We start from the raw sequence: 118,993 nt of genomic DNA on the forward strand, positions 1-118,993 counted from the left end.
GGCATGGCACAGAAATAAGAAACATTAATTTTTTTTAAATGCATATGAACCATCTAGTTACTGTTTAAGGAGTTAAATAATGTTCATTAATGCTATTAAAATGTATTTGACAGAAACAGGTTAGTATAATTTTTGAAGTATTTTATCTGAAAAGTTGGAGGGAGCTTTAACTAACTAGTGAAGAACAAATTAAACCTAAAGAGTGTGATGAATCCTGAGTTAACCTAATTATATATTTTTAAATAAATTACTCAGATGGAAGGAGCTTTGTCCTTTCTATGTGCTTGTTAGTGTTTGTTCCTTTCTGTGCAACTAAAGCATCTTACTAGTTGGTCAGCTTGGCAAATCTCTCCTTTATGTGAAAACAGGCAGGAGTTTAACTGTCAAAAGACAGCTTGGCTTTGGGTCAGCTGTGTTCAACATATCATCCAAATATTTTAGCTACAGTGAGATTGTGCAGAGCCCTGAATCCCCTTCAAGGCTTTTAGAGTAACTGAAGAGTCTTCAGAATAAACTGCCTTGTATGGCTTTTAACACACACCCCACACCCCCCCCAAATTATTTGAAGCTGCTTAAATGGAGTAAGTAATGCATCCTGGAATCTAATCAGACTAGGCATGAGTTTTCCCACAGGACAGGCGTGGGTATATTCCTCTTTCAAAACAACTCTTGCCTCTGGCATTCTTGTTTTGCTGTTGAACCTGTCTCGCTCCACAACAGCGGCCAATTACCATGTGTTAAATGGGCACATCTTTCCGGCTACAGAGCTCCATGCTTACAGATCCAGGGCAAGGCTTCCTTCCTGGAACCAGAGGTCAGTTGAAAAGTAGTTAAGACTGTCAGTTCTGGGTCTCAAAATTCCTCTGGTTGTCTTTAAATGTAGCCAGTCAGCATATAACACATACTTAATGTCTACAGATGTTGAGAAATGGATCTATTCTAGGTAAGTGGACATGGTCAGGTAATGAGCTCAGTGGTTCACCTCTACCTCCTTGGCATTTATTCTTGTATTAGATGAAGTACCGTGCCACAGTAGAACTTAAAGCTATTCATTTCTTATTTAATGCTGAGGTTCAGCAACCAATAATGTCAATGCTATAGCTTGCAGGCTGCCATACTAATCCTGTTGACAAACAGGAGAAAAGTTGCTTTCAAGTAGCAATCTTGCATGATAAGGGGTCTAAGATGCAGCTTTTGGAAAGTGTACTCCTCTAATTTGAAAGAGTCTCAAAGTTCTAGGGCAAACCAAGTTCTGCTGTTTTAGCTTGCACCCTGCAAAGCACAGGAGCCACTTCTGGGTCTGCCATGACTGATTCTGCAAGGTTCTAGGAAAACAATCTGACAAATAGGTGTGTCTAACTCATGTAGATAGGCCTTTAGTATAGCAACCTGCAACTCTATCTACACAATTATCTCTTCTCTATCAAATCCTCTATTTCACAATCAACCCTGCAGTGGTATGCAAGACTTTAGTGAGGACTAAAATGTTGAAAATGTTTCCTATTGAGCCAAGAATGAAGACAGCATTTTTTTTTTTCTGCTGCCAGTTCCCTGCACTGCCTCTGCCCCCTATCCATGCTTAAATTAGCATCTAATATGCTCTGGGAGAGAATCATTGTGATGTAGATATGTGGCTAGCCTCAGGAAAAGGGAGAGAAGAATGGCATGATGAACAATTTCTTGATCTAGTCACAACAGAAACAACCTCCTCTAGGCCTGTCTGCTAGAAGGGGTGGTAGCTGCATATGCAGAACAAAGTAGTGGTCTGTATGGCAGGAGAAGGCTTGTTCCTTAAAGCAATTCCCACTTTCTGTGTACAAGGGATCTTGCGTTTTATATCTTATCAAGTTGGGTTTTTAGTGAGAAGTACTATAGCCTAAGCAGAATTTCCCACAAGAAAAAAGTAGCAGTGTGGGTGCAGCACTTTCTTGTGTGAACAGTCAAGCAAGAGTTCAGTTGCCTGCCCTTGTCTGCTCCTTCACACACATGTAGCCCAGACAAGGTAAGTAAACAGGATCTGGACACTTGACTGATCTGGCTTTTTCTGTCTTTCAACTTCAGATTTTCTTGTAAGTTCAAACCCTGCTGCACCCTACTTCCTCTTCCGCTATCACAAGTTAAGAAGAATGATCAGACACCTGGTATATTAAACATGTTTTGTCTTAAAACTCTTGCCAAGACTGTATTGTCATTAATACTTGAATAGTAATACTGTTATTACTACTGCTTAATATTACTATTTTCTCCTTAGTCATGCCTTGCAAGTTCTACGTTGCTTTCTTGTTCCATATATACACAGGAATAATGCCATCATAAGAGGAAAGGAGGAGAAAATTCTTAGGTGAATATGTGAGGGCTTGAATACTTTACTCCTTCATAAGCTCTTCAGTGGCAGCTATGCTTAAGTATGGTAGCAGGATTTTCCTCTATATATCCATAAAGGAGAAATAATTCATGTGGTTATTTTCAGCTGGAATGAGTAGCTTGCTTGCCAGCCACATCCTTTTCCAAGAAAGGATGACAAATATTTCTAAACTGTATCACTAAAGCTGTATCACAGTTGGACCTCTTAATTCCTGATTTTTTTACATATAGATTGTTTTGAAACCAGTGCATGCCACAGGCAGGTAAAACCAGTAGTGGCCTCTAGAATCACCATATCTAAAGGTAGAATGGGTGCCAGTTTCAAAATTGATATTTGAGGTATCATATACTGTTTTCATAGGCCTCCTGCTTGATTCTTTTTTCACTGGTCAACTCAAACACTCAAGTGAATTGAGTGCATTATTGTACTAAAAGAGTTCACAGCTTATTCTCGCACAGTTGTTAGCTTCCTAGAAAGCAAAAACCTTTTATTATTTAAGAAAGGTGGTAAAAAATGTGTAAGGTTGTAGATTTAGAGCTGAAACAGGAAAAAGTTCATGTAACATACGTAATTCTTATATAGCTCTGTATGTGACATCTAGGTATGATTTTATGTTAAAATTAGTCACTTAACTGATATGTACTAATTGCATTGCCTCACAGTAATGAACATTCACAAGTGAAACTACTTTGAGATAAGATGATGATGATGATCTTTCATCTTGGATTTCTGGGAATCATGGTAATTCCTGAAGCTCCAAGCCTGACTTACAATTACAAATAGACACATCTTCTACTTTATATGCAGGGACATCATTAGTTAGTCATACAGGCCACAACTTGAGTCACTGAGTCTCAGCCTTCGCTAGAAGAGGGAGGGAATATCATACCATGTTGTGCAAAAAAATCACAGTGCTAAGTACAAGCCATGAGTGTCAGTATTTTCAAAATACAAGTCTGTGGTGATTAGTTATTTGTAAAAACCTTCCATGTTTACCTTTGGGGAAAATGTGCAAGATCTTTTGTCAGATGGCAATTCAGAGAGCAATCTAAGATGTAAGTCCCTCTCAAGGCAAGGTCAGTCTTAAAGTTGGATCAGGTTGTTCAGGGTCACATCTAGCAAAGCATGGCAATTTGTTTAAATTAATTATGATTTGAGTAGGAGATTAAACTATCTCCTGCCTCTTAAATATTAATAGGGGTGCTTACAGAATAAATGTTGCTTACAAAAACTATTTTACTGATTTTTTTACATAGAAATTCCATTACTTTAAATAATTTTAAAGTTTGGTATTATCAAACTTAGACTTTCTATGAAATTTGCTAGCAGAAATAATCCCCTCCCTTTTCTGATCCTTGACTGATGGTTGCAGTGCTTTTAGGAAGAATAAGACTGATCAAAGATAGGGATGGAGATTAATGATTAAATAATTTCATAGAATGATGATAGTGGTAAAAAAAAAAATCCATGAAGGCTTGTAGGTTTCAGAAATTAGTTGCTCAGTATCTATCACATTGTCAGTGTTTTGTCTTAACTTGGATACTTCCCAGTTTGCTGATACTGAAAGTTATCACCCTCTTTCCAAGTGGAGTTTCTGGTAGTTAAACAAACTTGAGGCTCAAGGATATCAAAACACTTGAGAAATTCAAATCCATAATATAAGTTTTTATTGTTGCAGAATTGTTGGTTTAAAAAAAATAATTAAGAACCAGTTTGTTAGATAACTCTGTTTCAAATGTTTCTGAGGTGGCTGTTGAATTGTAGTATCATAGCACTTAGATTTCCAAACTTTACTCTCTCCCAGATAACTTTAAGACAGCTTGCCATCTGTGGACAGTTTGTTTTGATAAGGTGAAGGGAAGCTGTTAAAAGCTCTGAGAACCTGTGCTGGCACAATCATAATGTGTCACTGTATGTGGGAAAGGCATGATTACTGGTACAGTAACATCCAGTACAGCACTTTCCCAGTCTACTTTCACAGCTCTGTTCTCCCAGTGTGATTCTTCCAGAGTCCTTGTTCTTGAAAACATAGCTGGTTTCATTCATGGTTGAAACCAGCTATTTGAGCAGTGTAAACACTTTGAAGGGTTAGCCTCTCTGCTTCTGAGGAACTTCTGATTAAGGGCACCAAATATATCAGAATGGTATTAGCTCTTTAGCACTCTTTAGTGCATTCATTTTTAAAATGTAAATGGTGATAAACAGGAAGTGTGTATTGTTGCTTTTGTTCTGGAAAATAATTAAATTAAGGATGGTTTAGAGCAGTAGGTTATAATTGCCTTTTTTCAGGTACAGTTTAAGTTGAGAGAGATTTAGTACAGCTTCTTTCCAACCTGTCTCTTGAAATCAGGCACAGGTATTGCAAAACTTTCCATTCCACCAATGTAGAATAAGCCTCTTTTGGGAATTGTCCAAATATATCACCTGCACAGTGACTGATGCAATTCTTCATACATTATTTGATCCTAACAGTGCCAAGATAAGAGGAAAAAATACTTCAGACAAAGGTAAAAAAATCATGCAATGTTTAAAAGTGACTTTGTTAAATAATACATATAAAGTGAAACAAACAAGCTATATAAGCCACTAGCTATATTTTAAAACACTCACAAACAAAAACCTAAATAAAGCAACCCCCCCACTACCCTGGCTCACTAATGAGGTTCTCCAGTGCTAGTCACCAATGATATGTAATTAACAGAAGTCTTTGGCAGAGTTCTTACACTTAATACTGCCATACTAGGTTCAGATAGCAGTTTCACTAAGAAGATGCTGCCCTCTTTACTGGAGGAGCTGCTGAACTGACACTCCTCCCCCATCCAGTTCTGCCAAAGTGAACAGACAGATCATCTTCTGCTAGTCTAACTTAACTGCAACTGTTCCTTAATCCTTTTCACTAGTCACTCAAAGTTGACAGTTTTGAAGAACAGAATACTCAGATGTTAACCTCCATTAAATAACTGGCTTCAGAAGGTGATACTTGTCCTTAGCTTTAAGACCAACTTAATTTGGTTTGTCTCAAGTCAACCAATTAAACCAAAAGCAAGTTAACTGAACTCAGAGATGCATATGGGAGGAAAAAGAAGAGTTAGAAGCACTAAATCAGTGAGATGCAACTTTTATTCTCCAGAATTCATAGGAAGGTTGGTAGAGAGTTTTTGTGGGATTGAATTTGTCTAGCAGACAGGAAATAGCATCTGGAAATAGGAGACTGAGTATCTTGTACTCAAAGATATTTCAAAATACCTAACTAAAAATTCTTCAGATTGATATAACAGAAATACAGGGTGCTCAGGCATGGTATTTCAGTGGCCTTTGAGATGCAGAATGACATTTCTGGTTAACTCTGAAGAACCAGAAGGAGCACACCCTAATACTTACCAGTGATTGCTATGTTAGAGGACATATTTTAAGTTTTTGTGGCTGTTGCTTCTGAATGGTTTGCTTAGTGATTAGCAAAAGGGAAGAAAACAATAACCAACACCATCTTTAAAGGGTCTTGGAGCCAAAGATCACTTTTAAGTTTTAGAAAAGGTCACTTTTCTAAAACCAGGAAGATAAAATAATAATGAAAGGAAATAGCTAACTTCTCTTTGGCTAGCATTCAGAGTGAATATAGTAATGTATTTTGGTTGCAGTATGCTCTTGGCAACATAGAAACCTATAAACAAAAGCTCTGCAGCAATAACAATTCATATATATATAACCTCTCAATTATAGTAATTAAGATGATTATAAGGAAAGCTGTTCAGTCATTAAAAAGAACAGCTCATAAGGAAGCCTCTAAAACTTCCTTGATAAATGCAAATAATGAAAAGATTGATAAGAAATAAGACCATAAAGTGTGTTTTATGTCTTATCTCAAAATGATATCTTTTGCACATTAACAGAAATGTTTGATCATCTTTGGGTGTTACATCCATTGCAGGGGGTGGAAAGGTGCTGGAAGGTGTGGTGCACTCTAAAGGCCTTGACTTTTAACTGGAAATTAGTGTATTGAAAGATAACCTTGATAGCATGGTAATCCAGCTACATACAGTGCATCATCTGCAGCTGAAAAGGAAGACTTTAATTTCTGACCTTGCAAAAATGATCAGGTTTGTTTAATGCAGAAACAGGTAGTGTCAGTTTGAAATATATGCAAGTATACTGCAACCTTAACTGTTCCCACCAGTCTCCAGCACAGAGAGTATCCTTTCCAGGGGAGTAAGGAGTTGTACATACTCAAAGCTTATCTTACCTTTTTTGATACGGAAGACTTCACTTTCTTAAAAGCTTCTTCAAAGTGTTTATGGGAAATCTTGATTTCTCCTTAAAGAACGAAGCATAATAAATTACTAAAATTGTCACTTGCCTGCAATCAAGTGATTGTTGTGTGTATTTCAAGGCAGCATTCATGAAACCTAACTCATTGCATGTGCTAGTCAGGTGGATGGGATCTAATTCAGCAGTGTTATCAACATCTGAACTCTTATGTAGCCTCTTGTGTATGGACCTTGCACCTTAAGCCAAAGAATACTTACTTGTTTCAGAAAGTTATTTTAGGTATTAGTGTTTCCACCTGCAGATTGAGAATTTCATTCTCAAAGATGCCAAGTTAACTGCAGCTTACATCAAATCCAGTTTAGTCCTTTAACCCTTCTGGAAGTGAATGCCTCAACTCCTGCCATGTCTGGTTCTGGGCTTTATTTTCTATACATATTTAATATTAAGCTTCCCTACAGAGTGTTATTTAGTAAGTTATTTAGAAAACATTTTGTTATCATTCCAATTCTTCTACAGGATGCTCAATTCCTAAATAACTTCATATTATTGCCTTGTCTGGCATTACCTAGGAGTGATGAAAGCTTTCACTTTTACAACTCCCTGTGCTTAAGTTTATGTAAATTGCCTTTTAACCTTAATGTAGCTATCCACAGTAATTATTCCTAATCATCACCTTTTGAACAAGCTTCTTCAGTATGTGAAGATATAAGCATACCTCAGATCATGGATTCCTCTGCTCTCACAAGCACCTTGTTTAATCTAGACTTAAGAATCCTAAGATACCACTACTATACATATTCATTACAATGCTAACATTACACACAGGCATCATAGGATAGAGATACAAAAATTATGTCTTTAGAGTCAATATGGTGCTTTTTTTTATATATTTCATTAAGACACATTTTGCTTCCACAGATACATACTGCCACTACCTTTGCATACATCTTTGTGATGTGAAATGGGAGGTACTGACGTGAAAAAATTAAGGTTCCTCATTAGTATATTTGATGTCTGAGTTTAACAAAAATCTTCTGCTGATATATCAAAAAAACCCTACAAAACAGATGGAAGGCACTAAATTAAAGATGCAAACTTGTTTAAGGTATAAAACAGAACAGCAAATAGTCTACAATTATTATTACTTGCTGTTAAAGTTCATTGAACTAAACAGTCAACCTTGCTGTTCTCTTTCATTTTAGTTCTCTGAAGCTCTTATTCAAGATTGCCATTATCATATATTTATACCAGTATAAATGAAGATGTAAAGTTAATATCAGCATTTTAACTTATTTCCCCAAGGAACCACTACTTACAGTAAGAAAAAAAAGTTCAACTTGCATCTTTCACAGGAGTCAAATTACTTTATGATTGAGTCACCAAAGCTCCATAAAATAATAAAATTAAGCTATCAATTTCATTTTGCTTTCACTTTTGTTTTTGATTAAAAAGTTACAGGCTTAAATTGTGAAACAATACATAGCCTCAATGATAAAAGAAGAAAACCGCATAAATTAACTAAGATGATCAGTATCATTAAGGACATGGTTATCAGAAAAAGTCAAGGTGAAACAGCCTATGATACTTATGTCAGAGTATTAGCCATGTCTAGGTATAAGCATACCTTTACCTACTGCTAGGTAAAGTAGTTTACCTCTCATTGAACATAAGTTAGGGTACTTCATGCTTATTGTGTGATAAAAGCAGGCACAATTGTTTATACTGTGGAGAAGTTAGCTGTCAGTAATCTATACCTTGGCTACTTGCATTAACATAGTTTGCCTTGATTTCTGATGACAAAACCATCTAGTCTGAATAAGTATGTATGAATGTTATTTTAAACAATTTATATTGATAAATCAATGAAGTATATCAACAGGTATGATCTTTTTAAAATAAGACTAATTACATAAAACACCTTTTTTCCTATTTATATAGATAAGTGAAGGATAGCTGGTTTCCTTTCTTCTTAATTTGAAAGTATCATCAAACAAGGACCTGATCTTGCTTTCAAATTCAACCGCAAAGATACAAAACTTTAACTAACCTCACTTGTTAAACCATGCTTGCTCTTAACTGCTGTAACAAGAAATCTCTCAGACTCCTTGCTTAAGAACAGCTTTACAGACTATGCAGGTGATGTGGGGGTCACTGGCTATCTTTTAAAAAAATAAATGTATACAAAAAGGGACACTCCAGGGATAAGGTCATAGTTTAGAAAGTCAATGAATTCTCTGCACTTGTCTTTGCAGCTGAAAATGTCAAGATATTCTCATACCCTACACATTCTTTGTAACTAGATCTATTATATATCCAAATACACAGGAAGTATTAAACTAAAATAGGTCAGTTAGTTAGAATGTTAACAGTGAGTCACCAGGACCAGATGGCATACAGAGATGATCAGAGGGCTGGAGCACCTCTCCTATGAGGACAGGCTGAGAGAGTTGGGGTTGTTCAGCCTGGAGAAGGCTCTGGAAAACCTTACAGCAGCCTTCCAGTACCTGAAGGGGCCTACAGGAAAGATGGAGAGGGACTGTTTATCAGGGAGTGTAGTGACAGGACAAGGGGTAATGGCTTTAAGCTGAAGGAGGGTCGATTTAGATTAGGTGTTAGGTCACTGTGAGGGTGGTGAGGCACTGGAACAGGCTGCCCAGAGAAGCTGTGGATGCCCCCTGCCTGGAAGTGTTCAAGGCCAGGTTGGATGGGGCTTTGGGCAACGTGGTCTAGTGGAGGGTGTCCTTGCCCATGGCAGGGGAGGTGGAACTAGATGGTCTTTGAGGTCCCTTCCAACCCAAACCATTCTATGATTCTTGTTACAGCCACCAGAGGACTGGTAAGCTCCAAAGAACTGTAGGAAAGATCCTTTGGTGGACTGAAAGCTGATTAAAGGAGATGAAATGGAACACAAGGCTTAATGGTCACTTTTCAGGACAGGGAACAGGCAGCAGTAGCGTCCCACTCTGGCATTGGTGCTGAAAGTGGTTTTATGCAGCATCTTCATCAGTGGTTTGGAAAAGGGAGCCAGAAGTGGAAACTCCAAGTTTGCAAGCGATACTGAAACTCTTCTGGGCAGTCAACTGCTGGGCAATGATGAGGAACTTCAGAGGGACCTCATAAAACTGAAAATCTGCCCAATCTTTATTAGGATTCCCCTGGACAAACTCCAATATCTGGCATCTCCTGGACTGCAGTGACGAACATGATCAGCTCTCCTAGGACTTTGATGTTGGAAGTATAGTTTATGGATTCTTGTAAGAAATATCACAAAAGGATGCCTTTCCATTTCACTATCAAAAAGTCCCTTCAAGCAAACCACTGTTGAGTGTTAAAAAACCACACGCCTCAATTTATTCCAGAGGGAAAAAATCAGGTATAACAAGGAAGTTGCAACAGAATAGAAAGGAGCAGCACTGATCTCAGCCAGGTGATTCCAAAGCACTGACTGATGAGGACACACAGCACCCATTTGCATTGATGTGTGGAGCATGGGAGGGGAGTCAGTTGTGACGTCCTGTGGTAACACTGAAGGAAGAAATTCTCCAGTCTGTGTATACACACTACCCTTTTGAAGATATAAATGAACAAGGTCTCAAATCAGAATCCACCTTGCACACTCTCATACCATCCAGGGCTGACATCTTGGAAATCCAAACCCAAGGACATCCCAAACCAGCAGCTACTATAAACATGCAGATCAAGCTATGCATACATTATGGACTTGCTGGCTGCCAACACATTCATACAGTAAGTGCTCAGGCTGCAATCCTAAATGTGATGAACATCTTTGAATAAAGTATTCTGGATAATTATAAAAACAAACAGGATAAATTCAGAAATTTCCATCTCAAATCAAGAGCTGTTTCCATCTAATGCAAGCAAACTGGGTAACCAAGTCACACAACAGTGAAGGTTTTTATAGTTTGTTTCTCCCCCCAAAATGAACAAGCTAGATCCCTCAAAACAAGAAATACAAACATTCTGCTCTGTTAACCTACTGTTGTTATAAACCGGATGAGACTGCATATGTACTAGATGGGAAAGAATGATTCAAAGCCATTAAAATTCCAGCATGGTTCTTAGATCAGAGGCATAATGAAAGCCTAATGTATTTTCCAAGGACATCATCTGAAAAGTCACAATTGCATCTTAATTTTGCATTCTTACTTAAGGATAAAATAACAAACAAAATTACTGGGGAAAAAATCTAGATACACACCTATTTTATATAAAAGTTTCAGTTTCCAATTACATTTTCCTATGTGCACAGAAAAAATAATAATTTAAAAAAACAGGAAAACACAACTTAAACCGAAAGTGCAGAAAGATACGGGAAGGGCAGACACTGTACTTGAAACAATTTCTAACTCCCTGTTAAAGTCCTGGCAAGAACCACTGATGAGCTAAACACCTAAGATCAAAAATGGCACTCAGATTTTCCTAGTGCCATTACTACTAGGTGCATGTATTCAGTTACACAGTACAACTGTGTGCCAAAGGTATGTGATCAGTGTGTGTGCAGTTACAACTGTACTCAAATCTGCAAATAAGTCAGTATCATTAGTCTTCGATAGTGATGTGGAAATTTGGCAAAAGACATATTCAGTCTAGTACATAAATTGTTGGTTTATACTACCATTTAACACAAACTTTTCTTTAAGATTACAAGGTTCAATTCTTTTAGAAAAGAATGCTGAACCTCCAGCATAACTATTTTTCCTGTACTGTCCTCTACATCTACTTCAAAGATGCTTATCTGTTCTTGAAACAAATCTGACTCTGTTTGGCTCAGAAGTCATTCATCATTTATATACAGCATGCATATCTTTATGCTCGTCTTGAACTACCTTAAATACTTTATATTCCATTTATCTTCTCACTGTTTAGTGAAGATTTTTGTAAAGCTTTCTTACCTTTCTTGCATTGAGTATTCTGCAGGGCCATTTCCTGTCTCAAGGCGCAAATCGAAGCCTCACGGACTAGAGCGGAAAGGTCTGCCCCTCTGCAGATACACACAGAACAGGTTATTTTAGGATAAATTTCTCTCGTCTTTTGCTGATGGCATATAGAAAGGCAAGACACTACAAATGATGGTAAGAGACTGGATGTGCTGTCATAAAGGTTCATCTTAGGAACACTGGAAAGAGGTCCAAGGACTACCCAGTGCTGCAACCTTCATTATGGAGTGATGTCCTCCAGATTTTAGCCACAGATTAAAATCAAATAAACGAGAAGCAAGGTAAGGGGCAAAACCTCCCACCCAGCATCCTTAAAAATGCCAAAGGATTGATTAATATGGTGCCACTTGGTGGGAACATGATACATTTTTTTGTATCAGTCTTATGACAGATTCAAATGGAATCACCCATCATTACAACAGGGAATTGCCTTCCTCAAAGCTGCATCAACAGTTAAGTTCACATGCTCTTAAAATAATAGTATCCACAAAGCATGGTCAGATCAGTCTTTCTAAATATTTGTTTCCAGTTGTTGAACTTTTTACAAGCCTTCAAACAAGTCACTGAACCAAAGAAAATTTTCACAGTGAACTCCCTATGCTTCATTTGGGGGTGCTGCTGTATTTTAGAAAACAAAACCCAAACAACAACAAAAAACCCCCCACAACCCCCCACCCTACAAACAAAAAAACCCCAAACAACCCACACAAAAGCCCTCAAAACAACAAAACAAAACACCCAAAACCAAACCTCCCCCCAAAAAAAATTACAGTGAGCAAAAGGGGCAGAGAAAGAAAAAGTACTCGTCTTTCCCAAGTATGAAACAATGATAATCTAAAAGTCATTACTGGTGATAGCCTCCATTTCTAAGATTCAAAAGCAACATTGTGACAAGCAATTCTTTTGTGAACTCCAGAAAACCATTAACTATTAATAAATCATTTAATAGATTAAAGCTTTTTGAAGTTTTCTAGAATGCAACTGAAATTTTTTTCTGGCAGATATGGCTATCAAGCTTTCTAAAAAGACACACCTTGGTATTCCCAAAGCATAAATTGAATTAGGCCCTCATTATTTTGTCAAATACGTTGCTTTCAGCTGTGTGACAGAACAAGTTGGTTATGGTTGTTTAACCAATTTGCTTTCATCATCACTGTATATGGGTCCACAACTTAAAGAGGGCCCTTTTATCCTCAGATTATGCAAGAATTGTAAAATAAACCCAAGCAAAACCAAGAGGCCTCTACTGATCTGTATTTACGACATGAAGAGGACCATTCCTGATGAAAAAGACTTTAGCATCCATATATTCCTACCAACTCCCTGGAAAAAAGCCCAAGTGAAAGCAAGAAAAATAGCGTAAGGGAAAAAGTTTATAAACCCTGAAAGTTAAGAGAGCCTCTTAATAATAACAACATAACACACATTATCACACATCAGAAGACTGTTGGCACTGCACATTAAATATTAAAGTCAAAACTAGAAGCTACTCACGTATAACAATCGCAATGTTGACTGTAAGCAATTTCTTCAAGGCTTACATCAGTATCTAGTGGAGGCCGGCTGCCATCCTAAAGGAGTTGAGATAATAAAAGGAGGAAGATAAGAAAATGTTATTTTCACACATGCCATCCCCAAAGTGACTAAGTTTCATCATTCAGGAATCACATAGGGGTCTGACAAATTCCCTGAAATATCCACAAGTATTAACACTGGTTTTAATATCAAACCAACAAGAAGGACAACCAGCCTTAAAAACATTTAATTACAAAATAATAAGTAATGATAAATTTTAACTTCCTACCAACAGATTAGACTTTCTCTAACAAAATGATGGCCGGCCTGTCACAGGGCAGCATAACACTGACACTGTTCCATATGTGGACATGCCTTAAGTAGCTGTTTACATCAACAGCATTGTTTAGCTGATCTTCCTCTAGTTTTACTATGTGTTGAAATCAAATAGCTAAACAATAAGCATGTAGATTTAGTCTTATCACCTTTCAGACTAAATTAATTGTATATCTTTTATGTTCTAGACATACATTTTCAAACTTAGAAGTTTTCTATTCTGGATTTCATTAAAGTTTACATACACCATAGACATTCCTGTAGACCTTGACACTACTCTTCCATATTATGACTGCTTCCTCCACAAAGATCCCTCAAGTGGTTTCTTTTGTTATTATTTTTGCATCTCCAACAGCAAAAAATATTGAACAGTATTGTAAGTTATACGCGAAACTGGCCAACACAATTTTCAAACATTGTAAGTGTGGAGATCTCCCTATTACCCTTAGACAACAGTAAAGTAGTATCATGGTAGTACAGAGATTCTAGATATCTACGGTATCAAACAACACCCGAGTTTAGACATGAAAGGACACTTTTTCATACAATTGATATACTTCTGCCAGAAACTCATTTGACAGAAATGCACAAATTCATATAATTCTTTTCTGACTTCTTCAGGTAAACTAATATACCACATTCCTACAATACTTTCATGAGGGGAAAAAAAAAAGTACAGTAACTGGCAAGTTAAAACCCTTGAATACTGAACAGGCAGTAGGATAATCAAGACTGGGCAGAGTAAGAGAGCAATTTTGAATGAATCTTTGATAGAATACCAGTTAGAAAGGGGGATAAAACCCCAAACCAAAACCAAAAAGACAAAGCCTGATTTTGAAACATCTTGAAAGGAGACTTTAACCTGGAAATAAGGAAGCCTTATATAATTTCATATGAGATGCTTTAGAAACTGTCATACAAGACTGCAAGCCAGAGAGAGACCTTCTCTGTAAAAAGAAATGTTTTACCTATTGCTTTGAGTAGCAACATATGTTGGGCATTTTTTGAGTGGGATGATCTGCCTGCTCTGGAGACAAGCTCAGCAGTACGTGCACCAGAGAAGCTTGATACAGCTCGCAGGAACATAAGTACAACTTAAACATGTGAAGACATGCTTCTCTTACATAATTAACATGCAATTTGAAAATGACTGATTTGTACAAGGTAACTGAAATAAGACTCTTTCACAACAAAGCTTCAACCTATATTTAGGCTGTCTGTCTTCCATACAACCTATTCCTCCTCCTAACTCCCTTTTCTACTCCTCACGCTGCCTTTGTAAGCATTTATGTTTCCCCTCAGCAATGATTCTCAGTTTCCACATCCTGCGCATGTATTCCTCGGGGATTTCTGGGAATGCATACCGTCACTCAGAAGCCACTCACATCTGCACCAAACATCTTGTTTTATCTAGCCCTGAGCACATAATTAAGCAAGTGTTCCTGTACACAGATTTTTCAAATTTCCTTACCTAGAGTGAATGGATGAAGCCTGACAAAAATTAAGGTATTTCAATTAATTTAACATATTTTCCTCTCTCCAAATTCCATGTTGTTCTTGCAGGTAATTCCTATATCTTTTTAAAGAAAATAACAACCCAGTTCTTGTTCTTAACTTCTTAACACTAGAAATGCAAATCTTTGCCTAGCTTTATGAGAACTCTGGTGACTGCAGAAGCAGTAAAGTGAGAATAGCACCAGCCTCCTCGTGGAATGAACACAGAAACACAAGGAAAAGACTCATTCAGAGAGTGTTTGTATCTCATTTCTGCTGGCCTCTTAATACGAGCTGAGGAAAAAAAAAATCCATGAAAGACTTAACACCTCATTCACTACAAAGGTTTATAACTAAAATATTAAGACTAGTATGAATTAAGTATGCATGGAAGTATCTGGCATTCCAAAAATAACATGCCTTGATAACCAAGGACAGGATCCACAGGAACCAAACTGGTAAACACTATGCAATGCGTTGCTTATATCATACGAAGGCCCATAAGCAGATAAGGCCACTGCAAAGACGTTTTGTCAGCAGAAGACAAATATGCTGTGATAACAGGGTAACGACAAGGTTACCACATCATATGTGCCACTCCTCGGTGTTATCCCAACAGGAAGGCAGACCGTAGCCACAAAGATTCCCAGAAGGAGAGAGCAAAGACATTTTTCAGCAACCTCACCCAAGATTTATGGCAGCTGAAGTAAGCATGATTCCAAACTGTTTGATTTTTAAAGGGAATCTAGGAAACAGTTCTCTCTAACAACCAGTTTGTCATTGCCAGTAAAGAGGAAGCCAAGAGATGAAGTGAGGACTCAACACCGAGTTCCTTATCCTCAGTGCTGCACACCAGTGATCCCAGCCCTACCACTTGGATCCAGTATACATCTCTGTGACTATACGTGGCTGTGAGAGTGTGAGCAAGTGAAACCCATGAGAGAGTGAGAGACATCAGTTTTGTCTAACACCACCTTCCCTGCCCATGAAGGCTTGCACCAAGCTTTGCTGCACTGTTTTCCTATGCGACTGACTACAGTGAGAGCACACTGAGACCATTACAAATCTCCAAAGATTCTCCAGGAAAAATTATGGAGAGCAAGGCTCAACACCTGTATGTTAAAAAAACAGAGCAGATGTAAACTCTGTACCAGAATCCTTCTGCTCTGTTTAGACACTTTAGTGACTGACCCTGACTACCCACTTCTTCCACAAGAACAAGGTTGTTTATATTAAGTCAGAACAATCATATAAGCCGAATTTTTAAAGAATATTGAGTTATCTTTAAAAATAAATTGGTAAAATAAAAAACATAATTCCTTACAGTATGTTTGAAGAATGACTCATGGATGTTTCACTCAAATTTTCACTAGGCCTTTTAAAAGGCAACCATCTTTAAGGACAGGGTTGTAAAAAGTTAACAAATATTTTTATAAAACTTAGAAACAATAAACCAATCTACTGCTAACAGTAAAACGTGGGAAAATACTTCTTCTCCTATGGGATCAATTATTGTCTACACCACAACTTTATGCTTACGCAAGTCTGAATTATCTTTTTTACAAATTTGCCAAATATTTTTTGCCATGCTTTTCATAACACAGTGCTATCTTTTCTCTATAGCCAAGACTTGGTCTCCTTTGCAGCTCAAAAAAAAAATCTGATAGAACACCTGCTCTTAACAATCGATGCTGATCTACTGGAAAAAGTAGGAAACATCCAAGTAATTCGTAATGCTTTGTATGTTCTTTTTTTAAGGCCTTGATTACTGCTGTACTGTACTTTGAGAAATACTCACATAGAATTCTCTAATCCAAATCTCTGAAGTGGCAGAATATGCCATTAACCACAGGGAGGACCCATGAATGTATTTTACATTTTCACATTTACTTTGACTTACAACCTCTATCATCACAACATTCCTTTAATCCTAAAGGCAATTAAGTGTCACAATTACTGTTGAGCAAATACAGCTGGAGCTTGTGAATCATTTTGGTGAATGTGTGGAACCCCCCCAAAAAAAGCTTACAAAACACTTCCAGGCCCATTACTCACACAGATAGGAATTTTTTAATTAAATCTGTTCAAACTGTGACTATAAAGGCAGCAGCTTCTATACTCAACAGGTTTGCTTTACTCAAGATTTATCAATGCCTTGCAGTCTCAGAGCAAATTTAACAGCTGATGTGGCTGACAGTTTCTTTTTATGACCTCACGTATTATCTGAAAGCGTTTCGTGAGACAGGATGCTGCAATTCCCTGTAAAATTTACTTTGTCTTAAATCATTCCGCCAAGCTTCAAGATAAGGATTTATTTTCAAATACTCACTTTGGTGATAGTCTTTAAAATAGCAAGTCGATCTTCAGGTGGTGGCAAACCCACATAGAGTGTTTTATCCAGTCTACCAGGACGCAGGATAGCTGGGTCAATTATATCTTAGGCAGGGGGAAAATAAAAAGAAAAAAAATCCAGAAATGAGATATATTCTTAGGAAACTGTACACATGAGAAGGAATATATGCATACTTGTACCCAGATTCCAAGAAGCCTTTGTGACATGATGTGAAGCTCTGAGCATTAAAATAGCTGATTGAAATAGTTTCATCTCTGACAAGTAGAAGCGTCTACTACCCAGCACAATTAAGCTGCATCTGCTCAAAGATGGCTCATAAATACCAGTTTCATCTCTTCACAAACGAAGGCAACTCTGTCGTTGGCACTACAGCACTAGAACATTTTTACTCTCATACCTAGCATGGTGAAGTGAGGAATTCCACATTAATTCATAATGAGGGGAAAAAAAATGCTTCCAGTTTGTTATATTGGAAGGAACTGTACCCATATTAACCATTGCAAATCTACTTGAAAGGCACAGTGATAAATTAAGATTAACAAGTACACAGCACCAATCATAAGCACCAATATGTAAACTTAATTTTACTGGTCATTTGCATTCCTACTACATATTAAGGTTCCTGAATGGTAAAATAGGAAACCCTTGAAAACACAAAATAGAGCTGCAAAGTACAGAATTTGTTTCTTAGGAAGAACTACAGACTCCAAATTTTATTATGTGTGGAGAAGAAAGAAATCAAAAATCACCACAAACATTTATAGAAACCATTCAAAGCTTAAATGTAATAGAAATGTCTACAAGCCTTTTAGCACTATGGGCTTCAATGCCCACCTTCCACAAACAGTAAGTGAGGATATAAATACTAAGGACTATTGGTGTAACAAGAGATACAAATAGGGCATATAACCTGGGAAAGACCTCAATTCCTGTCCGTATTTCAGCACAAACTGCCTGGATGATGTTTCTAAATGCTTCTTGATGCCCCATTTCCCCATCTACCAAAACCGATGATGGTATTACTTGCTCTATTTCACTGAGGAATTCTATTGAGTCACTATCCCCGGGGGTATTTAAAATACGTGTAGATGTGGCAGTTAGGAACATGGTTTAGTGGTTGGCTGGCAGTGCTAGGTTAACGGTTGGACTTGATGATCCTAAAGGTCTTTTCGAACCTACATGAATCTATGATATCCTACATACTACAGTAATATCAACAGCAAAGTCACAAAAGCACCCACAGAAGACAAAGAAAACTGTACTTTTAGTATAACAGACTTTTTTGAAGTCTGCAAGTTATATAGAGGTGTTAGGTAGCTATTGCAAGAACCTTATCCAAAAGTAACAGTTGAAAGTTACACCTAAATCTTAAGCTGGAAACTATCAAGGACTCCAAATGAAGCTGTCAACACCCTTACAATCGTTACATCCGCTTGACAAAATGTAGCTGACAGTCAAACTACATGCATTCAGGTATACAAAAGGTGAAGAACTGGGAAAAATTAAGCTGTTAATCCTTACTATAAAAAACCAAAAAACCACAGCACCCAAACCAGTAGCATGGAAGCACAAGTATCACTTTTTTTGCAAATGAAAAAAGTTTGCTTAAGTCTGTCAAGACTCTAACTACCTGATCCTACCACAATGTAGTCCTGATTCACTTTTTAAAGACATGCATAGTTTTGTTCAAATTACTCTCTCACCTATGCTTAAAGGACAAAAAGTAGAATGAGATGCATACATTAAAAATTGCTCCACTATCTTTTTCTTGGACAAAAGCAATTTTTTTTCCCCAAGATAGAGCGGTCATGGCCAAAGACATCTATGTCGGGAAATATCAGCTATTGCTAATGTGACATGAATGGTGAGAAAAGAAAGGAAGAACTTGATATATTAATTTAATCCAGGCCAGATGAAACAAGGGTTAAACAGGATCCCTGCCATAGCAGGCTCAGGCAAAAACATCTTTCTTATACATCTGTGCATGGTTCTATATGATACTGTATCTTGCTTTTGGCACAAGTGCACTTCCCTGTTTTTGTGTGTCTGTGGACATAAGTCTTGCCACATTATTAAGATGAGATGACAAAGTGTGATCAACAGATCAGTTACAAACATGAAAACAAGTACTCTCAATAGGGATTGCGTTACAACACCACGCACTTGATAACTTCCCCATTCTAAAGTTTCAAAAGGTCTTTAAAGATAGTAAGCTTGATATGGAAAATACTCTTTCCATTTTGCATGCTGAGAACAGGGCACTTGCCATGCTATTTGTCCAATGATACAAAGTTACTGATATGGTCTAACAATGCATTCAGCCACTTGTATGTAAATGATTACACTGCCTGCATTCAAAGAGTTATCACAAGTCATATTAACTCAGTAAGCTGCAGTAATGGTGTTTACAACGAGAAGACCATACCAAAGTTTAAAACACAGATCTACACTCCCCGTCTCCTCATGGGTCAATTTACTTTACTCTGCCGGTTCAGACCTGGGCCTGAAGTTCTTGAAAATTCAAATCATGTTACACAGAAAATTAGTATTTACTCATTGGTCAAATTCACTCATTATACACACTTCATATCTGTTTAAAGAATCAAATAATGTTCCCCTTTTAGGAATTTCAAAGCATTCCATCCTGATAAATCATAATGTTCTCTCCACATCTATTATCTTGAAACTTATCTGAACAGAAGAGAGTCAACTAATTTTAGATACATTTAACATTTTAATGAAATTAAGGTAGTTATCGTAGATACCTCTTTCAAAGCCTATTATTGTCTCTCAAATTTGAAAGTGAAACATGGAAACGTGGTAACACACAGCACTTCTTTTCCAAGCAGTTGTCTCACAGAGAGAATAAACTTCTATTAAGAGCAGTGTCTAGTTAATAATTTTTTTGTCTTGGTTTTCTGATGTAGTAGTCAATGGTGTTGACTACGTCGTTAGAAGACTGTAGTACCATTTTCCAAATAATTTCGCAAAATTACCTAAAGAGACATTTAGAGTACATCCATTCCTTACTTTGTTTTTAAAGGTTAGAACAGGCACTAGCCTCTAGAAAATTATGTAATATTTCACTTTGCAACACTGTTCTCCAAACTACTGCAAAATTTTATCCTCTCCATTAAATTCTATTGAAACTATCTTTGCATGTATCCCTATAATGTGACATTTTATTGTCCTGTAATAAAATCTGTTAGTCTGACACTCATTTCCAGTTGATTATTTATGCCTTATCTCAACTGTACAAGTCAGCAATGTTTACCAAAGTTCAGTGCTTATCAGCAAGATGTCTATTTTGCCGAGTCCATCAAACTTCTACACTCACTACAGCCTTTAAAATTATATTTGAAATATACAAGGTCTATGTCCTCACATTCACGACGTTCTGGAACACAGGCTCAGAAGCCCTAAAAGATTTTCTGAGACTCCACATGAACACTGCAGTTGACAACTTTGCTCCTACACAACAAACGAACTCCACTAAAGTTACTATGAAAGATACATAACATTCAAGGGCTGGTGAAATACAGAAATATAATTTGTGTGAATTAGAACTATCATGAAAGAAATTGTTCCATGCCTCACATACTAGGTGCTTTTCTTAGATCTTATCTTGCATTTAATTCAGCAACATGTATAAACAGGCATAAACATAACAAACAAAAAACTCAAACCAAAACTGTGACTATTGTCAGAGACTGAAGATTATTTTTTTTACTGTGCTTCAAAACATGTGGTTCAGGTGAATAGCTCTAGAAAACTAACAAACTTGCTAAAGAAAAATAGAACTCAGTGAAACTCGGACCATGCTCTAAGATAACAGTAGAAGGGGAATTTTGCAAGAATTAATTTTAAAAAGCTAGAGAAAAAGACTGTGAAAAAAAGCAAAGACCTCACCAAATTTACATCAAGCTTAAATCACTATCAGTGTGTAGTGTTTCACTGATTTCCTCAGTTAGTCTGTTTCCTCAGGTTACACACAGCTCCTTAGATCCCATGGTAAACGCTGCTGATGCCTTGGTCAGCATTTCTCTAAAGAGTTTATAAATGTTCAAAGCCTGGGGAACTAAAAAAAGAGCAGGAAGCAGCAGTATCCAATACTGAAACTCATACTGGTAACTAGAAAATTGTGGGAAATTACAGACTTTAGTTAACAGTAGTGCTTGATGGTTTTGTAACTATTTAGTCTTGGATTTAGGCAAGGAAGTAGACTGAAAAAGAATACAATTATTCTGACCCATAAAGTTGTAACAGGACACGACATTTCTGCCTTTTTTTTTCCCCCCCTCCTCTCTGTCTTTTTAATGACCTTGAGTGCTTTAGAAGTTTAATCCTCTTCAGACAAAGTTTGACGTTACTTCTGCATTTAGGTGGAAAGAGATTGAGTTGGGAATACTGCATCCCTGCTAATTTAGCAGCAGTCAAAAAAGATCTACAGAGTACTTTCAAAGTCACTGAGTAAGTGCAAAAAACATTCAAATATCCTGCTTTTAAGGACAGATCAAAGGCTTATTTCAGCACTGCCAGAATAAGAATTACCATTTGCAGACTGTATATGATAAACAAAGGAACCAAGCTATTGTGTGCCTACCCTTCTGGCAAAATGGGAATTAGAATGTTCCAAGTCCTTAAAGGCTATTAAAAAAAGACTTTGGCAGTCTTCAGCCATGGGGTATATAAACTACCACCATTTCATAATAACACCTTGTCACAGGTGCTAACGCCTCACTGAACAACTGTGCCAGGAACATACCTTGATGCCAAAACTGGTTGAGCCACTGCTACCCTACTGCTGGTACTATTATTTTTACAACAACAATAATTTTATGAGAGAAGACTTCTTTTGGCACCATGGTGTCTCAGACTACAATGCTGACAACATACACACTAACAGTCATGAACAGTAACAGCAACCAACTATAAAAGCTACCATGCATGCAACCACTCTAAAAAAAGAAGCATCTTGAAAAGTCATTTTCTCTCCATTAAATTATACTAATATCGATTTAAGAAGATGAGATCTCACATGTCACAATACTGGCCCAGTGGAAGATTCCAGGAAGTTCTGCTGGGACACATATATTATTTAGATTTGTATTACACAATCCCCCAGCACCTCTATTCAACATAAGTATGACAGAAAAATATTCCCTATAAATGTCAAATTTATAAGCAAAAGAGCTTTTCAGGCACCACAACTCTTCTGGTTTGTGAGAATCATTTAAGTATACTAGCCAGTATAGGCTATGGTTCTCCTAGAGGTTTCCGCTTGGACATTTCGTTCTTAGGATGGTAAGAGTTCTTTACTCTTTACTTCACTGTTCTTTACCTGCAGTGTGCTCCTATTAAGTACCCAGACCATACTGGCAAAATTTAATTAGGTGAACGCTGCCTCTTCCTAAGCCCCATAAACCATGCATAAACTACACCAGAGAAAAATCAGTTTCCCCAATTTAACCACAACTTCAGTAAAAGTTGTTCTGATAAAAGCTGCATCAATTGGAAACTATATTTCTCCACACTAACAAATGCAGGTATCACAGAAGTTTGTAATTTAAACCTATCCAAAGCATTATTCATACACACAGCTGATACCCTTCTGAAGCAAGAGATCCATCCTATCCAAACTGCATAGATAATTGCCTCCCCTAGCAAAAATTGGATGTGCCAAGCTTTGCTGTTCAGAAAAAATTATTTGCCCACACGATAAAAACAACTCCTTTACCAAGATAAAATTCATTTCCATTTACAGAATTTGCAGATACATTTATAACCTTCGATTTGATAATGATATTTGTTATCCCTGCCTTTGCGTTTTCTTTACGTTTGGCATTTTTGCCTCAAATTAGCTTTTTTCATCAATGTCACTGGCTAGTAATACACTGCTGAGTTCATGCCTTACAAATTTCCCAGCTTCCCTCAAATATTAGTTCAACCCTCATTACTCACGAAAGCATTGTAATTTTAACTATTCTGATATAGTAAAACAGTACCTCTACCACTGTAGCTGAAAAAGGCAACACTGACTTTTTAAAACTGAAAAATAAATAAAAAAAATAAAAAAAATCCCCAAACCATTACAGAGGTACTTTATACCAACATAATGGTAGAACTGCATCCAGTATAAGGCTTATAAAGCGATGGATTAATAATTGCACAGATGTTTATTTCATATATGCATGAAAATGAGACCCATAAGCGAGTGCTGAATCAGTGTAAATCTAAACCCAGCAAAACTGGGAATTGGGACCAACCTGCCACAGCCGAGTATTCACATCTTGAAATTAACATCTGAGCAACATTTACTCTAAACTGGTCCTTGTAAAGCTACTAAACTACTTGCACTCAGCTGCATCTACAAGAGGAGTCATTAGCTCAGAACAGTGCCATATATGCACACTGGCCCTAAAAGTATTCGTCCCACGTATACCTGTGGTACACCTGAGGTGGCACTGCAGGAAGTCGAGCTGGATGTTTCCTTCAGCAGTGTTGGAATTCACAGCCCAAACTACCAGTCAAGAGATAATGAGGAGTTTAATGTCATCAGCAATTAGATATGAAGGCCTTGAGAAACACGAACAAATAAGGCTGCTTGACATAAATATTTGCGCTAGCGTAACTTATTTAGCAAGAGATCTCTTTTCTAAGGCAACTTGATGACACTAGGTACTAACTCCCTTGGTACATCCAACTCTACCTATATATAGATGTGCTACATTGTATAACCTTATTCTCTTTTCTACATTGGATTAGATAGGTCAGAATCATTAAGTTCATGCCAGGAAAACCTAAAAAAAAAGCATCTACTGGTCATACTTTACCATGTACAAGGCCTGAAAAGCCTGACAGTGGTGCAATGAATTCAAGAGATGGGAAAATTTTCCTCAAAATCATTGAATTTTTTGACCATTGGAAAAAACAAAAACCCTCATATTTGCCTATTTTAGGTGATTTCAGATAAATTTTTCCTTAATCTATAGGACCCAAGCAATCTGTCAAGTATTTTAACTTTCTCATCTTCCAATTTATATCCAAAGTAGCTATGCTACTAGTTTTGCCTGTTAAGCTATTTCTCATCAGAATTTTACATCTTGTCCTTATTTAATATATGCAGGTATGAACCAACTAACTGTGTCCTGTTGTTACTAGTAATTTGCCAAATACGTGCTCTAGGCGCAAACATTCTTTCCAAAATTCTGGTACCTAAACCAGTATGGTTTTACCACGATGGACTAGTAACCCTGTATTTCAGTTCCAATATTCAGAAAAATGCTCATAACCAAGAAGCGCAACATCTTCATGCATATGTTTCCTTCTATACTTGACAACAAAATCCTTTACTTCTAACTCTCAGCATCCAGAGTTCAAATTCAGGATGAGACAAGTTCCTTGCTACATATAAAACACAAGACTTCTCCATAATACAAAAAAAAAAAAAAAGTTGGCTGTAAAACACATAGTGTTTGTAAAGTAGATGTCAGTGTGTCGCTTAAGATGCTGCAGGAATTGCACAAGCTACCAAAAATTGAAGAGCTAGCAAAAGGGCACAGACAGCTGTCAATATCAAAGTTTGACAAAACGTGAGGGAACAGCAGAACAGCTTCAGGCTGAGGGAAATGAGTTCAGAACATGAAGCCCAGGAAGCAAAAAATAAGCAAATGGAAAAATGATTTAAGATGAGACAGAATCCTCAAGGCAAAAAAAAATTAAAAATAGCGGAAAACTATAAGGTTGCTTTGGATAGAAAAATCAATGCAAACAGCAAAAAAACCCATAATTTATGGTTTAGTTCTCTTGTTCTTTTATGTTCCAAGGAGATAATCCAAAGTCCAATTAAGTCAAAGGTCTTTCAAAGCATTTTACAGCAACAGTACCAGGTGCTAATTAAGACATTTTAAAGAGGTTGCTTCATCTCACTGTCACAAGCATGTGGAACAGATTAATTGATCAGAAAAGGTATGGATTTGAGGAGACACTGTAATTTTAAGTACAGAACAAGTTAGTTATAGAATTCAAATATGTAAGAACACATGATTTCATTAGAAGAGAACCAAGGATGTCTGATTTCTCTTGTTTATGATTTTTGGGTCCTTACCTGGCCTGTTTGTGGCAGCCATAATGAAAACTTGCTGACGATTCTCCAGACCATCCATCTCTGTGAGCAACTGATTAACTACTCGGACACTGGCTCCTGACTTTAAAAGGATAAATTTGTCAACAAAATTGAGGAAACAATGGGAATGTGAATATTTCAAAGTAAGAGAAACAAAAAATCTACTAGCTCCCTGCCCTGAAATACTATTCAAAGAAAAAATTTCTTTTTCACACTTTTAATGTAACTGCATTCTAGATTTCTACTATCATAGACTCAGCTTGTTTCCACCCCAAATTCACGCTACCTGTATACCCACCACACATTGAAACATGTGGAAAACCTTTTCTTTCCCATTAAAAATTATGGGCTCACTTAAATAAGTACATATCGATATTTATACTAATCATTCTTCCAAGAACACCCAAAACTTCTCAGTATTCAGGTTTTGGAAAAAAAAAAGTTATCCAAATATTTAAACCTCTTTGCTTTCAGTAGCTGAGCTACTCATAGTTAAATGTTAACTCCATAGTACTGACATGCTACAACCACACTCAATAGCTTAATCTGAATTTCATTCTAGAGTTGGGGAGACAGAGAGAGAAAGCAGAGGAGCTGGAGAACAAAAGTTCAATTATGCAGTAAAACTGCACGATGATTTTGACAAATGTTGTTCTAAGTGTTACTGTTTTATTTTAAATGTACAAAAATATAAATCCACCTATGGATAATTAGAATATGTGGTGAAAATACACACGGTTCTCAAAAAGCCAATTGAAACACCAAACACCCCTGAGTTTCAAATAGGAATCTCAAGGATTGTCACTAGTATTACAGCCCAAGTAATGCAGTCTCCTGCCCATATAGTACCTCCACATGCTTAAAGGAGGCTGTGAAGGGGAGGGGTGGGCTTCTAGGCACCAAGTTGCTGCCTGCTGCTGCCACCACAGACATGAGAGATAGTGATGCCGAAGCACACTTGTTCCCCCTCCTTGCCTACCATCTATGCCTACCGTGGTACCTAGTACTGGACACCTTCATTTATGGCTCTGTGGGAACCACCACCTCAGGACATTCAAGAAGTCAAGTCTGACCTTTTCAGCTTGGCTATCTTTCATAGGAAGTAAAGTACGCAAAATTCAGAAGACAAAGTACGATTCAGAAACAGTTGATGAAACTTCCTCTCCCTTACAGACTAGAACTATAGTCTTTCTGTTAAAGTCATTGATGGCAGTATCTGAACAGTACTGTACTCAACCTGTCTGTTGAAAAAAAGCATCTTTTCTTTCAGCCATCAACATACATGCACCAGTACAGTATCATAAAACAGATACTCTGCATAAAAAACAGAGCAGCTTTCCTTTCAACGCACTGACAGTTTGCACTAAGAAAATAACCCCCCCAAAAGCAGAAGTAAATTCTAGGTGTAGGCAGCTCCTATTCCAAAACACAAAAAAACAAGACAGAGAAAACTTCATGGGTGGAATAGCTCTGAAGTCTAACACATTTCATGTATGCTCCTGCCTCAAATATTTTCATGACCCAGTTCATGTTCAAATCAATACATACTTCATGCAAGCATTACAGTTGCAAGGAGGTATCAGGATTTGGCAATAAATTAAACATGATATTAAACTGCACTCCTCCATCTTTTCCTATGGCTCTACACAGCCAAGTTGGTGGACATACACACATTTTCTGGATGTTATTTTCTACATATATATAGATAATGAAAAAAGTATTAAGCCTTATAAAATTTGGCCAACATTTTTTCTCAGATATAAGAAAGCCAATCAGATTGTTTTTCTGAACATATTACCCTTCTAGGTACTTGTGTTGCTAGCACAATGCTACAAAAGCTGCAACTGAGATTATTAATGGAGATATCTTAAGACGGACTCACTTCACGGTCAGACCTCCGAGGGCACAAAGCATCAACTTCATCAAAAAATATAACACAAGGGGCTGAATTCCTGGCACGCTGGAATACCTGACGTACAGCACGTTCACTTTCACCAACATACTAAAATGACAAATCACAGCAAAAGAATGTAAGACATGAAGATTTTGCTTGGAAAAAAATGTTAAAAAAAAAAAAAGCAGTTTTAAACACTATTTGAGGTGCTTTGCAAGGAAGGAGTGCAACCTGCTAACCAGTTTACTTCTGATAAAGTTATCCGTATTTCCTTACTGATCAAGATTTACATGGGAACTAGTTGTCACTAGCTCACTTTTGACAGTTTGCAGTCCATTCAGAGTTTAACAGAATTCCTGCTTTCTGGGGAATAAATCTAACTCAACATCATTCTGCTGATGAGAATTAACAAATACAATCTCCATTAAGGACCCTGTTGTTGTTCGACTGTTCATAAAAAACCCAGTGAGCAATCTGAACACAATGAACATCTGACATACGTATAGTCATTGCCTGAAGACGGGCGTTGGTGGTAGGGAACTGAAAAGTAAACCAGAATTTCACTCTGAATGGTGAATTGCAGGGGTGAGGGTTGCCAAGTAATAAATGCAAACACTTCACTTTTTCCAAACAAACATGTTTTGAATCAATTTATGTCTTAACACAGTCTCTGAATCACAGCCAGACCTTTTCTCTTTACTCCACAAAGAAGTAGGGCTCCTCACTAACTCAGAGTTATATTTCCTGCCTGTATGGGTACTTGAAGCACACATAAAAAAAAAAGTTCGAGAAAAGAATAATGAAATCCAGTATTTTTGTTTTAGCTTCCACATTATTGATAAACAGGTAACTGCCATGGTCTTCCAAGATGTAGGCTGCAGCCATCTTGCTCAGTTCAACACATTCTCTTAACTCTAAAAACACTTTGAAGTCCAGTGCTTCAAGAACTCAGACTACAGCACTTTCATCTGTTAACATTTAAACTCTTTAAAAATTACTTTGATCAACTGAAAAAAAAACAAACCCAAAACAACCCCACATTGCTTTCCAAGGTTTCAAACTTCCATTACGGAGCTAAAATGACTGGCAAAACACATTTCTGAACTTGAAAGCTGAAAATTTTGTTTTGCTTAGTGAAAGCTGCTGATTTGCAGTTACTGATCACCAACTGTTCTCACTGTAAATTTGAATTTTTGTTCTTCTCCCTGATCAACATAAAAACAATGATGCATGTAGTTGGTCATCTAGAAATCCTAATTCAGTCAAGAAGGCTCCATCTGCCAGGTAACTTGAACCAAGATATATACTTAAACTACCCAGATAGCTTTTTCCTTTTCACATGAACAACTTCACTGCTAAAAACTTTAAGCAGAGGTTAAGTGAGGCAACTTCATTGCACCAGGATCAGTTGTGTAATTACCAGGAATTTTGCCCATGATTTGGGCAAGAATTCCATAAATAACAAAAGCACAATGATTAGTGCATACCATATTTAGCAGTTCAGGACCTTTCACAGATATGAAGTTCAGTCCAGACTCATTTGCAACAGCCTATCAAAAAGGGAAAGACAGAGGTATACATAAACCACACATTTTTCATGTCATCTTTCATTCTGTCCATGAAGCAATGAACAAACTTAAGGGAAGGAACATAGTTATCAACTGTTTGTAAAATACAGAAAACAGCACAAAGTATAATTACACGCAATTAAGAGTGGGAGGGGGGCGGGGAATTTAACAAGGTGTTCTCTCTCTTTAAGGAGGCAGTGTTCCAGATTCACACCACACCTCCCTCCCCCTTACTAGCTGAAGAATTATCAATAATTAGTGGGAGTTAAAGAGAGATTCAACTACAGAAGAGCACTGGAAGACAAAGATGAGTGGCAATCTGGAAACTTGCATAATTATATGCATTTATACGGGGAGGCCATAAGAACTGAAATGTTCGAGGAGAAGGAAAACAAAAGTATTTTCATTAAGGTAAATATAATAAATAGAAATACATAAATTTATATAGTGTGGAATAGTCTACACATTAGTAGAGTGCAGACTACTTCCAAATACATAATTTAGTTACAGTGAAATATTCTGTATAAGTGGTTATCTAATAGAGTTTCTTCCCATCTTTGCTACTTTCTTCTTAACCAACTTAATTCTTTCAAGTTTTGCAATAATTCCCTCTCAATTCAAGCAAAATTGTAACTTTATGACAAGAAAATAAATAACTTTAGCACAGAGGCCCAAATTGAATTTTCTGATGAGAAGCAGTGCAAAAGCCCTATTTCTGGCAGTATGATCCAGACTCAGTCATTCCTACAAAAACATCCACTTCAAGAAGAATCTCCAGTATTGTTAAACATGTTCAGAAAATGTATTACCTTAGCTAACAGTGTTTTGCCACACCCAGGAGGCCCTGCAAGCAGGACACCAGCTGGAGTAGTCAGGCCCAGAGCTTTAAACTGCTCTGGGTTTCGCACAGGTGCCTATAAAAAAAATTATCATAGTTATCTGTGAAAAAAAGCCAACATGAAACTTTCAGATGATTCTTTATAGGCTGAACAGATAAACAGTCAATCAGCATCTTATTATCTTGCACTGACAAGTACCATTATTCAGAGGCAAAGATTTTATTTATTTAAGTTCTCATCTTAAGGTGTTAGTGTTAAGTATCCCTCTGACTGGCAGCGAGACTGCTAACCTTCCAGCTAAGTATTCTCCAATTTTTTGCGTGGCAGTTGCAAAACTAAGGTTATTGGTACAAAACTTTTAGAATACTTAAGATTCAGCAATAATGAACATACTGAAAGCATGGATACAATCAGTGGAATGTTAAATACATGCGCCAGACTTAACAAATTCAAAAGCAAATTATAGAATTCCGACTATTTTAAATGATGTTACAAAATTTCTAGTTTGTAGCATGTTAGAACTCACGGGCAGCATATTATACCTTAAATAAATATTAAAAAATAAACAAGCATAGTTTTATTTCCTGCACAGGGAGAAGTGCAAAAAGTCTTTGAAAGTAAGGTTAAGACATACCAATATTGCCATAGTCAGCTCCTCCCGAATGTCCTCCAGGGCTCCGATATCTGCCCATGTCACATCAGGAATTGTGACAAAGCCTTCTCTCTTAGCAGAGGGTTGCACTGATGAAAGCGCAACAATAAAATCATTCATCTCAATGCACAGCTGCTGCAGCTGCTCCTCAGGCAAGGGGTCTTGCTTCTTCAGCAAATCCAAAAGTCTCTGCAATTCATCCTTAGGGTACAGGGGAAGGAAGAGAAAAAGTTTATGCACTGGATTAGATTTTAAGAACCATTTTTTAAAGGGCTTTTTCAAAGCAATACTTTCTTCAACTGTAATATTAATTACTATAAAGCAAATTACTCTGTACAATACACATAAAAATACATAAAATAACATTAACAATAATGATAAAAATGTTCCAGGAAAGCACTATGTACATTTAACAATTGTGAAAGCACTGAGTGACAGTCTACAATCTTGATTTAGATACTACAGAAACCGCTAGCACATGCATTGTTTTCAAATTCTTCCTACAGCTTCTCCCACACCGATTAGGAGAAAGTTCTTTCCATGCTGTAATTTCCAAAAAAATATGTATTAATTATATGTATTAATTCTGGTTTTAATAAGCAATTGCTCTCGAGAAAGTGAACAACTCTGCTAAACAGCACAATTTCAACAATTTGCGGAATATTCAGTTACGTATAAACCTTTAAAACTCTTAACACACACTTTTAGATTACACATTTTTATTTAACATAATATGATTTCAAGTCATCAACTCATTTCCTCAGTTTTTGTACCCAGGCCTTGATGAAGTTTGGGCAAACAGACCAGAGATACAGGGTAATGCTTTTCAACACTGTCCCATCTTGCAGACCACAGCGCCCCAGGCGGGTACGTTCCAGTTTCCCCAATCAGTTCCTTATTGGGAAAATTATCTGAGAAAATACTTGATCAAAGAACTTTATACCTTCACAACATAAATACATCCCAATTCTAATACGGAAAGGCAATACCAAAGCAAATTGATAATGCACCACAAGTAAAACTATACCAGGATTTTCACTATAAGATAGAGGGAGAAAAAAAATAAATTGTAAAAACTCTGTTTAAGTTTCCACATTTTTCCAACAGCAATATATGGGAAAAGTATCGCTTCCTACTTGTTGCAACAACTGACCAAAAGAAATAGAAGTGTTTATAGTGCTTGATATTCCTTTTAAGCCTTCCCTCCTCCTCCTAACAGAACCATTAAGAAAAACTCTGAAATAGCCAAGACCATTGGGTTTGTTTACTTGAATTGTGTGAATGATTTTTAAAGGTTTTGTATGTTTATTTTCCCATTATAAACATAATATAATGGTTTTAATGACAATACCCTGTATTAGACTATGTCAGCCTCCTGCCAGCTATCAAAATACGGCTCTGTTAGGATTAGACTTCCTCATCCTCAATAACTCCTTTGATCACAGTGATGTTGATAAAAGCTGCAACTACCTGCCCCTCCCCGCTTTATTTTGGCTACATCAGGCCCCAGGAAACACTGGGAGGTATGCACTATGATTATGTTACTCTAATACAAAGGCTTACTACAGATTTTTACACTGGTTTTTGTTAATTACAGTAACAGTTTTCTTTTACAGGCCTTCTAAAACCAGAATCTGAGTACAATGTGGATTTAAAACCACTTTGTTTTACTTCTCCAGATAAATATTTAGGAAGCCTACAAAATAACAAAGGCACATACACACTATTTTGAGACGCAGGGGCAAGAATTTCTATATAAAGATGCTCTGGTTCACTGACCACAGCATGTTACTTGGGTCACAGAGTAATTCTGGCACTGGAAATGCTATTTTCTGCAACAGCGTTCCAGCTGTACCGCACATCAACAGATAGTTTCTCTGCAGCTCAAGTCACGTCGCTAATCCAACTTTTCTACTGGATACATACTTCTTCCTCAAACTTGCTATAGGTACTCGACACCACATGCGATTTACCCCAAGTAATCACATGGGAAAATAGACTGTATAAATACTTTTAGATTTTGGCTAACTGTAACTATACCAGGTTAGGGAAGAGCCCAAAGCATCATAATAGATATTTCACAGAGGGCACAGCAAACAGCATGGTAAAAACTCAGTGCAAACCTGATATTCTTACAATTCTCTTACAGTCGATAACACTTTTTAAGAGAGATATAGCCACTGTTTTAACCTCAGGTCTGCTAGAAAACAACACAACACAACACAACAGCAGCAGCAACCACCCAAGGGAAAAAAAACACACCTTGTGTAAAACATTAACGCGATTTTTAGAAGGTGTGGGTTTTGGGAGCCACTTATTCAGACCCATTATATGGGTCATTAGGAGTCAAGCTTCTGAGCTGATATTTCTAAATCTAAGTTTAATATTACATTGGCCATAGATGTTTAAGGATTTATGAGCAATGACTTCCACAACTATAAATGGCCCAATTCTTAAAGATATTAGAGGCACATGCTTCAAGAACAAATACCTTAGGAGGAAGTTCTAGTTGTTTGGTATCCTCTTCCACCAGGTTGTCTGTTCCTACTCCCATGCTTTCTTCAGCTGTGTTTCCTCCAGCATGCATGTGTTTCCTTTTCTGCTTCTCAGATTTTATCAGGGCTCTGTTCACTGTGCACATAGCTGCCTCACGACAAAGGGCCATCAGATCAGCACCTACATAACCCGGAGTCAGCCGTGCTAAATGATGAAATTCAAAGGACTCCAGGAGCTTAAGTTTTCGACACAAAGTCCGAAGAATTCTAATCAAGTAGGGAGAAAAAGAATGACAAAATAAAGATGAAGCTGTGGCTTTTTTATTTTCATATGAAAACAAACAGCATTGATTTAAGGTCTCTCTCAGTCCACATGAACTGAAGTAGTACACTGGGAACAGTTTTCACTCAACTAGGAGGTAACCAACACTGAAACCCACAAAACTATGCTATATATTTCCTTTCAGTTCTTAAACAAAAAACAGCATCAACCAGGCAATGTCAATCAGTGGGCAGAAGATAGTTTTGGTGAATCTAAATATCATAGATTCTTTAAACCTTAGTTTAGGATTCAAAATCAACTTAGAGTATACCACAGAGACACACACAAGTTATCCACTGAGGTATTTAACCTTGTATTCCTAATGACCTTAGTCTGCATTGTCTGTTCCATCCCACACTTATTTATTTATTGAAGAACATCCACAACAAACTATTCTATGAGGAGCAAATGAAATCAGACTGTGTGAGGAGTTCTGTTTTTCAGTCTTCAGTATCTTTGCCCTACCATTGTCAGTGGAATGTAACTGCAGATATTTCCTGTATCCCCAGTAAAATTTTCAATAGGCAACACACAGCTTACATGTACACCCCATGTGTTACCTCATCCTCATTCAAAAGCTAAAGTTACACCTACCTATGCAGTTCCAGCACTAAACCAAAACAGCTCTATGTAACTGAAAGGGAAGTGCTATGCTTTACACCTTTTTTTTTTTAATGGGAGTTTTTTCACTCTGTATCAAGACTGAAGTTTTAAAAACCTCCTTCGAGGACCACCAAGACTGCCAGCTGTTCTAAGCCAAGGACAACTGAAAACTATATGAATAGTCAAAAAAAAAAAAAAAAAGAGAGAGAGACAAAAGCCAATGTCACCACACAAATACTGGCACTGAAGAACCCTAAGCAGAGGGATAAAATCAACTTGTTTAAAACAGCAAAACATCTTTTCATTGGGAAAATATTTTGAAAATGCAGTACAAACCAAAGAAGTGAAGATCATTAACATACTTTCTAGTTACAATGAAAACTAGTTTAAATTATTTCCAGATTAAGTAATGCAAATACAGAAAAGTAACGAAAAGAACGAGTTATTAAACTATTCAAAACTCTGAAATTATGTTTCATCTGTTTGCCTCCCCCATTAATAAGTTCCATCATCTCTTATTTAAATCTTTATTAGTGATATTAGCTTGGTTCTCAAGAATTTTTCAATCTGTCTGACAACAGCTGTAGCTAATCAAGTGACTCAAAGTATAAAAAGTGAAGAACTGTAAACGGCTCATTCCAAATTTGTGTCCTATATATATTATTTTCCTTCATGTGCTTCATACATGCACAAGAAAACACTGCAAGTAAAATAGGATCTCCAGGTACACGTCCTCATCCTACTCCACCCCCCTAAGGCTGTAGAACCACAGCTACGCAGTTCAAATCATGCTTTCAGCAAGACTGATTTATTACGTGGTAAATCAGCACACTATAAGGACTTCTGTTTCTATATGACCCTTTAATTTGGGGGGGGGGGAGAGGAACAGACACCCCCCCCCCCCAAACCACCCCAAAACAGAACAGAAAAGCAGCAGGGGGGAGGGGATAATTTAAAAAATAAAGTGAAATCAACAGTTCCTGTAAGCCTACACCTCCAGGAACACAAATACAAACAATTGTACAAAACAATAATACAAACAAATGTGACTGTTGTGAACAGTCTCTAGACACTATGATGGGTTTCCCATTCACAACTCCTATCCTTTGAAACAGTGCTATTTCTGGGAACATAATATTTTTAACATGAACCTAAGAAATAACATAGAATCAGAACACTCATCAGTCAACTCTTTAGTTCTACCTCTAACCATTTGCGTGTTTTCTCACAACCAAGAGGAACGTAATTACAATGGGGCTGTAGATACGGAGGAAGAAGAAAAAAAAAAAAAAAACCAACCCCAAAAAGAAAAAAGTGGAGCATGGCCAGAGTGGGGGCAGAAATAAAAGGTGGAATAATGGCCAGTACAACACAAAGTGAGCAATGCTGCAAGCAGAATAGTTTGCTTTTCCAACCTAGAAATAAGATTAGTTGAGCTAGAAGGAGCTTATCCTTTAACCTTCCTTTCCTTCCCGTAACAAGATAAGCAAGAGCTGTTTTCACATTTCCACAACGGCAGAAAACACAGGAAGGGAAATGAGTAGCAATTCCTTTTTAATTAAAAAAGCAATTTATTTTTTTTCAATCTAGTCTGACAGTCACAAATGTTTGGAGCAAAAAGGGCTGGTTATACAAACCAGGATGACCACAGCTCAGCTTAATGCCTGGACCGGTGTATTTCCACAAAGAATGGAACGGAAGAATCTAGGGCTGTTGCTTAAGGTATGTGCTTCAGAGGACTAACAAAGAGGCTATACTTAATTTATATTCCTAATAAAATAGTTACATAGGGAGCACCAAAGACAGAATGTTAACTTCCTGAACAACAGAAAAAATACATTTAATTCCATCATCCATACTGTTAAAGCACTTGAAAACCATTAACATAATGCTAAAAGCAGATTTGCACACGAGAAAGGAGAGACACAGCTACCAAGACAAAGAGTAGATGCACACTTCATGTCTTCTGCACTTTTCAGTGTGTGCTGAACTATAGGGTGTGTACAGGCACAAATAGGACTAAACACAATAAAGTACTTTTCCTTAATTTGTATGTTAACTTACACATTATTTCCTTATTTATTAATTAATCAAAAAGAAGTTTAAACTTTATAACACATACTTTTCTCTTGCTGCTTCATCTGGGATCCCTAAACAAATTTCTCGATCAAATCTCCCAGCTCGCCTCAGTGCCGGGTCCAGTGAGTCAGGTCTGTTAGTCGCTCCGATAACAAGGACCTGGGTAGTGGCAGCCACGTTGTTCAAGTCTAAAGGAAGGAAGGAAGGAAGGAAGGAAGTTAGTACTCATACTCATTGTCTCAATTTTGTCCTAGTATCTATGTGACTCTGTTTCTGCAGCACACAATAATACTCAGAACAGCAGAGATAACCAACAGTCATCCTAAACTGCTGTTCATCCTTATTTCTATTACTTAGGATTTGCATTTTGCACAATCAAGCAAAAATAAGCATTTCAAATGACATTTGACACATTCTCTCACTATATCTGTTTACAGAACAGACAGGCTTATATAATGCAGTACAGACCACTGTGAAAATAACGTAGTAACATCCCCTCAAATTTATTAGGATTTTTCCACCACCACCCCAGGTAAACTGTGCCAAAATACAAAAAAATATTACCACTATCTCCACTAAAGTAAGCACGAGTCACTACTGAAGGTAAGTAGGCAGTGAACCTGATAATTAGAAAGTTTAGCTTAGTATAGATGTTCTTGAAACTGACCATCCATACACGTTAGGAACTGAGCAACAATTCTCCGCTCCATGTCTTTCGATGCAACTTCTCTTTTCGGGGTGATTGCATCAATCTCATCGATGAAAAGGACACATGGTGCACTGGACTAGGAAGAAGAAATATTAATAATTACAAAATTACACTGACACAGTGTATTATGAGAATGATTTTTTTCAATTTTCTGTTCTATAATTATTACTTTAAGTCTGCTGCACCATCGACCTGTCCTGGAACAATTCTGTTGTTCTTACTGACTCTCTAAAGAGCCACCAGACTATGAAACTGTGCTGAGCTGAGGCTATGAAATAATTAAGGCATAAGATTCAAAATGTCTCTATGTATTGTTTAAAATTTAAATGCACCTCTATGTTGCTTTACGTTTTCCATGAATATTCCATTGTAATTGCTTACTTGCAGTCCAAAAAAGAAAATCAGACAAGAAAGGTCTGATTTGTTTTTTTGTTTGTTTTGTTAGTGACATCAGAGCTGTGGAATTTCAAGAGCTAATATTACCGATACACATAATGAAACAAAGGGAGCAGTAGGTGGTCATGAAAAATGATCTGCCAACTTCAAGATTAATACAGAGCCTGACCATGTTCAAAGAGTAAGAATAAGCAATGAGCAACTCCTACAAGTGTTCTAAAATTCCATGTACTTCACGTTCATAAAAAGCCAACACTAATATTGGATAATAACTACTCTAACAGAAAAGGACAGTGTTTAACTGACATAAGATTATTAACATTCTCAAGAAGCACTAGTAGTGCAAAGGAATACTCAAGGAAAACACTAGAATCATCTTCAAAAAAACCCACTATAAAAAAATAGTATTGTAAACCCCATGCATTCTGTGTTATCAGGTACCAACTGCGCCATCTAGTTGTCATTCACTTTTCTGCTATCTGATAGAGGGAAAAAATGCAACTAAGCTATAAAGATTCCACACTATATGCCTAATATACAGTGGAACTATGTCTTTTTTCCCTGCAGAAAAAATGGTACAAAAACTAAATGGAAAAGCTACTTAATGCGAGGGACTACAAGAAAGGCAACAGATTTTATTTTTACACATATTTTATGCAATACATTTAATTTTTTCAAAAATAACTTTTATAGCAACCTCCCCTCAATGACTACACATAAAAAAGATATGTAATTTCTAAAAACTCTGTGCGATCACTTATTTAATTTCATTCTATACAACATCTTAACAAGGCTTTCTAAAAATTAAAATGTGTCAACTGGAAACATAATAACCTAAAAGCTTCACAATTGATCCTTTTGCCCTGTTTAGCATCCTTTTATACAGGAACATACTTTAAACGTCTATATACAGTTGTGGGGGAGAGTAGAAAACGGAATAAAGTTGCAAAGCCAGAACATTCTCAGAGATTAGGAACAGAAAGCTGTCCACATGAAATAAAACATTAGCCAAAGGGGGGGAAAAGGGGGAATCTGCATTTGTTTAAATTAAAATTTATTTCCACCTGTCTGGTTCTCCTGGCTTCTTACTACTTCTGGAAGTCACACCAAAGCAAGACTTCCAACTGTAACTTGACTCCTGCTCTTATGGTATTTGTCCCAGATTTCTTACTTTATACCTAAACTGCCAAAGCCTTAAGTCCCTCACATTCGCCCAAATTCCATGACGTACAAAACCAGCAAAAAAACCTTATAAGAAAAAAAAAAAAAAAGCACAGTAAACTGCTCTTACATCTTTTTTATTTCTATATATCAAGCCAAGCAGCCCCAAACAGGGAAATAATTTACGTTGCTCCCTTTACATTGATATGATGAACTATCTTTTGTCAAGACTTCAGAACAGTAATCTTTGTGCTCTATGATAGCATGACAGTACAATGGAATTCTGGTCACAGAAGGGGAGACACTATGACTTGTGTGCAGCAGTATAAAGAATCACTCACTAATATTCACTCAAATTCAAAACACAGCAAAGTATGAATCTTTACAAAGAAAAGGGCAAACAATTCACAGTGTTATTTCCAATGGGTGTCTCACCACAGCCTGCTCGAACAATTCTCTCAGTTTCTGCTCAGATTCCCCTGACACTCCAGACACTATCTCCGTTGCTGCCACTTTGAGCATCGGGAGCTCAAGCTCCTGAAAGAGACAAGGAATGTTGTATGATACATCCAGAGGTTAGAAATGTTGCTTGTCCTAGAGGACAAATATTTTCCAGTAATACATCTTTTATGTTGATTATGTAATCAAGACTAAATCTTAAAGAGCTCTTAAAAAATATGAGTAGCATCCTCCAATTTAAAATGGGTCTGAGCCATTTGGCCAAGTGAACTGAAATGGATACAAAACCCAGGTTTCCCTAATTCAGTCAGGGAACAACTGCGCTGTCAAGTAGCTTTGCACCTTGGTCCCCAAACCCAGTCCTTCACAACACACATTTCAGTTCATGCTTGGGTTCCCTTCATGAGAAAATTGTCTATTTCCATCTGTAACAAACATTACTTAGCAGTGTAGAAAAGATCCCTATCAGTTTTGGATCCCTTAGTCTTGCTCCAGAAATATCTGCACAGGACTGTACAGTAAGACACTTGTAAAGCTCACACTCAAGGTTTTCTGCTACTACAAATAAATAAAATTTTGATAGACTGTAGCACAGTAGTGCTACATGTAGTTGCAGCCTATTTCAAGCTCTTTGAAACTACATATAAAAAAATTCTAATTTATACAAATCACAGATAATTTGCCTTGAATAACTACTGGTAATATCTTACTTACAATGATTTAAGAAGTAGTCATTAAATTTATCTCATCTCAGAAAATTTTTCACTTGTGTCATGTTTCTTCCCCTAAATTCAGTAACCTTCCAGGATACAAATGCCTGCTGAAGTATTAAATATCACAGATTCATTCAACAGGTACCTTTTTAAGGTAAGGCATTAAAAAGAAAAATCCCAAAACTTTCGAATTAAAACATTTGACATATAGTGTTAGAAGGGTCTAACCAACATTTAAAGTAAATAACATTAATATTTTCTTTCAAAGATAAAAGCTGTACTACAATATTTCATAATTTACATGTATCTAAATTTAAGGTTATAATGTGGCATTTAAGGAACAACTGTACTAAAGACAAAGAAATGTCCATGGTTATCACTGAATAGCCCTAAACAACCCCTAGATTTATAACAAAGACAGACACAGAGCAGCACAGCAGCCCAACCACACACCAAGCTATCAGTAACGTCACATGCACTGAAATCGTTAGTTTGACATAGGCAAGGCAACATCCAGTTTTGGAATTCAGAAATCACTGTTTAACAGATGCCACTCAACAGAATCAATGTAATGCCTCAAAGATAGTAAGGTTGAGTCCAGACTTAAACCAAAACACTACGGTAAATTTAACCAAAAGTATCTTCCATTTATAGCCTTCTCAATACCCATGCCTATATTGCTGTCCTGGGAACGCCTCAGAACAATTAAGTCAAACTGTCACTATGTCCCCTCTTCATACGAGGTTCTATCAAGTACAGATTCAGATGGAATTTAAACAAAGGAAGTGAAAATGAATATATTCTAGACTAAGATAGGAAGGAGAAAAAAAAAGATAAAAAAGAGAAAAAGGTCTAGTCTATCATGAAGGAGGATTATTTTGTTTCTCTCTAAATATAATTCAGAAACAGAAGAAACTGTAAATGTAAAGTTATCTCACCCCAGCGATTGCCTGTGCAAGTAGTGTCTTTCCACATCCTGGTGGTCCATGTAGAAGAAAACCACGAGGTGGAACCACACCTAAGTGGTTATAGACTTCAGGATGACGGACGTGAATGAGCATTTTGCATATTTCCTGTCAAGGACAAGAGACACCTCCATTTAAACTGAAGAAATCAGTATTACAGATTGCTAATATTCTAGACAGGCCAAAATAAAAGTAAGTTCTGTTTATTAATATAATTTCAGTGACTGCTGTCAGAAAGAATAGTCAAAGAAAAAACCCCCCAAAATTTTGTTGCTATTGGTGTAAGCAGCTATTCTCAGTGCCAGGCAGCTTAATTCTGCCAGATTTCTTGTCATTTTTCATGCGACATTTTATTCAGAGCATTCTGTGTCTCACAATTAGAATGTTAACTCACCTTTAAAGTTTCGTCATTGCCTCCTACATCCTCAAACTTCACTGAAGGGTGGTAAAGCTCTGGTCCCTTACTTCTAACTGTTAAGGAGGAAAAGTCATGCAGATTTAGACATGGCGTAATAGTAGTTGCTAACACCGAATAAGAAAGAACTCGGCACAAACAATTAGCTAAATACGTAGAGTAGTATTCTTTTTTGGTAGTGGACACAGGACTGGAATGGTTTTTAGTACAACATTAAGGCTAAATTTCTTAACAAAAGCTTGAGGTCACTTCTCTGCACCTCAGTGTAAAACACTTCTCTGATAATGAGATTCCACAGTGAAATACCATCTCTCTGTTTGGAGCAGCACACCAAAAATAACTTCTCACCTTTCTCTTTAAGTAACATGGCATTAATTTCTCCATCTACATCTGGAAATTCTTCTTTTTTTCTTTTTGCTCTCTTACCCTTTGTCTTCTTTCTTTCACTCTCCAAGACAGAAAATTCTGTTGATTTCTAGGGCATAAAACCAGAATTATATATACAAACTCTTCCAAGTCAGTGAATTTCTGCAAATACTTAAATGAACAAAACATGTGTGTGTCTATGATGCTTAACCTACACATATTATATTAAATAAAGACAAGCAAGGCAGGAATCTAACCCCTTCTTTTTGTAGAAAATCCTTTTTTTTACTCAGAATTTGCCTTTTTTTTTAAAAGGGTTAATTACACCAGTCACTTTTTTTTTTTTTGCTAAGAGTACCTATTTTTAAGTAAAAAAACCACCGAAACAAACCCCCCAAAAAAATCCCAAAACCACTAACCAAAATCAGACACTAGTTATTTACATACCATAGAACAATCCACTTTGGGGATGAATAAAACTGTATGAATATATTTACTCCAATGGAAACAATTTTTTTAATAGTAAGTCATGAGTGGCTGTAAGAAAATATCATTCAGTGCTGATGCAAGTTAACTGCATGTAAGAAAAGGACTCGTACAGGAGAAAAGAAATAAAAAGAGGTTCAGTGATGAAAGTTGGGGGGTTTGTTTTTAAATACAGTATTGCAAAAATTTTACAATTTGAAGATCTCCCTTTTATACGATTTCTCTATATAAGAAGATGCAGTACTATTAGGATAAAAGGATGACTTATTATTAAATCTGCCTATTCAGTAAGTATTTTGGAATAAGTAACAGCTAATTTCCACTTATCTTTCTCTCAGTATAGGCACTAATCTGGGTCCCTCTAATACTGAGCACTACATTTTCCTCAAAAAATGTGGAGGAAATTCTTTATTTTGTAACTTCTTACCTCCCATACAAGCATGCTTGAAATGGGCCAGAAGGTTCAAAAATCACTTCTGACACAGCAGAACATTGGGCTAAGACCTTTCTTCTTCAGAAACCAAGCTAAAAATAAATACTCCACTGGGCTTAAGCCAATCTTTCCTTTCTATTTAACATGTTCACTATCTTTAAACACAGCATGCATGTTTGTAATAACAATAATGTATTTTAAAAATCCAGAAAGACAGAGAGTCCTTTTGGTCTTAGTATCACCCTTCAAAAGCCTGTCAAATTACACAGGAAATTATATTCATACTTGCTACTTAAATCACACTGGATTTGTAAAACACAATACCTCAGAAATCAGTTTCTTTCCATCCCCTTCTCCATCCTCAGAAAGATCAATGAAAAAGTCTTTTCCACACGGAGTTTTATCAATGAACCAGCCCCCTTCAGAGATGCGTGTTTCAACTCTTGTTCCTCGTGAGAGGGTGCTTGTTTGAGGTGCTGCTTGCACAGGAGGGGGGGTTTCCATTGGATCATTTTTTGGAGTGGGTGGAACAGAATCGGGATTGCCTTTCTTGTATAAGCTCAGCAGGGAACTGTTCATATGATTTGTAGACTGCAGATTCATGTATTTTAAAAGAAAATATACAGGTTATAACTTGGATTGTTTCTATTAAGAGGACAATAAAAACTATTTCATAAACATCATTTAGCATTATCACTGATGGAAAAAGTAGTCATGCATCTTCCAACCCACTCCTCTGCAAATGAAATGACTGCACAAACTACATCTGCTGGTTCAAGAGGCAGCAGCCTTTGCAATTTACCCCAAAATGAGCCCTGTTAATTGACAGTCATCTTTTAGTAATAGTCAAATATGTCAGTTCCTTCAATCATTTCATTCATCTGATAGCTGATCTTTTGGGCCCTCAGTGCATCTTCCTCAAAAGTGATTCCCCACCACAGGTTCCTCTTTTTTCTTCTGCAAATAGCCTCCTTTTAGCTCTATATATTCTCAGTTGGAATTGTCAACTCTGACTATACCTCATCTTCATCTCCACTTTTCAACTCTCCAAGCACATTGCAATTTCACAACACAGAATCATGTGTTCTGCAAATACAATCAATCATAATAAAATACAACTTACAAGATCTTCTGGGTAATCATCATAATCAGAGAGGTCTGTGGCACTTCCTGCAGTACTTTACATAGAAAGAAGACAAAAACTATCAATGTATCAGAGCAGAACTGCCAGTGAGACATCAACAAAGCAGAACAAATACAATTCCCACAACGTGGCGCACCACAACCACGATATGTAGCCTAAGACTGGAGAAAATCTCCTGACTAGCATGTTCTAAATTTACTATTATGAGTTAAAAAATGCATCCTCTTCAAGTCTGTGAGGAGTTGGATCAACTTGGCAATCTGGCTGAAAGACACTCCTAAAAAAAACCTGATGTCAGATGAATCTGATCCAGTTCACCAAAGGATCACACAATTGCTAATGCTGGCACAAGGGAAGTGGTAGCAAATCACTGCTGAACTAGATTAGCCCTTCTGATTACAATGTCCTCATCTGCCGTGAGACCCTTGATACCTATCACAGGTTAGAGAAACCAGAACGGTCTACGAGACTATCCACATGGTTAGGAGTTAGGAAATCTTGATTCCAATCTCATACCCAGTGGTGATTTATTCTGAATAGCCTGTCTTGTAGTCTTATCTCTCAGATTTGGCTAATATCTCACAAAACAAAGGAACTGAATCACATAAGGACTCTGGCCTTATGTGGAAAACTATCAATGAAGCCCCAAAGATATCCACTAATTCAGGGCTGTATGTTCCCCACAACAGAGAAATCATGATTGGCTCTAGTATCTGCTTGTCTTCAGTTAAAAATAAAAGTGCTTCCATTAGCTACAGGTAACTTCTGATGAAGACAAACCGATGGGAAATCAAGGATCTATCTGTAGCCTTGAAAATACCCAAATTTAATAATATGAAGGCAGAAAGCTTTAAAGAAATGCTAAATACTAATGGCATTATTAAAGTAATCTAGTGGTAAAACTTGTACTTACTCATTTTTCTCTTGTTGTCTTGCTCTTTTTGCCACATGTTCAGCTTCTAAAACTGCTAAATCTTCACGGTCTTTTTCATTACTGATTATTCCAAACACTGAAACAAAAAGTTTCAAACGTGTTAAGAAAACAGCTGAAGCATAATAAAGAATTCAGCATCTTAGACATAATACTAGCAAAAGTACCTTTTTCAACTTGTATTCTAAAAGCATTTCTTTTTCTTCGTCCATATTCTGCACTGGAAAAAACACCAAAATAAACAGGTTACACCAACTGCTTTTCCCCCCTCAACATATCATCATTCTCAGTAGAAAAAAAATACATTGTAAGTTGATACCTAAGCTTCTACACAAGTTCTTATTAAAAACCAACTATGTGAAAACATGATTGTTTTTCCTTGAGCCTGGAATAGCTTAATCACTGGGATGAAACAAAACCACTAAATGATATTGGTCTCTAAAGGGAAGTGTAATGAAAATTATCAAGGTCCTCTTTAACTGTAGCTATAGATAGAGAAGCAACAATGTACAAATGAGCACACTGGATTCTATTTCACAACACTACCGACTTTTTGATTTTAATTCAAAGAACAACATACGGACACAGGACTACAGGCTAGAAAGGACAGTCCAGCGAGGAACAACTGTGATAATTAATAACAGCCACTATGAGAAAATCTGATTCAATGAGCATCCTCAAATGCAAACAAAAATCATCAACCTTTCATCTTCGCTTACTGAGAGTGTATTTTATTTGCTTTTATACAATAGCTGACAGAGGTAAAATGAAACAAAAACCCAAGACCTGTAAGCATTCTAAGCAAGGGTTTTGCCTCCCTTTCTCTAACAAGGCACAAATAAATAGAAACAAATGAATATAGTTCTCCTCCTCCATTAACCCCCACACCCACCAATGATCTGCTGAAACACATCCTTGCTCCCCACCCAGAAAAGCTTAACATCCTAAAAATAATTAGGCAAGACTAGCTGCCCTGCTGAGCAACCAAGCAAGATTTAGTGTCTTACTGAATCCTGTATCTCCCTCATCTGCCTGCACCAAAGTGTTATTTTCCCTCATATTTTAAGCTCACTGGGGTAAGGACCAACATGCTGTAATGTATCTGTAGATGTTTAATTAAAAAAAAAAAAAGGCAACCCACAAAAAAACAAACCGCAACTAGATCTTGCAGTGCCAATGCATTGATAAAACATAAGTTATTAGATATATCGGCAGAGGGAAACAGTGGAGTGGAAATGAACTTATTATTTCAATTAATCTCAACAACTGGTAATGAAGTTAACATGAAGAAAATTAAAATTTTGATTAAAAATAAACAAATGTAAAATAGCAAGATAACACATTTCATATTTTGAATGTAGAATGTAAGAATACAAATCTTTGCTCACCTGTATGTTTTCTGCAAATCAGATGCTAGAATTCCAATATCAACATACTGGCCACATTTACTACTTGCAAGATACTGAAATGAAGAATTTTAGGCAGCAAATAAATTTTGTGTCAATCATTTCATCAGAACACCTAGTTCAAATATGCCTGTTTCAAACTCTACCCTTCTCAGAAGTCAAAATGACAATCAGGAACAGCTTTGAACTGCCTTGGAAAACACTGGACAGTATTTCCCAACAAACTGTTTATTAAGATGCAGCTAACTAGCTAGTTACATTTCCCAGGGAAAAAGGCCATACTGTATTTTGGTGCTTGTGACTTCTGCTGGTACAACTCTATTGTTTTAATTTAGTAAGAAAAAATATTTTGTAACTCACATACCATCTTATTAGCAATCCTTCTAAACTTCTTGATTTCTCTCAGTTAACCTTTTGGTTTTCTCTCATTTTTAAGGTAGGAGATCTATCTACATCGACTAGTATGGATACTGTCACGATAAGAACTCTAATCTTTGCAAGATGTTTTAAATAATATTAAAGAAAGCTATACAAAGGAAAGTGAATTCTACCAAGCTTTTTTTCTTTTTTACCCCCTGACAGCAGTTGATCCAACCCATTTTCAAATCACAAATTATGAAAGTGTGAGAAAGCGTACTACGTTTCAGGTATAACTGTTCTCCATTTGCTTTCTTCCCCCACTCTCCAAATCAGTTCACCGTAATGGTGAACACTTTCTTAAAAAAGAAAAAAAGAGATAATCTCCCTGCAACAGATATGGTACCACAAATGTCACAGCGAGGAGAAGTTAAAAATTTCATTTAAATTAATACCTCTATTTAAAACAATCAAATTGCTTAAAAACAAACATAGCACTGTTTTTTAAAATTATGCTAGACTTCACATCACCCATGGGCAACTACTGACCTACAGAAAATATCAAGCCTACCATAAATCCAGCTGGCTCTTTCATTTCAGAATAGTCAAGACATAATCCCTGTGATCTTGTAAAAGAAAATAAGAGAGTTCCCTCAAGCGGCCACTCACATTTTAAGGAATTAGAAGCAGAGTACACTTACACACAGAAAAACAATGTTCAATTTGCGAAGTCATCACAAAAATTCATAAGTTATGACACAGCACTGTGCCACCTGAGGGAATCACCCTTTTCCCTGCTCTTCACACGTGCGCTATGGAAGTAATGGCATTTTTACCATTTTTTTCAGTCATTTAATACAACCGACGTACATGTTTCCACATGTAAACACCTCCGATTTACCTATGTATACTCAGAGTGTATTTTCTTTGGACTATTCATTTCACGTTTGAACTAGCAGCCAGCTTCAGGATCAGAAGTACTGAAAAGGTTGGAAGAACGAAACAAAACAACAATAACAATAACAACAACAACAAAAGAGCTTTCTAAAGCCTTTTTAAAGTCCTGAGAGACGAGGCTGAGTTTCGGCGCTCCCTGCCGTTCCCTCCCGCACCTGAGCGGGCCGGATGCCCGAGGCCCCTTTCAGTCAGAAGGGGGGAGACGCGAGGCCCACCATGCCGGCCGCGGGGAGCCCCCCCACCATCTGCCGCCCCATGGGGACGAGAGGAGCCGGCCAGCCGCCGCCACCTAGCCCGAGCGGGTACCTGCTTAACGCGCTGCTTCAACCGCAGGTCCACGAAATGTCCCGGCCGGCTCCTCATCGCCGCTCGCCGCCCTCTCCGGCCGACGGACTCTCTGAGGGCCCAGGGGCTGTCGTAGCGCTTCGCCTGCGTGGGGCGGTCGGGCGGGAATTGTGAGCAGGCAGCGCCCGGGCGCCTCAGCCACGCTGCCGCAAGGCCCCCTTCGAACTGCCCGCCTGTGCCGGCGCGGCGCCGCACCGCGCCGCTCCAGCCCGGCCCGGAGGCGGAGGGGTGCGGCCTGGACGCGCTCCCTTCTCCCGCCTCTAATCCGCCGGGCCGCTTATTAAGTTCCAAAGTAAGCGCCCCCGCTCCCTCGGTCAGGGCCGTGTGAGATCCCCAGCAGCGCCCTCACGAGGAGCAGGGACGTGCCCCGGCTGTCACCGCCCGGCCGCCACCCCTGAGGCGGACTCCATTTCCCAGCACGCTGTGCGGCGGGGCGGGGCCCGGCGCTGCACTGCTCGGGTGGGAGGGGCGTGGCGTACGGCGGCCGGGAGGGCGGCGGCCGTGGCGGGATGGAGTCGGTGGTCTTCATCTTCTCGCTGATTGACTGCTGCGCCCTCATCTTCCTCTCCGTCTACTTCGTATCCTTCTCCTCCGGGGCTGGGCGGTGCCCGGGGCGGGGCGGGTTGTGGACCGAGAGGGGCCGGGCCTGTTGAGTGCGCCGCTGAGGGTGGGCGAACGGGGCCAGAGCCGCCGGGCCGGGGGTGGGTTAAGGGTGGCGGGGCGTGAGGGCCTGTGCCGGGTCATGGCCGCTGGCGAGGGCTGCCCAGGGTCGTAGCCCCCGGGAGCCAGGGCGGGGGGCGGCTGGTTGCGGGGGAACGGCGAGTGGTTCAGTGCCCGAAATACGCCCGCTCCTCTGAGGGCTGGAGGTCGGGAGGCTGGAGCCTGCCCGCGGGCGTGTGCGGCCCGCGCTGTGGGAAGTGCATCGTGTCTCGGCAGAAGTAGCGTCTGCTTGTGGGTGGTGCAGAAAAAAGAGTGCCGAAAGCCTGCTTCACGCCCTCAGAAACTACCCAGGCCTAAACCAACACGGCCAGACGATAGTCTTAATGAGGATGCCTCATTCTGTTTTAGCTGTGAGCTCATAGCTGGGAGGCTGAGCTCCTCCACAAACAGCGTTTCCATATTCTTTGTTACAAACTCGCCTGTAGTCTTTGCTGTCTGGCATTGTCAAAATGTCAAAGCACTGATGTGGCTTTCTTTTCTCTTTTTTTCTGAATAAAAGAGAATTGGCTGTCATACTCTTTGAAATCCTGGTGCCACTTCAGCTAACAGAAAGACGTACGGAAGCACTTGAAAGAAATTCATCCTAGAAGGATAGGTTACTTGCTGAAAAAGGAAAAGGTTTTACCTATTTTTTTTTTTTAGGGAAAGAAAAAATCTCGTGCTCTTTTATTTTCTTGGAGAAAAGCATGAGCTTTACAGGATGTAGCGTGATGATGTGCACGTGTGCATGCTAAGCCTTTTTTGAGAGGACTTTTCAGTCTGAAATCTAGTTTCAATTGCTGAAAGTTCATTTGATAATGATGTTATCCTCTTATTTCCTAGCAAAGTATGAATTAATCCACTGTTGCTGTAAAAGTAATAAAAGTAGATCTACTACTTAAAATTTCACTATTTTGCTTTATTGTGAGGAGAGTGTAAAAAGTGCATTAACTTATTCTTCCTTTTAAGTTGTGGTTTCAAGTGTTGTTGTAATAATTCTGATGCTAAAATTATTGAGGTTTGCCTCACTGGTCTTTTTAAAGTGTTGAACTGAACTTTAGCACTTGTGCAACAGTTGCCCTTGGAAAAACATCATAAAATCACTTGGCCTGATGATAAAATGTGGCCTAACTTCCTACTTACAGTAGGAATGAGTTGTAACTGATTAAATGTCTTTGGCAGATCAGCTGTAGAACAAGACAGTCTACGCTAAGAGGAGAGTGCTCTCCCCAGATTATTGGATAAAAATAAATCTTTGTGTGTTCTGATTTACAATTTTTCCTTATCTTGGACTTCAGATAATTACACTATCAGATTTGGAATGTGACTACATTAATGCTAGATCATGCTGCTCAAAACTCAATAAAGTAAATTATTCTTCTTTGTATTTAATGTAGTTTAAGAAAACAATCCTTCAAGTTAGCATCACAAATACCAGGGGTATAATGTGTATCTGAAGAGCCTTGATTGGCAATATTTTGCATGTATCCTTTATTTCAGTCTGCTTGACTTTTTTTGGTTGCCTGTCTTTCAGCAAATTCAGTCACAAAAGGCTGTTCTTCTGACCCTTGGTGCTCTGAGGTGGACTGGTGCTCTGAATTCGTGGGACTGAGACTTAACTCTTAGCAGAGCTCTTGAGTTCTGTGCTTTCATTTTCGTAGATGTGCCACACCAAGGTTGTCTGCTTGTGACTGAATTCTGGGATCTTAATAGCAACTTTGTGTAATGCTTCTGTATAATTTCTAATCTCTCTTGAACAGTAGAGTGTTATAGTGATAAGGAAAAGTGCCGTTTCTACCAAATTTGCTTAAAACTGATGATTTAATTAAATCAATGTGGCCTTCCCGTATGGGTGTTCCCTTTGATTTAAAGGTATTTTCTTTCTTAATGTAAGAGAGAATGATACAGGATACTATCAAGCCAAAAATGTGTTATTGCCAGGGACTGACCCAATTTAACTATCCTAGTTTTCTCATTGATCAACTTTCTTATATGTTCCAAGCCTGAGGGTGTTTGTTTGTCCTGTGTCTGTGCAGATTTTAATTGTCTGCTTCTCTCATTCCTAAATCCAGTGTTCTCTGCAGTGATTTCAAATGAGCACTGTATACACTGTATACACTTCTTAACTCACTTTCTTAAATGCTTGTGTAATATAGTTGTGTTCGAACAGCTGCTGTGCTTCTCTCTAGACATTTTTGTAATACTTAGGTAAAGCAGCTCTGTTGTAGTATCTTAGGGCCTGATTTCTGGCTTACTCACATGGAATGTGCCTGAAGGTATTAATTTTCCCATATTGTGATGAAATCACATGAATTTTCTTCTTCCGTGAATTTTCCGTCTGAGTTTGATATGATTAGAATCAGATGATAACTCCATATAGATCTTTTTCAGAAAGAAATTTATGTTTGTTCATATAACTTTTTTCTTCCTTTTTTACAGTGGGTGGTCCCCGAGGTGATTGGCCATGCTATTGTAACTGTATTAATGCTTATTTCATTGCACTGGTTCATCTTTCTCCTTAATTTGCCAGTAGCAACATGGAATATATATAGGTAAGTGCAAAGGGGTTTGTGTGCTTTTTTTTCCCCCCACTGTTACTAGTTTAGCTTTAAGTGCAGTATGAAGATAAGTAATATTCATAATGAGATGTTTCAGTTATGTTCTTGAGCTGCTGACAGTCTTCATGGATCTAACTAACATAAAACTCTCCTCTCCTTACAATTAAACTTACAAGAAACCCAACAGTGTGAAGGATAAGAAGCTTTTGACCTTTCCTTGCGTTCTCTCTAGTGCCCAGGAATCTTGATTTGTGAGTCATTCCCAAGTTCCTAGGAAATAATAGCATGTTAATTGGGATTATGAAGCAGTACTGCAAACGTAGTTGTTAATGTTTTTCATGCTGTGCCTATGTGCCCGATAATGATATCGGCATAAAAGTACTTAGGTCAGCACAGCTGGTGGTTGTAAAACCATTGGGCTGTGGTGTTATCTCCTGCACTCCCCTCATTTACTGTCTTGTCTCTCCCCCTCATTTGCATTGTTTTTGGTCCCCCATCTTGCCTCTGTGTATTTGGAAAGCTTTGCAGGCTTTTCATCTTACGACAACTGTCAGTGTTACTAGTCTTTGTATGCTGGGCCATGCACCACTTTGAAATGGTTTAGTTCTCAGTAGGGGTTTCCATGCAGTTGGGACTGTTGGTTCAAAAATGTTCTTTTTATTTTGCATCATTTGGTGTGCACAGAATTGAACGTTTACAGGTGTTACACTAAAACTAGGTGTGGATTTGTTGCAAATTATCTCTAATCACTGTACTATGGGAAGTCCAAAAGACCACTTGTTTTAAGATATAGGTATGAAAAGTTGGCTGTGATACTTGTTTGCCTGAACCTGCTTGGGCTAACTATTTGCAGGTTGAGTTGTTGGTAAAATTAAATAAGAGATTTCATAGCTCTCATTAAAAAGAAGTTCAGAATCCCTTTACTGATAAATGCATGGTTATTTTCCCCAAGAACAAGATTATCAGCCTTGTTTTCTACAAAACTGCTAGCAAAGCCTTCAGATGTTTCTAAACTGGAGTAACATGAGACAGTATAACTTGTATGCTTGCGGTGGGTTGACCCTGGCTGGAGGCCAGGTGCCCACCAGAGCTGCTCTATCACTCCCCCTCCTTAACTAGATAGGGGAGAAAAGGTATAACGAAAGGCTTGTGGGTTGAGATAAGAACAGGGAGAGATCACTCACCAATTATAGTCACAGGCAAAACAGACTCAACTTAGAGGAGAATTCATCCAATTTATTACCAAGCAAAACAGAGTAGAGGAATGAGAAATAAAATCAAATCTTAAAACACCTCCCCTCACCTCTCCCTTCTTCCTGGGCTCAGATTCACTCCCAAATTCTCTACCTACTTCCCCCTCAGTGGCACAGGGGGATGGGGAATGGGGGTTGTGGTCAGTTCAGCACACAGTGTTTCTGCCACTCCTTCTTAGTCAGGGGGAGGACTCCTCTCATCGTTCCCCTGCTCCAGCATGGAGTCCCTCCCATGGAAGAAAGTCCTCCACCAACTTCTCCAACGTGAGTCCTTCCCATGGGCTACAGTCCTTCACGAACTGCTCCAGCATGGGTCTCTCCCACGGGGTGCAGACCTTCAGGACCAGACTGCTCCAGCGTGGGTCCCCCACGGGGTCACAAGTCCTGCCAGCAAACCTGCTCTGGCGTGGGCTCCTCTCTGCACAGGGCCGCAGGTCCTGCCAGGAGCTTCCTCCAGCGTGGGCTTCCCAGAGGGCCACAGCCTCCTTCAGGTGCCTCCACCTGCTCTGGCGTGGGGTCCTCCACGGGCTGCACGTGGAATCTCTACACCCCCTCATCCTTCCTCCATGGGCTGCAGGGGGACAGCCTGCTTCACCATGGTCTTCACCACGGGCTGCAGGGGCATCTCTGCTCCGGCGCCTGGAGCTCCTCCTCCCCCTCCTTCTGCACTGACCTGGGTGTCTGCAGAGTTTCTTACATCTTCTCACTCCTCTCTCCGGCTGCAAAAGCTTCCTGAGGTTGTTTTTCCCCTTGTTAAATATGTTATGACAGAGGCGCTACCACTGTCACTCATTGGCTTGGCCTTGGCCAGCGGCGGGTCCGTCTTGGAGCTGGCTGGCATTGGCTCTGTCGGACATGGGGGAAGCTTCTGGCAGCTCCCCCACTACCAAAACCTTGCCATGCAAACCCAATACAATGCTTGATAAACAAATGTTGCCTAAATGCACACACATAAGTTAGTTTTGTTTGGCCACCCATATGTACAACTGTATTATATGCTGTTGCACAAAATAACCAGTATTCCCTTTGGTATCTGCTGGCAAGTATGGAGTCTGCATTTGGCGTTTCATTTAGGCTAGACTGTTTCTACAGAGACACTAGAGAGAGAATGCATTTTCTTTGAAGCTTTGGAGATTTCTTGTACTGGTTACCCCTTTGCCACTTCCTTTTGCTTACTTATGTTGATGCTTTAAGTAGCCACTTGCTTTCTCTTCTAAACCTGGTCAGAGAGAATTTTAAAAGATGCAATTATTTCTATTTCCACACTTCAGGCAATAAGCTTTGACTGCTGTTTTGAATTGACAGCTCTCATTTTAGATTTGTCATACATGGGGTAGACATTCTGAGTATCCTAAAATCCAGAGTTGTTTCCTCAATTTTAGATGTGCAGTGTAGGCAATAAATGAATATGACAATATGATACTTTGCCTGTCCTGCCACAAGATGTTAAAATGTTAAGCCTGTATTGCTAATCCTGCCTTCATTCCGAGGATCAAGGCGTTTCACCCACATTAACAGCCTGGACTATCCCATCTATAGTGAAGAAGTTGTCCGCAAAAGCAAGTGTGTTGTTTAGCATTAGAAAAGAAATCTGATGATTTGGGATAGAACTTACATCTGACCCAGTGTTCAACAGACAAAATATATGGTAGTCAGAAAAATGGTGGGTTGTAAAGTAGTTTGAATACACTGAAGAGAGGAGAAGGTTACTGACCTAGGATTAAGTGGGAACAGATGAAGTGTGAGCTCGTTATCAGCTGCAAATTTCCAGCATCAGCTGAATGTGTTGGAATCTTCTTTGCATGTTATAGTATTTCAGGAACCAATTTCTGGAGTAAATGTTGCTGCATGTGAATTCAGAAAGGTTTAAGATTAACATTTACTCCAAGATTAGTACCAATATCAAAATAATTGTGTTGAGATTGAAGAAATCTGTGCTTTGTAGTGTATCTAAGTGATAATCGAGAGAAAGGTAGGATAATAATCCCTTCCACTTTCATTCCTTCAAAACCTGCTTAATCTTGATGAGTAAATGGTACAGTTACAGGCAGTAGTGGCTTAATTTACTAATTGTCTCAATGATTTCGGTGAGAGTAGAGAGGTTTTGTGTGAAAGGGGCATCAGAAACAAGTCCCAGGGAAGATAAATTGGTCAAAAACAGAATCAGGGAGACTTTCAAAGTGCAGCATGTTTATTTTAACACCCTACTGGCCCTTCTTGTTCAGCATACTCAGATGCTCATTTAATTTGTTTTTTTTTCTTCTGAATTTTGTTGTATTTTGTACAATCCCCAGTGAGACATAGTTTTGTCTTACATTTTCCTTGTTTCCTTGTGTTCAATACTAGATATTGAAGCAGCTTATTTGAAATCTAATCATATTTCAAAATAGATTTTTTTTTTTTTTTAGTTCTTAAAGATTTCTTAGACCTGCTACTGTGCAAAAGAAGCAAGATTTACACAGGAAATGTTGAATGCGACTAGGCAAAAATAAAGCAACTCTTAAAAAAAGTTGAACACTTCCCTTTCTTCTTTGTTATGTATACCTGCTTGAGACAGTAGGTCAGAATAATGTGATTCTTGTTATGTCTTTAAGTAGATCATACCCCCTCTTAAAACTGAAGGAGTTGTGTTTGTCAGCATCTAGCATCCTTAGGTGTATCATATAAGCTGTACTAGCTTGTGAGCCTCTTGGAAAAACTACCTCCCAAGTTCCACAAGCTTTGAGTTGCATCATTTAAGTGTTATCACTCTTCTTAAAAAAAGCAAAATTAATAAATCCTAGAGATAGAAGAAAACTGCGCTCTATTTCTAGGATAAATGGGTACAGGAAACTTGTGTAATTTTTGTTATAATACTAAAAATAGACCAATCATTTAAAACTTCAAATTTAGAAGAGACTTTCAAACTGTAATTATTTTACATTTTAATGGGACATAATTGTCTTTGTTATTAGTCAAATATGCTGCCGTGCTTTTTAATGCCTCTGTGAAAGGAAAATACTGTGGTCTTAATCTTTTCTTTTCTTTTTTTTTTTTTTTTTGTCTCCTGCTGCTGCTAGAAAACATCCTTGTTTCTTGTTCCCCTTCTTCCCCTCCTATTATTGAAATGAATGTTGTAAGAGGTGGGGGAGTGCCTTTTGGAGTAAAAGTGGTGCCATTCTTCAAGTATGTAAAGAAAATAAAAGAGTGTTCTGTTCTGAGATCTTGCTTTTTCTCCAGGTGTAAAGCCAGGAGTTAAATTCCTGTGTAGAAAGAGTATTATTCCAGGAAGGTAGACCCTGTATGACATTTAAGTGAAATAATACTGTTCTAGACTGAGCTCAGCTGGAGTGAGAACTTCACGTGCTTGTGTTTGCTCTCTTGAGAATTGCTTATGACAGAAGAACATGCTGCTTGTTGAATTTTCACAGGACAAACATTTGTTTTGCTGGTTTTATTCTTCCTTTTGCTTACATTTCACTTTGTTTCACTCAACTTTTGTTCTTATGTGGGTTCGGACAGCAGTACTTAACTTCTTCATTTCTGCCCAGTCTCTCCTCCTGTCGGCCTCAGTGTCTCTGCTGAGGTAACACAGGATGGTTGTGACAAAGAGGGGAATAATACACAGATCCTTTGACTGTCTTATGCTATCTCATTTTGATCACTGGAGTTTGTGATTATCTGTGCGGGGGTTTTTTTGGAAATAAAACACTAGCTCTTAGCTAAACTAATTCTTTTCCATTCCCTTTCATCTAATGCATCTTTCCACTGTGGGTGGACATTTTCTTCATAACACCAAGTAACCACACCTGGAAACTCTCCCATTTATACATGGGAAGCTGGGCTGATGCTTTTAGTACTTCTTGTCCTCTTCTTTGTTTGTAGGTTGTAGTAGCAGAGATAGATACACACAATATCCTGAAACTGAAATAGAATTAAAAAAGACCTCCTTTATGTTGAACTGTGAAAGATGAAAGTTCCTTCTGTGCAAGCTCTCCTCCTCCCCTCCCCCTGATGCTCCCCAATGTTTTGATGAGTATACTTCTGTTGGATTTTTCTTTTGTTTTTTCTTAAACTTTCAGGTACATTATGGTGCCAAGTGGAAACATGGGGGTATTTGATCCCACAGAGATCCATAATCGAGGACAACTGAAATCACACATGAAGGAAGCCATGATTAAACTAGGCTTTCATCTGCTCTGTTTCTTCATGTACCTTTACAGGTTAGTTTCAAAAATTGCTCCCAAGGAACAAAGGAATTGTTCCATTTTTATCTCCTCTATTCTGCTACTGTAATTGCTGGTATTTGTGTCTTTATCTTTTTGCATCCTGCTAAGCCTCAGTAACATATTTTGACAGCTATCTCCAGGCTCATTATATGCCTTTATTCTTTCTGATCAAACATTGTTTGGAAACTCAGACTACTCCTTAATCTCAAACCCCCTATAAGTACAATCTAGAGAGTTACATGATTTCAGCACCTAGAATAAGTGGCCTGTTTAGAGTGAAAATAATCTTGAGGACCAAGTTTATTTTACAAGTTCTGTTTTAGAAAATAAAGCTGATCTGGCTAAGTTACAAACAGATTAGTTCTGCGATGGGGCCATCTACTACAAGATGGAAGAACTACTGTTCTTCTACTGCAGTATTACTTCTGCAGTCCTCGTCTTCATAAGCAAAGCACATAGCATAGTTGCCTTGACTTTCTATTTCAGAATCAAGTGCAGTTCTCTCGTGAAAGCAATAGCTGTTCCTGCTTGCACATGCTTCAGTAATCCACCGCTCTCATGTTTTCTGTTTTGTCACAGTATGATTCTGGCTTTGATAAATGATTGAGAAGTTGAAAAAGAACCGTTAGCTGCCAAATTGGGTCATCACTCCAGTGACTGGTTGTGGAGCCACAGACACCTTCCGAATATACCTAGATCAGTGTCATCATGCAGTATATTTTTCCTCTTCGAACAAGAAATATTTTTCTGTATTTTTAACATAAAATATTTTCAAAAGACATTGGATTTGTGTAGCAGTTGTTTTTGTTCCTTTACAACCCAAACTGCTTCTGTAAGGTGAAATCCTTACTTACAGAACTGATCTCAGGAATTAAACAGTGAGAAGGGAAACTCATTTTCAGCAGCATGGGCTGATAATAGTGGTAGATGCAGAACAAATTTAAGTGCAGCTCTGATGTCTGCTTCTTGCTGAAAGGTGTCTGGATGTGCCTTGGGCTGTCAAGCTGTCCTGTTAGAGCCTAGCTTGAAGCAGTGCTTGGATCATAGATTTCAAAGTGGAACAGTAGCACAGCTTGCATCTTTGTGTCAGTGTCTTTTCCAGCTAAAAAGCAATGGAATAATAAAAGTTACGCTTTTCTCCCTTTCTGCCCCTCCCTCCAACAACCTGTATGAAGTCTTGTGTTTGGATGGATTAAGGAAGGTCCCTTTGGTGAAGGTGACACTTGGGTCTAAGAGTGAAAAACAGATAGGCAAGAAACATGATTAATACGTGCTTTTTCCCCTTCAACTCCTGTGTTGTTGTTGAAATACATCATAGACCTGCATACAAAGTAAACACTGCATCACAGTAGGGCTGGAGTTGGTTACAAAGCAAAAGACTCTCTGCAGTCACTACTCTGTGAGCCTGCTGTTTCCATATTCAGTGAGGTGAATCAAGAATACACCTAGCTCAGGGAGGTAAAACCACTAAGGTAAACCATAACCCAGTTATCCCAGTTCTGATGGGACTGCTTCAAAGGCACCAGCAAACTAAGTTCTTGTGCAGCTCTGGCATGAGTGATAAGTATATAAACCTGAGTTTGTACCCTCACTGTTCAATAACTGTGTTTAGATTGTTTTATATGTGCATAAAACAGGGTTTTTGAAACAAACACATTGAGTGAAATACTTCAAAAATACAGTTCTGTAATTAAGTCCTAAAAAACTATGAGTTTTTCCTTCTTAAGTACTTGGTTTTTTGGTGTAAAGCTGTAGGTAGCAGATTGTTGTCTTTTTACTGCTGGCCAGGAAAAACACTGAAGCTTGATTTCTCTAGATACCTTGTGTTCAGTGTCTGTTCTAGGAGAAGCTTGGCTTAAAATTTATGATGGATGGAGTCCAAGTTCAGCTGTTGCAAAGATGAAAAACTGCTGAAAATTATGCTCATTAAAAATAACTGAGGAAATAGCTACCACAGCTGCATGCCACTGACTACTCAACACCACAAAAACCAAATTGCAGAAAGTACTGCCTTATAGAGCTGAAATGCAGACAGGATGTAGGTCTGGAAAAAGGAGAGCAAATAAAACTTTGAAAGAGAAGCCAGTAACTTTTGTAGCAGCTTATATGGTAGGCAATTAAGTTACCTTATTTGTATGTGAAAAAAAACATACTACACATATTTTGGGGTTTATCTATTAGAAGAAAGGGCAGTGTTGTTAGTAAGCTGCTTGAGTTAAGTCCTTGCTGTAGTGCTAACAGTAGATAAATTTCATTAATGACATTTCACACTGAGAAACATGAGCATTAAATAAGTTCACCCCTTAAACTACCAGTTTTATTCTAAATACATGATTTTTAGAGAAGAGCTATATTATTGAAAATGTTTGTAAGATACATTGTCTTCAATGATTTCTAACTGCCAGCACCTCAGAGTTACAGTGATGATGTTAGATAGGGTAGACCCATTCCCTAATGGAATTGGTAACATTTATCACTGTGAAAAGCTTCTGTTCTTGACTGAGGGCGGTGTTTCTTCGGAGGTGGGTGCAGGATAGGGAAGGATAAGGGAAAAGCACAACATATCTGGAAAAAAAAAATGGGGGCAGCATATGTCTTAGTTTATATCCCTGACCTAGAGGGATGTTATTGTGGATTCTTCCCCACTTCCTTCCTCAAGAGTGAATTATTAACCATGATAGACCAAAAAAAAAAAAAGAGATATGTTTTCTAAGTGGTGGTTGTGAAACACTAAACAAGCTCTACTTTTTATGAATGCAAGATTCCCACCCCACTTTTTTCTATAAATAAATTGTGTTAATTCACATCTAACAACGTTTTGGAAAAACCTCAGCCGGAGACTCCAGAGAACTACAATTCTGCTGAGTAATTATACTGGTAATTTTGAAGCCTTCCTTACTGTACAGGGTCATTTCCTGCTTTAACAGAGATCTTCACAGAGCTCAGCATCAGCAATGGGAAAAATGTATTTCTAATTGCTAAAAATGTAGTTTGTTAGATGGAAATAGGAATCCTGGAGTCATCTATCTAACAGGAGGATCCACAGAGCACAGAAATTTTACAACAGTTAAAAAAAATCAAAACAAACTCCCTGCTTTCTGGGTCTCCATCAGGGGAGAACAGGGAAATTTAAATCCAAGCTTACTATACAGAATTCAAGACAATTACAAAGTTTAGACCGATTTTAAGTTAAAAAAATCACCTAACTTTATGAATCGGTGTGAGACCAAACACTGATTCCCTCTTCCTCACTCACCAGAATATTTTTCCCTTTGGAACTGAGGTATGCAAGTAAAACTTCATGAGGGGACCATTAGCTTATCCTTCACATGGTTAGCTACCGTTTACGTAAAGCTCTTAATCGATGAAAATAAATCTGAAGTTAGTCTACAGGGATTCTAACTTTTAATCAAGGTGATTAAGCTCTTTTCCTCACCCACAGTCTACAGCCTTGTCAGCTTGCTAAGAGATTAAGTCATTCAACAGTTTTTGGAGAGATGAGATAGCTGTTACAGGACTGCACTTGGGAGGGGGGATTAGTTAAAAAATGTACAATAGTGTATTTCCCCCTAATTAATCATTACAGTTACAGACTGTTGGTTATTTATCTTGTTTTATTAAAGAATATACTTATCTCATTCTAGTAAACTACTGGTCCATTCTAAAATAGTTCTGTATTATGGAACATAATAAATCAGTGGAATCAGTAGTCCTAAGAACAGTTCTACGTGCAGGTTAACAATCAACCTGGAACCCCAATAAGGCCATAAAAGTAAATCTTTATCTGTTCAGTATTGGCATAGCTTTATTCTAATGCTTTTTTCCTACAAGCAGCTCTCTAGGATTTTGTACAAATGCTAACAAAAGACCATGTTTGCCTATATTGTGGTAATTACAGAACAGCAGGCATTGGCAGGGACCTCAGGAGATCACCTAGTCCAACCCCCCTGTTAAAGCAGGGTCACCTACAGCAGGTTGCACAGGATGGCGTCCAGGTGGGTTTTGAATATCTCCAGAGAAGACGACTCCACAACCTCTCTGGGCAGCCTGTCCCAGTGCTCGGTCACCCTCACAGTGAAGAAGTTTTTCCTTGTGTTCAGATGCAACTTCCTGGCAAAAGAAAAATTTAGGCTATATGGACTGCCAAGTAGTTACCAGTACATTAACCACCTTCTCCTTGGCAGAAACATTAGAGGTGAACAAACTTCAGTGGTTACTCTTCAGAGCATTACAATTAATTTTAAATCCTACGTATGGTGGAATTCCACAGTTCTGTAGAGTCATATACCTGTTTCTCTTGCAATCTTGTCACCAGAGGCAGAGATGAGACAGCAGGTGAAACACAGTAACAAACCCAGCCAAAAAACCTGACTTCCTTCATCTGCCATGCAGATGTTTAATGGCTGCAGCAGCTCTGCAGTCTAACAACCCACCGACAAGTCCTAGTCCCCAAGGGCAGCGGCACAAACCAGCACAGGGAAAGGGATAAGGCATGGCCCTTCGGACGCCTGCATGTAAGCCATGATTATCTAAACACTGCTCAAAGGGTAAAGGAAGGAATAAGGTTAATACAGAGGTGCTGCTAGAAGGAGTAAAGGCCTTGTCTAATCAACAGAGCAGCTAAAAGAATGTAAAAATTGAACACATTTCAACAAAAGGTTTGAGTTTGGGAAAGCTACAGGAAGGGGAGGGCAAATTTAGGCACAGCTTTTTTTTAACAGAACATTAGCTAGAGCTGAATAAAAACAGAGGACAAAGATGAGGTTCTGTTTTAAGGCACAGGGAAGAGGGACAAGAATGCAGGCTTAGTTGGAGGGAACAAAGGCAACAGCAGAGATGTATCTTCGAGAGCTCTCAGTCACTGAAGCTGCTTAGGTCCTATTCAGATAGATGCCTGGAGATCCCCAGTCTCCCCTTTACAAAAAGTCTGAGCAAGAGACTTAAGTACTTTAGGAGCACCCTATCTTCAAAAGGCGCCACAGAACCCACCGATCACCAGAAGCAACCCGTCTGGTATTTAAGCAAGCTCCCATGTTACAGAGCCAAGGTTTTCACAGAGCCTCGAAGGAGCAGGCGTTCAACGAGTTAGATAAGCACAGAACCGGGCACAGGAGTGTCGACTGCTAAATGTAGGGAAAACACAAGTGTGAGGTAGATGAGAGCCAAACATCAAGAACTGGAAAGCCTGCACACAACACTGAGTGGATTCATCTTCAGCTAAACTGCCACGAGTTATTTTTTCCTAGTGAGGAAATAAAATACTACAGCTATGGAAGAAATCTGTAATTAATGATCAAGAAATTAACATCCAAGTCAGTCATATAAGTGAAGTTAGGGAAACTTAAGAACTATTCATTCCAGTTATTTATTCTGTTTATTGAATTGAAAGAAAGGGAATACAAACATTTCTGTTAAGTGCTGTGCACCAACATGGAAAAAGTGTATTTTGTTTTTTTAAAAATCCTAATAAAAACAAATCAGAAGTTAATGTAGTTCCAATTGAACAATTTTTAAAGATATGTTTAAAATACTACACATTTATAAAATAAAAAAGTTAAAACGGTGTTCTGTAAATAATTAGTAAAACAAGTGAAAATAAATACGAGACCCAAAGTTCTTATGTTTTTAATGTAATATAGCAAAGAAATTTTTAACTACTTAATATAATCCGAGGAGAGTAACAAAAATCCAGAAAGTTTAAGAACGCAATCCTTTGAAACATTTAATATCAGTCCATAGCAAATAGTCATTACATACCAAAAGCTCTAAGTGTTAACTAGTTCCACCACTACTCCATATAAATCTTGACAATTTAGAAATCTTGAGATCAACAATAAAGTTCTTTTCTTGATCTCTACAGCTTGGTTTGTAAGTACATACATGCTTTGAGGATCCATTTTGTCCCATGTGTTTTCAAGGAGCCAATAACTTTTTCCATCTGTGCCTAAAAATGTTAAGATTCAAATCTAGCACATATACCCTAACAATGAAAACAAAAAAAATGTTTAAGAAAAAAGATGGGGCACAATGAATTTCAAATTTATAAAAATATACTGATATTAACCAAAACCTTCCGGTCAAAGGACACTTCACATACACACAACTTAAAGTATGCAAGAAAACATGACAAGTACCTAGAACATTTGGTTCTCTGTCTGTTTATGGAACACACGCACACGCACATTCATACCAGATGGGAGGAACACTCTCACAGACGTTTTACTGAATCCAGATTATCCGGATTCATAGACAGAAAACTTGTCTACAGTTTATTTCAACAACTAGAGGCAGCTACTGCAGCAGTAGTTCAACACTGCACACTTCAATTAAGTCCACCCTGTTTAAAAAAAGTGTCAAGAGTTAATGGGTATTTTTTTTCTTTCTAAACATCATTAAAAGTAGCAGTTTTCAAAATTAAGTATGGCAGCTGAAAATGGACTCAAGCCAATGTGGCAAAAGACAGGAGGAGGTCAAAAGGAGGATTAGCCATTTATGGGATGGGTGTTCCTCTTAATAGTTGTCTCAAAAAAATTAGATACAAGTGTATTTTGTAGCTAAAACCATGGACAAACTATTGAAAGTGCATTTTTCCTCCTCCCCCTTGAGTTACAGTAGTTTGTCTGTTGGTCAGTAAATCCTGATTTTTTTTTTTTTTTTTTTAAAAATGTTCATTCCCCTTTCTCTACTCCCCTCCCCATTTGGGTCTACACCATCTCCCCCAAACTACAGCTAATTGTACGAGTCCTGGTTTCCTGCTAAGGAAGCCTTCAAAACTGATTTTGGGTGGGAGCATCACTTAGCAGTGTAAGAGTATACAACTAGACACAGACTCCCAAGAACATACCAAGTTTTATGAAACATTACCTGTTTGAAGCCAAGTTGAGAAGTACCTGGCAAGATCTGGATAGATTTCTAGCTTGCATCTTTGCTCTAATCATAAAAAGAAGTTAACTTTAAAGTTGGAGAACTTTAGAAAAGACAGGGAATTTAAAACAAAGGTGTCATTTCCCCCCACTACCCTCCCCTCCCAAACAAGGCCAGATCTAGCATTTTCCCTTTTGTGCTCCATTGTGCCTTGAAAATTACTTACCTGAACAGCTAAAGAACATTCAGATAATAAAATGCTTCAGCTCTTTTTTTTTTTTTTTTAAAGATCTGCCTTGACAATAACCTGGGGCTACTCTGAGTATTTTAAGCCAACAGCTGACCAGAGAAAGTTATAAAAGGAGTACACACTTACAGTATTTTCCTCTTTAAAACCATAGGTCTGTTGACTAGAAATAGTGATTTATTGCAGGTGTGTACTTGTTCCAGCCTCAGACTCCAGCCTACGAACATTTTTAAGCACATGGAAATCAACGTGTTGCAAATGAGCAAACTTAATTGTTCCCCCCCATAGTCTCATTTTATAGTCTGTGCACAAAAAGTATTGGTACTTTTCAATTCACATATTGTGAATACGTGACATGCTACAGAAATAGTTTAGGTTACTCTTTAATCTATAGGTTGTAATGGTAGTCATTACTGCTAGATCATGTCAGTTTACTATGGGACCAAGTAGTGTGGCAGAATGAAGATTACTCTCAGCTTTCTCTTGTCTCCGCTCATCGCCTGCGAGCAGCAGACAGCTACGCAATATACTGAGACACTCTTGAAACAGTGTCATCTATACGGAGCTTTCCTTTACATTGTGTAGTTGCACCATGAAACTAAAGTGGAGATACCAGAACACATGGCTCTCCCTAACTCTGCTTCTAAACACCTGAAGTGTATTTTAGAGGTACAAACCAAGTCCAGAAGAGAAGCCCCAGAATGGAGGGGGAGTCTTTTGGCAAAGTACTAAGTTTAAATTTCTAATTACAAAGCATTGCAGTGGAAAGTAGGCACCAGCCCACACACCCCCCCACCTCCCACAGCTTGTACCAGGTAAGGAGTCTCGCTTTGTTTTGGTATGGCCACCACATTAAAAATGCCTGTTGAAGTGCATATGAGACTTTAAACCTAAGCTTGAGATTTGATCTGGCCTTCACCACCTGCCTAAAGTTCCCACTCAAGTCTCACAAGCATGAGGTAAGTAAGTAGTGCCAGACCATTGTACAAGACAAACCCAGGATTATTCTCCTTACTCTCTAAATAATGTTTTGTTTGAAAACGTAAGTTCCAGAGTAAGACAATACTAGGGTAACTTCTAAAGATTCACGTGCTGGCACTGGTTATGAATTATACCATGTTTTGAACATATAAAACACTGTTTACAATTTAGGTATTTGATTTTTATTTAAAACCCAAAGGTTTAGCTTACTCAAATTTGAGCTTGGGAAGTCATCTGTTTGCCTGCAACACCAATGCCACAGGAACAAGACCGACTAATCTTACATTGTCTGAACTAGGAAGAGAAACAAACAGCTTCCTCTAGAACTAGCTAGCGGAGGAAGGAACTGATTTGTAGCCTTAGCTTACACATGTATTCCCAGTACTGTGGAACAGTAATTGCTATCAAAGAAATTCACCTGAATTTTAAGACAATGTACTAGATTGAAGATAAGAACATTAAGTTCCTACTTCATTTTGGAGGTACTAAAAGAGGAATATGTCAGATTCAGGCCTGGTCTCAACCAAAGTATCAAAATCTTAAATCATGTTTAAGTTCACACACGAGGCAAGAAAAAAAACCAACTCCACCACCTCATGGGTGGAATCTAAAAAAACCTGATCTGCCAAGCTTTGCTTTGTTTTTCTAGGAAAGAAAAAGTGACTGTTTATGTTAACTACCACATTCCCATTCATCAAAGTGGCTACACTTCTCTTCCCAGGAACTCCAGCAAACCTTCCCCCACCCTTCTTGCACACATGACTAATAAGGACACTAGATTATCTCATTAAAGGATGAAGTCCACACTTATGTTCACGTTCTTGGTGGCATGCCTTTCCCTGTTCCCTCTTTACTTCACAGCAGTACCAACACTACCTTCCTACCCAAAGTGGCAAAAGGGAATCCAGTGCCATCCCATAATGAATTTGTGGGTAGTGCAGAAGCACAGAGATGCCAGGCCATCTGTTTACGTCAAAAAGAATAAATACTTAATTATAAACGTCCTTCTCTTAAGATGGGATATTAGTGGAACTATTCCTGGATGTGTCAAGATATTCACAGCACCAGTTCACAACAAGGTCTGGGAGAGGCATTTAAATCTGCAAATTTAAAAGCATATTCTCAAAAAGAAAGATCTATACACCTTTGTTTATCAAACCAAGAGAAATTTCCATCATAATACAAGTGTTTAATTATGATTTGTATGTTAATTACTTTTACAAAATGTTGACTTTGTGAAGAAAGGATTCAACACATTCTTCCCTCAAGGTGTAGTCTACCTTTTACCAGCATCATTGCATATATTTATTTCATTAAAACCAAAAAGACCTTGTCTTGTTTAAACTCTTAGTCTGGTGGTGCACTCTGAAAGCTTTTTTTTCCTAAATATCTGTAAGGATGGACAGTGAGTTTCTCCTTCTAAAACAAGCTTCACTGCCTACATAAGGCTCCTTCCAGCCACTGCTTTTGATTGGGTCTCAAGACACTTCAGAAGAGCATCAGTGATACCGTGTTTCATGACACTTCTTGCATTGTTTTAATTCCAAATGTATACAAATGAAGTCATTTTAATCCTATAAATAATTTATTTTTAAAAAATTGTGCTGTTAACCCCTTTGCAGGGCAACGAGCTATGTGAAAAGTACAAAACTTTTTGTCAAATGTGATACTGAGAGTGCTTTTGACATAGTTCATTGGTTTATCATCTCAATTTATATATACTGCGCAACGGGCAAGGCTAGAATCCATGAACCAAGCTGCAAAGATCTCAAGCTAAGTAAGGCGGAGAGAGACTTGAGAAACAAGAGAAGGAAATACTTTCCTATCCAATGTATACTCTTCAGACTAAAGCACTCTTTCTATCAAGCCTTCTAAACTGTTAAATAAAGTGTTCCAAACAAGCATTTAAACTTCATTACACAGAAGAGCAACAAGAACAGTAGCCTGCCAGACAAAAAGGCAGGAGGGAAAAATATATATACTGAGTTCAATGGTTAGCCTGAATGTAGCACAGTTCTTCACAACCGATGGGGGGGGTAATTTCAACACGGTGTCCAACAACGTTCTAACGACGTGCTTCATCTCGACTGGTTACTATGAAGCAAGGTGGTAAATGTTTGGCCCCAACCGGGCTTCAGAAATGGTTCTTTTTCATGACGAGCATGTCTGTCCAGCTATCAATCATGTTTGTTTGCACCAAATCCCAAGCCATTTAAAATACGACTAATTAAGTTAAACTGAAGTCGTCTGCTCCAAATTCGCCATCAACTATCCATGCTACTGCATTCCTCTGAGCAAAAACAAAAACATAAGAGAAAGAAATCACACCTTGAAGATCTTATCAATAGTTAATATTTCTATTATAAGGTCATTAATACAGTGTATTTATATAAGTTTTACTGAACATGCATTAGTTAATGGATCTTATTTTTATTCTGTAACTAAGTCCCATGCTAAAAATTCACTTATTTTAGATATCATTATGCATATCAGTTTAGAGATTAATTTAGCATATTAGGTGCTGGTACACAAAAAGCATCTCTTCCAAAAAGAGCTAACACACATTTGCATTCAAGTTCCAGGGGAGTGTGCCAATTACAAAGCTGTCACCCATTTAAGATTCCCAAGTTGTTAGATATCATTCCGCGCACCTACACCTCTTGTGGAAGCACTGCCGTGAGAAATCCATTTTCTATTGATTTGATTTTTACGGTGTTTACTAGCTCATTTTCTGGAGGAACTAAGAAAGAGTGAGCAAGCAGCTAATTGGAGAAAACAAACAAACAAAATCACAAGTAAAAACAACTGGAGGATGGGCTCCAAGTCCTTATGGGTGCATTCAAGGTGTTACAAACAGGAGATTGGCCAGGCTGGTCCACCTAGTCCAATACCAGAAGCAGGTGCGTCAGAAAGCACAGGAGCAAGCAAAGGAGGTAATTCTTGCTCCTAATATCCTTCCAACTTTCAGCCATTTTCACCTAAAGGACGTTCTGAACTAGAGACGTTTACTTATCTAGTAGCACTCAATGGATTTCTCTGATTACTTTGTCCAGGTTCCCCTTGAACTCGTGTCCACACCTGGTATCCACAAGGTCCTGTGGCAATGGGATATACTGTATTTCATTTTAATGTCTACTGTAAATTTTTTACAAGGTTGAACGTGTAATGACAGAAGCCTATAAAATGCCGAACAACCTCCCGGTGGTCACGTCATTAACAATTCCTCCTCTTGCACGGAGGCAAGAAGGGCTGGGATCAAGTGTGCATGTTGGCATCAAAAAAAGTTGCCTTGTTAAAAAAGCCTCTCTCCTGGCCACAGCTGATTGCTGATGGTTAGGAAAGAATCAATTGTGTACAGATTTTATGGTGGGAAACTTCACTCTCCAGACATTGGACATTCCTTTTGTAAGCGTTGTAATACCATTATTCAATTTGCAGTGTGGTCAGAACATATTATTTTAATTCTAACAACACTGTATGTTATTAAACCTCAAGCACTGGATGCAAGATTTTTAAGAAGTCTATGTAAGTTAATATAATCCTGAGGCCTTAGTGACACCAGTTTTCTGTAGGGACGTGTCGGAAGTTTGAATATCATTTTGGAAATACCAGTTGTTTCCTTTTTATTCCACAAACATAAATAACTTAGATAAGAATCAACAGCCATACATAAAACCAAGTAAATCAGATTCTAACCGAAGACTTAAAAGCATTTTTCTACTCTATTTATGGTAAATAAAATCCACTGACCCAGCTGCCTTTGATGTAAGCTTTTAGTGATTAGAGAACACACATACACGCACACTGGTTTTTACCTTCAATATCCTGGTTGTCTACGAAAGGTGCTGGTCCCCATATTCTAACAGTGCCATCATCAGAGGCGCTGGCCATCATGGATGGAATCTGCGGGTTCCAGCTCACACAATTAACAGTACGCGTGTGCCCTGTCAGCTCCGCAATTGGCAGCTCACTACGCTTGTGCCAAATATATACTTTGTGATCTAAACAAAATAAGCATTTAAAAAACCATAGTGAAAAACGTTGTTCTGCACAGACCAATTTGTCATATCAAACAGCACTTCCACACAAGCTCTCAGCAACTAAAAAACCCATTAATGTTGTAAAACCCATGTTTAAAACCCACGTCTGTTGAACATACAATAGCACTGATAATTTTTCTTCTAAAAGTGATCAAAAGAATATGAGTAAAGCTCTTCCACTAAGAGGCATGCTCCCTTTTAAGACTTGCAAGTCTCCTACGCTTGGTATTTGAAGAAAAACATTTGACTACAATGCAAATAAGCCAATATGTGGCTAAAGAGAGAAACCAAGCTATTCTTAAATGAAAGACATGGACTTGTGATCTCATCCAAAAGGAAGTCTTGCAGATTTTTTTTTTTTAAACAATCATATTTACAGATTAGTACATGCATTATAAAGTCATAAGTACTAAGGCAGAATATTTACAACCACCATCTGTTGATGAGTACTAGGTAAGATCACAGCTCTATAGTATCAAGACATATTTCATAAACTAAAGACTAAAACATTCCGGTGAAAGTGCAGAGCAAAGGAGGGAGAGCAACATAGCTTATTGCCTAAAATTGTGAGCTATTACTGTCTTCAACAACAATTAATTCTTGTGTGGTATTTAAATATATGAATTTGTACACATTAAAGTAGATGCCATAAACAACCCTACAGATCTTATTTTGTGATAGGAAACTGAATTACTTCTAGCAACATGCTAGAAATAGGTGAACTGGTCGGACACGCCACTGCAATTTTTTAGAAACATGTTCCTGCTTTATAGCCAACCATATGTAAGAATAAATGGCTACGGGTGTGGGGTTTTTTCCCCCAACTGTAGACTAGCAGCCTTTAACAAGTCTGTGTGTTGACCTCTCTAGGAATATCTTTGGAATATTCCAGAGCTATACAAACTGAACAAGTATGTATTACTAGTATTACACAAAAGCCTAGTATTTAGGTCTAGCATATCAAATTCAAATCTATTTGAAAAAATTTTAATTTAGATGTCATTCTGAAGGCTTAGCAAACAAACCAATCTTCCTCTATTCCTCCTCCCAACCCCTTACAAAACAAACTTGCTCTCTGACCTACCTGCTAGAATAGCATCATGGAACCGTGTGATAACTCAAGTGTCTTCTGCTGAATCAGCTCATTTGAGTACAACACCTTTATATATACTTGCATTGATGCAAATGTTCTGGGTGTGTTTATATTCCACTTACGATTTCAAGAGACTACATATCCACGCTATTCATCAAACAACACAATTCACTCTCTGCTTAAACACTGGACACGCAAGCCTCTGCTGTCTGGGAGAATCAAAGCCTAAACACAAACCAGTATTTTGGTGCTTGTCAGAATGCCTGTATTTTGTTTTGGAAAAAACAAGTTAGCTAGATTAAGGCAGCAGTCAATTTCCCTCTCAGAAAGAGACCTCCATTTTCTTCCTATTGATGCAAGTGTTAGGAAAAAAGCTTACCTGGCTGACAACATACCTTAAGTTTAAGAGGCTATGATAATGTAATCAATCTATTCCTTTTCTTAAAAAGGCTATGACAATGTGATCTGTTATTTTTGTCCTGTCTGATTGGTTTTTTTAAGATACATAGACTTTCTAAGTAGCCAGATGTGCAACAATTCAATGCAAAGAGGCAACAGCTTCAGACAGTCCAAATCTAAATAGGGTGCCATCAGTTTTAAGTACTGCTTGGTAGTTTTTAGAGAATGAAGATAATAAAGAATAAATAAATGGGGGGAAAAAAAAGGGACTGGTGCACTGTATTATCTACACCTACACACGCGCATCAGTATGGCTCAACACAAATCCTGAACTTTGGGGCACTCAGGTCCCTTATTCAACTGCAAAGAGGTTCACACTGGATTGGAGGACTGGAGGTGCTGCCTTCAGTCATTACATTCCACTAGATCTGGCCAGAGGGTGATATTTGGTTTTATTTTATATATATTTGGTATTTTCCAGAAAAGGATAGTAGGAATGCCCTGGCCAATCTTATTTCCTGACAGCTCTGAGTTACATAGTACTAACAGCGATTGCTCACATATTCCAAGTGCAATTCTTAGCCCTGCATAGGCTTGAACCTTAAGTGACTTCCATGGGAGCTGATGGCACTACATCAGTGACAGAACTGAACCAATTCAAAATATAAACCATTAACTAATTTCTATTCTTGGCACAAACAGTCAAATAAAAACATACCACAAAGCCTTTGATTACCAAGACACCCTACCAGACTATGTCAACAACTGCTTAATTTGAGAGTATGCTGAATTTGAGACTACTGTCTTTGTAATTAAGCTGACAACTCTATTGAAATTAAAATAGCCTCACCACACCTATATCTTCCACAGGCAAATGAGGCTGTTACTCCCCAGAAGTATTTTTGATTCAAACCGTAAGCCTAAGTATCATGCCACAAAAAGAAAAAGCCTCAAGAACACCCCACCCACTTCTAATTAAAACCGTGCAGATGCTTTTGCTTTAGAGGAGCAACACAAAAGATTCATTAATGTTTTCTACTACTACCATTCTCTCAAAAAATTCTTTCTGCTAGCATACAATTATTTCTTGAAGTATGCCACAACCTCAGCGCTCCTCAAACTTACTTAATGAACCAGTTGCTTGCTTTTATAGATGACAGCTGCTAACAGCGACATTATAAAAAGGTATAGGAAGGATACAGTGTTCCAGTTTTCTGCACAAAAGGGAATGATGTTACCTTCGCTGCCACTCGCAATGAAATCTTCATTATGACCTCCAAAACACGAGTGAATTGTGTAAAATCCTTGTGTAACACCTTGATACTTTCTCACTAAAACTCTGTCTTGTAAGTCCCATAAGTGAACTCCCTGGGAATAAGTAGTATAAGATTGTTATTTTATCATTAAACATTATTCATTGCATTCTTTTGAAACACTAAAAAATTAAACATGATGAAACTACATTACTTCAGTACTGTTACTAGATCAAGAGAGTAAAGACATACCAAATGACTACATTAAACTTCCATTCTGTGGTCCCTTCCATTGTGAAAGCTCCTATTCTTACCCAAGGTTTCAAAGGCAGAAATAAAATCTAATTCTCACTCCCCCAAACACGTCAACCTGCCCTGAGTCTTGCTGTACCTGGCTTCTCAATGCAACAGCCAGATATTAACATTCAATAGTACATATTTCATAGTATGAAACTCGACTATAAATCAGTCAAAAAAAAAAATCAGTCTCAAGAATAAGATCGCCTTCTTGTCAGAGAATGCCATGCTATGTTTATGAATATTAAGGCCTTTATAGTACATGAAATACAACTGATAAATATCAGACATTCCAATGTGCATCAAAATATTTCAAAACAGGTAGCAGTTGCAAGTTTTATTTCCATTTCCCTTTATCATCACCAACTCACCTGAGTTGCTACATTTAACAAAGCTAAACGGCCATTTTTTGAAATAGTAAACGACATAATAGGGTGATCTTCTTGTACTCTGAAATGACAAGACACATCAATGTTAAGAGGACACTTAACCAAACAATGATGCAACACCAAGTCAAAAGGCATGTCCTGTCTCTAATATTATCAGGGAAACACAGTTCTGAGTTTGAAATTAGGTATGTTTCTATGTCAGTACAAGCCAGGTCTGTAACAGTTTGCTTATAATTACGACAAATCCCAAGACCAAAACGGACTTCAGACTTCAAATCCAACTCCTCACTTCAAGGCAGGAGCTACTAAAATATGCCAGGAATTAAGATGATGACAACTCCTTATGACAGGAGTGTCAAAACAGCCCCAAGAAACCTACTCCAGTGCTCAAGAAGTTATTTCTAATACTTGATCTAATGCTTCTTTCTGCAACTGGAACTCACTAATTCTTGTCCCATGTTATTCTCCTCTTAATACTGAGAGTATTTTAATAACTTATTTCCCATCCTGTCCCACAAACCCTTCCTCAATCATCTTCTGACACTAAAAACCAGGAATTCAAAAGCAAAGAAAGGGGTAGTTACATGTTCCTGTCTGTAAGATCCTCAAAGTTATAACCCCGAATTCGCTGGTGTGTGTCCGATGCTAGAACAGTTTTCCCATCGCTCAAGCACCAAAGGCATTGTACTCTCACCCCTTCCCAGGAGTCAAGGAGATTACCATCTAAATCCTGATCAGAAGGGGAAAAAAAAAATTAACTGTTAGTCTCAGATTTCTGAGGAGTTGACAAGTGTATCTCTCACCTTCTCTTCAGACAATTGCTACAGAAAGTAATCTTACCCTGTAAAAGAGAGGACTTCATGAATTAGAACTTGGTTGTCTTAACCAAGGGCTTTTGTAGGTATGTGTCCTGGAAAGCTGAGAATCCCTTTTGTCACTTATTTTCTTGTGTGTGACACATGCAATCTATGTTACATCACAGAGCTCACCTTTGCCGTGAGTGAGGTTTGCATACTGCACTATTATTCTGAGCACCAATTCAGGTGACAAATAACTAAGGGTAGGGTGAGACTGCAGACCACCACCCAAAATCAATGCTAGTCAAGTAATAAGGGTTTCAAATTTCTGTTCACACTAAGCAAAGACAGCATGCAAAACTAAGAAAGATATAGTCAAAATTCTATGGAATAAACAGTACCTGTGGACAAAGGCACTGCTTTTTATTAGTGTATTACCTAGAGCAGCTAGGAAAAAAAAATTCCCAGCCCACAAATCCTCCTTTAGGCAGACAAAAGATGCTTGAACTCTTCTGACTGCTACATACAGAAGTGCTGCTGAAATACTAGTATTAACGTATTGCTGCTTTGAATTACAAAGGATCAGAAGTTTTAACGTACACACACGAAAAACCACGAACCTCAGCTTTGATCATGACAAAAACTTTCATTTCTTGCTTTGTTTTCAATGGGACAGATGCAGAGAACTTACACACTGATAGAACTGTCCACGCTGACCTCCTGTTACAAAACGCTTCCCATCAGGATTCCAGGCCACACTTGTTAAACTGTCTTCATGAGACTGGCTCATCTTTGTCCTCAGCTCCCCAGTCTGGAAAATAAACAAAGACAGCAAGGCCTTATACCAGAACCCTTTCACAGAGACGCATCGATAATTTCATCTGACATGCATAGTGCTTGGAAGTGCATATATTTCAACACGTTTATTAAAAAGCAACACAAACCTCGGAGTAATGCAATAAAAAGGCAGAACTACTTCAGCATCTCCAGTGACCCTGGACTTGATTTGGGACAATTTCTTTTGTCCCTCAAATCAAGAGAGATGGACTAGTCAGTGTGTCAGACAACTGGAAGATTATGAGTAAAGAGAGTAATTAAAAGAATTTGGAAGAACATGTAAGAGAGAAGCAATATGAAATTAAAAAAACAAACGTGGAGAGCAAGGAGGCAGGAGGAGACTAAAAGAAAACAGAGACGACAAAATACATTTTAGCAAAAAGCTGGGAGTATCACAGTATTTAGAACATTTTCCTCCCCAAGCTGGCTCCATGCCAAAATTTAGCTTTCATCCCTAGCTTATAATGCCACTGTTTCACAAGACAGAGTGCCAATGAGTGGCTTACCATTGTCAAAACAGCAAGGGCTTCTCTCTATTCTCTTGTGCCAGCTCTAGTGCTCTTCACCGAGCCAATTTAGTCAATTAAACAGAAGAAAAGTATTCCAAGGGTAAAAAAAGGGAACATTTTTGTTTTAGGAAACTAAATTAGTTCAGAGTCCAAGGCAGCACAAGAAAGACTGTACAGCCCACAGCTCAGGCAGGGGAAGCTTTTATATCAACTCAAGTGCCCGTAAAAAATCAATGGCAGAAAAGGATTTTCAGATTCATGGAGGAAGTGGCAAAATGCCCTAGTGTCTGACTGAAAGATAAAGTTCTGAAATCATAAATTTAAGCCTCTGTGGATCTTCCACTAACATCCCTGGGAGGGTTACACAAAGTAAAATTAGCTTGTATCTTTTAGTTTTGCTACTTGTTAAAATCTTCAATGAGCAACTGCTCTCCTCAGATGATAATTCTGCCCTGTTTCTCTTGATTAATTTACTGTTCTCTTCAGCAGCTCTCTAAGGTCCTATGGATTTATGCCGTCCCTTCTCAGAAATCATCAGTAACCAGACACACTAGAATTGCTGCACAGTCCCAGGCACTTAGACTTGAACTCTAATTTCAGTTCTCTACAAACTGAGTACAGAATTTGTAGGCTGACACAGAAATTCAGGGGGGATGGGGAGATCAGTGTCTCCTTCACACTCACACCTTTGCACAAGTTTGTAGAGATGAGTTCTTTCATACTTAACACATTTAGATATTGAAACAAAAGTGGTAGGCTGACCACAAAGGTTTATTTTTTACTCTTAGTCACCACTTACTTGTACATTCCAGAGCCAAAGCTCAGAACAATCATCTGGGCCACAGGCAACAAGATAGTTGTCATCTGGACTCCAAGCAATGTAAGAGACCCCATACGCATGACCTTCTAACGTCTTGAGTAGTTTTAGCTGGTGAGTATCCTGAAACAGGAGAGATTCTGTTGAGACAATGCAAATGATCTCCTACTAGATTTCACATATGCAGTGTGTCCAAGTACAGCATGGCAAGTTTGCTTTATGCAACTTGGCACCCACATTTTACAAGACAAGTGAATAGGGTGTTACTGGAAAAGCAGTTGCTAGTTTTATGAAGTAGGACCATAAAATGAAAGCTAAGTTTCAATGTGCAAAACAAGAACACTTTTAGGTATTTTTGTTCTAATCTTCCGTGATTCTGATTGTACACAGTGGTATTTTGCAACTTCTACAGAGTTGTAGATTACACTTGCTTTAGTATAGAATATTTAGAATACAGAAATACTATTATCCACATTTTACAGAATTAAGTTACTTTCTTAAAAGACGTGCTAGAAGCTTGTTAAACAGAGAAGCAAAACTTCCACGTACGTTGAGAAGGGAAAATCTACAAGCGCCAATGTTTTTATAAACTTGAGTATCTTGTGCGTGCCACTCAGGAAACAAGTTTTACAGAAAGATATTTTTAAAAGCTTCCTTTAGAGGTGTTCTTATTTCAGAAGTGTTGCCTACAGCAAGCTGTTGCATCTTTTCTGCCAGATTTAGTGAATGAAGCATACTTCGCTCACGCAGAGTATCTCATATCACCTTTATGCTACAACTGTTCTACTGCTGCCTTGTCAGAGGAACATGACTTTCAAGCAGCTTATCGAAATAAATAGTACAGCTAGATACTGTGAAACAACCATGCACTGCCTTCCTAAATACAGAAACACTTCAATACAGTATTAGCACTGACTCTTGACAACAACATGCATATACCGAAAGCAGAACCAAGCTTGTTAAACTGTCGACAATTTTTGTGAAGCTTCTTGGAAAAGGGCAAATGGATTTTCCTACCACCTCTTCCTCGCCCCCCCACCCCCGGGGGGGATATTTATACCTCCTATTTCTCTTTTTAAAGAGTGACTCATTTGAAAATCTAGCTTGATTTCTCAAATTGTCCCTTCTCTTTCTTTTGTTTTAGTATAAATCATCAGAGCACCTCTTGATTCTAAAGAGAAAGAACACAGTCAACAGAGGAAGAGTGACACGAAGGCCTGTTTCTGGGATCAGCTGCGAGGGATTTGGTGACTCTCAGTCAGCCTGCAGCTTTGACGGTTCTGCTGGCTAGAAAAAACTAAATTCCTCAAAACAAAGTGGGCTAAGAATAATCTTCAAAGCTCAGAGAAAGAGGGGCAAGTGAAGGGACCTCCTCGAGGCCCTTTTTCCTTTCTAATTGCTATTCCTGATCTGCATTAAACACTGCTGTATCTGTAGCTAAACTGATCTGCAAGGAAACTGAGTCATGTCTGACATCATCTCACATCCTGGAGCCTGTTTGCAACCAATGTATTTCTTTTTAAATCAGAATTAAGTAGCCTGTCACTTCTGCATCACATTTGAGACTCATGAGGAGCAAGATACGTAGGATATTCCTCTTCTAATGACAGGACTTTGTGGCTGTTACTATCTCTCATACTTCTCTCCAAATGCAGCAAAGCTGCCATACCATGTTTTGCTCTAAAACAGCAGTCAATGGTATTTCAGGAAAACGTCCCAAAATTTAGTCAATCTGCTTCCCACCCACCACCAGAAGAAATCTCATCACTTCTATCCCTTACATATAGCTTCCCAGATTTTTTTTTTTTTCATGTAGAAGAAACAACTATTCAGGTATCAATTTAAGTCTGCAGTAGTTGAGCTCCTTCGCTGAAAAGCCAAAAACCTGTCAACAGTTTTCAGGAAGTACAGAAAACAAGGTTGGTTTCTTTAAGGAAAAAGCCTTCTATCAAAGAGAATACAAGCCAGACAAGGCGATGCACCTACTCTGCTTATTCTTTGTACTCTAGAAATTCTGCCACACTTAGTACTGGGCAAATAATGTATTCCACACACAAACCTAGTTCACTCAAGATGTTATTTAATGCTGCTGAATCTGCATAAGAACTTTGAAATGAACAAATGAAAATGAAAACAGAAGCATGGGTTAAGTTAGGTTAGACATATAGTTGGGTCTTCGAAAAAAAAAGAAATTCATCGTATGAAATGAAGAAAAAACATGGAAGCAGTGCCATTACACTTCAAGAGGGGTGATGAAGAAAAAGGGAGAAATGAAGGATTCTCACACACATGAAGTGTGTGCATGTAAAAATAATACTGTTCATTTGAAACAGTGTTCCCCCATCACTTACCCAGAATTGGATGGATGTTTCCATGCAGTTTATATACACAGATTAGAATAATTCTAAATACCTAAAGCCGTGAAAACCTGATTAAACTCATGGTTCAAAAGACATTGTCAACTGCTACAGAAAATGCGAAAGGCATGCTCTGGCAAATACAAAAATGAACCGTTTATGTGACCTAGTGTTATTTAGACATCCACCTCCTTGAAACGGTTTAATTTTTTTTTTTTAATTACTCAAATATAGAAGATAAAACTCTACAAAGCTGCTTTCCCACAATCTACGTATTAAAGATTTTGTTCCTTTAGCAACCCCTGGCTAAAAGGGTTAGTTCAAAAACACCCACAAAACATATTTGGTTTGTCTAACCAGGTATCAGCTAACAACTTACTCTAAACGCACTAATCAAGATGTTGGGTATTAAAACTCATCAATATAAAAGGAAGACGTGCCTCTACGATCAAGTGACAAGTCAACAGCAAAAACATTTGATCCTTGATTTACTTAGAATTACTCTGTTAAAAACAACAAAAAAATACAGATCATTTCCTAAATAAATTACAGCAGTCAGCTTACACTGCCATGCATCTCTTGGCCCAGAGCACACTGGCTCCGGTAACAAGCCACAATGGTTCTATACCTGAAACACAGATAGCACTTGCTGCTAGCTCAGGGGCTATGTAACAACTATGCACTTGGAACAGGGTTTTAAATTCTCTCATCATCTTAATAGCAAAAAGGACTCAAGTTATGTGGCTTCCTAACCTGTAGTGGAAGAAAAATATTAAGTTCAGCTCTTAAATCCTAGTGAAAGCCAGTACAGAACTGCAAAAATCTGTCATCTTCCACTTAGTATACCAGTTGTGTAGATAAAAACTGTAAGAATCCTATTTCTGACAGTGTTTTACAGGTATTAACAACTTCAAATACCGTGTACATATGTTCAAGTTTATTCACTGTTCTCAATTGTTATGTAATATATGGTCACTTTCATGTCACTTCTACCAGTCAATTAAAACAGTCTTAGATTCACCGCTTAAACTTTTTTCCTACATGTATCTGTTCTCATGTAGGTAAGAAATCTTGTAGCTGCAGGATATTTCATAAGAAGAACAGTGCCACATGTTAGCATCAAAGCCTAAAACTGCAGCCTGTAAGAAAACGGCTGGGTATACTTCCATGCATCAGTGGATTCTGACAAGTGTTTAAATCATCTCAAGCCAAGGCAAATCTTCAACAGCAACTAGCATGAAGTGGTATACTGATACAACTTCAGTTTAGTGCATACCATTTTATTACTCAGAAATAAAGTAATGAATGGTGAAATAGAACATTTAAATCCAAGTATACTAGTAGTAACAAGATAAAAGAAAGGGGTTAGTTGCATACATAGCTCAGAAGTACTCTTCGTAAGAGTGATTCAGAAGAAAGGTTCCTCACTGCCACGCTCCTTCCGCTCTCGCCCAATGCTTCAAGGCCTTCAAGCTGAGAAGCTCCCCTGGAGAGCACCAGCAGGCTCTACCCTGTGCTACTGGTGAGGGGCACACAAGGTTCCTGCCCCAAAGCAGCCAACAGTTCAAGCCCGTTACGCTCAGGCATCGGGTTTTCAAGTGTCCTCCTTTGCTTACCCTGACTGTGATCTTCAGTCATTAACATCCCAGAGAAATACCCTAGTCTGTGGGCTACAGTACATATTATTAGCCTGTCCTACAAAAATCAAACCATCCTAGCAAGAGAAAGCTGAGAGGGAAGGGAAAGACAAGTCGTACACGTTTTAACACGCATCGCACACTTACTGGATCAACCTGCCATATAATAACAGTTGTGTCCTTAGATCCTGTTGCTAGTTTAGTGCCGTCATTGGAGAATTTACAGAACCATACTTCATTACAGTGCTCCGTTAGTATCTGCTGTGTATAGCATGGGAACTGTTTCCTGGGAAAAGAAAGGGATGTATTTGCAGATTAATAAGAGAGCAGTAAGACTTTTTAAATCGAGCTAATAAAAACTAAAGCAAAAACTTATTTAAATGCAAGACCAGGCAACTTAAAAATTTCCTCTATTAACAGCCGCTTCAAATAAGTACAGAATGAAGTGTTTTATCTGGTAAAAAGCTCACACCACCAAATGATCATAACTAATTGTAAGAACTTAGAACTATTTTTATTCCACTCACAGAATTTGTTATGCTTTCATGTAACTTGGAAGAAAACTGACCTCATTAGAGTAATGGCTTATTATAATACACTTCTACAATGTATAGAAAATACTTGAGTCCAAACCTCTTTTGAACCCTACCTGCAATGTTTTATTTACATGTGAGATTTGTGTAAGTACCTAACTCAGCTGTATCTTGACAGATCTTTAGAAATTACTCTTACTTAAGTTGAGTAAAAGAATAGTCTTATTTCTTTTTCTTGAATGTGATCTTACAGTAAGTTAGGTGTTTCTTTGCCTTCATTTTGTGTCATTTTTCATTGTCTTTGCAGAGTACCACATACAATACCTAAGCATAACTAACACCACCATTATGAGCTTTCAACTTGAACTGTTTTCCCTTACAAAATCTACATTATTTTGTAAAACATTAAGTGTTTATCAAACAAAATATATGATAAACTACTGACAAACATTTCTCTAGATCTAATAATCTTCTAGTTACACACAGAGGAAGAGCTAACAGTCAAAATATTAAGTTAGGTAAGAACTGGAGGCAAGTTTTATTTTATTTACAGCTTGCCCACTGTATAAGAATTTGAGAGCTAAGCTAAAATAAACGTAGGCTTTTACAGCAGATGACTGCTTTTGTAAGTAATACTGCAGTTAACTACAGTAACTACAAGTTCATTGTTCGGATGCACTAAAAGGCAGTCTCTAACCATGGACTACTTTTTTTTTGAACTGCAGGGATCCTGAAGTGGTTTAGTCTTACGTTGAGTTTTTATGGCACTCCATGCGACAGAGCAACACAACTCTAATGGGGCACAACGGTACTGTTGTAACAATGACAGTCTCTGTGAATGTACATTCGTACTTCTCACTGGAGATAAACTGGCCTAAAAAACACCTACTTCCTTTAAATTTGTGTTTAAAAAAAAAGTTTGGTGATAGACTAACCAGGCTGACAATCTACTTCTTACCAGAAGCTAGAAAATGTTCTGCTTAATCCAATGTCCATATCCTCTTAATCCATTTTCTTGTACTAGAAGATACTCCCTAGTCCATGCTTAAAAGACTATCGAGCAGCACTAAACAACCACACAACCCTCATTTCCTGTCTTATGGTAGAAGAGGATAAACAAAATGAACATATATATCTATCTATCTGTAGTTGGCTTCCTTGGGTATGTCTACTTACTCGTTTATAGAGAAACACAAGGCTTTAAGCTTTAAGCTGACCAGGAGCTGTCTAGTTGCCACTGGAACAACACTGAGCCCAAGGTAAAAAGCCCAACCCATGAAAGAAGACTTTGTTTTCCTTGAAGTCTAGGGGAAAGTAGGCAAGCCCTTACACAGATATGTGCACCTCCAGGAAGAGCGTTTCATTATTATTTAGCCATACTGTAATAAGTTAATGTTTTTCCTCAGAGCGGCAATTTGCTCTAGAAGGTGAAAGTCTTTATCCATAACTCATACAAAGTACAAGGGGCACACTGTGTCCCAGGAAAGCCTTTTCAGCATATTGCATTTAAAAAAATACTCTATAGGTCAATAACGTTTGTATTTTAAAGCTTAAGAAAAGCAGCCAAGGTTTTGTAGACATAAAAAACAAGCAGTATAATGCTGGAGTACACAGTTTTCATAGTAAGGTGGCCTTTAGATTCCTAAAAAGGGTAACAGACACAGTTGATATAGCTGCTGCAGACACATCCCGATGTTGAATTATGCTATTCACAGTCCAGTCAGAACAGAGTGCTCTCACAAAAAGTTCTCTTAACTAAGGAAGCATGTAATCCAGCAAGTTTGACTTCACCGATAGCAAAGCACACATTAAATAACCCTTCTGCAGAAGGAAAGAGCAGCAGCCTCAAAACAAGAAACCAAGAACAGTTGTCTAACAGTTTCTGGTTTTCATAATTAGATATTATTGTAGCTCAAAGGGGGTTTTTTTGTTAGGGTTTTTTTTGTTTGTTTGTTTCATTACAAATTGTTCTGGTCAGTGCAACATACTTGAATCATGTTGTTCACATACTGAAATAAAGTATCTAATGAAGTTATCTGTTGTTGTAGTTGCAGAAGTTCAAAATTCTAAATAAAACACCAAACGGCCCCTTTTTTTATTCCCTGTACATACAACGGAGGATTTATTCCTCAACTTCCACAATGGTTCTTTTCAAAAATGCTACATTAAACTAGTACCTAGAAAGCAGCAGCGTTAACCTCTCATTTGGGCTTCACTGTTTGTTTGTAAACTCAGACTAAAGTTTATTTACATGAAAGCAAGACAAAAGAATTCCAGGCAGGAACCAACAAACAAAACACCCAACTAGGCTGAAGGTTCTCAAAACCAAAGTGACCACCCCCAAGAGCATCAATTCTCTATTATCAAAATAAAGATGAAATCCCTCACCTTCACTCCCAGCAATTTCTCCCTCTTATCTCCCACTCTTACGAAGTGCTTAAGTTTTAGTTAAACATTTTACCTATTAGTGCAATTCAAGCATGCTTGATCAAAATATTGCCAGAAGTCCAAAACAGATTAGTTCCGACTAAAAAAGGGAAAGTTGTCAGTGTTCTATCATGTAAATTGTCTAAGCTATTAGACTACTGTTACTTCTGTCAGTTTAATCAAAATTTGGCTTCCACTGTCTTTAACTCACCTCATTAAGCCCAAGCATGGCAGCATGTACAGCGCACCACATACTGATCTCAGATCCCTGCAATAGGTAGGTACAATAGGTTGAGTTGAGGACAGAATGGAAGCCTTTATTTTGAAGTGGTTTTCTTTTTGGAATCAAAGTAGTCATGAGTATGTATATATGTATGTATACATACCAAATATGCAAGCTTAGAAAGTACCGCGTTAGGTGAAAAAAAAAAACCCAAGCTATGGCCAAATTTAGGTCAGCAAATAGATTCAGATGGGTAAAATTCAAGTCCAGATTTGTTGCATATATTATCTTTTATATCCAGCTCTAGCTAGTACTACTTCAGTAAACCATGCTCTTCACAGTTGGCTTCAATGCTCTTTGATGTGATTAATCAAATCCCAAACCCCTACAGAACATCCAATGTTATTTATAGATTTGTAGAAAGACTAACATCTCTTTCCATTAGTCTGATTTTAAGATTCACTTCTGAAGTAGAGAAGCCACAATTCCAGTATCTCATCATTTCCAATAGCTCTTAAAATGGGGAACAGTCAAATGTCCATACACACACATGAAACTGATGCAACAATGTGATGTAGCAAAATTGCAAGCTAGACAATAGTCTAAAAAAGTTACTTGAATACAGGAAGTGCCAAGGATATTAATTTTAAAACCTTACTATAGCTACAGTGAAGTACTATGGAAGTCTGCATCTTTAAAAAGAGATTCCAAGTAACCCAAGAACATAAGTGAAAGCAGCTAAATTCAGAAAGTTTCTATAAGCAAGTTTATAAGTACTTAACTTCCTCAGATGAGCTAACCTTAACATGAAAAAAACTCTCACATAAGCCCAAGTGCTGGCCTGTTACATGAACAAACATAAGGGTATCATATACAGCCCTTATTTTTCAGGTGTCCTAGCCCTCATTCCCTTATTACACCACGCACAGCAGTTTTCCATAAAAGCTACACTGAATTTTTAGGTCCTTGGTCAAGTTTTGCTGGATGAGGAAAAGCCACTTAAGTCAGCCATCTGCTACAAACAAACATCTTCCCGCTTCACGTTTACTAGAGTATGGCTTTTTGAAGATTCAGAAGCAGCATCAGTTTTGTTAAAAAGTTACCCAGATAGTCTTAAAAGATGTAAATAGAAAAGACGTTCAATTCTTACGACCTTACAAATCTGAGAAAATAAGTTCTTTATATGATTCATATTATATATTATGTAAAACATGTCTACTGCATGTTTCTAACACTGGTGTCTAAAAGCACCTCACTGTCCACTATTAAAAGCTGAAAGTTGACTTCATGAAGTATGCTTCAGTAGGCTTTCTGCATTCCAGCAAGCTTGAAGACAGAGTCTGGATAAGTAACATACTAGTGATTCTCCAGTGAAAAAACACAGCAATCATGTGCTGCTGAATAAACAGACTGGTTGTCCAAAATTACAAGAAACAAGTGGGTAAGGATTAGCATAGTAATGGATCCTATTCATATCTGATTAGGATTTTAAAGCTTCGGTCTGACCCCACTACCCCACACCCAGCTACCAAAGTCTTATTCACACCTTCTCTACTTGTCGCCACTACTCATTTACAAGAACTGTCTTTTCCCAGTCAAGCCCTGTTAAACCAACTCAGAATAGTTTTTACCTTCCTTTTAACAGCAGGTACAATTAGATTCTTTTAAAAGACAAAGAAAAGATATGTTGCCCATCTTAAGAGTAGCAAAGGTTTCTTACCTACTACAAACGTGATCTATTAGCAGCGAGACAGAATCTAGATTACTATCTAGTTTGGTATTATGATATAGGCACCGGTCCCGTTGTAGTTCCACAGCCTGACGTAGCAGGTTCTGTAAACGCCTTGGAGGAAGCATCACTGATGGGGGTAGGTACGCTTTAAAAGAGTTATTAAGAAAAACAAAATGATATATCAAAACCAAGTTAAAAGTAAGAGCATATTTTGATTTGAGTGTTTTTGGAAGAGAACTTAGTAAATAAAGCTTAACAGCTACAGGAAAAGAGTGCACAGAGCTTGTCAAATTTACAGCTATACATCTGGAATTAGAACCGTGAACTTCTGGAAAGCAGAGCCATATGCAAGGTATTTGTAGTTATAGCATATGCTGTCCTGGCCAACGAGCACCATTTACACAAGCTAACTCAAAACCCAGCATTTAACAAAATCTGTAAAATTATAAAATGACAGTATCAGCTATGTTTAAGGAATTCTCCATTAATGCTATCAAAGATTACTATAGGTTTTACAACTCCGATACATAGTATTACACTAGCCACAAGAAGCAGAGAGGAAAACCCGTAATTCATAGCAGAGTCAGAGACCACTATAAACCACCACTACTGATATCACTAGTAGTTATAGGTCACGCTTAGTTTCAATCTCTTAGTATATCTGGCATTTACAAAACACTCCCGCTCCCTCCAAACCGCACATTTAATCACCAAGTTATACTATCACTGCATGCAGCAGAGCTAAGAAGTAAGAGCTCCCATTACAAATAGTTTATCAGAGACAGCAAAAGGTTAGCTACAGGAGACCAAAGCGTAAAGGCACCTAAAGGTATCCCCATTAACCAAGAAATACAAAAACAATCAGCAAGTGCAGTTAAAGTCTATTCCCTGGATATGTCATTATGTAAGACATACTGGATTTACAGAGGTGGGAATAAATTCTGAACACTAGAACATCTTACTCTGGAGTTTGTCCAAAAGTTTAGATCTGGAAGCTGTTCCTTTCCCTTCCCACTCTGCTTTTGCACGCAAGTCTTCTGCATGGCTACACATCAGATACCTGTTTAAAAAAGCGCACATACACCAACAGACCAAGTCTTTCTGGAATTGTTCTTTTCACTTTTAAACATGATACATATTATAACATTCTTAATGAACTGGAAATAGGTGACTTAAGCTTGAGACTGATAGGAAAAAAGGCAGGGAACTACTCCACACAAACACACATCTTCAGAACAAATATCTACAAAGTGGCAATAGAAAAAAAACAAAACACAAGCAGATTTTAGGGAAGGTAGAAGTGTCTTATATTCATTTAAGAACAAACCAGACTATATTCACCTACTTATTCAGTTATAAGATAACAGGCTAATAATTCTCAAGATCAGATGATCATACATGTGTATGTATTAATTTGGGTTTTAGTACTATAGAAATCATAATCAGAGTATTTTCAAGCATCAAAACAGAATATGTCTACTGAATAGTCGTCTTAACTCACCATTTTAGCATATCTCACTATAGCTTATTAATCAACCGGATAATAGCTTTAATACAGTTTGAGTTTTTACAATGTCAGCTATCAAAAGCTATGGAATTCCTTAGAAAATTCCACCAAAATAGCTTTCAAAGTCCAAACACTTACCCACTGAGGACATGAATGCGTTCTGTATTATATTTCAGAGGCGTCAGTTCACAGCGTAGAACTTGAAGTGCCTCCAGGACCTTGCCATCCTCCAGGTATTCCAGGTACTTCTGCTGTAGCAGCAAAAACTTCATCCTCTGACATGACAGAAAGCAGCAGTCAGGGGAAAAAGGTTGACTGAAGTTTCAGAAAACGTTTGAGCCTAAACAGAACAGTAGAAACCATTCTACTATGCCCTTCAGAAATACAGCTATGTAATGTTTCATTACTCAATTTCTTTTTGCTGGGTTTTCAAGAAAATTGCAGCAATTAAGTTATCCATGAATTTCCTTCCTGCCTTATGGGGCTCCAAGTGTCTTCCTACCTCATTTCTCAGATCTCCCCTTCAACTTGTCTCATTTTCATATTCATTCCTTATTCAGTCACCATTCTTCAAATCCCAAATTAGATAGAATGCAAGATTGGGAATCCTAGCAAGAATAGCACCCAAAAGCAGCTAATCACATATTTAAGACTGCATGACAGAACATAACAGGCCAACTCAACAAGTTCTCATACTGCTTCTATAGAAGCTGACATGGATTGTTTGCATAGCTGCATAACATATAGCAATAACAAATTGACACTGCCTGAGATTTTGTTTTGTAGTTCCACATTAAGTTGTTTTCCTTGGGTGTTGTATCATTTTTCAGGATTACAGAAAAAAAGAGTTTCTTATATTTAGGAATCAGTTCTCAGAAGCAGTCACTACTATTTCATAGTATTCCTTTCATCTTGTACAGTTTTTGTTGTTTTCTTTTAAAAAAAAATCAAGCCTGCTAGTCTAATAACGAACATCTGTGGATAAAAAAAGAAAATTCAGGCATTTATTTACTATATTCAAAAACCTGAAGTCCTAAAAATTTCTAATGCCAATTTATTAGAAACACAGTTTAGTTGTTTCTGGACGAAACCAACTATTCTGTGTTTGCATATTGTCTTCACTGCTAACAGTTATCAGGGAGAAAAAGACATTTCTGAACCACACGACTCACCAGGTTGAAGAGGAAAATGTACATTCTTAAACATATCAGTGAGAAGCAGAATGAGGATTAAGTGTAGAAAATTACATTTGCTTTTCTAATGAATACACCACCAGTTGAATCACTGCTTTCGTTTGCTTTGTCAGAACTTGGGCACCTCACTATTTTCATGCTCATATTTGGTCAATGTTTACTTAGTTTCAAACACACTGCCAGCCTCCTTATGTAGAGGGATAATCAGGAAGTTTAAGATGCTCCCATCCTACTAAAGCTTACATGCAAGTTAAAGGCTTATTATACGTAAAATCCAAAGTTAAAACAAAGCAGTTAGTTTTAGCTTCCAGAGATGTTCAGTTCTTAAAAGAATGAAGTTTCCACAGAGTGCTATTAACTTATCACACAGCTTTGTGAAACATAAAACATTACATAGTAAAGGTGATTAATGTTCAAATATGTCTGTAGTACTCTGTCCGGTATGTGACAGGCAAACCCATACTACGTTCCCTATCCAGTTCTTTAGATTATTTGGATTTGCAATTGTTAGAGCACCACTCTACTGTTTTTCCAGTTGAGAAAACATTTTTTGGTGTTCTGACACACAGACAGCCAAAAGAAAGATATCCCAATGATTTACAGCCTCAGTGGTGGTTCCATGCAGTAGGCCAGCAGACCTCACACTGTTTGCTTACACACTAGCAGCAGGAGGGATAAGAGCTTCTGCTCCCAGCTATGCACGTGCTTACAAGGATGCATGGAGGTGCTCAGGTGGGAGTCACATACCATATTTCATTCCTCTTGGTCACCTCATATTAATGATCACCATCAGATAACAAAATAGTCTGATATTTCCAGTTTGTAATAAAAACTATAATCCCTCCAACTCTTCTTTATCCATTCACTGCATATAATATTTATTAAATTTATACCACCTTTCCTTTAAATGTGGTTACCATATCTGTATCTAATTAATCTTTCTCCCTCCCTACTTTTAGGACTTGGCATGTTAATTTCATTTCTTTAAGGGAAAAAGGAAGAAGAGCAGAAAACCCTAAGAACAGTTTCTATAACACCAGTCCCAACAATTCCATGGAAACATTGCAGGAACACTACCATGCAGAATGTTGTTGCCAAGTTATCCAAAGAGGTCTAACTTCAGTTTTGGGTTAGAAAGCATAACTTCAAAAATCAGACTCATCAGTGCCATGTGTGACTCTGGCATATTAGGAATATAAAAGCCTCCAGAACAACACAGTACTGTACACTTCATGCAGGAATCTACTGTTAACATAATAGAGAATTAGAATAAAACATAATCAGTTTGACAATGTAATTTATCTATAGCAAAAGGCAGAGACTAAAGTGTTGATAGGGAAATTAAATTGATTTTCTAAGTTATAAAAACAACTGCTCCAAAACTTGCCCTACAGCATACTCAAACAATGGCATGAATCCTCCTTAAGGCAAAGGTCGCACTCCAGTGACATCATATTTCAAGTCATTGCTTTATGTATCAGGACACTTCCAGCCTCCTACCACTTATTTTTGTACAACTATTGACTTTGCTGACAAGCAGATTTCACTGAACTGAATTTTGTCTTTATTTTCTCTCAGCTACTTATATGTCCTACTAATAGTACTGCTAATTACTTCCAATACCACCTTCTCATGATGGACAAGACCATTTTTAAGTACATCATCTCTTCTGGAGCCCAAATAACCTCTTCTAGAAGGAAAGAGAACTGTTTATAATATTGGCAACTGTAAAGTAAAAGCACAAATCTCACTATTTAAGCAGAATAGAACGAGCATAAAACTAATCTGATGCAATGCACCCACAAGAACAGCTTACTCATTCTCCATATTCTTTAGCTGCCTTCCAAAGAAGGAAAATAAAAGTTATCATAATCCAAATTATACCATGTACAGTGTAATACAAGTGCCTGGGATCTGTTGTTATCTCTGTTCGCAATGGAAATTCAACATCATTACACTCTTTACTGTTGAAGAATTTAAATCCAGACAGCACCATTGCTTAGCTTATAGCTAAGATTCTTCACCCTGTAAGACCCATGGAAGAGCCCAACACAACAGTTTCAGCACTGCAGTCTGGCTGGTTTTGTTCAGTTATCACTACCTCATCCTGTCTTTCAACTCTATAGAGAGGATGAGGATAAAGTGCATTACTTTGTTGTTTCTAAAAGCTATTATTTAAGCATAAGTTGAACCCCTGATCACCCTGGGACAAAACTAAGAGTCAACAGATTTACAGGGGGGATTTTGTTTGTTTTCATGTATGTACTATTAGCATTTTGCTTTCTTCAAACCACAGCCTTCCATTACTAACATAAGTGTTTAGTACTTTACTCCTCCATTGTCCTAATTGTTAATAGGAAAGCCCCTTGCAGAATCTTAAGTTCTAGGAAGTTTTGTATGCACCATGATTCACCAGCACTAAGTAACCAAAGGCAAAAACCTCAGTAAAATAACTGGAAGTAATAGAACAAGCATCCTACCACAGTCAAGAAACTAGGCTATTCTGATCACTGGTTACATTAGCAGATCTTCAGATGTTTAAAGACTAACACACATAATAACCTAGTTTTAGGATTAGATTTTGGTGTTATTTTTGACCTGAATATCTTAACAGGCTCCACAACATTCTTATTCCTGTACTAAGAGTTCAAAATAAACACTGCTGAAACAACCCTTCTTTGAAATGAAGATGGTAACTAAAAAGACATGCTGAAGTTATTGGCTGATGTTTCAAGACAAACTCAATGCAGTAGCTATCTACTTACAGCCTGCAGAACTAAGACCGCAATTTTCATTACTCTGTAGTCTTTATTACTTTGACAGTCTTGTAAAATACTGATAAAAGCACTTAAAAACCATCCAAAAAACTTAAACGTAAGGTAAGTAAGGGGCAGAAAATATTCTGGCCTGTAGAATTTAACAAGGCTTCAACCATACCAAATCCCGTCACTTAAAAAGAGTAATTCATTCCAATAGGGAATTTCCTGCCCTTAATGCTGGTAGCAAGAGGCACACCATACAGGTAGGTGGAGCACTTTGCCCAAACAACAAGATGTAAATAATTTTTTTTCTGTTGTGTTGCCTGCTGCAGGCTGTATACCTCCAGAACTGGTGTGAAGCCCCATTTAAGTAAATGAACATAAAAAGTAAAGAGAACAATTAGAAAGTATATTCTGGATGACTATAGAGGAATAATCTCCAGATTTCTTCCTAGGTTCAATTGGTTGCCCAAGATAGATGCCATAACATGCCTGAGTAGCCCTAAAGTAAGCAAAACCTCGGGCTGGCTTGAAGCTGATATTTTTCTAAGTGTTACTCAAGGGAAAAAAACATGCTTGAATCAAGTATAAAGTTTTCCTACAGTTTGTCTCAAGACAGCTGTATCTTATATGCTGGAAAAGTAAACATGACTAATCACACACTATATAGCACTCAGTTGTGTTGACACAAATAGAAATAGCAGGCAACCCAACATATCAACACACAGCAAAGGTTTACAAATTGAGATCAGCCATTTCATGTCTAGTGTTTTCACCTGCAGAACTTACAGCACTTTGCAGAAATAAAGAAATTAAAACAGCAGTAGAATTTTCAAAATACATATATATCCCCTTCACTGACCAGACATTTCAAAAGCAGCTATATATCCTGGTTATTTTGCCCAGGTCATACAACTATAAGGAAAAAGCAAAACAAAAAACCACCCACAACCAAACCACAAACCAAAAAAACAAACCACTAAACAGCCACCCACCCTACTTTGTTAAATAGTCTGTGTCATCTAAACTTTTAGGCACCTATTCTTCTTGTATGCACACATTTTTTAAACATCTAGTCATACAGTATGAGTCACAAGTCAGGAGTCAGGAAACCCAAAATCTAATTTTCTGTTTTTAAAGAGTTACCTGCAGCAGCATCTTGTTTGGACTTTGCTAATCAAGACATTTATCATCTTCATTAGCTCTTTGTTGCAGTAAGGATTACCTACAAAGCACAAAGCATCCCTCCTTACCTGCAATGATCTTTCACTAGTTTTCCAGATGCTGACTATACTAATATCCACCCATAATCTCAACCATGTACAAAAAAGCCAGGCAGGGAGCAAGGTGGAGACAGTGTGCATGCGATGGAGCACGCACGAGCTCAACTTATCCTTGCAAATCAGTATTGTCTTACTAACACATACTTAAGACATTTCATACTGTTATCTGTTTTAAATTATATGAAGTCTATATAAGGGAGAAAAACTTTAAGAAGAAAATAGTTAATATTTGGTTCAGGTGAAATTCAGTCTAAACCAAGTATTTTTATTGCACCAAGTTTTATTTGAGCAGTTAGACATCAACATTAAAGACAACCATGCTTTCAGAGACCTCGAAGATAACAGAAGGAAAATGTCCCCTTTTTCCCCTCAAATTAAGATCTCTAAAAAGTGCAATGCTGATACACAGTTAAACCTCTTGACTCCCAGACATGTAAAATGCTTTAAAACCAGAGAAACTTAACTTCAGAAGTTAGAAACATGAGAAAAATCTGCTTCAAATGACCATTCATATTCACATACAGTGGTTTCATAGTCTCCACAAATTATTGAAAGCTGCAATATTCTAAACTATTTGAACAGTAAATCTTATGTGTATCAAGTCTTTGAGAAAAGAGAAAGTGAACTACTAGTCTAATTAAGAGGTGCTAAGCTTTGACCAAATTAATAGAACAGAATGTAAACTTCTCTCAAGTACCCTCCGATGTTTTGTTAAACATCTGCTTTTCCTACTTCACTTCCTGTTCTCTCTTTCTCTCCCTCCCCCACCAGACAGGAAATTGTCTTGACAACAAATGAATCAGCTAGAAGTGGAGCTAAGCAGCCATCAGCTGATTGTTCATTGTTTACAGTCACAGATACTTCAGAAAGCCTTGCTACTGTTTTATTCCTAAGTGACCTTAGTGGTTCTAACTTCATTTCGTTAAAATAAACGTTTAAACACAACAGAACAAGCCGTTTGAAGACCCAAGTAATGATTTTCATCATGAGATAGAGGAAGAAAAGTCTAACCAAGAAACACTTTCCTCAAAATAACTGAAATCATAATACCACATATTGTAATTGTCAAGTCACAGGATCTACCAACCTTTTATTTCTAGGTTCATCTTTTAAAAAAAGCCAGCCAAAGAGAGAAAGCTCTAAATAAAATCCCAAACAGCAATACAAATGCATTTGGTCTTTAGAAGCCATCTGGAAAAGCAACAGTATTGTTCATGGTCTATAGCAGCTTCTATATTCTTGTAATGTGCTATTACAATGTCAACTCCACATTAGTATTACTGCATTTTATTTCTAAACTTCTCTTCCCTCGGGAAAGCCTAGCTCCCATAAACACAGAGATTGTGAGAAGTATTTCAAGTTTGAAATTAGTATTCAACATAAGCAGTTTCTACAGAAACTGACCTATTTTAGGACTGTTACAGGATTTATATTTTATCAGTTAAGTATGTTTAACAAAGTTTAAACATTCAGTACCCCAAATATTAGCCTCAATACTTTTGGGCTTCCTATCTCACATTCTAAAAAAGAATTAAAAAGTTCAGATTAGTATGACGTTTGAGATAGCATGCAAGCTGCTTAAAGTAAACAAAAAAGAAAACAAGAACTATGGACATCCAACTCCAGAGTGAAAGATTACCCCACTACAATTAGTCCAACTACACAGCTCCAAAAGAGTTCAAGTGTGCCTCTTACCACAATTGCATGCGGAGAATGCACTAAGGCCTTAAGTTCATTCAGGTCGTTCTCAGCCTGCAGAAATTGGCATAAGGAAAAAAAACAAAAACAAACAAAAAAGTATGTAAGGACAATGGATTTTTAATTGTCTCACAGATACTATAAATTTAAACAGTGGTTAATACAGTCCTATAAGCCCTACGTTACCTTATCCCATTCTCCTTCCATGACATGATTGCGGAATTTGGTAGCAGAAGGATGTTCTAAACGACATCCTGACTCTTGCATGAGAAGATCAACAGTCTGGCTGCAGGAGAGATACAGTGTAAAAAAACCCGACCAGTTTTACCCTCACAAATATACCGCCTGCTATGATAATAGTTAACCATATTTAAAAGTAACTTTAATAAAGAATACTATGACCAGATTCAGATGCTTGTCCAAAAAGACTACCTCAGTAGCCTGAGACATGTAAACAGCTACCTATATCTAAAGCAAGTTGTCAATGAGCTTGAAAGCTTCGCTGAAGTACCATAAAGTATGTGACTTACCAGCCACCACAAACAGCCATCCCTGCACAGAAGATAAACATGAAGGAAGACACAGACTAGAAAGCTGTTAGCTACTGGCTATCCCCTGCTCCCCTCCCCCCTCCCCCATAAAAGAGCACAGAGAGCCACTACATCTGCAACAGGCCTAACTTTTTCTTCTTCATGGTAGATTAAAAGACTGGCTCCTTAAAATAAAATAAACAAACTCATGAACCTGTAGCCCTCCCCCTTTTACACTAAAAATAGCTTATTTACTGTGGTGTCATCTATGAACAGTCACGAGTTGTCGGCGGCTGTAAACTTGCCTCTTGTGTCAGAGGCAATTTATTTTATGTTCTAAGTTCTTTATAATTGACCCACTCCACAGTGTTTTGAAAACTTCTTTTGTGGTACCTACGTAAAGACTTTACAGGACTTCTCTAGCCTCCTTCCAAAATTATGACATGTTGGCTTTAGCTTTACTCACAAAGTGAGTGTTGTGATTAAATCCTTAGACTTCCCTTACTAAACTGGGAAATTATTTTCCCTATTCCAATTTCAAAAAAGAGCCAACATACTCATTTCTAGTCTACAGATAAGATTATTATAAAAAACATGTGTCCAGCACAAATCTGCAGAGGCCTTCACGATTTACAGGGCCGAAGGCTTTCCGAGTGAAACCAAACAGCCTATTTAAGTGCCAGTTTAGTTTGTGCTCGCTTCCTCCCAGCTGACAAACCAAATCTTGGAGCTCATCTGCAAAAAAACCGCCCCCCTCCCCACCCCGCCCAGCTGCGGGCTCCATTATGTTTACCAGATAACTTCTCCCCCACTAACACATTTGTATTGATCTACCCTTATCGGTGTGCAACCCGACTTCCATATTGCCATCTCTGGCAGAGGAAGCTCCCGGCCTGTCCCTTCGCAGACACCGAGCTGACCGGTACAGGCTTGGAAAACACATCTCCGGCTCCATTTTTTTGCGAGCGGGCCTGCCCCACTGCTCTGCCTCGCACCCAGGCACTGCTCTCTCCTCCTTGGGGACTACAAGGCTGCGACAGGGTGGTTTTTGCCACCAACCCCTCCTCCGGAGATCCTTTCCTCTCCCCCCGCCCCGGCCCCCCGCTTCGAGCTGCCCATCCTCCGCGGGGGCCATCGGCCTCCTGCGACCCCGCGCCGGACCCTGCCGCCCCCTCCCCGCGGACGGAGAGGAGGACGACGGGGGCTGTGTGCTGGACCTCCCCCGGCCCCACGGAGGCCCTACGGTCAGGGCGCCCCAGCCGGCGCGGGGAGGGAAGGCGCACCCCACCCCCGCCTGCGTTCCCCCTCGCCCACCGCGGCCTCCCCGCGGCCGCGTCCACTTACTTGAGGCCCAGGCCGTGGAGGTGCTGCCCGATCAGCCGGATCACGTCCTCGTCGGACTGCGAGAGCCGCTTCTTCTTCTTCAGGGCGCTGCCGCCGCCGCCGCCGCCCCCCAGCTCCGCGGCGGCCGGGCCGGGGCCCCCGGCGGCGGGCACCCCGTTGTTGACACTGAGGCCGCCGGGGCTGCCGCCGCCACTGTTGGTCGAGGGCAGCAGCCCGTTGGCGTGGGCCAGCTGATCGCCGGCGGCCGTGCCCGCCGAGGCCTCGCCGTTCTGGGCGCCCAGGCAGCCTAGCTCCGGGCCCGCCGGCCCCTGCGGCGGCTGCTGCTGCTGCTGGCCCCCTCCTGCCCCGTTGGCCTGCATGGCGCTGCAGACGCCGCCGCTGCTGCTGCTGCCTCTGAGCGGGGCGGCGGCGGGGGCGAGCCCGGCGGGGAGCGAGGGGGACTGGGACGAGGTGAGGCCTGCTCTGCCCGCGGAAGCCCCGGGCTCTCCTGCTCCCTCCACCGCCGCCGCCGGGGAGGCCCGGGCTTTCTTCCGCGGGGGCGGGGAGGCTCCGCCGGTGTCCGAGTCGGAGGAGGAGGAAGCGGAGGCCAGAGTTTCCTCGCCGAGAGCGGCCGTGGTGGGAAGCCGGGGGGGCGAGGAGGGGAAGGCGGGGGGCGGCGGGGGTGAGGGGAGGCGGAGCGGGGCCCTGTGCCCCCCGGGGGTCCCGGAGGCAGCGCCGCCGCCCGCTCGGGGCTCCCTCTGGCGATGGCGGCCGCCGCTGCCCTGAGCCCCCGCCCGGAAGCCCCAGGCGCCCGGCCCGCTCCGCTCGCTGCCCGCTGGGTTTGTCTCTTCTCAGCCCAGCTGCAGCCTAATGGAGTCCGGGCCGGGACGTCACAGGAAATTCCTATACTGCCCCCTACACACACTTCCGCCGCCTGGGGCTGGGGGTGGGGTATGGGCCCTATAGGTGCCGGGGGGCGGCGGTGGGGCAGGCTCTGGGGTCGCTGCCGGGGCCTGCCGGGCTGCTGCCGGTCTCCTGCCGGTCGCCCCGCACCGCGCCCACCCGGCCTCCGGGGCCGGGGTCTGCCGATGCCTATGGGGGCCGCAGGCGTCCTGCCCCGGGGGATCCCGGGGGTCCCGGGCATGTGCCCGGCGTGTGCCAGCACCTGCCAGCCCTTGGGCGAGAGCTCGATGGCAGGGACCTGCGAAGGCAAGCACGGTGGGCACGCACAAAATGTGGTGAGCGCCCGCTGCCCAGACATGTCTTGGTGGGACTGGCCGCCCCCAATAATGTGGTGGAGGTGACTGGGCAGAGGGTTACGGTAATTTCCTGAAGGAATCTTGTGGGTTTGTTTTTTTTTAAAAAAAAAGAGAAATGCTCAATGAAGTCACTTCCTGTCATTTCCCAGGTTGGTTACTGGAAGGGTTCAGACTCGCTGGTGGTCTTGTCTTTTGTAGTTGCTGCGTATGTTGGCATGGAAGTGGGGGAAAAATGGCATTTTTGCTGTAGATCTTCCAGGAATGTTGAGGGTTGGGGTACATTTGTCAGGACAGGCTGTCGGAAGACACTGGGTGTTTTAGGGGTCCCAGTCTCTGTTCTGAGGTGTCTCCCCTCCTGTCCCCTCCCGTGCAATGGAGGGGAAACTCAAATCCTCAGCCAAGTCTCTGGTCAAAAGTCATGAGACGAGTGAAATCTCAGGTTTTAAAAATAGTGTCTTGAAATAATATGTTGTGTGTTATTTGGTTTAGAGCCGGGAATTTCCATTTTTTATGTTCTCAAGCTTTTCTCCAAAACCCAAAGGGAAATAACAAAACTTTTTTTTTTTTCTTAACGAAAGCTGAGATTAACATCTCATCATGTTAGCCTTCAGAAGCTGAGGTTTTAGGAGCAGTGCATGTTACTGACTTACGTTAAAATGATAAGTTTGGACAATAGTGCCTTCACTGAGGGAAACCATGAGCCCACGACCAGTGGAGAAGTCTATGAAAAGACAAAATCCATGAAAGGAAAGAAACCAGAGAAGGAGATGAGACCTCATGGAGGCCTGGCCAATTGAAGCAGATACCGTACCTTGGCCCTGTTTAGAGGCCTCAGAAGGTATTTGACTGATGCCAGCTGAAGCATTCTTATAACAAAGGGAGAAGTTGGAAAGAGCGTTGGCACTGAGCGCTGCCCAGGTGTGGCTGTAGGGTTAAATTCAACATTGGTCTTCCAGAGACAGGAGCGTGTGGATTTTTTGTTCCTTAGCTCACCAGCCATTGCTGAAGAACGCATTGCTTGTGTTTTAGCCTCTTCACCACTGCCGTATCTCCTCCCATCTCCATCGCTCTGTCTTTTCATTGTTCATGAGTTCTTCTTCCTCAGTCCTCCCCCTCCCAGGTGCCATCACCGAATCTATAATTCAAAGATTTGGGTAAAGATGACAGGAGCAGTACAGAGAGCAGCATAGAGCCTGTGGAAGCACCTTACAACAGTGAGCACTAAAGAGCCAGACTGGGTTTTTAGGAAGGTAAAGTTGCCCATAACCCTCTCCTGCCCTGTGCCTCAGTGTCCGGGAGTGGGGGTAAAAACCCCTTCCCGCCATACCCGTTTGTGCCACTGTCCCTGCAGCTCCTTACCCTGCCACGCTGCCCTCGCGCTGCCTGGAGAGCCTGGCATTCCCTCGTCAGTCACTGCTTTGAGTACCTGCCCCTGTCTTGATGACTCTGTGACGTATATATCTATGATGAAAGAAATGCAGAATCCCTATCCCATAGCTGGACGATGTCACATGGGTAAGTGGTTCTATATACCCAACCGTGATAGAAAAGGGTCTCAGAGTCGCGGTACGCCCCGTTCATTTAAATGAACTATTCTTGGAGTAGTGTTTGGAACTGAAAAGAACGCAAAAGATCACCTTCAAGAGGTAGATCTTGCTGCATTAATTGCAGTGAAAGTCCTTCCCACCCCTACCTCAGAATCTTTCTGTACCCAGCAGAAGCACAAAGAGCTGGAGGAAGAAGCTCGGTATTGCCGGGATGGCACAGGCAGCGGCTGCTGTACCGGGGGACCTGGGACACGACATCTGAAAGTTTCTCAGGATCCCATCTGACGTGAAGGTGTAGAAGAGGAATGATTCAGAGTCTCAGGTGTGAAGAGCATGCCTCAGCCAGATCCTAGCCCACACGTGGAAAGTTCCTGGAACAGCTCCTGCTCTTTCCCTCCTTTGTCACCTACGGTTTTCCTAGTCATAGAAAGAAAGGCTTTTCCTTCACGTAGGCTTTTCCTAGTCACCAGGAATGGGTCCTGACAGGTCTGGGGCTGGCAGACCTTCCTGTGCTGCAGCAAGGAAAAAGAGAATCAGGAAAGGGGCACTGTGCTTTGGCAGTCTTTCATCAGCTGAGCCCTGATTTGGATCCTAATTCTATTCCACACCCTTAGGAGGGAGAGCAGATGTAATGACGATCCAAAAAAGCGTGCAGCTTTTTGAGCAATTGTAGAAATCAACTGTTAAAGAAAAAACACATCTCATTTGTAACAGAGAACTTTATTATAACAGAAGTATGCATTAATCATATTCAAACATCTTCAAAGTTTCCCAAAAGTAGAGAATAAATGCAACAGTTCAGCAATAAAAATTGACAAACTTATAAACACCCAGAATAAGAATTTTAAAAACAAATTTTGGCAACTTTAAATACAGCTGTCATAATATCAACCACGTTACTGAAGTACAGAGGTGATACATAACTGTGGAGAATACATACAATTCTGGCTATATTGTAATTCAAACAACTTCCTATTGTACAGAAAATGTTTCAGAAACACTTCTTAGTTATTGTGAAAGTTTAGAAGACTGAAGAGACCAATCACTTTGTATCAAAAACAACCAATGAAACGACCAAGTGTAGAATATATTGAACAAGTGGTATCTTTATGCGTAAGAAAACTGTTTTGGAGCACGTAGACTAAATACACATGCTTGAAAAGCAAGAAACACCTCCCTTTTCTAGATCTGGAAAGTTAAAAAAGAAAAAAACCACCCTCAAATGCATCATTTATGGGCTGACTACCATTAAGAAAACTTTGGCTAATTTCTCCTTTTTTTTTTTTTTTTCATTTTACTTTAGAGGAGGATGGGGCAGGAAGTTCAGATCTGAATAATAGGAAGGAACTCTTTCATTAAGGGGCTGGGTTTTTTTTATGATAATCATGTGAAGCTGCTTAGGCAGACCTGAAATAATACAAAATATTAGAGAAAACCCTGGAGAGATGGATTAGCAGTCAAAAATGCATGATGAAGGTAACGGATCATTCGATGCCCTCCTATCAGGTGTATGTGTGTACGCTTTTCCTTTTCTTCTGCACCGAATTTGAGGTTACTGGAAACAAACCAACTAGCAACAAAGAACAAAGGAAGAAAGAATAACTTAGAACAATGGCATTTTCCGCAGTACCAGCTAAGTAAATGCTTGAACAGGCACCTGCATATGCTTGCAACTTTCAAAAAATGAGATACTGATGAAAACAAACCACATTTCTTAAATAGCATTTCTAGAAAGCATTTGACAGATAGAGGATTTGTAAGCAAACTATGCTGGGCTGCAGTTCCATCACTTCATGCAGAGGATGGTTGATATTTTAGTAAAGGAGTGGAATCTGAAAAGCCAAAGCCTGGCTGGAGTTGCAACTGAAAGAGAATGTGAAGGGCAACAAAAAGCTTCTACGTGCACATCAGCAGCAAAAGGAAGACAAGGGAGAATGTGGGCCTGCTGCAGAATTGGGTGATTGACCTGGTGATTAAGGTCAAGGGAAAGGCTGAGATAACAAGGCTTCCTTCACCTTGGCCCGCATCTCCCAGGCTTCCATGGCTAGTAGCAGAGCTTGCGGGAGAGGGAGGCTACCCACAGCAGGTCAAGTTAAAGTCCACTGATTCAAACAGGGCATTTAAAACTCCACTGGTCTGGTTGGTGTGCATTTGAGCATTGAGGGAGCTGGCCAATGTTATTGTGTGGTCACTCCCGATGACGTTTGAAAGCCTGTGATGTTTAGAAGACTGCTGATGACTGAAAAAAGGCGAATGTATTATGCCTTTAAGTTCAGTTATGTGTGACCCAATCTCACTGACTTCTGGCTTAGTGAGCAAGGAGAAAGCGGAGGATGCCATTTAAGCTTGACTTTACTGGGACTTTTGATAGAGTTTCCCTCAGTAACCTTATAATTGGGGAGATGGGGATGTGGTGGGCAGACTGTGTGTGTGAAAAACTGGCTGTACCACCATGCTTGAAGGGTGGCACCTCATTGGTTTGAAGTCTGATGTCCACTTAGGAGGGATCAGGGATCGGTACTGGAGCAAATCCTGTATGATATGTTCATTAATGACTCGGGGGTAGGACAGAATGCACCCTCATCAAGTTTTCAGCTGATCTCTACACCAGACTGGGGAGATCAGTTGACGTACTGGAGGCCACAGCTGCCATTCAGAGTGGCCTCGGCAAGCTGCAAGAACCTTGTGATGGTCAGCAGAGGCAAGTGCAAAGCCCTGCATGTGGGTAGACCATCCTCATACAGTACTACAGGCTGAGAACCAACTGGCTTGGGAGCAGCCCAGCACAAAAAGGCCTGGCCATCCTGGTGAACAAAAGAAGTTCATCATGGGAGTTCAACACCCTCGGAGGTGCATTATCAATATGTGATCTCTGTGCAGCACCAGTGAGGTCACATTGAATATCCACTGTCTGATTTTGGGTCCTCTAGCAACAGCCTAGAGCAAGTTGAGTGGAGGCTGCTAAGGTGGTAGGGGCTGGAGCCCATGACGTACAAGGAGAAGCTGAGGAAGTGCGCTTGGCTACAGCAGGATCTAATGACAGTGTTCACCTTCCCAGGGGGAATTCTAGAGAAGATGGCAGAAGGCTTCTCTCTGAGCTGTGCACCAACAGGACAAGAGACAAAAGTGAGAAATTCCAACTGTGTATGAGAATACAAAGTTCAAAGTGAGAGTGGTCAAGTACTGGAGCGTGTTCCCAGAGTGGCTGTGGACCTTCCATCCATGGAGATACAACTAGATTGGACAAGGCTTTGAGCAACCTAGTTTAGTTTTGACAATAGCCCTGTTTAGAGTGGGAGATTGAACCAGTGACCTCCAAAGGATCTTGCCCAACTTTAATTTTGCTGTAATTATAAACACACTTCCTAGAAGAATCTCTGTGGTATGGGGGGAACAATATTGGTGACTCAATAACTGTCACGTCTCAGGGGTTACTGATACTATGTCCCAACACTTCAGCAGGGACATCATGTTGCCTTGTAGATGAGCTCATGTGGCAAGGATAAGGGCATTAGTACTATTGTTGTAACCTAATTAAATATTAGGTAATCACACTGTGTCTTCTGTCCACCAAAGTCATGTACATACACTGATGTTGACCTCTGCACTCTCCTGAACAACCACAGCATGGCACGGTAACAAAAATAAATGGCAGAAAGTGCTGAGGGTCCCGTGTAGTATGCAATATCTTGTTTAAGTACAGACTGTGTCATATTATTATATGGTCAATACAATTTCTCATAGGAAGAGCATAGACGGCATGGCTTTCCCTGTATTTCTGTTGCCATAGGTGTCTTTCTGCACGTGCAGGATACCATGTGTTGGCAGAAGTCAGATTTATCCATGTGGGCAGATAAAGCACGCGTGTGCAAGAGGTCTGATGCCAGACTTGTACTTACTGTGCAACTTCTCTGAGCATGTACAGCACAACAATACTGCATTTGCTGTGAATCTGACGTGTCCTACTTGCTTTGCATGCATGATTTATCTGTCTGGGACTAGATATAAACCTGCAAAATCTGGCTGTATATACCATGGTATATCAGTCATTTTGAGATATGTTAGAAAGTTATGTATAGCCAGGATTTGGAAAGATGGTAAGCTACCATGTCTGTGCTTCAAAGAGATGTTTCCACACTTGCAACTGACTGAATAACAGCGTGTTTGGGCTTTTTTTTTCCCTCCACATCTCGATAGGCATAAATGTTCACTCTAACACTTACTAAATCCCCTCCTGACCATTGTGTGCAGCAGGAGCTGGCAGGTATTCCACGGAAAAGCCTAGCACTAATTTTGTCCCATGGGGCTTTCCAAGCCCGTTGTTTGGAGTGTCTTCTGTAGTTTGTGTTCCTTAATACTAGTGTGTCCATTTCATGTCCAGGGCTCAGATGGGTTATCGGTGGTTTTGTGTGAGATTAGATTTATCCTTCTATTGTTGCAGTTATTTTACTTTTCCTACTGGAGGGCCGCTCCCCTGCCTTTTACTTCTTGCTGGCTCTCAAGGCAATTGTTATTTCAGGCTTGTTAATTGTGTCTGCCAACTCCCCTACAGCTCCTAGAGCCTAACCCCAAGTGGAGTAACACAGCACTTTCTATTGCCTAGCCATTGAATTAGGCCCTGCCTCTCCCAGAATGACATATGCACTAGTCCCTTCTCTCTGCTTTTTCTGTTTTCTCTAGAGGGTTATATTGCAATCAGCTCTTACACCTGGAACTAAAAATTCAAGACCGGGCATGTAGACTGTAGTATCTCAAATCCACTCTGGAATGGGCAGAGAGGGGAAATTGTTACGTAATCACCGGCAGATTATATCTTAACACTAAGCTTGTGGGGAACTCCTTGGAGCCTTGGGATTACTTAGTAATTTTTTTTTTCCTTCTTAATCAGGAATTACATGGTTTTCCCAAGTCCGTATTTAAAAAAGCAAGTGAACCGCCAGACTCTCCTTACTTGCTTTGGACTAGAGATTAACCAGAATGTCATTGCACTACTATTTAAGTGCCCCTTATTTTAAGGGAAATCACTAGGTTTTGTTGCAACTGTATCTTTGCTTAAAATCCAGCTTTCAGCACAAGCTTCTCCATCCTTGCTGGTGCATAGTATTTACAGCAGAAATAAAGAGTCACAAAATTAGAGGAAAGATTCCTTCGTGTGGCTCCTTACATTTATGTAGTAAAAACCCCTCACCACTTCATTATCGTTTGTCACTGTTTTCCAGTACATCAGCTCTGGCACTACTTCTCTTACTTAAGACCTCATGAAGTTTCAAATAGCTGCTGTAATAAAGACCACAAGACACCACCAATAACCCAGCACAAAAAGATATCTTCTGCACGCTTGAAAAAGAGTGGCATTCCAGAACTGTAATGGCCTGAGATGCAGGAGGGGGAAACAAAGTCATGGCACAACAATATGGCATGGTATTGAAGGCTGATCGCTCAAGCTCTCAGGATGCTCATGCAAGACAGAAGTTCCTTCTGTAGCTAACAGCAAGCAGTGAGATGTTAAACCCATGTCATCTGATGACCTTTAAGCGTTACATTATGATTTCCAGAAGAGTTTATTCAGATTCTTTTCCAAAGGCTCCTAGTATCTTATAGTTTTGTGGGGGGTTTGGGGGTTTGTTTGGTGGGGGTTTTTTTGCCTTTGACTAATATATTTGGGTCTTTGTTACTAAACCAACCTCATTTCTCAAGTAGAAAAAGTTCCACAAATTTTCTAAAATGCTTGGGTTTTTTGAAGAGAGTACAATCTGTGGAATATAGGTGGAGACAGTTTTTACTGACACCTGTTTGGGGTGACTAATACACCTTATTTGAATCTTTGTCTCACAAATAATATAGTAATTTCAAATACGGGCAGATTAAACCTTTATGCTTTTGTGGCTTCTCTTTTAAAGAAGAGGGTTTCTGAAGCATGGCGTGGTAGGTAGGCTTTTCTGACATTCATTTGGATGCATTACTCATTACCAGTTTGACTAATGGGAAGGGCACCCTATATATTGTCATTCCTATTTTTATCCATCAGCACATGATGATACAATATACTCAATTACATCTGTAGAATTTTCAAATTACTTCCTAGTTTTTTATAAATACTAACACCTTCTTTGTTAGTATCTCCTATTTAATAGCACTTCTTCAGAGCGCCACATCCAAAGGAGGAGTGTGTCCTGCTGGATACACTCAGAACTGGGAGGCACGGTGGGAAGTGGTTCCAGCTGGAAGGAGGAAAGGGAAGGTTTTTAAAATTAGGATCAAAGGCTTGGTCTTTTAAATATTTCGGTGCATGTGTAGACATACTTCCGTGGGTAGTACTATTTGCTGCATTTTCACAGTTGGAACCTGTTATTACGAATTATAACAAATCTGTCACCTTGAAGAAGCTAACTATATCTCACAACGTGGCCACTCAAAACCTCACAGTGTATTCTGAAGTGAGCTCAGGCTTTCTCTCCTAAAAATGAAGGCTTTTGTCCCTGAAGCTAAAAGAATCCCCCTGTGTTGTTAGAAGTCCAGTGCCAAAGACGCAGAGTGCCAAAGACACAGCTGAACAGGACGAATTCCATTTTGCCAGGAGCATCGACACAAATGCAAAGTAGGTAGCTTGATAAATCTGCGCTGCTGTTGTAACAACGGTATTAGCAGGAAAACCTCGATAGAACTTTGTTTTTAAAAAACATAGTTCATGATATTCATCTAGTCTGACTTTATACCTCTACAAGTTAAGCGCCTAGCCCAAGCTGTTTTCCTGGGCTTCCTCTGGAGAGATGGAGGCACCTACAAAGGTGATTCATTCCAGATACTTATCTTAGGATGGGATGAATCGCTTTTTGGTGTCTTTCTCCATTGACATTAGGGGGAGCCTAACCCAGCTACATTAGACTACATCACTAACTTCTGGGTTAGTACAGTTAAAAGAGGTAAATTCTGGCCTAAATTCTACGACTTTAATGGTAGGTGTGAAAATGCAGACAGTGTCATCATGGGTGAAAGATGCCAATATACCATTGACAGTCACAGTAAGTTTTGACAATTTAATGCCTACTCCCATGTTACTGGGAGGCCAACCTGTGGCTCACGAATTGCATGCAGCTCACAAGCCAAGTTGGAGCCATACTGTCACATCACTTCTTGGAGATCTGTCATCATCTGTCTTCAAGTTCATAATGGTTTCTAATGCTCATCTGTGGGAGATTACTGGTCAGGAAGGGATGCTCAGGCCACTGTTGACAGATCACCTGAAGAAGAAACAGGTTTTTAAGGAGATCCTCAGGTAAGAGCCTAGGATGACCTTTAGGGGTCTCTGAGGATCTACACCTACTACCTCTTCCCTGGAAGTTGCTCCCAGAGCTTGCCATCCTCTTGGTTCTTCAGGGTATGTGTCTTGTGGCTCTTGGGCCTAGCTAGAGTCTAATATATGAAGTTCATTAGATAATAAAGGTGATCACTGCTGCTCAATTAGTTTAGTTGCTTTAAAAATGTGCAAATAATTAAACTGCTTATAGAAATATTATAATACTTGCAGAGGAGCAAAAAACCAAGATGAAAGCTTAATAACCTTTACTGATTGAATGCAGTAAGCATTCTGAATATGCAAAACTGCCAGCAGTTTCTCATTATTTCCACAATCTCTTTTCCTTGGTAGAAACAAGAAAAATTACAGGTATCAGCTATCCCATATTGGAAATAAAGCTGTCACAACAAAACTCTAAAATATGCCCTTTTATTCCCTAACCCCATTCATTTTTCATATTGATTTTTAAATTTTATAAGGTCACTTACTTACCCCATAACAGATACTTGCGATGCCTTCTTTGGCAATGTTTTGGTAACATTATTTCAACATTGAGAAGAGACTTGGGATCATCTACTTCATTGTTAAAAAAGCTTGCCCATGCAGGTACCTTAAAATGTCCGGTATCAACACTTTATAACTTCACTGAAATCTTACAAGATATTTGATGCGAAAACATCCTTAATCTCTCTTCTACACAGAACTAGTATGTTACTGTAATACTTACTTTTATAATTGATTAAATATTAACATTTTTGATCAATATTGTTTAAAAATATTAATAATGTTAACAAAATAAATGCCCACTATTATGTGAAAAATAAGACTATACTACTTTACATATATTCTAAAGTTTGTCATAGGAATGACAATTTTAGCTATGCCTTTCAACATCTTTAATGGGTTTTATCATTTTACCTACATAACATGTATACATTAATTTAAATGGTAAATAATTTAATGTATGTAACAAACCCTATGTATATTTGGTCTGATTTTTTTCAGCTACAGATATTCTGAGTACAGTAAGTTGAGGCAGATTCAGATTGTCAACAGAACTGCTTCCATGACTTTGCTTTTGAAACAAGTCTTCTTGAATAATATTGCATAGTTATCGCACTATCAGGCAATTCCCAAACATAATTAAAATATTTAATTTTTTGATGAAGCCTTCTAGCAGGCTTGACCTGCTGAATTTTATGTTGGGCCTTTGTAATCTTTAGGGAACAGCACTACTCCATGTTTCAAAAGGGAGCATTTTCAGGGGCAAGGCAATATAAAGCCTCTGAGATGGGGGAAGTTTTGGTGCTTGGATAAATGTAACCAAAATAAGATGTAGAAATCATGTCTTCAGTGGTAGTCAGCCTCTGCTGATTTATGCTTTGCTTTTCTTAATCAGTGGACAGATAGTCTTCTCATTTCTAAAGATGTTTTCATCAACTGTTGTCAAGTTCAACCATCATTTTTATTTGTCATTACATTGGACTTGTGTTTGTACAGATCAGGCTGCAAGGTTTTCTTTCTTTTTTTTTTTTTTTAGAGGTTTTCGTAGGCAGGAAAGAATATCATATTGTTCTGAGTGACACTGACTTGCAAATAAATAACACTGAAACTTGGAAGGGCGTTAATTAGAAATTATTATAACCTGACCAGCCTGACTTGGCATTATGGTATCTTGCCAAACTGGCTTTTTATTCTTACGCGTGTCTGATTTGTGTTTGTGGCGGGAAGTTAATGATTTAATGGAATTGTTTGGCTTAGTACTTCTTTCTTTACACTGCAGAAGTTTTATGTAAGTAAGAATAAGTAAAATCAGAATGAGGTTCACTGGGTATGACCTGTGGCGATTACCCCAAATAATATTTGGTATAGATTTATATTTTAGTAAGTTCAGATAGATGATATATTGGGCCTGTTATTTGTTTACTTAAATTAGATTTACATTGGTTTAAGACTGGCTTACACCTGTGTAATTTCACTGGCTTCAGTGCAGTTTTTTTGCGATTCTTACTGGTGTGAGGTCACAGAAGGGTCCATTGAAACAAATTAGCATTTATTGAATGATGTAATTAATCAACAACAACCTAAGACCCAACTTGCTGTAACTTCTGATCACGTTGCCATCCTTGTAGCTCTGCGGAGGAAGAGCAATTTAGGCGGCTGTGAACAAGAAGGACCGCTGTGTCTAGCTGGACCGGAACCTCACTTAAGAGGTCCCTCAGTTAAAAGAGAAGCCAATCTACTCTTTACATCTTTACATCTGTACGTTCTACATAGACATCAAAAGGCCATTTCTTAAAGTCCTTGAAGTGAGGTGGGTCTAACATTTGGTCTGCTCCTCGTTCCAGTTCCCGCAGGGACGTTGGACTGTGGTCTGGGGCTGTGGAAGCCACAGGTCTCCCGCCTTAGCCTGCCTTCCACGCTAATTAGCAGGGGTGGAGCGCCCTAATGACACACCTATAGAGCATCTTGTTTTGGAGTTCGTTTGGTAGGAGAGCTGCGCTGAGCTGTGCAGTCATATCCTACATTTAACTATAGGATTATATGAGTAACAAGTCAGGTAGCTAAACCAAAGTTATTCAGAACAGGTAGCACAGGTGATGCAAATACCAAACAAACACGGTGGGACCCCGCTCCGTGGCCAGTACTGTATTCAGTCATTGTCGGTGTGGTTCGACGTGTGGGGTTTTAAGCAGCACAGGAGCATTCTCGATATGATGTATCATACTGTCCTTTTTGCATCTCCTGTTTTTCACAAGCTTTTGTATTATTTCAGGAAGAATTCCTGGACTTTATTTTTTCTGTTTCCTTAGTAAGGTATGTGGTAGTAACCACAATCCAACATTGCATTACTTACAGTAGATAAGAAGAGTATTTTTAACATCCGTGGACCAGTAATCCCTGTAGACCCAGGCAAAGTGAACCCTATTTTTCTAGATATTTAGTACAACCATAAAATGAATGTCCATGCCCCAGTAAGCTTACAGTTTAGAAAGAGGAGACAAAATGGGGAGGTAACATGAACAGAACAGTTTGAATAGCAGGGATTCCACCGTAGGTTTTTTCCTTAACGTTGGCATCAGTCTTTTAAAGCTATTGGAAAGGAAGTTATTATTGAGAAGTGATGGGAAGGGGAAAGGGAAGGCAAATAGTGGCACAGTAGTGTGAAGGGAAAGGGCAGAAAGAATAAATTCGAATCAGAGAAGCTTTTGCTAACTGGCATCACAGGAATAATACAATAGCAAGGGGAGAAAAAGTCCATGGTCAAATCTCATGAGGAGTCAGGCCAAAATTTCCAAATAGGTTGCTGATGCTTGCTGGCAGCTTTTCACTTCAGCTGGAAGAAAAGAGCCTCTTTTCTCCACAAACGAGAATTAATCTGTAACACTTTTCTCCTCCAACTCAAGTGACTTGCGTTAAGGGAGCAGCTTTCGAACAAGGACCCTGGCCCAAGTCCTGTTTGGGTACAGTGGAAAATTTCCAGCTGTATTTTAAAGCACCATTCACCTCTTGTGTCTGAACTGTTAATTTGCAGTGGGGTCACTCCCAACTTACACTACTGCTAGGACATTAATGGTCTAAATAACTGCACCTGCTATGTTAATGAAAGCGTGCATAATAGCTCCAGTAATTTAGAAAATTAGGTATTGTGTTGGGGTGGGGAGGAGGAGAGAAGGGTATAAGGGGTGAGAACTTGGTCAAAAGAAATATAGATTTCAGATCACTTGCTGTATTATTGCCGCAGCGTTAGCAGTGCTGCTAGTACAAAGCTTTCAGTATTTTACTGGCTATACTCAGCTTTGCAGTTGAATGTGTTGAAGAATGGGAGGGCTTTCTGAGTAAGGAGAGGGGCGAATCAGAATAATGTTAATTAAAAAAAAAATAAATCCTTCCTATTTTTTTGCTGGCAGTCTTTTGAGATTGTGAAATTTGTTTAAGACTGACCCCTGGCAGAAGACAGGCCACCAGACATCCTTGAATCATAAAATCACAGGAAAATAGGACTGGAAGGGACTCTGAATGATCCATTCCTTGCTCCAGTCTGCGAACATGTATACCAATATGATTCCTGATAAATGTTTGTCTAACCTGTTTTTGAAATCCTTCACAGCCTCCTCAAGCACTCTATTCAAGTCCTTAACTATGCCTACTGTTAAAAAGCCATTTCTAATGTCTAATCTAAACCTCCCACCTGCAGTTTACACCCATCACTTCTTATTGTGCCATGCTGGGCACGAAGAACAGCTTAATTCTCTTCCCCTCTGCATCCATCTTTTATGTATTAGATAATGCTTCCATTCTTCTGAGTGGGCCTTTTTGTGTACGACTGGACTCAGACGAAAATAGGTTAAAGGAAAAAGTAAGAAAAAAGTACAATTCTGGCTGAGACAGTCATTTTAGCCAATCAGGCAGCAAGTGTCTGAGATGGAGGAGTTGGAAGACGCTGGGCAGGGCAGGGCGATTTGCTTAAGGCGATCCGGGGCCCTAAACATAGCGCGTAAGAGAGAGGCTGATGCCTGCCATGTGTTACACATCTCTTATGACAGTGTCTGTTTGGCATTTCTGTCTCACCTGCCCGTGTCTCAGCCTGTATCTCTTGCCTGTCACCTGAACTGTGGCCAGGAACAGTAGGTGCTTCTGTCGAGCCTGATTTTCAGGGATGAAGTTACTTCTCTGCTTCCATTGTTAGTTCTCGACATTTCTAAAGTCGGGGATGGGTAAGAAAAAGTAGGGGATGAGAAATCTTGCAATGTGGCAGCAGCTACAAGGTGCCCAGCCCGTGGGGACAGAGACAGAATTAGGCCCACGCTCCTTCATTCAGCCCTCAAATGTCAAACTCCAATATATGCCAGGAAATACCTTCCTCCTTCCTTCTTCGCATCTTACAGGTCCTGGCAAAGATCCCAAAAACTCTATTGTCCGGGATGATCCCAAACATGAGACCCTGACTGATCTCAGCACCTCTTCCAGACCGGTATCCCGTTATCACATAAACCGTGGAGGCTTCCTCAGCATCCTGCGGACATCGTGGTGGCCCCAGGCACCCAGGAGCACCAGCCTGCTTGTCGTGACGCACTCTGGCTGTCCACTGTGTCCTCTCCCAAACGTCCACAGCCCTGCCAGCCCTTCCTGGTGGTATTCGTTCGGAGTGTATGGAGTCTAAACTTAATGGTTACAGGGTTTAAATTGTTTAGTGTGTTAGCCTGTATAATTGCAAATCGTTTACTTGGTGCTGCCTACGGGTGCATGGAACAGCTCCCCGGTACTCCAGGTGTAGGGTGTACACGTGCGTTGGTGACACTTCTCATCTCACGGGGTCCTTTGTGCGTTTTAACACTGGCTTGTCCCTTTGGAGCTGACAGCTGAGCAAAGACACAAAGCAGTTCGCATGATTTAAAGCTCTTGTCTGCAAACTTGAATAGGCACCGATTATACTGGGGTCACATTTTCTTTTCCGTGATGAAGACCACAAACTTACTTTTAAATTAAAACCCACGAAAACTCACATTCTTCTGCTAGTCGCGTGATTCTGAGAGCTGGGACCTGAAGCGTAAGGCTGTAGTGTTATGTGTATTGCCGAAATGTTTAGGCTTTCTTTGAGCGAATGGGTTTCTTAAAAAATGGAGAGGAAAGAATTGATTCTCTTGCATATAATTTTTGAAAGAGAAAGCCTAAGGAAATTATTCCTCAAGTCCATGAAGTCTGGAATTGCCTCATTCCACTCTAGCAGTGAAAATACTTCACAAATGTGCAGTATGACAGAATCTTACCTGTAGACTAAATTTGAAAGACAAATCTCCATTTTGCTAGGGTTTCTAGAAGAACACAGTTTGTATTAACTCTGACTGATTTTTGTTTTTATTGAGGAAACTATTTCCTTGGCTTGGACTGGGGGTAGCTATTAATATTGCGGGTGTAAGAGTATACCCATTATCTCTGATAACGTAGATCTGTTTTCAAACAAACCTGCAAAAGTCCTCAAAACGTAGAGTTTACTGTTGATAACTGTGACACCCAGTGGTCATCTAAAGAACCATAAAAATGTAGTACAGAATGACTGCAGTGAAGCCAAAGGCTGCACAAAATACTGAGGTTTACACAACAAATGTGTGCTTTTAAGAGTAGTACTCTTTTCCTCGGTAATGTGTACAGATAGTAAAAGTAAGCTATTTTAGGAGTTGTAACACTTTCATCCATTTAGTTTATGTTTTACCATATTTAACATATATGTATATATATTTGTGTTTACTTGTACAAAGCTTTTTAATATCTTGTGAGGCTGTGGTTACAACTCTGATAAAACACACTGGATGACTGACAAAAAGTTATTTTATCGCTATGAAGTATGAAATGGCTTTGAATTCTTGTTGGCAAGAAGCTGGCTCAGAAGAAGTCTGGGAGATAAAGGGACCTCGTTTCGCCTCCTTTGTTTGCCACTGACTCATTGTGTGGCTGAGAGCAATTTGCTTGTGTGCACGGCTGATAACTACTTCAGTCAGTGCATTCATAAAGGTGCAAGGTGTAATTAGTATTAGTCTAGGCGGCATTCACCTCCAACCATAGTCAAGAATGATTAAATTATATGTTGTCTATAATGCGTCGTATTTATATTCCAAAGCATAATATTACTTTATGAGCTGTGTTTTACTACGGAGCGCCAGATACGGATTTAGTCCCATATACCCAGAAAATGAGGAACTCAATTCTGTTGCTTATGGATCATTGACCATAAAATATTTACTCTTGGTGGCATGTTTTAAATAAAGAAATACCATCAAAATTCATAATATCTAATTGCAGTGAACCAAGCAGTGCATGCCTGTTATATATATCGTTAAATCTATCGTTTGGGCATGTCTCATGGAACCACCGAAGCTTTTCCTTACAAGTAGGAAGAGTTACACAGCAAAAGGAGCGACATCAGAAGGCATCGACTTATAAACCTGGAGATTACACAGAGCTGCAAAGTCAGTTATTGCCTAAGGCCATCTTGTCGTCTACTCCTCACCTCCCTGAGTGCATGCGTCCTGTCTACACCCAGAATTGGGATGACATCTGAATTCCCACCATTTATTCGCCTCTACCCTACCCAGTTTCCACGCAGGGAAACTGCAGCCAAAAAGGGAGCAATGAGACTTTACAGACATGCACACACAGCATTACTTTCCAAGAGCATCAATATTACATATTTCACACTTTTTTTTAAATGACCATCAATGTTTCACGTTTAAAAGGATCACATGAAAGGAAGTACTTTATTGTCATAACCAAAATGCTTAAATACTGAACTCATGATAAAAATACCTTACAATAACTGCACATGTTGGAGCTGTGTTGGTTTATCAGGAAAAATACAGAATTTGTACATGTCATTACTTGATTCCTGTAACATTTTGTTTAGTCCCCCTTTCACACCCTGCTGTCCTGATCTTTACGAGGACACAAAGAAAAAGTTAGTCCCTGCTCTCAAAAGCTTACAGTCTAAAGATATCACAGGTAACAATAGAGAGCACTCAAAGCAAGTGAAATAATGCCTCATAAAATCACTGTTTACTATGTAGACTAATAGTTTCCCACCTGGTGTTCTGAAGCGCAGGATGAAGAGTGGTTTTGTCTTCCAGCTTCTGATAAAAACAAAAGTATATGATACAATGTTGTTTTAAGGTGAGAATATATGCTGGTGCTTACTAATATACTAACATATGTATACACTTGGTACGGTTCTAGTTCAGTCTCTGGAAAGAGACCATGAACAGATCTTTCGCTCTTTAAACTAACCCTGAAATAAGGATATTTCCTCCAGAAATTTGTTTTTGCTTAGTGTCCCTCCACTGTTTATTCTATATTCAAATGACTTGAATTCTGGCTCTGAGTCATAGATGCCTGCTTTGGGGGTCTTTTTATATTACCTGTAGCTCATTTCAGTCCTCCCACTTCCACTTGGTTTTTTTTTTGGTGGTGGTTTTTTTGGGGTTTTTTTGGTTTGGGGGGGGGGGGTTTGTTGCTCTTTAGCCTTAAAAAGTTTGATTTCAGTCCTCACAGGTTGGACAAATCATGTTAGAAACCAGTTTGTCTTCTACTTTGTTTATAGCATGTTTTGCTAGCCAGCATAAACAAAGCCTCGGGCAATTTGCCATCCTATTCTAGACAGGATGTCTAACAAGTGTAGTAAGTGCAAGATCTTTTGTGTACATCGTAAACTGAGTTTGGGGTTTTTTGCTGCCTGGTTCTGTATTCTTTATTTTAACAGTGTTTTCTTGTCCTGTGAGGAGAAAGCTACAACTTCCAGTGCACAAATCTGCATTTTTAGATAAAAGAAGATCCAGATATGTGCTAGCTGTGAGAAACTTATTCCAATATTTGAATTATAGGAGAAAGAATATGCTGAGGGAAGAAAGAAGTCTGACGCATATGTTGATATTTACCTTAGTTTATATGCTGGGAAGAGCACGACTAGTGATGTATTTCATTCCTTCCTGCACACCGGGTTCTGGCATGCACTGGGAGGGAATCTCCTGGTAATTGTTATTAATTGCTATGGTGCAGCACGCCAGCGGCTCATGAAGTCTCTCGCTGAAACCAAACGTTTCAGCTACAGACATAAGTATCACAAAGTACACTTTTTCCAATAAAGCTACACCCTCACTGATTAGCCGGTGCCCTGAGGTCTAGCGATAATAAGACCTTCTGACTTAAAGCTCCACGCTCATCCCTCTTCACACCACCCTTCTGTGACAAACCAGCTCTTCCAGCGCTCACGTTCACGTCAGTAGTTAAAAAAGTCAGCTCCTTGCTCTCAAGAGCATCGAGGCCTGGCTTTTTGCAACCGATGGCAGCTAGATGTATGCACATTAATTTATTAATTTATTTCAGGGACTAAATAAAAAAAAAAGAAGGGTGAAAGAAGAGAGCTTAGGACTGGAAAAGAGCAAGAAGGCAGCTGCAGGAGCCTGGAAGCAGGGTGAGCTACAGTGCTCTGTCAGGAGATCAAAACAAGCGGATCCACCCTCGTAATCTTCTTCTTGCACAACCCCTGACATGGCTGTGTGTGTGGATGTGTTTCACCCTGAAAAGAGGTGAAAAGAGGACAGGCCGCTGACTTACGCAACGGTCAGAGGAGATAGAAGTAAATTTTTAGACTCAGCCCCTGTAGCTGATACACTGAGTAAAATGACAAGTATAAAGGATGTAGCAAGCAAGTTGATTTTGTATGAGGGTGCAATAATTACCAAGCCAAACTCCCGCCTTCTGGTGTTTTGAATGCTGAGGTATAAAAATAAAACATGCAAAATACAAAACAGGATTTCTGAATGGTGGGAGCGAGCAAGATGTATTAAAGGATGTTTGTTTAAATACTGCTACGGCAGATGTACTACAGATCATACCATCTCACTAAGTCACAGGAGTTCAAGAGTTGAAAATGGCCATTTAGGACTTGCGTGCATAAATAAGTGTCAGAGAAGCTGGATAAATTCTTTTCTCTTGAAGTTGAAAAACCTTCTCAGACCCTATAAATGACAGAAATTTCATCTTGTTCACCAGAAAGCCTCTCCAGAACAGTCAGCGACTCGCAGTTGCAATGTCAGTCCTAAAAGCCTTCCAGCACGAGGAGAATATGAAATGATGAGGCATCCTCTGCCGCACGCCTGAAGTACAGCGCGACGCTGCCTTAGCACCAGCGTTTTCAGGAGGACAGGCGCCGGTCTCAGTCACTGAACACCCCTGTTGCGGCGAGACAGGACTGTCCCTTCTCTGTGGAGTTTTTATGGGGGGTTTTCACCTTCAAGCACAGATACCAAAGGGAGGAAGTAATTGACTGACCGATTCGTTGCTGTGACTGCTGAACAAAGGCCCCTCTAAAGAAATGTCTTTGAGAATAAACAGACAAAATTACTGGGTTTTAGCCTACTGTTGACTGACAGTAGAAAATCACTTAAACGGACATTCTTCCTTGAAAAGTCCTGTCTGCCACCCTGCGGAGGCTCAGACGGGGCAGGTTTGCTTCGTCATCGTTTATATTGTGTAGCATTTCAGAAGTACGCTTGTTGGCACCTCACGCCCTTATTTGTTTTAGGCCAGAAGTTTCATGATTAGCTCAAGCCAATCTAAGACTGTACTGCTGCCAAAAGGGACATTCCTCCCCCTTCTTACATCAGACCAGACGCCCACATGACCATACAATAAAATGATCCAACCAAAAAGCAGACCTGGGAGGAAAAAAAAAAAAAAAAAGAAAAAAAGAAAAAAGAAAAAAGAGATTAGTTTTTAATTGAGTATGGACGTTAAGCAGATGGTTGTTGGATGGTTGCTGGTGCTAACGAAGCAGCTAGAGGGAGGGAGAGGTTAGACAACCGCTCTTGGCGGCAGCGAGATTCAGTGGCGCGTCTCATTGTTAGTGGGTACGTCTTCTTTAGCACACAGCGTAGGATTAGCTCTGTAGAGAGAAACAGGTTGTGCTGCCATCCCAACAGCCCCGCTGTGTGCGTCAGAGGGGTTTGACTTTGGGTTAGCTCTAGGCTTGTCCCATGCAGGAGCTCGGTGTATTGGGTAGGCTCCTGGAGCACGTCTTAGACGTAACCTACGTGCCTGGGGGTAGCACTGGTACTAGTATTTCCCGAGACCTCCAGGTGTTACCATAACACAAAAGATTTGAGTCTAAGCTCTCTGTTTGGAGTCAGAGGCAGGAAAGATCTCATGTGCTTTTATCCCCACAAAAGACTGAACCGTTTCCGTGGTCCTGCTCCCAAGCAATGGAGGCGTGCCAAGGCTGAAGCTCAGGCGTCGGTGCAAGTTCCCTTCGGTGATGATGCACTCGATGCTTTTCCTCTCTTCGTGATCATTATTCTACCAACACACGGCTCTGCTATTCTCAGCTCCTGGATGCTTCACCAAAACAGTCTGTGGACTCACACTTTAGCTGAAATGTGTCTTTTTGAGCGGGGTCCTTATTTTGCCCTTTGGGGGTGTTTTGTGGCGGTTTGGTGCATTTAGCACCTTTTTCACACGTTATTTTTCATCGGTCATTCTGGCAGTAAAAGACAAGACAGCAGGGGGCACCAAATCTGCATAATTCTGTTGGAATGACAGCTGCTGGAGCATGCTCACAAAATTGAAGTTATGATGCATGCTCTCGGTTTAACACGTAGAATTTCTTTCCAGCACTGATATTTTCTAAGATACCCCTTTGCTTCTCGGGAGCTACAGTGGTGAAAGTGAGGGTCAGATTTCCACAAATGTAGGAATCTGAGACAGTAGCAGACCTTTCTCCTGCCAATTGTCATCCCGCTCCCTTCCCTGCTCGGTGCTGTAGGCTCCAGAGCTCATGCCCAGGAAGATGCTCTAACACTAAATTCGGGAGGGCGTTCGTCTTGGCAGAATTAGATTAACTAAAGGCTTTGCCTTTCAATCCCAAAGTGTGCTGGTATCAGCACTGTGAAAAGGTTTTGTGCTGAAATCTGTGTTGGACTTTCTAAAGAACTTAACCTCTCGATAGCCATGGAAAATGTTTTCAAGCCTAGAATAAGTGATGTAGCTTAACTCTGCCTCTGTCCTTGTGCAGAAGCTGGAACTCAGCTTTCTTACAGCTTACTTTTTGATAAAAAATCCTCTACAAAATAAAAATGAAACAGAAACATATATTCCCTCATGATTCTTTGAGTATTTGATTTAAATGTAATCTGTGAGGTATGGATCTGATTCAAAAGCCTTCTTCATGTGAGTGTTTCACACACATGGAACATCTGTGGGAACACTCAAAAAAGTAAAACCTATTATTTGTATATGAAATACATATATATTATTTGTATTTTGGGAGTGCTTCAAGATTGGATCCTCATTTGGTAATATATAAGGACAAGTTACATTGCAGTTTGGCAAATACTTTGAGAAATCTGTGAATTGGGAACTACTGGTAACTTATTTCTGTTACAGCCAAAGACCAGGAAGATGAAAAAACATGTTCAAATCTTGCTGAGATGTTCACAACATGATTTTTTTTCTGCCCTGCATGCCCAGTCCTGGATATATATTCTTCTAAATTTATAATAACTTTCTTTGAAAAATCAAACCATTGATACATAGAGAAAACAAGGTAGAAAAGATAGTCGTGTGACTAAGATGAGAGCCTAGGACTGAGATATGACTGCTCATTGTGTGGATTTTGGTAAGTAATTTTAGGGTCAGATTCATAAATTCATGTAGTTATTTGAATTGTAAGTTCAGCTGGTTAGGTGCATGCCTAAGTAAGATGTGCCTCCAGGTTTGTTTAACTACTTTAAATGTAATCAATCATTGGATAAAATAGGTAAACAACATACCTGCTAACTCTCCAGAACAGCATGTTCTTACAAGTAATTGATATTGTTTCAGACAGCAGGAAAATAATGTCTTCTTGTCAGATGACCAAAACTCGCACAACAGTGGCTGCACATGTGCATATTAACAGCTCAGTGACCTCATAACAAGCCAGTCATGATCTATGTTGAACTGATGGCAGATGCTCAGCTGATCTGAATCCAATATATTTGGATTCGGTGATATTGGCAGGTCTGAAATGTTCAGAGCAGGACCTCGAAATCATGTACGCTTTCCTTCAAGGAGATATCTCATCACTGGATTACTCTTCATGTTTCATTTACTGAGTCTTATCACAACATTTTCTCTCGGGGTTCATCTTATATTTTTGCAGTTTCACAGATTCACTGACCTTACAGCATTATTGTGAAGAGAAGTACATTAAATATTGGGAAGAGTACTGATACTGCCGTAATGGGGATTGCATAAATATCTAGTGTAAATAGACTCTACGTTCCCATTGATTTCTTTAGAGAAAGTTTACAGCCTTGAACTTTCAGTTTCATTTGTCCTACTCACAATAGCAGGCTAAAATAATGATTTCAAACCCATATTTTATAGTCACCTGGCAAGAACTACGTGAGACACTTGGTAACAGATCTGGGTTGTTCCTTAATCATCTGGAGGGTTGCTGTTCTTCTTCTGTCTCCATAGCTCAACCCTGTCAGCCTGAAGTTCAAGAAACTGGGTCCTTTCTCACCCGTGATCTACTTCATTGATTCCTGTGGCATGACTCCTAAATAAAGTTAGGAAACCGGCAAAACAAACTGACTGCTCCTCATGCTCAGTAGCGGTGGATTGCAGAATCACAGAGTAGCAGAATGATTGAGGTTGGAAGGGACATCTGGAGGTCATCTGGTCCAAACGCCTGCTCAAGGTTCTGAAATTCAGCTACCCCATCCATCACGTATAATACCAGAAGAAGCTGTCTAAATATTGGGGCTTAAAAAAATCTAGGTTTTCTCTTTTTTGAGGGAGTAGGTAGAAATTTTTAAAATGGATTTCAGATATTGTACTTCCCTAACTCTCAAGAAACCTTTTGAAGAAACTTGAATAAAAGGTAAGAGGTCATTTAGCCACAGAAATGATCAGATGATCAGAGGGCTGGAGCACCTCTCCTATGAGGACAGGCTGAGAGAGTTGGGGTTGTTCAGCCCGGAGAAGAGAAAGCTCTGGAGACACCTTATAGCAGCCTTCCTGCACGTAAAGGGGGCTTATAAGAAAGACAAAGAAAGACTTTTTACTGAAGCCTGTAGTGACAGGACAAGGGGCAATAGTTTTAAACTGAAAGAGGGTCGATTTAGATTAGATATTAGGAAGAAATTCTTCACTGTGAGGGTGGTGAGGCACTGGAACAGGTTGCCCAGAGAGGTTGTGGATGCCCCATCCCTGGAAGTGTTCAAGGCCAGGTTGGATGGGGCTTTGGGCAACGTGGTCTAGTGGAGGGTGTCCCTGCCCATGGTGGGGGGTTGGAACTAGATGATCTTTGAGGTCCCTTCCAACCCAAACCATTCTGTGATTCTATGATGTAGAGTGTGTTAGGTAAGGTAATGAGTCTCTGGTTTGTAATTTATAACCAATATCTAGCTAACCATCCAGTCCTAGACATTAGATGCAGCATGCATGACATTAGGTTAAGGAAGCATGGTTTGGTTGACATTTTTACGTGACTATTAACATCATGTTGGGAATATGCAAATTTAGCAATATATTCTCACTTTCATGTCTTTATCAATAGAAAAGTCTTTCTAATTTCTAATTTAAATCACTTTTTGTGATTTAAGGCCTATTACATTTTATTCTATCTGTAGTGGGCAAAGAATATTATATTCTATTTCCACAGTTGCTATACCTTTACATATTTGAAGACTGTTTTCATGCATGTCTTCAGAGTTTTCTTTAGGTAAAATGAGCTCAATCCTTTCTGTCTTATCTCAGAGGCCGTATGTTTTGCATCTCTGATATCTCCTGAATTATCTCCAACTGATGCACATAGTTCTCACAAGTGTAATATCCCAAAATGTCATTACTTCTCATCTTCAGTACTACAATTTGGCCTATATATCCCAGTAAAATATTTTCTGTTTTCATTCCAGACTGATACTATTGACTCACGTTCAGTTTGTGATAAAACATGCAGCTATTTTTCTGAGGACTGCTGCATCGTGTTGGGAAAAGGCAGCTGGTTTTGCTATTCATGATTCACTGTCAAAGTGGAAGGATTTTGCACATGGGATTGTGTGGGATTCTACCTCTGGTCTAGCACTAGCCAAAACTTCAGTTAATATTTGGGATAACGCAGTAGAGAGAATTATTAAATACCATTCAGCCATCAGCTGCAGAGGAACCCTTAACTGCCTGTGAAAGGGTAGGATGCAAATTGAGAATCAACACGATGAGATAAGGTATCAGTGTGAAAAGTATACGCAATTCAACAAAGAAAACCGAGAAGTACTGTGTTTAGGTAGGAATAATTAAATACACAATATTAAGAGTGGGAACAATCAGACGCCACTGTGAAACAGTGTCAAAATTGCAGAGTTAGGATATTTGGCTTTAATTGCTCATTCCTTTTCCCAACACCTGTTACTTTGTTATAGAAAGAATTCTGTTTCATTTCATATAGTTTTACCCTGATTAATTATTGGTCCTTGCTATTTTTTTTCTTGCTGTCTTCTGGGTACTTGTTTAATTTAAATTAATAGAAAAATAATGGAATAAATAATTAAACATTCCAAAATGTTTATCATTCTCAGGCTATTCCCTTTTCCAAAGATATTTTTTATCTTTACCAGTCTTCTGGAACCTCATCTGTCTTTCAGGATTTCTCAAATATGCAGTCAATCTGAGATTACAGCAACTTTTAAAATATAAACCCCACTGGAAATGTGTGCCAGTCTCCTTAGGTAAACTGGCTTTCCTGTAGGGACATTTCATGCATATCTCAGACCATCTCATAAAGTTCTGCAGTATTTAATAAACATTT

At 39.2% G+C, this 118,993-nt stretch overlaps 3 protein-coding genes across 13 annotated transcripts; 1 reads left to right on the plus strand and 2 right to left on the minus strand.

Annotated features, from left to right (window-relative positions):
- Positions 1-3,578: 3,578 nt before the first annotated feature.
- Positions 3,579-47,272, minus strand: NVL (nuclear VCP like). Of its 6 annotated transcripts, none has more exons than XM_054819640.1 (24): positions 47,069-47,272; positions 46,707-46,785; positions 45,431-45,504; positions 44,210-44,257; positions 44,025-44,121; positions 43,091-43,145; positions 42,292-42,558; positions 41,031-41,157; positions 40,662-40,738; positions 40,241-40,375; positions 38,566-38,667; positions 36,532-36,649; positions 35,908-36,052; positions 32,857-33,127; positions 30,348-30,566; positions 29,684-29,788; positions 28,794-28,856; positions 27,295-27,414; positions 25,395-25,494; positions 17,264-17,370; positions 13,084-13,160; positions 11,545-11,633; positions 6,606-6,676; positions 3,581-4,830 (listed from the first exon to the last, which is right to left on the minus strand). In XM_054819640.1, the coding sequence occupies exons 7-24, from the start codon at positions 42,544-42,546 to the stop codon at positions 4,786-4,788; spliced, it is 2,226 nt and encodes a 741-aa protein (XP_054675615.1). In that variant the 5' UTR covers positions 42,547-42,558; positions 43,091-43,145; positions 44,025-44,121; positions 44,210-44,257; positions 45,431-45,504; positions 46,707-46,785; positions 47,069-47,272; the 3' UTR covers positions 3,581-4,785. The 6 variants fall into 6 exon arrangements, with proteins under 6 accessions (XP_054675612.1, XP_054675611.1, XP_054675615.1 ...); XM_054819639.1 differs by having other exon boundaries at positions 44,210-44,262; XM_054819637.1 differs by lacking the exons at positions 46,707-46,785; positions 47,069-47,272 and adding an exon at positions 46,377-46,689 and having other exon boundaries at positions 3,579-4,830; positions 44,210-44,262.
- Positions 47,273-47,486: 214 nt separating this feature from the next.
- CNIH4 (cornichon family AMPA receptor auxiliary protein 4) lies at positions 47,487-56,606 on the plus strand. The gene is made up of 5 exons (XM_054819649.1): positions 47,487-47,685; positions 49,105-49,173; positions 50,246-50,358; positions 55,679-55,819; positions 56,405-56,606. Exons 1-5 carry the CDS (start codon positions 47,617-47,619, stop codon positions 56,430-56,432), a joined length of 420 nt encoding a protein of 139 aa, XP_054675624.1. The 5' UTR covers positions 47,487-47,616; the 3' UTR covers positions 56,433-56,606.
- A 4,574-nt stretch (positions 56,607-61,180) lies between these two features.
- WDR26 (WD repeat domain 26) lies at positions 61,181-94,399 on the minus strand. Of its 6 annotated transcripts, none has more exons than XM_054819645.1 (16): positions 93,572-94,399; positions 91,884-91,983; positions 91,695-91,751; positions 84,903-85,039; positions 84,220-84,317; positions 83,246-83,402; positions 81,514-81,570; positions 78,490-78,628; positions 74,331-74,471; positions 72,877-72,996; positions 71,973-72,118; positions 71,371-71,449; positions 70,688-70,817; positions 67,733-67,918; positions 66,962-67,012; positions 61,181-66,207 (listed from the first exon to the last, which is right to left on the minus strand). In XM_054819645.1, the coding sequence occupies exons 1-16, from the start codon at positions 93,928-93,930 to the stop codon at positions 66,182-66,184; spliced, it is 1,983 nt and encodes a 660-aa protein (XP_054675620.1). In that variant the 5' UTR covers positions 93,931-94,399; the 3' UTR covers positions 61,181-66,181. The 6 variants fall into 6 exon arrangements, 5 of the variants coding, with proteins under 5 accessions (XP_054675620.1, XP_054675621.1, XP_054675619.1 ...); XM_054819646.1 differs by lacking the exon at positions 93,572-94,399 and adding an exon at positions 92,228-92,293; XM_054819644.1 differs by lacking the exon at positions 81,514-81,570 and having other exon boundaries at positions 93,572-94,082.
- Positions 94,400-118,993: the final 24,594 nt, after the last annotated feature.

This window comes from Grus americana, chromosome 3 (assembly GCF_028858705.1).
Source record: "Grus americana isolate bGruAme1 chromosome 3, bGruAme1.mat, whole genome shotgun sequence".
NCBI classification, from domain to species: Eukaryota; Metazoa; Chordata; class Aves; order Gruiformes; family Gruidae; genus Grus; species Grus americana.

What these genes read in the sequence shown, in the direction of transcription:
- NVL (XM_054819636.1), bottom strand. Translation starts at nt 47,125, where the DNA reads ATGAGGAGCCGGCCGGGACATTTCGTGGACCTGCGGTTGAAGCAGCGC. An exon ending in GATTTGCAGAAAACATACAG is followed by an intron (nt 44,263 to 45,430) that starts GTGAGCAAAGAT and finishes TGTTTTTTCCAG; the next exon opens with TGCAGAATATGGACGAAGAA. An exon ending in CATGTTACTTAAAGAGAAAG is followed by an intron (nt 40,739 to 41,030) that starts GTGAGAAGTTAT and finishes CCTCCTTAACAG; the next exon opens with TTAGAAGTAAGGGACCAGAG.
- CNIH4 (XM_054819649.1), top strand. Translation starts at nt 47,617, where the DNA reads ATGGAGTCGGTGGTCTTCATCTTCTCGCTGATTGACTGCTGCGCCCTC. An exon ending in TCTTCCTCTCCGTCTACTTC is followed by an intron (nt 47,686 to 49,104) that starts GTATCCTTCTCC and finishes CTTGGACTTCAG; the next exon opens with ATAATTACACTATCAGATTT. An exon ending in GCAACATGGAATATATATAG is followed by an intron (nt 50,359 to 55,678) that starts GTAAGTGCAAAG and finishes TTAAACTTTCAG; the next exon opens with GTACATTATGGTGCCAAGTG.
- WDR26 (XM_054819645.1), bottom strand. Translation starts at nt 93,930, where the DNA reads ATGCAGGCCAACGGGGCAGGAGGGGGCCAGCAGCAGCAGCAGCCGCCG. An exon ending in CGCATTCATGTCCTCAGTGG is followed by an intron (nt 84,318 to 84,902) that starts GTAAGTGTTTGG and finishes TTTTTTAAACAG; the next exon opens with GTATCTGATGTGTAGCCATG. An exon ending in TCAAGGGGAACCTGGACAAA is followed by an intron (nt 66,208 to 66,961) that starts GTAATCAGAGAA and finishes GTTTTTGCTCAG; the next exon opens with AGGAATGCAGTAGCATGGAT.